This window comes from Malaclemys terrapin, chromosome 12, assembly GCF_027887155.1.
Source record: "Malaclemys terrapin pileata isolate rMalTer1 chromosome 12, rMalTer1.hap1, whole genome shotgun sequence".
NCBI lineage: Eukaryota > Metazoa > Chordata > Testudines > Emydidae > Malaclemys > Malaclemys terrapin.
Window position 1 is genome coordinate 40,597,484 of NC_071516.1, and position 144,179 is coordinate 40,741,662.

The 144,179-nt window shown below is 45.3% G+C and overlaps 3 protein-coding genes and 2 pseudogenes across 3 annotated transcripts; 3 read left to right on the plus strand and 2 right to left on the minus strand.

Moving 5' to 3' along the window:
* Positions 1-3,657: 3,657 nt before the first annotated feature.
* On the plus strand, positions 3,658-30,283 carry LOC128846025 (olfactory receptor 5V1-like; annotated as a pseudogene).
* Positions 30,284-44,540: 14,257 nt separating this feature from the next.
* On the minus strand, positions 44,541-45,467 carry LOC128846661 (olfactory receptor 5V1-like). Its single transcript, XM_054045904.1, has one exon. It carries the CDS (start codon positions 45,465-45,467, stop codon positions 44,541-44,543), a length of 927 nt encoding a protein of 308 aa, XP_053901879.1.
* A 6,702-nt stretch (positions 45,468-52,169) lies between these two features.
* On the plus strand, positions 52,170-58,393 carry LOC128846026 (olfactory receptor 10A4-like; annotated as a pseudogene).
* Positions 58,394-78,066: 19,673 nt separating this feature from the next.
* On the plus strand, positions 78,067-78,966 carry LOC128846027 (olfactory receptor 14A16-like). Its single transcript, XM_054045112.1, has one exon. The coding sequence runs from the start codon at positions 78,067-78,069 to the stop codon at positions 78,964-78,966; it is 900 nt and encodes a 299-aa protein (XP_053901087.1).
* A 22,128-nt stretch (positions 78,967-101,094) lies between these two features.
* Positions 101,095-102,063, minus strand: LOC128846660 (olfactory receptor 6N1-like). Its single transcript, XM_054045903.1, has one exon. It carries the CDS (start codon positions 102,061-102,063, stop codon positions 101,095-101,097), a length of 969 nt encoding a protein of 322 aa, XP_053901878.1.
* Positions 102,064-144,179: the final 42,116 nt, after the last annotated feature.

A 144,179-nucleotide genomic window follows, 5' to 3' on the forward strand; every position in this document is an offset into this window, starting at 1 on the left:
CTCCTAATGAAATAGTTTTTTCTAATATCCAACCTAGACCTCCCCCACTGCAACTTGAGACCATTGCTCCTTGTTCTGTCATCTGTCACCACTGAGAACAGCCTAGCTCCATCGTCCTTGGAATCCCCCTTCAGGTAGTCTGCGATCAAATCCCCCCTCACTCTTCTTTTCTGCAGACTAAATAAGCCCAGTTCCCTCAGCATCTCCTCATAAGTCATTTGCCCCAGCCCCCTAATCATTTTCTTTGGATTAAATTCCCAGATCTGTGAAAACTTGGGCAAATCTGTTATCTCTCTGTGCTAAAGTTCTTCAACTGAAAAACTGCAATGTATTGGTGTTTGTGGAACCTTAGCACTCCTGATAATTCATTCCCTAGGTATCTTACAATATCTTCTTCAAAAGTTAGACTTTTTCAACTGAGATTTCCTCAACAAGATCAAGAGAGAAACAATCCAGCTCATGTAATGATCTCAGTACCACAATTAGAAAAGTTCATGGTATGGCTCATGAAAGCTTTAACATTCCTAACAGAGGCATCCCTTTGGGTATCAGCAGAGAAAGCCAGTAATAACCACTCACACAATTGCTACTTGGTGTGGGAAGGAACTGTGATCCACTCCTAAGGGCTTGTCTCCTACCTGGGTAAATCAATCTAAATTATGACAGGTTTCAGAGTAGCAGCCGTGTTAGTCTGTATCCGCAAAAAGAAGAACAGGAGTACTTGTGGCACCTTAGAGACTAACAAATTTATTAGAGCATAGGCTAATATGCATCCGAAGAAGTGGGCTGTAGTCCACGAAAGCCTATGCTGTAATAAATCTAAATTATGTTACTGCTGGAGTTGACGAAGCTTAGGTCGACTTACTCCGGTGTCTTCACTGTGCTGCATCGATGGGAGGCACTCCCCAGTCGACTTCACTTACTCTTCTTGGAGAGCTAGAGTACCGGGGTCGACCAGAGAACACCGTGACATTGATTTAGCAGTTCTTCACTAGACTCGCTAAATGGACCCCTGCATCGATTGCAGCAGCATTGATCTCTCCCTAGTGAAGACAAGCCCTAAGATAAATTCTCATTAAGTTATTTATAGTGAACTATTGAAATCCAGGGATTTAAAACATTGATTTCTTTTGTTTTTTTTTTAAACATCTACAACACAGAATTACATTTTAAAATTCTGGAACTCTAAGTTTCCTTGATGGTCAGGATTTTGGGAATGAAAGTGTTAGGTTATTTCAGTCACACATCTGATCTCTGATAAGTTTTATTGTAAGTAATTACACACACTGCCTATTATTGTTTCTTCTTACTCTGATAGGTCAATTCCATACTATCAGATTTTAAGTAGAACTCAACTTCAAAGGAGAATTCTACTTCAAGACTGATGGCACAATATGACCCATAGTAACTTACATTAAATGAGTGTTATATGTTACAACAGATATGAAGTGCTGCACGCTTGACATTAGCGATGAATCTTGAAGGCTTTAAAACATTCTGCTTTTATTGGACAAACTTCTGTTGTTACCCAGTGGCTCTGTGTTCTTGGGGAACCAGGGTGCAATACCCAGCCTGTCTGACTCACAAAAGACCTCCCCTCACCCAGCCTCTGCTTGAACCAAAACTAATCAGAAGAAAGACTTACAAAAAGCAATGAAAAGGCAGTGGGAGACACACCTAACCCCCTGGGATAGAGATGATAGAATTAAGGAAACTCCCCTAGCCTCATTTGCATCGGAGATGAGACAAGGAGGCATCTCCATTAGCATACAAAATGGACAACAGAGATTCCAAGGCAAGAACTGCAAGGAGCTCTGGGACCAGAAAATCAGGGAAGCACTGCATCATGGGGGATCTCTGCTCTATATGTTAATGAACCCACGACTGCACACACCCAGCTCAGAAGTTATTAGACCAATTCTAGAAATAAATCCTTTATTGGTATCCAAAATAGTGAAGCTCTCTAATTGCATTGTGAGCCCCCACCCAAAGCCAGGAATGATCAGCTCCCATTGTCTAGCCTGAACAAAACAACTTTGGTACATTCCCTTGAGCCATCAGTCTACACATAAATAAATCTAGTGTTCTCCCTTGAACCACTGTTGTTTCTCTACGAAAAACCCTACCCATGCTCAAGTAAGTGTTCTGAGGCCTGGATCCAAAATCTGCATCAGTTCCATTGGGACTTCATCTTCTCCTGACTGATCATGCTGGGTGATCTGCCTGTCTCCAGTACTCTGGTCCCTCAGCTACCACCACCACCTAGGACCCCCGATTGATTCAAGCTTCATGGAATGGTGAGAACCCTGCTGTCTCTCTCTTTCCTGCTTTCTGACCCTGACTTGTGTGATCAGTTATAATTTTCTAAACTTGACTTTTATAATCAAGTTCAAGTTAGATTTAATATTATAAATGTTTTGTGGCTATTACCTGGCAATAAATAACGTTCATGATTAAGCTGGTTGCTTCTCTCTCTATCTCTCTCTCTCTCACTCCTCCACCGCACACCTCCCTGGATGTTTTTTGGTTTCCTCATTTGCTCTGCAGCAACACTCCTTGTACCTAAGCTAAAAGATCCCTGCAGTGCCCAAAAATCCTGTGGGGTTTGCTCATCAAGAGGGTTACTACCAGAACAATTGTAATGTGAAAGTGAGGATAGAGATGTGCTGAACTTGGGACATATGAGGGTGGCAGATTGAAAGTGCTGCTCGACCCATCTGCTCAGGTGTGCTCTATTCTGGTGTGGTGCCCATGGCATATGAGGGTGACAGGTTGGAAGTGCTGCTCAACCCAGTCTACTGAGTCCAGGGTCAGCTGGGGACTGCTGATTAACCTAGTACTCTCAGATGCACTCTGTTAATGTGTGTGCATGTGTGTATATGTGTGTGTTCATCTGATTCTGTGGGTGGATGAACTCAGCCCTGGGGAACCTAGGTCCTGCAGGATAGCTCCATTGGGAGGGAACTTGCAACAGGGAGAAGTAGAGCTCTGTATGAGAACACAAGTGACACAAGCAGTACATTGACACAAGTACAGGAACCTCCTCCCCAGAAGAATAACCCTAATAAATGAGCATACCACAAAGTAATGGGCAAATCTGGTAATGAATTGGTGGAGGAACACGGGCAGCACGTGATCATGTGGTACTTGTTGAGTAGTTTCTGTGGAGTGGGGAAACTGAGGCACAGACCTGAGCAAACTGTCTTTTCCTTTTTTAGACTAAGCTCCTTTAGTGAGGTCTCTCTCTCATAGAATATTTGGTAATGTCCTGTAACTTTTAAGTTAAGAATCGTGCTTAGAATAACTGTAGGACCATGCAATAAGGAGTTACAGAGTTGTGTCTTAAAAGTAAAGATTTTAGAGCAATACTGTGACTACCTGAAAGGGCTTTTGGTAGGCATCATTAGTGAGATAAGGGAAGTAGAGATGGCTGAAAAAATTCCCTTGGCTGCTCGCTTAAGACAGGAGAAAACCAGCAGGTTAGAGAGATGGGTAATGAAGAAGGGGAAATGCACCTGGGAAATAGGTTGTTTTAAGGGTGAGAATCCCTTTATTGAAGTGAGTCTGAGCTTTGAACAATATTGCACAACCTTTAAGCCACAGGGTAGTGCAAAGGATGTGGCTGCTGCATGGGCATTATTTTATGCATGTCCGGACATGGTTGAAGTGGTAATGGGAAGGCAGGAACTGGAGCTGGAGAAAAAGCAATTACAAGAGCAAGACCACAGTCAGGTGAGAGGCACAGGTAGAGAAGACTTTGGGCTTGTCTTCACTGGCACTTTATAGTGCTGCAAATTTCTTGCTCAGGGGTGTGAAAAAGCACCCCTGAGAACAGCAAGTTTTAGCGCTGTAAAGCACCAGTGTAGACATTTCACTAGCAGTGGGAGCTGTGCACTCGGTGCTGGTAGCCACGCCCCTCTTGGAGGTGGTTTTTTTAGAGTGATGGGAGAGCGCTCGCTGTGACTACACAAGCCATGTTAAAGCGCTGCTGCAGCAACACTGCCATGGCAGCACTTTAGAGTTGCCAGTGTAGACTAGCCCTTTATGTCTGCCTTCTGCTGAAGGGATCTTCACAATGGTGATGACAATGTAGATGTAGGAAACCACCATAGACAGTAAGGTCCCTAAAATCACCAGGGCAGAAAGCAGGAATATGAGCTTTTGCATCACACGGGTGTCCACATACGCCAACTTCGGCAGCAGTGGGATATCGCAAAAGAAATGGTTGATCACAATGGAGCCGCAGAAAGATAAACCAGACAGTAGGACGGCTGGCATCAGTGGTGACAGGCAGCCCCCAATCCAGCAGCCTATCTACAGCTGTGTGCATGTCCTTTTGGTCGTGATGGTTGAGTATCTGAGAGGGTAACATATGGTCATGTATTGGTCATAGCACATCACTGCCAGAAGGAAACACTCAGTTGTGCCAAGGAAGAAGAAGTAAGATTGCAATACACAGCCAGCAAAGGAGATAGTTCACACCTGTGTGAGCAGGATGGGAGCATCTTGGGGAATGTGGCTGAGGTGTAGTCCATGTCCAGAAAGGACAAATTCCCCAGGAAGAAGTACATGGGGGTGTGGAGTCGGCTGTCCATCCTTAGTGACGTGATTATGCCCATTATGGTGAGGAGATACATTGCTAAGAAGAGGATGAAGAGTGAAACCTGTATCTCTCAGGTACTGCTCAAATTGAGGATAATGAATTCTGTCACTGAGCTACCATTCCGCAAATCTGTGGATGAGACTTCTACAATCTGCAAGAGAATACAGAACAGTACTATCATAACCTTGTGTATCTTGGGTGGTGCTTGTTAGGATAGTTGATTATTTATTTGACTGCATGTGTGTAGGATATCAGGGCCAAATTCTAACCATGGAAATACATGCATGGCTCCCATGGAGTCAACGTGAGTTGGAATAAAGAGAAAATGGGATTGGGCGCATAAAATGTTGAAACCATCATGGCCTTTGGTCAACTAGGGTAATGGGAGAAATTAAGGAGAATAAGAGAACTGAAGCCTGGGATTTTTGAAGGGGCTAACGGAGTTTTGTGCTTAAGTGCCATTGACTTTCAGTGTTATTTGGGAGCCTTACTCATTTAAGGTTCCTCTGGAAGTTCAAGTTTAAACCATTTGTCAATGTCAGTCTTCACAACAGAGGATATTCTGGAAATACCTACCCCAGACTCACTCTAATCTGGTATTAAAGATGAGGGGTAAAATTTTCAGAAGTCCCCATGGGCCAGATTTTCAATGGTAATTAGGCACCTAAAGATGCAAATAGCTTGGCCAGGAGGAAAGATATGTAACTTGCTTAGGTGCTTTTGAGAATCCCACCAGATGTTTAGCTGCATCTTTAGGTGTCTACGTGTTTTTTTTTTAAATCGGTTTCTTTCTGACTTTATAAAAAAGAGTTTAGGCTTCAAAGTCACTGAGGCACTTTTGAAAAAAAATTGCCTAAGATATTTTCAGAGATTGAAGATATATCTCTAGGGACCATTAGTGAGTTTCAGGCTAGTGCATTGTAGGATTTCCATCCCAGTTTGCCATTCATTAACTCTCCATCTAAACCCTGAGGTTAAGAACAAGAGTTGCCAGAACAAATGTATCAATTGAAGAGCAACAAGTCACCAGGGCCAGATATTGCACATCACATCATTTCAAAGGAGCTTCAGAACAAAGAAGCTGAGCTATTAGATGAAATCTCCCATTAAAGTCAGCCCCTATACCAGAGGACTAATGGGTAGAAAATGCTGTATCTAAAATTTAAAACAGTGCATGGGGAAGTGGGGAAATTACAAACACAGAATCTTTACCTCTACATCTAGGAAATCATGATATGATAGAGTTACATCAGCATGCCTTTTTCAAAGGAAAAGAGAACTGCTCTACTTTATTCAATTGTACAACTATTGGGTCAATATTGCATAAAGGACAACTAGGTGACACAGTTTATTTGGACTCTTCAATGTTCCTGACAAGATTTATCATTTTGAATATACATATGAACACAAATGAAAATTAAAAAATAGAGATATTGGAAACATCAATTATTTACCTGTGTTGTCTTCTTGACTGAAAACTGCACTAATGTCACAGCTAAGTGGACAAATTGGAGGGAGTCCAGAGGAGAACAACAAACTGATAAAAGGATTAGAAAACCTGATCTAAAAGGAAAGGTTAAAAAAAAAAACCTGTGCATGTTTAGTCTTGAGAAAAGAAGTCTGACGAGGGACTAGATATATGTTAAGGGCTGTTATAAAGTTAATGGTGATCAGTTGTTCTCCATGTCCACTGAAGATACAAAAAGAAGTAATGGGTTTAATCTTCAGCAAGGAAGATTGAGATTAGATATTAGGAAAACTCTCTAACTCTAAGGGTAGTTAAGCTCTGGAATAGGCTTCCAAGGGAGGCTACTGAATCCCCATCATTGGAAGTCTTTAAAAACAGGTTGCACATACACCTTTAAAGTATGGTCTAGGTTTAATTGGTCCTGCCTCTGTGCAGGGGGTTGGACTAAATGACCTCTCATGGTCTTTTCCAGCCTTACATTTCTATGATTCTATTATTCTAGGATGATTTCAGGTCTGACACATCTTGAGGTTTACAGTTATCTTCTGGCTGACGATCATTAGGCCTACCTCCTGAGGCCTAATGAGTTCATCACCTAATAGGATGAGGAGGAAGGGAAGTCCTAACTAATTTGAAGGTGGAACTTGATAAATTTATGAAGGGAATTATAAGATGGGGTTGCCTGTGATAGCAGGGACTGGACTCAGTAGGGATTCAGGCATGAATTATATGTTCTTTTATTCAATTTGTGCTGGCATGATGTGATTGTTATGTTTATTAGCTATGCTTCAGTCACTACAGAAATGGGCACACTAGCAATATGACAGAAATGGGGAATGTTGCATAGAGAGAGATAAGCAAAGCATGATATGAATAAATAGCCTAAGATTTTTGAGGATGACTAAGGGTTTTGGGGACCCAAGAGTCATAAATCAGTGGGGTTTAGGATTCTATGACTGGAGTTTCCAAAGGAACCTAAAGGGAGTTAGATGACCAAATCCCATTGAGATTCAGTGTGAGTTAGGCCCCTAACTTTCTTAAGCTCCATTTAAAATCTCATCCCTAAAATGCTTTGGTGCTCTTTAAAAATTTTACCTTGGATGCCTAAGTCATGTAGGAAATTCTCAGACTGGTCATAAAAGTGGAGCTTTCATGCAGAATGCTGCCATCCTGATTACCCCTCTTATTTCCCATACTGACCATGTATAATCTGTGTTTCAAATAACTCTCTTGGCTTCAAATGTAAGCTCCCTACAAGGCCCTGAATCAACTACCTCACTGGGCTGTCTCCTTCTGCTTGCCTGCATCCCACATGCCCACACCCTTCTCCTCATAGGGAAATGTGTGTGATCTTCACAGTCCTTCTCCACCCCTTCTTCTCGGATGCCTCCACCTCTGGAAACTGCTTTTAGAGCAACTGAAAACTTCTTCAGCCTCTCCTCCTTTGTGTTCCTTAAGAACATAAGACTGGCCATACTGGGTCAGACCAAAGGTCCATCTAGCCCACTATCCTGTCTTCCAACAGTGGCCAATGCCAGGTGCCCTAGAGGGAATGAACAGAAAACCATCAACTGATCCATCCCCCGTCTCCCATTCCTAACTTCTGGCAAACAGAGGCTAGGGACACCGTCCCTGCCCATTCTGGCTAATAGCCATTGATGGACCTATCCGCCATGAATTTATCTAGTTCTTTTTTGAACCCTGTATAGTCTTGTCTAGTCTTCTCAAAAGGTTCTTCTTTCAAGCTACACATATCTACATAGGCCGAGTTTTTGACTCCCTACTCATACTGGTGAGCTTTTCAAAGTTGCTGAGGGGATTTAGACACCCAGTTCCCATCTCTGTTAATGGGAATAGGGCTTCTAAATCCATTAGGAGGCTTTCAAAATCTCAGCCTAAATTACTTAGGAATGTGTGCTTTTAGGAGTGGACAGGGAAAGCTCCATTATATGAGCTATATAAGCGGTAATAGCAAGATTGCCCCCATGCTAGAACCCAGTGTTCAGTTGCACATGAGTCATAGGAGCCTCCTGATACACAGCTGATAGGGGAGCTTTAATCTAACACAGAATGGCAGAACAAGAACCAATGGCTGGAAACTGAAACTTGGCAAATTCTTGTTAGAAATTAGGCACAATGTTTATGAATGAGGGCGATTAACCACTGGAACAAACTCCCAAGGGAAGGGGTGGTTTTGTTACCCCAGATTTGAGGGGTGTGTGTACCCCAAATTTTGAAATCGTATATTCTTTCTGTAACCAGGACTTAATAAAATAGAACACTTACTACTTAAGGGTTAATTTGAACAAGCAGGGCTTCTGGAAGCAAGGTCAAAACTAGCTGCAGGTTCTGCTAATCAGAATGGGAGAAAAAGTCAACAATTGAGACTGAAAGAAAATAAGTGGATGAGGACCTTGAATTTGGGCCCCTTTGATATAGAAGCTTATTGTGACTAAGATTGTTAGGAATGTTTGTTGATAAGTAGTTTATTGATATTAGGAGACGTGATGACCCAGTAGGGGTCACTATGATTTATGCATTTTGTAAAAGTTAATTATCAAAAGGACTAGATAACAAAGTGTACTTTGGAGCAGTCCTCTGAAGCTATCCTAAGTGTAGCGCCCCTCTCCACCTGGTTACCTCCTTTATTGACAATCCACTTACAGGTTTTGATGGACAGGTCTGGGTTCTTTTGCATCCCGCCACCCACTCAGCAGGGTGAATCTTTTTTTCTTCTTTTTCTATGAAATTATTTGGTGGTGCCTCCACCCCCCTCACTCCTTCCTGGCAGGGTCACCAGGGCAGCTTGGGAGGAAAATTCTAACTACAGAGTAATCCTCACTTACTTGCCAGATAGTTGGAGACTTCCAAGAAATAACACAACACATAAAAATATATTCAACACAATAATTATATTAAACAGGCAACAAATACAACATAACAGGGTGAAACACTATTTTTAGGGTCACCGGTGCCCACACTGAAAATAGCCATGACTTGATGTAACAAGTGTAAAATTAGTGTCCTGTTGGTATGCATACTTTGCTGGGGCCCTTGATGACCTATAACATTCTCTGCAGTGGTTAAGTAATGTGGCTGACTGGGTTCAGTACAGCTCAAAGGACCCACAAGTGGGAGGAGGTGGTGAATCCCTCCACAGGTATAATAAGCAGCAGGTAATAAAATCCTCAAACCCTTACTCCCTGGCTTGAGGACACAGTTCAGGGAGTAGGGGATCCCCAAAACAAATTCCCTGACTAACTAACTAAAAGATGGTGCACTCACGGACTCCATGAATTATCTTTAGGTTTGAAGATAATGCTGGACTCTTCAGTCACTGCAGAGGGGCTGCTGTCTGCTGCCAGGGATCCTCCTCAAGCAGGAATCAGGTTGCATTGGTCCCAGGATTTCCCATCACCACAAAGGGGTGCAGGGCTCAAGGTGTAGATTATACAACTACCCTAACATCCAAACTGTAGCCTCCTAGCCCAGCCTTCAGTCATACACTCAGCAGGTAGCTTCCTTGGACTAGCAGAGCTGATCATGTGGTGACTAGTCTCACCTAGGGAGCTGGAGGTGAACCCAGCCTGGCTGAGGAAATTTCTCAGCAAACACTACCAATTGGGACTCATCCGTGGGGAAAGAAAACCCAGGTGAGGGATCGGCTGTCAGGTCCCTAGAAGCCAGTTCTCAGGGGGAACCCTGCTTGCAGGCCTGGGACTCATCAGCTCCCCACAAAACCAGTCCTGTCATTGCCCTGGCTGGCTCCCGCCTCTCCTGAACTCCCTGGGAGGGGCATCTCACTCCCTATTGGTTGCCGGACAGACTCTGATTTTGCCTTGGCTCTTCCTCCCAGAGCTGCCAGCAGACAGAGCTCCAGGAATTCATGTAATCTCCTTGGGGGTTACACTAGAAATGTTTTTCCTGACACCTTACGCCCCAGTGGGGAAGTGATCAGCTATTGCGGAACTTCTAAAAATTACTCAATACCTGGATTCTAGGTAATGATTTGGGATGTTCTAAACCCATTGCTTATGTCTGTGTGTGCTTAAATCTAATAAGTTGTAGTTTTAGATAAGAACATGCTTACTTGTATTAATCTTTCTTAAAACAGAATTGCTGTGTGCCCTCGACATATTCCTGACACCGCCTGGAGTAAAACACTTATGTTACCCTGCTTTGGGTTCTGAAAACCATGGGTAACATTTCTGGGTAAGATTCTCCATTTCTTGATGTTTTCAGATCAAGACATGCTGCCTTTCTGGAAGATGTACTTTAGCCAAACACAAGTTACTCGGCTCAACACAGGAATTCCTTGGTGAAATTCTATGGCCTGTGTTATACAGAAGGGTAGATTAAATGTCCTACAGGTCCCTAGTGACCTGAAAATCTCTGATTTTTTCTTGCTATTAAGAAATATCAACTTCTTAAAACTAACAAATATTAGGACCAACAATCTTCCACTTGCAATTTGTTTTCGTTCCTATAGAGTTTGCCTGAACATGAAGAGCAGAGGAAATAATTTGTAATGAATTATTGGTAGGATGCTTTTCACCATTTTGGTCCAATGGACGGGTGGATAAATGGCCTAGAGACTCGGGAAAAGGCTGGTCACTCCAGAGATCTGGGCTTCCTCAGAAATTTAGGCTCTTCCACAGATTTTTTGAGTAAGCTTCACCAAGTCCCTTAATTCAACCTGTGCCTTAACTATATAAAAGGGAGCTGATGCTTATCTAGCTCAGAAGGTGCTTGTGTAGACAATAGTTGTGAACTGTTGAGGTAATGAGAGACATATGAGCACATGAAGCCAGATTGTTAAAGGTATTTTGGTCCCAAAAGATGTAGATAGTCACCTAGTGGGATTTTCAAAATGACCTGAGGGGTTAATACCATTGAAATGATTGAGTTTCAGACAACTAGGCAATTTTGAAAAATCCCCTCCAGTCCTATCTTCTTATGAATATATCCCAGATTGTACACAGAGCTAGGGCAGGGCGTTGGCTTACCATTGCTAGTGCTGGGTTCATCTCCATACAGTGCATGTAGTGTACTCAACAGCCTCCTCTGTGACTGCATAAAACAGGCTGAGACTTAAGATGGCCCTCTGTTGTGATACTGGGTAGCACAGTCTGAGAGCTGGGCAGCCAGAAAGAACCACAGCATCACTCTGTCTCCAGCAGCCTCAATACAGAATCCTTTTTGTATTCATTGGACTTCAGTCCTGTTGTGTGGGACATTGCAGGCATGGTTGACAGAGCACAGCAGAACCTCACAGTGATGAACACCAGAGTTACAAACTGACCCGTCATCAACACACCTTTGGAACTATCAAGGAGCGAATATAACAATTAGGGAATATATGGACATCTTAAAGAAGAGTTTTTATCACAAAGAATGCTGGGGAGAAAACTCCTTCCAGATAATAAAAATGAGGTGCAGTGAAAAAGGGAGATGTCAAAAGAGGAGGTGAAGAAGCAAACTGATCAACTGTATATAGCAACTTGAGAAAAATGATGAGGTTGGGTAAGTCAAATAATTTTGAAACAACCTTAAAATGAAGAAGCTGAGATTTTAACAAAATTATTAAAGTAGGTTGAAAATGTTTTGCCAACGTGTTTTTAATATGGATTTTTTTAAAACAAAATGGATATGTTCACCAAAAGTCCATTTTTAAAGAACATTTCACATTTCTAAGTTTTCATTAAAGAAAGGAAAACTAGCCCTCCATCTAACTCCACTGCACGCCCACCCATCCCAAACCGCCGCCCAATTTGCATTGTTTGATTTTTGGGAATCAAAAGAACCCAAAGTGTTTTTCTTATTTTCTGGTGTTTTGGGTTTTCAGCAAAAACTTAAAAAACAATTGAAGAAAAATTTCAATGCAAATAAAAAAAAAGTGTATTCATGTTGAAATGTTGGTGGGTAAAAGGATCCTTCCTTGACTAGCTCTAAAAATGGTGTTTTCTGTCATCAAGGCAAGCAACTATACTACAAGTCAGGACAGTTGCAAATATGGATTTTTTCTTTACAGAATAGCTAGTGATGATTCTGTGGATTACAGGCAAGTCAATCTTACTTCAGTTCCAAATGATGGATGGATGGATGGATGGATGGATGGATGGATAGAATATGAATAGAATTATAAAACACCTAGAAGAGAATGAAAGGATAGGGAATAACCAACATCAATAAGGAAAATTGTCAGCAAAATGGAGCGCCCAAGAAGAAGGATAAGCAGCATGATATAATAGCTAAGGCAGTGGTCTTTGACTAAAGAGGCAAGAGTTCTTTTCCCGGTTTAGCTACTCACCTGCTGTGTGACCTTGGATGAATTACTTTGCTTCTCTTTATCTGTCTTTTCTAGACAGATGGTTAGTTACTTGGGATAAGGACTATCTCTCGTGATGTGTTTGGAGAATGTCTAGCTCAATGAAGGTCTGATCTCAGTTAATGACCTTATATGCTACCATACAAAATGTAATAATAACTTAAATCAAAGGGCTTTTGTTTGGTGCCCATCGTGACTAAAGAGAACTGGTTGGTTTAATTTATTAGGATTTCCAAAAGCCTTTGACAAAGTCCCTCACAAGTGTCTGTTAAAAAACATGAGAGCATCAAAGTTGAAAGAGGAAGTACTATAGTGGATCTGAAACAGGATCACAGTTAGGAAACGAAGAGCAAGAATAAATGATGAGGTTTCACTATAGCAAAAGGTTTCACCAAGGACATTGGGGTTTCACAAGTTTTCCTGGTATGAGTTGTGTAATGTATGATCTGGAAAAGGAGATGAGCAGTGAGATGGCAAATTTTTGCAGATAATAGAAAATAATTTAGGGTAGTAAATACCAGAGAAGACTAAGTAAGTTCAGAGTCACCTCACTAAGCTATTTGAATAGGCAACATGTTGAAAACTGTAAGATAATGCAAACTGAAGGGAAAAATTTGAACTCTTCCTGCCCCTTACTGGGCTCCAATATAACTGTGTGAACTCATGGGAGAGACATTGCAGACAACTCCATGAAGAGCTCTACTCAATGTGCAATATCAGTATTGCTAAAAGCAGACAAAATTTTAGGATGCCAAAGGAATGGGATGGGGACTGATACAGACATAAATTCCTCACTAGGAATTCTATGTTCAGTTCTGGGGACCATCCAGAAAAGGAGATAGCATGGCTTTCAGGGATGAGCAGCAAAAACTGATTAGCGACATAAACAGATTGGGAATATTTCATTTCATGTGGAGAAGAGGGGAAATGACAGATCAACATGATGAGTGAGGTAATATCTTTTATTGGACCAATATCTTTTATTGGTGGAAAGGACCAGTTTTGAGCTTCACAGAGCTCTTCTTCAAGTGTGTGGAAGGTGTCCACAGTAGTACAGCTAAATCTAAGTTGGAACAGTTTGTTAAGCATAAAGAGTTGCAGGAGACCACTTAATATGAAGTGCCACTTAACACCTCTGCAGGTAGAGACTGTTATACAAAATAGGAAATGGGGAAGAAAAAATTTATTGAGGTCCCCTTACTTCCTCTTTCCTAGTCAAGGAAACTGAAAGGCATCTAATTGAAAGTGCCTAGTCGGATTACAAAGAAAGAATTGGGCATTGATTCAATTCAAAAGGTTACTCACCATTTCCTTAGACAGCAAAATAAATTATTAGTAGAGCTTACAATATTTGTACAACATCTGACTTCTGAGAGGTTGTATGAATGGTTTATCTGAAGAGCCTTGCATTCACAGATTATAAGTAGTACCTTAAAAGGTGATTAACTGTCTGGTCATAGCAAAAAAAAAAAAAAGGACAAAAATCCCTGCCTTTTCCATTTTTTAATTTATGGCATAAAATGAATGTAAACACCCTAAAATATTGATTCACATCTAGGATTTTTGGCTCTATTGTTCTTGACCCAAAGGCTGCATCATCTTCCTATGAACCTCAAATCTTACCAGAGTATTTAACTTGCAGTTCCTCTCATCTGAGGCCCGATTACTTCATCATCTCCTGGGATGGAATTTGGAGCATAAGGTGATTGATTGTACACCTCTTTTCCGATATAACGCTGTTCTCGGGAGGCAAAAAATCTTACTGCATTACAGGTGAAACCACGTTATATCGAACTTGTTTTGATCAGCCTGAGTGTGCAGCCCTGCCCTCCCAGAGCGCTGCTTTATCGTGTTATATCCAAATTCATGTTATATCGGGTCATGTTATATCGGGGTAGAGGTGTATTTGCATTGAGGTGAAAGATCTGATCAGATAATAGGATCATTCTGTAATTGAATAGTGAGTCCAGCTATTGCAGAAATTCATTAGAAATACACACTCATCTGGGTCCATTTGGATCTGGAGTTTTGATTCAAATTTTAGCCCCGAGTCTGAATATGTCAGACTACAGTGTTGATCCATAAACTAGAGCATCCTGTATTTGGCTTTGGTTAATATATGGGAAAGGTAAAACAAAAAAACATTACCCACTGGAACAACTTACCCAGGGCTGTGTTGGAGTCTCCATCACTGGCAATTTTTAAATTTTTAAAATGTTTTAAATCTGCACTCTGGGAGAAGGGAATAGTCCAGAGGACAATCTTTCAGCAAACATTCAGGACTATAGACTTTGATATTACCATTCAGAGCTCCTACTGAGCCTCCAACATCAGTTTAATCAGGATCAGAAATGGGAACAGGAAAATAGGACTGGGTGCTGGATTTAAAAGCATAGGCTCAGAGAGAGGGGGAGTTCAAGTGAGCCCAACCTCCAGAGACTGGGGCATCTAGGATAATATAGGCCTACCTTGGACTCCAGGTAAGATAGACATGTGCAGACGCTTTGTTATTTTAAAAATCCTTTTCTATTATGCTTTGTGAGCAATGGCTAATGTGCAAGGTGCTGCAGCCCCATCTAGGAGTGGGAGAATCACAGAATTCCACTCCTGGGAGGTAAAGACATGAAGCCTGGGATTTGAAGGGGTGCACTCAGTGAGACCAGAGAATGAGTCAGAGCTTCAGTGAGCCCTGAAACCATGAGAAAGCCAAGGCCCTGATGGCATGTAGGCAGGGATTTTAAAAGATGCCTAAAGAAGTTAGATGACTAAGTTTCAATGACCTCTAATGGGAGTTGGGCATCGAATTTGCTGAAGTCCTTGAGGAGAAAATAAACTTCCTTTGGTCTTCTGCTCAAGCAATCGGGTGTTTCCCCCAGTGTAATGGCCAAATGCAAACACTGGCAATTACATGATGCTGACTCAGAATTCTTCCTCATTTTTAAGAGCCTGAGAAGTTACAGTCAGAGAACCAAATTCCAGGTTGTGATAAGGCCCTTTACACACTTCTACAATTCTCCTCATGCGGAAGCAGTGCAGGGCCATTGTGCACAGAGCAGTCCATTCTCCCACAAAGCAACACATGCGCATCCTTAGACATAAGGACTTGGCACAGATGTGGCCAGTGGTGGAAATTAGTGTATTGGGAGGGGTAGCGGCCACTCTGAGCTACTCTAACTCACTCTTGTGAATGTGCGAATCCCTCGGAGAAGCCTAGAATTTGAGATTCGCAGAGATATCTTAAAGCCATCTTTACCCTCCACTGGGCCCTCTGCACTACACCTCCTTAGAGGCGCAGCATAGACTCTAATGTACAGTGTATAGAATGTAGTGTAGTCAAGTATGGCAAGCTGGGGCTAAACTCTGTAGCAAGGTCTCTGGATTATTTTGAGATCTGGTGCAGCAGACTGAGAATTCTGCAGGAACTTGATTTCAAGTTTTAAACAGCTGGCTCTTAATTAATTTGTAATGAAAATGAATAAAACAATCAGCGCACTAAAGTCAATTTGTTCTCCTATGTCTTCCCATTTTAGTTTCCAGCATGAAATCGATGTGCTTATGGACTATACCACCTGGCATTATGATGTTGTTGGGCAGGGGAGGGGAGTTTGACTTACAACAACTCTTTAAGAGACAGTTAATAATTTGGGCACATGGGATAGTGTGGGAAGCAGTTTGAAATAAGCAGACTAACCATGTGAGTCTGCCAAATAAATCAGCAGTAAATAACTAACTATGTGGGCAGTGAGATTGTCCTCATTAAGTTTCAGAGTTAACATATGTGACAAAGTGGGGGATTTTCTTAGTGTTATGTGATGAAATGAGGGATTTTCTGTATATTTTCCATATGCTCTGCATGTTTGACGAGGTGGTGGAAGAGGGTGTTTGTTGTTACAGAGGACCAGGTGTGACCTCACCTAGCAGCCTGGACCCCAGACAATGGCCTGTACACAGTGGAACTTAGCAACTGGTGACCTGGAGGCCCACCTCATCTTTGAAGCCAGATGGTTTTGGCCAGTGGGAGGACAAAGGGCTGAGGAGAGAGGTCCCTGGTGATCTGGAAGGCAGCCAGTTCTGGCCAGTGGGAACAAAGGGTGGAAGAGAGAGGGTTCAGGTGACTTGTGTGCCCAGGAATGAAGATAAAGGATGGAGAAGGGGCTTTTGGGAAAGTGATATAGGGTGGTCAGCTGGAAGGAGGCCGCTTCTCGACTAAGGACAAATCAGGGCCTTGAGCTCACATGGACTGTGCTGAGAATTTCTAGGCTTGAGGGACTTCTTGTGCTGTGTTCCAGACATACAAGAAACCCTTCTGTTTTACACTGGCTGAGAGTCACTGCAGTCTAGAGATCGGGGTGGCATTGCTACCTGTGGGTTTGGGGGCCGGGGAGTCCAGAGTGAGTGGACTCCTTGAGAGGTCTCATGGAGTCAGATAGGTGTGCTGAGGGCTCAGAGGTGCAGTCCCAGGAGGCAGCGGGGCCAAAGAGCCTAACCCCAGAGACAGAGTGCAAGCCTCACGGAGGGCTGTCACACTGAAGGGAGTTACTCACAGGAACTGTACTGAGCCAAGAGAGCAATGATGCTGTGAGTCTGAGACAATATCCCATTTAAGTGAATAAAGGAAATTCACATTTCTCTCTGAACTAGTCTTTCAGGCTGTCTGCAGACACAGGAGGAAATTCAATTCATAGTGGAAATGTTTGCTTATATTTTCAGGGCTACCTAGGTAGATGCACAGTTCCCTAAAACTACAGGGCAGATTTGAAAATCTCTGCTATAATTAGGCTTGTCAGAATCTAATTTTTTTTAAAAACTTTGACAGATAATATAGCTATTTATGTTTAAGCATTTTTTTTTGTGTGTATCAATTTAAAATTTCACAGTTGCACAAAATTATCAGGTTTAAGTATTTTTTCTGACTTTTATTAATATAAATGTTCACAGTTGCAGGACATTGTGGGTGGCTCAGGCTAGAGGGCAGATCAATCAACAATTATTTATTGTCAGTGGACATTGATTTCAAAAACTTGAAGATTTATAATGGTTAAAACATAGATTCATAGATTCTAGGACTGGAAGGGACCTCGAGAGGTCATCGAGTCCAGTCCCCTGCCCGCATGGCAGGACCAAATACTGCCTAGACCATCCCTAATAGACATTTATCTAACCTACTCTTAAATATCTCCAGAGACGGAGATTCCACAACCTCCCTAGGCAATTTGTTCCAGTGTTTAACCACCCTGACAGTTAGGAACTTTTTCCTAATGTCCAATCTAGACCTCCCTTGCTGCAGTTTAAACCCATTGTTTCTGGTTCTATCCTTAGAGGCTAAGGTGAACAAGTTCTCTCCCTCCTCCTTATGACACCCTTTTATATACCTGAAAACTGCTATCATGTCCCCTCTCAGTCTTCTCTTTTCCAAACTAAACAAACCCAATTCTTTCAGCCTTCCTTCATAGGTCATGTTCTCAAGACCTTTAATCATTCTTGTTGCTCTTCTTTGGACCCTTTCCAGTTTCTCCACATCTTTTTTAAAATGCGGCGCCCAGAACTGGACACAATACTCCAGCTGAGGCCTAACCAGAGCAGAGTAGAGCGGAAGAATGACTTCTCGTGTCTTGCTCACAACACACCTGTTAATGCATCCCAGAATCATGTTTGCTTTTTTTGCAACAGCATCACACTGTTGACTCATATTTAGCTTGTGGTCCACTATAACCCCTAGATCCCTTTCTGCCGTACTCCTTCCTAGACAGTCTTTTCCCATTCTGTATGTGTGAAATTGATTTTTCCTTCCTAAGTGGAGCACTTTGCATTTGTCTTTGTTAAACTTCATCCTGTTTAACTCAGACCATTTCTCCAATTTGTCCAGATCATTTTGAATTATGACCCTGTCATCCAAAGTAGTTGCAATCCCTCCCAGTTTGGTAAACATGAATTGCCAACAGCACATCTCAAAACAAACTAAGTAAATATCCTTAAACCAAACTCTAAGAAGTTCTAAAGCAACATTTGTTTTCCTTTCTCTATCTGTAAATTTCAATTATGGAATAAAGTATTTGTGTGTGTACAGTTCAATTGACATTTACTGACATTTAGCAATAAAAATTGAATCCTCCCAAACTTAGCTATAATGTCTTTGTGTCTTCTGTGCAATGCACCCTACATTTCTTGGAACTTACCATGTCTCTGTACAGAAAGGAGCTAGTAAGCAATGAATAAATAAATATATATATAGATATAAAAATGGTAATTGATTCACTGCTGTTTGTGGTACATACTAAAGGTTATTTTCAAATATTTGGATGAGGATGATGGTAAAGAAAAAGAAGAAAAGCCGTACTAACAGAAGATGAAAGTAATGATGAAAAAGAGCAAAAGAAGACAATGAAATTTTTCATGGAGGATAGATCCATCAATGGCTATTAGACAAGATGGTCAGGCATGCAACCCCATGTTGTGGGTGTCCCTAGCCTCTGACTGCCAGTTGCTGGGATAGGATTACAGAGGATGGATCACTAGATAATTATTCTGTTCTGTTCATTCCTTCTGAAGCATCTGGCACTGGCCATTGTTGAAAAACTGGTATTTGACTAGATGTACCATTGGTCTGACCCAATCCTGGCCATTCTTATGTTCTTATGCACAAATAGTTAAGAAGATGATAATGATAATGACAAGAAACAGCATCAGTAAAAGAAAATCTGAGAAAGAAGACTGTAGTAGGTCCTAGCCGGGGCTCGACCCTTCCGGACAGGAGGGGAGCCACACCGACTCACTACTGTGGGAACAAGCAGTCAGTTAGTCCCGAAACTCCGGCTCTTTAGTGCAGAGTCGGAGCAACCACAGTTAAAGCTCAGGCCCTTGACTGCAGGGGCTGAGCGAGCAAATAGATCAGAGCCCAGGCCCTGGATCAGGGCGGGGCAAACACAGTTAGCTCAGGCCCTTGGTTGCAGGGGCTGAGCGAGCAGACCGTCAGAGCCCAGGCCCTGGATCAGGGCGGGGCAACACAGTTAGCTCAGGCCCTTGGTTGCAGGGGCTGAGCGAGCAGACAGTTCAGAGCCCAGGCCCTGGATCAGAGCGGGGCAAACACAGTTAGCTCAGGCCCTTGGTTGCAGGGGCTGAGCGAGCAGACAGTTCAGAGCCCAGGCCCTGGATCAGGGCGGGGCAAACACAGTTAGCTCAGGCCCTTGGTTGCAGGGAGCTGAGCGAGTGAATAGTTCAAGCCCAGGCCCTGGATCAGGGCGGGGCAAACACAGTTAGGCTCAGGCCCTTGTTGCAGAGGCTGAGCGAGCAAATAGTTCAAAGCCCAGGCCCTGGATCAGGGCGGGGCAAACACAGTTAGGCTCAGGCCCTTGTTTGCAGGGAGCTGAGCGAGTGAATAGTTCAAAGCCCAGGCCCTGGATCAGGGCGGGGCAAACACAGTTAGGCTCAGGCCCTTGTTGCAGGGGCTGAGCGAGCAAATAGTTCAAAGCCCAGGCCCTGGATCAGGGCGGGGCAAACGCAGTCAGGCCCTTGTTGCAGGGGCTGAGCGAGCAAATAGTTCAAAGCCCAGGCTTCTGTAGCCGAGCGTTGGGTGAGGGGGAAGCCTGCCACCCGTGCGGAGGGTGGCAGGGGGGAACGCAGGCCCACCCACTCCACTGCGTTCCAGCCCGGGGCCCTAACAGCGGTTGCTGCCGCTGCTGGTCAGTGGGGTATCCAGACCGCAACACACTGACATAGGCTCACACTCAGTTGCAGCCGGACCGGGGTCGGCTACCCCCGGGCTACTTCCGTGATCCCCCTCAAAGCCTACCTCGTTCGTTGCGCTGGGATCGGGCCAGTCCACCTGCATGGGCTCCTCTCTGCCCGGGCTCAGCGGCAAGTCTGGTAGCTCTGCCGGGAAGTCCGGCCAATGGTCCTCAGGCGGCTCCTCTGGATAGCAGCAGGGGCGAAGGGGTTCGGGTCCAGTCTCACCCTCAGGGTTAGTGGGGTGCGGTTCCCAGGGATTCTCCCAGTAGCGGGCGTGAACGGGCTCCGGCAGCTCCTCCTCGTAGCGGGCCCGGGGTAGCTCAGGCCAGCTAGGGTCCAGGCCTCGGTCTTCGACGGTCTCCTGGCCGGGAGCTCCCGGCCGCACGTCTGCTCCCTCCGGTGGCTGGCCGCCGACTGAGCTCTGGCGGCCGGCCTTTATACTTCCTGTCCCGCCCCTTGACTTCCGGGGGGCGGGGACAGGCGGTGGTGGTCCCACCCACTCTGGTGCCTGCACGTGGGCTCCCTCTTCCGGACAGGAGGGGAGCCACACCGACTCACTACACACACCCCCCCTTAAGACTGGCTCCCGCATGTCGGGGCCAGGTCCTTCCATCTCCCCCATGCGGGATAGGAAGTCCGCATTCATATGGTCCTTACCAGCTCGATGCTGGACCATAAATGCGTAGGGTTGTAAGGCGAGGTACCACCGCATAATGCGGGCATTATTATTTTTCATCCGCATTAGCCACCGGAGGGGGGCGTGGTCTGTGACGAGGGTGAACGGGGCCCCGAGGAGGTAGAAGCGCAGGGCATCGCAGGCCCACTTCACCGCGAGGGCCTCTTTTTCCACCACTGCGTAATTCCTCTCACGGGGGAACAGCTTCCGGCTGAGATATAATATGGGGTGGTCCTTTCCCTCCACTTCTTGGGACAAGACTGCCCCTAACCCTACGCCGGAGGCGTCGGTCTGTAGGATGAATGGGCGTTTAAAGTCCGGGCTGTAGAGAACCGGCTCCTGGCAGAGGCACTTCTGCAGTGTCCGGAAGGCCGCCTCACATTCGGGGGACCATCGTACCTGCCGGGGGCTGTCCTTCGTCAGAAGCCCAGTTAAGGGTGCTGCGATGGTCGCGAACTGGGGGATGAACCGTCTGTAATACCCAACGAGGCCCAGGAACTGCCGAACGTGCCGTTTGGTCGACGGGGTGGGACAGTCCAGGAGGGCCTGGACTTTCCCGACGAGGGGCTTGACCCGCCCGCCCCCGACGGTATAGCCGAGGTAGTTGGTCTCTTGCCAGGCAATACGGCACTTTTTGGGGTTGGCGGTCAGGCCCGCCTGTCGTAGGGACCTTAGGACCGCCGCAACCCGGGGCAGATGGTCCTCCCAGCCGCGGCTATAGATGACCACGTCGTCTAGGTACGCTGCCGCATAGTCCTGATGGGGCTGCAGAAGTCGGTCCATCAGCCGCTGGAAGGTGGCTGGGGCTCCATGGAGACCGAATGGCATCCGCGTGAATTGGTATAGCCCCGTTGGAGTGGCAAAGGCGGTTTTCTCTTTTGAGGTCTCCTCGAGGGGGATCTGCCAGTAGCCTTTGCTGAGATCCAAGGTGGTGATATACTGGGCCTCCCCCAGGCGTCCCAGTAACTCGTCCACACGGGGCATCGGGTAGGCATCGAAGTGCGAGATGGCGTTTACCCTCCGAAAGTCGATGCAGAAGCGGCGGGTACCGTCCAGCTTGGGCACCAGGACCACCGGACTACGCCACTCGCTCTGGGACGGCTCAATGACGCCCAGAGCCAGCATGGCTCTTACTTCCTCCTCGACCGCATCCCGCATCCGATAGGGCAGGGGCCGGGTCGTCTCTCGAACCACTTTCCCCGGCTCGGTCTGGATGGAGTGTTTGACCAGGGACGTGTAGCCCGGTACGGCCGTGAAGGTTCGTTTGAAGGTCTGTAGCAGGCAGTTAGTCTGTTTACGTTGCTCTTCCGTGAGCGATTGTCCTAATTGGGGTGCCGGGGGGTCATCCGTCGAGGGTACGTGGGGTCCCAATTCCGGCTCGGGCGGGCATGGGTCAATTAAGAGGCCCTCCCGGTCCTGCCACCGTTTCAGCAGGTTTACGTGATACCGCTGGGTTCCCTTCCGCTTGTCCGGTTGCCGCACCTCGTAGGTGACGGGACCGACCTTACGCACGACGTCGTAAGGTCCCTGCCACCGGGCTAACAATTTTGACTCACTAGACGGGAGGAGGAGTAGGACACGGTCTCCTGGTTGGAACTCCCGGACTTGGGCTCCCTGATCGTAGGTTCGTTTCTGCCGCTCCTGCGCCGTCTTCAAGTTTTCGCGGGCCAGGGCTCCGGCCTGGGCAAGGTGCTCCTGTAACTGGATGACATATTTCAGGAGGCCCTGGGCTGGGGACGCTGACTGTTCCCAGGTCTCTCTCATCAGGTCTAAGAGGCCCCGTGGTCTGCGTCCATACAGCAGCTCGAAAGGGGAAAATTTCGTTGAGGTCTGCGGGACTTCTCAGATGGCTAGCAGCAAGGGTGGAAGGAATTGGTCCCAGTGGCGGAGGTCCTCTGCGGGGAATTTCCGCAACATGCTTTTCAAAGTGCGGTTAAACCGCTCCACCAACCCGTCCGTCTGCGGGTGGTACACGGACGTCCGGAGTTGTTTGATGCCTAAGAGGGCACAGACCTGTCGCAACAATTGGGACGTGAAGTTCGTTCCCTGGTCGGTCAGGATCTCTCTAGGCAGTCCTACTCGGGCGAAGATTTTCAGCAATTCCCCCGCGATAGTCCGGGCGGTAATACTTCGCAGGGGGATGGCTTCGGGGAACCGAGAGGCATAGTCCACCAAAACCAGGATGTATTGAAACCCCGCGGCACTTTTCGGGAGGGGGCCCACGAGGTCCATGGCGACCCGTTCAAAGGGCGTCTCCATCACTGGCATGGGGACCAGGGGTGCCTTGGGGATCCCGGGCGGGGCGACCCTCTGACACTCTGGGCAGGAGGCGCAATATTCTTTCACCTCCTGGGAGATTCCTGGCCAAAAGAAGCGCGCCAGGATTCGAGCGAGGGTCTTCTCTCGCCCCAGGTGCCCGGCGGCTGGCACATCGTGGGCCAACTTCATTACCGCCCGCCGGTGACACAGGGGCACTAACAGTTGGGTTTGTGGTTCTTGGGTGCGGGGGTCACGGTCCAGGCGGTAGAGCTGGTCCCGGCGCAGCTCAAAATGGGGCCACAGGGTGGCCCGCTGGGGGTCCACAACCCTCCCGTCTACTGCCGCGAGCTGCTCGTAGAAGCGGCTAAGGGTGGGATCCTCTCGCTGGTCCCGACAGAAATCGGTATCGAAGCGGGGCTGAGGGGCCGGCTCCGGCGGCGGTCCCGCTGCGTCCGTGTCGTCTATCTCGGTCGCCGGATCCTGCTCGGGGGTCTCGGAGGAGGACCCCAGCCGATCAGCCTCCAGGGCCGGCGTGGACCGTAGGACTTCCTCAAAGGCCGGCCAGTCCCGACCGAGGATCACAGGGTATGCAAGATGGGGAGCTACCCCAACCACCAGGTGTCGGGTGATCCCCGCGATGGTTAGGGGGACCCGGGCACTGGGGTATGGTCAGACATCCCCATGGATGCATTGTAGATGAATACATCCGAGGCGGGTATCACCTGGCGGTACCAGGTCCTTACGGACCAACGTCTGGCCACAACCTGAGTCGATCAAGGCCCGCGTAGTCCGTCCTCCGACGGCCGCCGGGACGGTCAGCTTGGAGTTCATGGCTGGCCTGGCTCGAGTGTGGCCCACCCACACTTGCCCATAGCTGCAATCCATCTCCGGACAGTCTCGCCGGAGGTGCCCCATCCTCCCACAACTGAAGCAGGGTCCGAGTTCAGGTCGTCTGCTCCGGGGGCCTTCTCGGCTTGGGCTCCGGGGGGGGCTTCGCCGAGCCTTTGGGGGCCCCTGGCCCGGGGCCACTGGTCCGGTCCGAGGAGCCGGGTCCGTGTGCCGGGTCCGGGTCTCGCGGCGGGGGTCGGGCTTCGGTGCGGGGTGTCGTGGTCCGCTCGGGGGTTCCCCTTTCTTTTCGCCGCGGGCTGGTTCGGGCCCGGGGCGTCGGAAGGTGGGTCCTACCGCATCTTCGGCGGCTAGGAAGTCCTCCATTAGCGACACGGCCTGGGCCAGTGTCGTCGGCTGGTGGCGAAGCACCCAGGCGCGCCCTCGGGAGGGTAGGGTGTGCACGAACTGTTCCAACACCACCTGCTCGGTTACCTCCTCCGCCGTCCGGGTGCTGGGCTGTAGCCACCGTCGGCAAGCCTCTTTTAAGGTTTGGGCCACTACCCGCGGTCGGGCCCCGGTGGGGTAAGTCTGGCCCCGAAACCTTTGTCGGAAAGTCTCGGGACTGACGTCGAGGGCGTCCAATATCGCGGCCTTCACCAGGTCGTAGTCCCGTGCTTCCTCAGCCGCCAATCCCCGATAGGCCACCTGGGCCGCCCCCGTCAGGTGGGGGGCTAAGAGGGTAGCCCACTGGTCCCTGGGCCACCCGGCGACAAGGGCTACCCGCTCGAACGTGACCAGGAATGCCTCCGGGTCGTCGTCTGGGCTCATCTTAGTCAAGCGAAGGGGGGCAGCTAACCGCGGCATCTCCGCAGCCTCCCCTGCCGGCCCCGGTGCGGGGCGAGGGAGCGTGACCAGCAACTGCTGCAGCTGGACTCCCAACTGCCGCACCAGCTGTTGCTGTTGCTCGAGCTGGGCGGTGTGCTGCTCCTGCTGCAGCTGGAGTTGGACGGCATCTCGCTGCTGTTGCTGCGCGAGCTGAGCGGCCTGCTGTTGCTGTTGCTGCTGCAGCTGGGCCGTCTGCTGTCGCTCCTGGCTCTCCGTGAGCAGCTGAAACAGCCGCTCCATATCCATCCTTAGAACGGGGGGGGGCAACGGCCACTCCCCCTCTAGCCCCTTCTCACAGGGGCAGGGGCTCCGGCCCCACGTTGGGCGCCAAATGTAGTAGGTCCTAGCCGGGGCTCGACCCTTCCGGACAGGAGGGGAGCCACACCGACTCACTACTGTGGGAACAAGCAGTCAGTTAGTCCCGAAACTCCGGCTCTTTAGTGCAGAGTCGGAGCAACCACAGTTAAAGCTCAGGCCCTTGACTGCAGGGGCTGAGCGAGCAAATAGATCAGAGCCCAGGCCCTGGATCAGGGCGGGGCAAACACAGTTAGCTCAGGCCCTTGGTTGCAGGGGCTGAGCGAGCAGACCGTCAGAGCCCAGGCCCTGGATCAGGGCGGGGCAACACAGTTAGCTCAGGCCCTTGGTTGCAGGGGCTGAGCGAGCAGACAGTTCAGAGCCCAGGCCCTGGATCAGGGCGGGGCAAACACAGTTAGCTCAGGCCCTTGTTGCAGGGGCTGAGCGAGCAAATAGTTCAAAGCCCAGGCCCTGGATCAGGGCGGGGCAAACACAGTTAGGCTCAGGCCCTTGTTGCAGGGGCTGAGCGAGCAAATAGTTCAAAGCCCAGGCCCTGGATCAGGGCGGGGCAAACGCAGTCAGGCTCAGGCCCTTGTTGCAGGGGCTGAGCGAGCAAATAGTTCAAAGCCCAGGCTTCTGTAGCCGAGCGTTGGGTGAGGGGGAAGCCTGCCACCCGTGCGGAGGGTGGCAGGGGGGAACGCAGGCCCACCCACTCCACTGCGTTCCAGCCTGGGGCCCTAACAGCGGTTGCTGCCGCTGCTGGTCAGTGGGGTATCCAGACCGCAACACACTGACATAGGCTCACACTCAGTTGCAGCCGGACCGGGGTCGGCTACCCCCGGGCTACTTCCGTGATCCCCCTCAAAGCCTACCTCGTTCGTTGCGCCAGGATCGGGCCAGTCCACCTGCATGGGCTCCTCTCTGCCCGGGCTCAGCGGCAAGTCTGGTAGCTCTGCCGGGAAGTCCGGCCAATGGTCCTCAGGCGGCTCCTCTGGATAGCAGCAGGGGCGAAGGGGTTCGGGTCCAGTCTCACCCTCAGGGTTAGTGGGGTGCGGTTCCCAGGGATTCTCCCAGTAGGGGGGGGGGGAACGGGCTCCGGCAGCTCCTCCTCGTAGCGGGCCCGGGGTAGCTCAGGCCAGCTAGGGTCCAGGCCTCGGTCTTCGACGGTCTCCTGGCCGGGAGCTCCCGGCCGCACGTCTGCTCCCTCCGGTGGCTGGCCGCCGACTGAGCTCTGGCGGCCGGCCTTTATACTTCCTGTCCCGCCCCTTGACTTCCGGGGGGCGGGGACAGGCGGTGGTGGTCCCACCCACTCTGGTGCCTGCACGTGGGCTCCCTCTTCCGGACAGGAGGGGAGCCACACCGACTCACTACAAAGACAAAAAGATGATGATGAAGATTATGATGAAAAGGAAGAAAAAGAAGAAAGTGAAACACCAGCAAAAGAAGTAGAGGCTAAGGAAGAGGAGTATAACATTTATTCACATCCTAAAGATCACATTTTTCAAAGCTTTTTTCCCATCCTTGTTCCACAAGGTATAAATGATGGGGTTTAACATTGGTGTAAAAATGCTATATAATAGTGAGATCAGTCTGGTGCTACCCTGTGAGTAACTTGAACTGGGTCTCAGGTAAGTGAAGATAGGACTGCCTTTTGTACAGAAGGACCACAGTCAGGTGGGATGAACAGGTGGAGTATGCCTTCCTCTTACCCTGGGAAGAAGGCATATTCAGTATGGTCGAGATGATGTAAGTGTATGATAGATGGATGCAGGCAAAGAGTGTCCAGGCTATAAGCAGACCAATGAAGATGAGCAGGCGTTTGTTGAGGGAGGTGTCCCAACATGTCAGCTCAGCTTTAAGCAAAAGTCATGGTACTGTCTCTCAGGAGAAAGAAGGACTACAAACCTCATTTATTGATTTTCTGGGGGATATTTCCCAGCCTGGAATACCTGTCCTCTACTACTCGAGTGAAAGCAGGTCTCTTTTAGCTATTAGTAGGTCCCTTGTTCTTTTCTGGGTCCAGCTTGTAGAGGAAGACATAACATGAACATAGAGCCAGTATTTTAGAATTTTGACCACTCCTATAGACTTTGGACCTGAAGCAAGCATAATACATCTTGGACACTAGAGGAAATACACAGTGAAGTGGCATTTATAAGGAATAGCCAGCATGATCAATAACAGATCATGCCAAACCAACCTATTCTCCTTCCTTGACAGGATTACTGGGTGAGTGGATGTGGTGACACAGTAGACGAGATACATCTTGATTTTAGTAAGAAGGGTTTTTACACAGCCCCACATGACAGTCTCATAAACGAAGTAGGGAAATGAGGTCTAGATTAATTATTATAAGTTGGGTGCATAACTGGTTGAAAGACCAAATTTCAACAGTATGGTTCGCTGTCAAATTGTGAAGGCGTATCTAGTAGGATTCCACAGGGGTCAGTCCAGGGTCCGGTGCCATACAATATTTTCATTAAGAATTTGGATAATGGATTGGAGCATGTGCTTATAAAATCTGCAGATGATTCCAGGTTGGGAGGGGATGCAAGCACTTTGGAGGACAAGATTAGAATTCAAAAAGACCTCGACACCTGGGACAATTGGTCTAAACTCAACATGATGTAATTCAACAAAGATAAGCACTAGCTAAGATAAGCACTTCACTTAGCAAGGAAAGATAAGCACTTCACTTAGCAAGGAAAAATCAAATGCACAACTACAAAATGGTGGATAATTGGCTAAGTGATAGCATTGCTGAAAAGGATCTGGGGTTAGAATCACAGAATCATAGAATATCAGGGTTGGAAAGGTACAAGCTCCAGATGGTAAACAGGTTATAGGGGTTAGATCAAGGTCAGGGAGTCAGGATATCTAGTTTCTATTCCTGGCTCTGGGCAGGAAAAGGGATCTAATGGATAGAGAGGGTTAGTAGGAAGAAACTGTAAACTCCAGGTTCTGCCACTGACCAAACTGAAATGTTCAGTCTTGAATCATAGAGTATTAGGGTTGGAAGAGACCTCAGCAGGTCATCTACTCCAACCCCCTGCTCAAAGCAGGACCAATTCCCAACTAAATCATCCAAGCCAGGCCTTAAAAACCTCTAAGGATGGAGATTCCACCACCTCCCTAGGGAACCTATTCCTATGCTTCACCACCCTCCTAGTGACATAGTGTTTCCTAATATCCAACTTAGACCTCTCCCACTGCAACTTGAGACCATTGCTCCTTGTTCTGTCATCTGCCACCACTGAGAACAGCCAGGCTCCATCCTCTTTGGAACCCCACTTCAGATAGTTGAAGGCTGCTATCAAATCCCCCCTCAATCTTCTTTTCTGCAGACTAAACAAGTCCAGGTCCCTCAGCCTCTCCTTGTAAATCATGTGCCCCAGCCCCCTGATCATTTTCATTGCCCTCTGCTGTACTCTTTCCAATTTGTCCACATCCTTTCTGTAGTGGGGGACCCAAAACTGGACGCAATACTCCAGATGTGGCTTCACCAGTGCTTAATTATGGGGACTAATCACTTCCCTCAGTCTGCTGGCAGTGCTCCTACTAATGCAGCCCAATATGCCATTAGCCTTCTTGGCAACTAGGGCACACTGCTGACTCAGATCCAGCTTCTCATCTACTGTAATCCCCAGGTCCTTTTCTGCAGAACTGCTTTGTCCTTGTTTATAGACCATTCTCCTTTCTGTGGCAGCAAAGTGAAGACATGATCATGGAGAATCAAACCATGCCAACTGAATTCATCCTCCTAGGATTTTAGTATGTGATGCTGACAGACCAGGTGCCAGCTCAAGCTGAAGTGCAATGTAAATTCATTTGTGAATTAGTGTAGATCAAAGTGATTGTTAAATGTTTTTGGTATTTAAACTTTATGAAAAGTAATAGGATGTTACATGCATTGTTTTTACATATCCTGTTATAATGTAATAGCAAATATTTACATTGTAAATACCCCTGTAACTGAATAACCCATCAAAGGAGGTAGAAGCTGCATGGAATGCAAATGAAGAACTTTAAAAGAAAAGTGCTAATTTCAAAACACATGGTTATTGTCTGTGGTGATCAGAAGTCAAAAACTCTAAATGCTTTCCTCACTCCCTGTCAGCAAAGGAAAAGCCCATGTGGGTAGTGACCCTACTGGTTCTTTTCTGTGAGAAAAAGATGTAAGCATGGATTCAGGGAAAAATCCTTCATCTCTGGACTGTTTGGATTCTAACAGCGTAGAACAACTGAAAGAGAAGACGAAAATCCCCAGAGTTATTCTGGATAGCCCTGAGAGACTTTTGAGAAACTGGCAGATTACTACATCTCTGCTTCCATTTGGAATAATAGACTGTGACTCACCTGTACATATATTTTACAGGGGTTACATTTCCTATGTCTTGGGTCATCTCCATCATCTCCATCTTCACTCTCTTGGGGAACATTCTTATAATCTTTTCTTCTTTGTGGAACCACATCTCCAAACCCAAATATGCATCTTCCTGGGGAACCTCTCCCTTCTAGAGGTCTGCCAGACCACCACCACCATACTATAGATGCTGTTGCACCATTCCTTGGGTAGAAGCAGTATCTCCTATGTAATATTTGTGGTACAACTGTACTTCTTCCTTTCCTTTGTGGGTGCTGAGTGCATCCTACTGGCCACCATGGCATATGACTGCTACATGGCCATATGTAACCCGCTGCACTAAACAGTGCTCATGAATAGGTGGATTTGAAATTTGCTGCTGTCCATCTCTTGGCTGAGTGCTGCACTCAACACAGCTGTGCACATGTTTCTCACCATCCACCTGCCCTTTAGGAAGGCCAACAGGGTCAGCTATTTGTACTGTGACATCCCACCTTTGCTGGCCCTTTCCTGTGCAGACATCTCTTTCAATGTCACCATGATACTGGTGTCCAGGATATTCACCGGGTAGAGCCCCTCCCTGTGCATCGGACATTTGTGTGAATACATTGTTTTTAGGATACCGAAGGTACATTCTCCTCAGGACCTACTTCACTGTCGTCCTGTTCTACTATGGAAGTGATATCTTCATGTATGTAAAACCTCTCTCTAGCTACTCATTGGACAATGACGGATTAATCTCCCTGATCTACAGCATCATCAGCCTTATGTTAAACCCAATTATCTACATTGTGAGGAACAAGGATGTGAAGGGAGCCATGAAAAAGTTCCTTGTGAGGAAAATGTTCTTCTAAGAGAATCAATAATACTTGCATTGGCACCTACTTCTACCTCTGGGAAGTGAGTGGGATGTAGTATGTTAGAACAATTGGCATCTGGGAGTCAGGACTCCTGGGTTCTACTCTGTCCTCTGAAAAGGGAGGGGGTTTTAGTAGTTGGAGGGGGCTGCTGGGAGTCAGGAGACTGACTTACATTTGATGATGTTTGGAGGGGAATGGGCCTACAGACTGGAGCAGGGGAGTTGAAGCCTCAGAGTGTTGTAAAGAACTTTCATGACTATGGAAGAAAACTTTTATAGGGGTGTTAAATGTTACTACTATGTGTCTTCAATACCACAGTAAATTGGTGCTGCTACCATCGATGCAGCGGTGTCAATTTAGTGGGTCTGGTGAAGTCAATGGGAGAGCACTCTCCCATCATTGTCTGTAATCCACTTCAACAAGAGGCAGAAGCTACGTTGCCAGGAGACAGTCTATCCACAATGACTCCAAGCTCTCTTTTTTGAGTGGTAACAGCTAATTTAGACCCCATCATTTTATATGTATAGTTGGGATTATGTTTTCCAATGTGTATTACTTTTCATTTATCAACATTGAATTTCATCTGCCATTTTGTTACCCAGTCTTGAGAGATCCTTTTGTAGCTCTTCACAGTCTGCCCGGGACTTAACTATCTTGAGTCATTTTGTATCATATGCAAATTTTGCCACCTCACTGTTTACCTCTTTTTCCAGATCATTTATGAATATTTTGAATAGGACTGGATCCAGTACAGACCCCTGGCGACACCACTATTTACCTCTCTCCATTCTGAAAACTGACCATTTATTCCTATCCTTTGTTTCCTATCCTTTAATCAGCTATTAATCCACGAGAGGACCTTCCCTCTTATCCCATGATAGTTTACTTTGCTTAAGAGTCTTTGGTGAGGGACCTTGCCAAAGGCTTTCTGGAAATCCACTGGATCCCCCTTGTCCACATGCTTGTTGACCCCCCTCAAAGAATTCAGGTAGATGAGTGAGACATGATTTCCCTTTACAAAAACCATGTTGTCTCTTCCCCAGCAAATTATGTTCATCTATGTGTCTGAGAATTCTGTTCTTTACTATAGTTTCAACCAGTTTTCCCAATACTGAAGTCAGGTTTATTGGTCTGTAATTGCCAAGATCCCCTCCGGCACCCTTTTTAAAAATTGGCATCATAATCGCTATCCTCCAGTCATTTGGTACAGAGGCTGATTTAAATGATAGGTTATATACTACAGTTAGTAGTTCTGCAATTTCACATTTGAGTTCCTTAAGAACTCTTGGGTGAATATGATTTGGTCCTGGTGACTTATTACTGTTTAGTTTATCAATTTGTTCCCAAACCTCCTCTAATGACACCTCAATCTGGGAGAGTTCCTCAGATTTGTCACCTAAAAAGAATGGTTCAGGTTTGAGAATCTCCCTCACATCCTCATCTGTGAAGACCGATGCAAATAATTTATTTCGTTTCTCCACAAAGGCCTTATCATTCTTCAGTGCTCCTTTAGCCTCTTGATCATCCAGTGGCTCCACTGGTTGTTTAGCAGGCTTCCTGCTTCTGATGTATTCAAAACAAATTTTGCTATTACTTTTTGAGTCTATGGCTAGCTGTTCTTCACGTTCTTTTTTGACCTTCCTAATTATATTTTTACACTTCATTTGCTAGAGTTTATGCTCCTTTCTATTTTCCACACTAGGATTTAACTTCCACCTTTTAAAGGATGCCTTTTTGCCTTTCACTCCTTCTTTTACTTTGTTGTTTAGCCATGGTGGCACTTTTTTGATTTTCTTACTATGTTTTTTTTTAATTTGGGGTATACATTTAAGTTGAGCCTCTATTATGGAGTCTTTAAAAAGTTTCCATGCAGCTTGCAGCAATTTCACATTTTTGCACTGAAATCTTTTAATTTCTGTTTAACTATTAATTAATTTTTAATTCTATTTAATTATCTAATTAATGTTTCCCATACCTAGGAAAGATGTGGACAAAATGAAGAGCGTCCAGAAGAGGGCAACAAAAATGATCAAAGGTTTAGAGAACCTGACCTATCGGGAAAGGTGAATGAAATGAGCCATGTTTAGTCTTGAGGAAAGAAGATAAAAGGAGGACTTGATAACAGTCTTCACATATGGTAAGGACTGTTATAAAGAGAATGGGAATCAATCATGTTCATGTCCACTGAAGGTAGACAAGGAGTAATGGGCTTCATCTGCAACAAGGTAGATTTAAGCTAGACTTTTGGAAAAAAATAACTCTAATGATAGTTAAGCTCTGGACCAGGTTTGTTGAATCCTCATCATTGGAGGTTTTCAGGAACAAGTGGACAAACACCTGTCATGGCTGGTCTTGCTTGACTTGGTCGTGATTCACTGCAGGGGACTAGACGAGATGACCTCTCAAGATCCCTTCCAGACTGACATTTCTATCATTCGCTGATATGTATATAAGACTAAAACATTAAAATTTGGGGCCAGTCCTTCAAATACTAAGGATGTGGTCCCAGATTTTCAAAAGAGCCTCAGGGAGTTAGGCACCCAACTTCCATTGACTTTTAGTGATCTCGTTTCTGCCTCTTTGAAGATCACAGCCATATGTAATTGTCTGATTAATCGACTTACATCCTCTCTTCTCCTGCCAATGCACATGAACACCTTTACTCATGTGAGGAAGAGTCTCAAGGCCTGTAAATTCCTCAGAGGTGTTTCAGTTTTACTGAACTTTGATGCTCTGTCCCTGATGGGGGTGCGTGTCAATAGTGGGTGAACTGAACATTCCCTGTTGCCTAACTCCCTCAAAAGCTGAGCCTTGGATTTTAATCAGAGTCTAAAGGCTTTAGGTGCCCATCTCCTATTGAAATTCATTGGGAGATAGCCTAATTAAAAAAAGTTCCCAAAATTTTTGTTTGTAAAGTCATTTAATATATTAAGATGAAAAATACTATGGAAGGCATGGGCTGCAAAATTTACCAAAGAGCTATATTGGCCAGGAGCGTGAAAACAGTCACACCACCTAAATGACATAGCTATGCCAGCAAAACCCTTGGTGTAGAAGCAACAATGCTGATGGAAGAGTGTGTCTGACAGCGTAGCTATGTCAGCAGAATTCTTTTTGCTCACAGATTCTGTGTCTCCACTAGGGGGCTCTGCTGGAACACCTATACTAGCCAAGGGTCTATAGTGTAGAGAAGCCCAAATTAAAAAAAAAAGATTTACGTATAGTATTTCTTATTAGCTGATATTTATTTCTTATAAACTTACACTAATTAGTCCATTTCCATCTGCTTTTATATAATATTTAATCCTGTTATATGTATTTTTCTGCTCTGCAAAATATGTGGGGTATAGTTTGTTTAAAAGAGTGTTACACAAAGTAAAGCTGATTTTATATTATTCTTATTATTATTCTCTCTCTCTTACCTAGAAATAAAGTGTAAATTTTTAACAGTGAGAGTAATTAACCACTGGAACTATTTACCAATGATTGTGTTGGATTCTGCATCACCTTTCAAATTGAGATTAGACATTTTTTTTCTCTAAATGATCTGCTGTAGGAATTATTGGCTGTGTTCTACAGGAGGACAGTCTAGATCATAACAGTAGTCCCTTCTGGCTTGAGAATCTATGAATGTATAGCTAATTGTAGGACTCCCATCACTATGATAACTGAGCATCTCACTAGTATTAATAGTTTAGCTGCAAAACCAACATTGTGATGTAGGGAAATACTTGTATCTCCCTTTGATGCAGAAGGCTCAGAAAAGGCAGTGAGGTTTTTTAATGGACATGTGCCTACTTTTATTTGACAGACTTCTGGATTTTTGGGGCCCTAATTTCAGCACAGAATATCCAGGAGGCCAAGGGTTTCTTACGTGTACAAAGTGGGGCTATGCCATCCCTGCCATGGGAGAAGACATCTCATGGAAAGAGAGGCCTACAGCAGAGCAGGTGCCATTTCCCTAGAGCTGTATACAGAGGGTGCACCAGACAGAGAGAGAACAAGTATAAGAATGACTCTGTAGCCTGGTGGTTAACGCACTTACTTGGGAGACCCAGTGTCCAGTCCTCCTGCTCCAATGACTATTTAATTATTTACCTACAGTGGAACGGTTTCAGCAGGATAGATTGAGGGAGGCCCCCACTCAGAATATCCTACAGCCCACTGGTTAGGGCAGATGTTTGAGAAGTGGCAGAGCCCTGTTCAATTCCTTTCTGACCTTACGGTGCATGTAGTTCTTCCATATCCAGGTGAGTAACCTAACCACTAGGCAAAAATTATAATGGAGCACCATCTTCTCCCTTCTTGCCAAACAACAAAACAAATTAGGGCTTAGCACACACCCCTCTCTTTGCCATATCCCACTGGCCACATTAGTGGGCTCCAAGACCAGTGTGTTGGGTTTGATTAATCCCATTCGGAGGTGCCCACCTCTCCCCATTTATTGCATATGGAGCCTGGGCACTGAACTCAGCCTATATAAATCCCAGACTCCCAATGGTTTCCTAGGCACCTAAAAGTCAGGCCTGGTAACACTCAACATCTCCATGCCTAAGTCCCTTTGTGAATATAGTCCATAGTTCTTATGGTGAGTACTAAGCAGACAGTCCTGGATGCTGCTTCACTGCAGGTGATGCCATGAAGAAGCATGGCACCTATTTTGGCCCGTCCTGTGTTCGCACACAAGTATCTGTGGACTCCAGCATCATTAAAACTCCATTAGATGTAGGGGGTGGTTGGACCACACCTATATTCCCTTTCCCCACAGCAGCACTAGGACTGGTATGCATTACTGGTCCCTTGTTGAAGAGGGTAACAGAATATAGAAATGTAGAGGTGGAAGGCCTGTGAAGAAGTCCTGATGTCTGTCCTGAGGCAGGACCAGGTAAACCTGGACCCATCCTTGACAGATGTTTGTCTACCCTGTTCTTAAAATCCTTCAGTTATGGGGCTTCCACAACCTCCCATGGAAGCCTATTCCAGAGCTTAATTATTATTACAGATAGAAACCTAAATCTCCCTTGCTGCATATTAAGCCCATTACTTCTTTTTATACCTTCAGTGGACATGAAAAACAATTGATCACTGTTCCCTTTATAACAACCCTTATCAGTTCCTCCTCAGTCTTCTTTTCTCAAGAATAAAAATACCCAGGTTTTTTTAAAGCTTCTTCATAGGTCAGGTTTTCTAACTCTTTCACCATTTGTGTTGCTCTCCTCCGGACTCTCTCCAATTTGTCCACGTCTTTCCTAAAGTGTGGTGCCCAGAACTGAGACCTCACTAGGGCCATGTAGAGTGGGGCAATTGCCTTTCATGTCATACATGTGACACTCCTGTTAATATACCCCAGAATGATGTTAACCTTTTTTGCAACTGCATCACATTCTTGACTCACATTCAGTTTGTGATCCACTATAAGGGGAGGTTTAGGTTGAGGTTGGATATTAGGAAAAACTTCTTCACTAGGAGGGTGGTGAAGAACTGGAATGGGTTACCTAGGGAGGTGGTGGAATCTCCTTCCTTAGGGGTTTTTAAGATCAGGCTTGACAAAGCCCTGGCTGGGATGATTTAGTTGGGGACTGGCTCTGCTTTGAGCAAGGGGTCTCTTCCAACCCTAATATTCTATGATTCAAGACTGCACATTTCAGTTTGGTCAGTAACCAGGAGTTTACAGTTTCTTCCTACTAACCCTCTCTATCCATTAGATCCCCTTTCCTTCCCTGAGCCAGTAATAGAAACTAGATATCCTGACTCCCTGACCTTGATCTAACCCCTATGACCTGTTTACCTTCTGGAGCTTGTACCAGACCTCAGGAACCTCACTGCTAGAGCACACACAATTCCCATTGCTGAAGAATGCTCCTGACTCCTAGAGCTCACTGCTCTAACCACTACACCATACTCCTTCCCAGAAACTGCAACAGAATCATAGAATATCAGGGTCAGAAAGGACCTCAGGAGGTCATTTAGTCCAACCCCCTACTTAAAGCAGGACCCCAGACAGATTTTTGCCCTAGATCCCTAAATGGTCACCTCAAGACTGAACTCACAGCCCTGGGTTTAGTAGGCCAATGCACAAACCACTGAGCTATACCTCACCCCCACAACCTATCTCCAATCCCCATGTGATAATCCAATATACAGTACCCAAAACTTAGAATAGAAACCAGTGCTAACTTCCAACCTCTGCTTCTCTAACTAATAGACCTATTCAGCTCAAAAAGTCGAGAATAGAACCCAGGCGTTCTAATTCTGAGTCCTACGAGTCACTAAACAGTTATTTCTTTAACTGCCTTATATTTCCACCATGCAAAGTACCACAGTCCACTTGATATTGGGATCCATTTGTTTGGTGAAACTGGAATGCTTACCTCTTCCACCAGTAGAAATCAGACCAATAAAATATATTATTGTACTCATCTGGTGTCTATCAGATAGATAGATAGATAGATGAGGGAGATTCAAAACATACATTTAAGAATGAAAATTCAGAATTATTATAATAGCAACAGCCATATGTGAAATGTTTCTCACCTGCCAGTTCAAATAAATGGTGTTGGCCCTGCTTTTCTAACAATGAGGACCTTGAAGGAGAACTTAAATATATTTTACTTTAAAAGGACTCTTGAAAACATATGCTCAGAGCATCTGCTGTTTTTTCTGGGATGACACTGCTTTGGGTGAAGTTAGGGGGAGGGGATGGGAGGGAAATTTCCTCTCTTTATTCTCTGGGGAAATACATGCAGGGGTTAAAGTAACTTAAAGGACTTACCAGTACGCTGGAGTCCTGAGCAGGGGGTTGGGGCCTCAGCTGGAAGGGGTGTGGCCTCAACTGGAAGAGGTGGGGCTCTGGCTGCAGTAGTGGCGGCTGGGAGACCCGGGCCCTTTAAGTCACCATCGGAGCTACCAGCTGTGGAGGCAGCTGGGACCCCCGGGGCTTGGGGGCCATTTAAAGGGCCCTGGGCTCCGGCCACTGCTACTGTGGTGGAGTCCCAGCCCTTTAAATCACTGTCCAAGTTCTGCTGCCGGAGCCCCAGGGTAGCAGCGGTGGCCGGGGGCTCCGGCAGAGATTTAAAGGGGCCAGGGCTCCCGGCAGCGGAGCCCCGGGCCCTTTAAATCACCAACAGAGCCCCAGGGGCTCCCGACTGCCACCACTATCCTGGGGCTCGAGGCTCTGTCAGATATTTAAGGTGCCTGGGGCTCTGCTGCGGTAGTGGCGTCCGGAGCCCTGGGCATTTTAAATCGCTGCCTGAGGCCCACCGCTGCTTCCCCAGGGCTCCGGCAGCGGGGCTCAGGCAGTGATTTAAAGGGCCCAGGGCTCCGGCCACTGCTACTGTCCCTGGCCCTTTAAATCACTGTCGGAGCCCTGGGGTAGCGGTGGCGGGGATCCGGTGGTGATTTAAAGGGCTACTGCAGTGGAGTCCCAGGCCATTTAAATCTCTGCCAGAGCACCAAGCCCCACTGCCGAAGTCTCGAGGTAGCAGTGGTTGTCGGGGTCTCAAGTGGTGATTTAAAAGGCCCGTGGGCCAGGCTCCCAGCCGCCTCTGCTACCCGGGGGGTCCAGTAGCGGGGCTCTGGTGGCAATTTAAAGGGCCTGGGGCTCCAGCCGCTGCCAGGAGCCCCAGGACCTTTAAATCACAGCCTGGGAAAGTCGGTCCGGTACAACATACTGACTCTTGCCAGTACACCAGACCAGACTGGACTGGCTTACTTTCACCTCTGAATACATGTAACTGTATTGTGTAATCTTGATGTAAATTATATTTGGAAATAATGGAGTTCATGTTGATGTACATTTCTATATCAACTGACATCCAAAGCCAGACTGCAGCTCTCTGGAGTGGGGTGTAGATCATGGTCACTGTTCTGATGGCTCTGACAATTTCTACAGAAATAAGCATTTAAATTCTAGCGGTGGGAATTAAATTCTCCATATATCACCCTGGTAAAGCATTCTGTAGAGCTGTGAGTGGAAAGAGGATTTGAGCATCTAAAATTCTTAGGCATCACTTGGAATCCCCAGAGAGAAATGTCTGTTCTAATATCATTTAAATCAATGGATTTATACCAGGGATTAATGTTGGCTCCATTACTTATCAGTTAGTGTGATGATTCTGAAGCCTACTGATGACCCAATTGGGAGGATTTTCAAAATTGTTTTACCCAATGATAGGGACTGAGATGGGGATTTTCAAAGAGGCCTGATGGAGTTAGACATCCAGCTAACTTTGCACAATGTCCAATAGAAGTGATGTAGTTATGTGCCTTAATCCTTTGGGGTCCTTTGAAAACCCCATCTACAAATCTCTATTCGAGCAACTTAATTTTCAAATTCTATTTTGACCATTTGACTCATCCATGCCCATAATTTACTGTGTCACTGTAGGTCATTTCAGCAGAAACTTAACACACGTATTGGATTTGGGATAGACCGTGGGATTTGGGGTGGAGACTGGTGTATGGATGTGGTGTGATCAGAGACATCAGACTCTTGTTTACTTTAGCAGAGAATTAGAGAATGACCTACCATAAGAATCACACATTATTAATATTAACTTCCTCCTACAATCTAGTCTAGATTTCTCTGGAAATCAGAGGACCAAGAACTCTCTGAGGTCAACATACCTCCACAGCTAATTGAGCTTCAATAGCGTATCACCACTTTCCCACATTCCACTTTGACTTGTTCCTCTCTCTCAGGAAGAAGCACAGATGCTTTATGGAGTCAATAGGACTTGCCTGTTCCCCGTGCCATGTGAATAAATTATGACAGGTAGATATAATAGTGTGAGGTGCTTTACAAAAAAATTAATTAAGTGAGAATTGGAGACCAGAGAATTTAGTTGTGCCTTAAAGCTGCAGGAAGGGAGTCATCTCTGACCATGATAGCAGGGTTGACAGAATTCATTTGGCAAAGTTATAAGCAACTGAAAACAGGGTTTTATAATGGAAATTATTGGGTAAACCCTACTATAGGCATCACTATCAGCACCACCTCTAATGATTTATCTGTATACCTGGGCTTTACAAAGGAACATAGGGGAATTAGATGCTCAAAATACAATGAGTTGTGTGGCTGACATCCTTAGGCTCCTTTGAAAATCCCAGTGTACCACAGTTTGTTCCAGCAGAGGAAGAGAGTCAGAGGAACCCACCAGCAGCAGATTGGCTGCCATGTTTTGAAAAGCCCCTCGTTACCTGGATCAGGGATGGGAGAGTGCACCCAAATGGGCTAGTTCCTGCCAGATGATGCCAGATTTCTACCAGAAGCTCAGCATCCTTTGTTCACATTAAAAGTGATAGGGATGGAGGATGCTCTGCATCTCAGATAACTAATTTCATGGCAGCTCATTATCAGAGCAGGGATGGCTCAATCCCTCTACATCCAGCTCTGAAGAGAACCCAACTGGGCTTCTGCATTCATCTCTGGGCCCCTCAATCCTAGCAACCACTTATCAGAAATCAGGGAAGGGATAGGCCCCTTGAGTATGATTCTGTGGACTTGACTGTGATACATCAGTCAATTGTGGGCCTCTCTAAACTAAAGTCACCACAAGGAATATTCCATACACCTGCAATGGCAAAAGAGTTGTGCCAGAGTGGGTATGCCTGTGTCAAGTTGTGAACATCATTTCCTATTATGTGATGAGCACATGTCTAAACTTGCTTGAGGGCAGCCTAATGTGCTGTCCTACTCGTGAAACCTTGGTGAAGGACTAATACACAGAAATCACCAAGAACACCCTGTGATGCCAGCAGACCAGATGCCAGCTCATGCCAGGACCCCTAGGCCTCACTGAACACTGACAAATGCATAGCTGGAAACCAGTCTGGCTCACCTGTGTGTTAGCACTGCTATAATAGATGTTAATATTATAAGAATGTGTTCAGTGTTTAGAATTTATGAAATGCTTGTAAATTGCTGCATGCACTAAACTGATAGCATTTGTATCCCATGCTATAAGGTAATATCTAAGTGTTTGCTCTGGAACTGTAAAAAGGTTTGCTCTGAAGCTGTAGACCCAGTCAGGAAAGAGAAATTACTAAGTGTGAAATACTAGTGTGCCCCAGGTGGGCTTATCTCCTGCCCATCAGGAAGGCCTATGGAAACCAAATGGGCCATTGTGAATAATCATAGAACAAGCATGTTGTTGATTGTTCCCTGTATGTCCTGGAAGAGGGAGACATGTAGAAGTGCTCATCTCATCAGCTTGAATTCGGGGGAAAGGAAATAAAACTGTCTGACATTAAGAAATTGGGATCTTTTATGTGGCTTGGGCTCTGAAAGGGCAAGAACTAGCAAGCATAGGCAAAAAGATTCCCAGGATTAACCTGTATTAGCCCTAACAGACAAATAGAGTTTGCATATTTCAGCAGATCTATCACAATGCAAAACCTAAAACTGTAACTCATTTGTGTGTGCATATTTATCTGCTTTAACTTTGTCAATAACTCCCCTATTAATTTTTCCTAGTTAATAAATCTATAGTTAGTTTATTACAGGATTGGCTACAGGCATTATATTTGGTTTGAGATCTGCAGTATAATTGACCTGGGGTAAGTGATTCATCCTTTGGGATTGGGAGTAACTGGCATATTTTTCTGATCTTTGGTATAAGGTGACCATCTATCACACAGTCAAGCTTGCCTGGGTGGGGGGAGCACAATGTCAGTATTCATAAAAGCAGACAAAATTTTAGGATGCCTAAAGAATGGGATGCGGACTGATATAAACATAAATCGATGGGAATTCTATATTCATTTCTGGGGACCCTCCAGAAAAGGAGATAGCATGGCTTTCAGGGATGAGCATCAAAAACTGATTAGTGACATAAACAGATTGGAAATATTTAGTTTAGGGAGGAGAAGAGGGGATATGACAGATCAACATGGTGGGTGAGGTAGTATCTTTTATTGGACCAAATTCTAATGGTGGAAAGAACCACTTTTGAGTTTCACAGAGCTCTTCTTCAGGTGTGGGGAAGGTGTTCATAATAGTACAGCTAAATTCAAGTTGGGACAGTTTGTTAAGCATAAATAGATTCATAGATTCATAGCTTCTAGGACTGGAAGGGACCTCGAGAGGTCATCGAGTCCAGTCCCCTCCCCGCATGGCAGGACCAAATACTGTCTAGACCATCCCTGATAGATATTTATCTAACCTACTCTTAAAGAGTTGTAGGAGACCACATAATAGGAAGTGGCTGCTTAATGCTTCTGCAGGTAGAGCCTGGTATACAAAATAAGGAATGGGATAGAAAAGATTTATTGAGGTCCCCTTACTTCCTCTTTCTCTTAAAAGAAATAAAATAGACTAGTAAATAAAACTGAAAGGCATCTAACTGAAAATGTCCTAATATCTTGCTATCTACTGATGGATCGATCAATAGATAGATATAGATATAGATATAGATATTAGGACATTTTCAATTAGGTGCCTTTCAATTTCCTTGACCACGATATCTATCTATCTATCTATCTATCTATCTATCTATCTATCTAAACAGTAGCTATCTAGTTTAAAAAGAAAGTTTGGGGCATTGATTCAATTAAAAGGATTATTCACCATTACGTTAGATAATGTAAATTATAAGTACAGTTAGCAGAAAATTTTCATCTGATTTTTTGTCAAAATCACCTCAAATATTGCCACAAAGAGAATTGGACTTACAACAACTCTTTAAAAGACAATAATTTGGACATGTGGGATAGTATGGGAAACATTTTGAAATAAGCTGAATGACAGGTGTGTCTGCAAATATATCAACAATAAATAACTAACTATGCTGGCAGTGGGACTGTCCTCATTAAGTTTCAGAGTTAATATCCCATTTAAATTAATAAAGGCGATTAACATTTCATTCTGAGTTATTTTTTCAGGCTGTCTGCGAACACAGGAAGAAATTCAATTCATTATGGAAATCATAGAATTCTAGAAGATTAGGATTGGAGGAGACCTCAGGAGGTCATCTCGTCCATCCCTCTGCTTAAAGCAGGACCAACACCAAGTAAATCATCCCAGCCAGTGCTTTGTCAAGTTGGGACTTAAAAACCTCTAAGGATGGAGATTCCACCACCTCCCTAGGGAACCCATTCTAGTGATTCACCACCCTCCTAGTGAAATAGTGTTTCCTAATATCAATCTAGACCTCCCCCACTGCAACTTGAGACCATTGCTCCTTGTTCTGTCATCTTCCACCACTGAGAACAGCCAAGCTCCATCCTCTTTGGAAACCCCTTTCAGGTAGTTGAAGGCTGCTATCAAATCTCCCCTCAATCTTCTTTTCTGCCGACTAAACAAGCCCAGGTCCCTCAGCCTCTCCTTGTAAATCATGTGCCCCAGCCCCCTGATCATCTTTTTTGCCCTCTGCTGGACTCTGTCCAATTTGTCTACATCCTTTCTGTAGTTGGAGGACCAAAACTGGACACAATACTTCAGATGTGGCCTCAACCAGTGCCGAATAGAGGGGCATAATCACTTCCCTCAATCTGCTGGCAGTGCTCCTACTAATGCAGCCCAATATGCCATTAGCCTTCTTGGCAACAAGGGCACACTGCTGACTCATATCCAGCTTCTCATCCACTGTAATCCCCAGGTCCTTTTCTGCAAAGCTGCTGCTTAGCCAGTCAATCCCCAGCCTGTAGGGGTGCATGGGATTCTTCCATCCTAAGTGCAGGACTCTGCACTTGTCCTGGTTGAACCTCATCAGATTTCTTTTGGCCCAATCCTCCAATTTGTCTAGGTCACTCTGGACCCTATCCCTACCCTTAAATATATCTACCTCTCCCCGCAAGTTAGTGTCATCTGCGAACTTGCTGAGTGTGCAATCCATCCCATCATCCAGATCATTAATAAAGATGTTGGATAAAACCTGCCCCAGGACCAACCCCTGGGGCACTCCTCTTGATACTGGCTGCCAACTAGACATCAAGCCGTTGATCACTACCCATTGAGCCTGACAATCTAGCCTGCTTTCTATCCACCTTATTGTCCATTCATCCAATCCATACTTTTTTAACTTACTGGCAAGAATACTGTGGGAGACCATATCAAAAGCTTTGCTAAAGTCAAGATATATGTTTGCTGATATTTTCAGAGCTGCCTAGGTGATTTATATTCACATTTCCCTAAAACTCCTGAACAGTTTTGCAAATATCTTACAATTAGGCTTGGCAGAATTCAATTTTATTTTTCTACAATTGGGACAGATAATATAGCTATAGATTATAAGCAGTTTTTATATTTTTATTAAATTAAAGTTTCACAGTGGCAGGAAATTATGGGTGAATCAGACCACAGGGCAGGACGGATGACAATTATTTATTGATAATGGACATTGATTTCAAAAACTTAAAGCTTTAAAACAGTTAAAACACAAATTTTCAGTTCACATACCAAAACATACAAAGTAAATATCCTTAAACCAATCTCTAATAAGTTATCAAGCAGCATTTTTCTGGCTTTGTCTTTCTGTAAATTTCAATTAGCAATTAAAATATTTGTTGTTGGTTTGTGTATGTACTGTGCAATTGACATTTACAAAAAAATCTAACCCTCCCAAGCTTAGCTATAATGACTTTGTGTCTTCTGTGCACTCTCCGTTCCTTGGAATTTGCCATACTTCTGTACAGAAAAGAGGAACTAAGTAATGAAAAAGAAATAATACAAAAACAGATATATTATCACATTCCAAAATGAATGAGAATTGATTCATTGCTGTTTGTGGGTTAACACCATAAGTAGTTTTCAAATATTTGGAAGATGAAGAAGGAGAAGAAGGAGAAGAAGAAGGAAAATAATGATGAAAAAGATGATCATGAAAAATTTTCTTGGAGGATATGTCCATTAATGGCTTTTAGCCAAGATGGTCTGGATGCCACCCCATGCTCTGGGTGTCCCTAGCCTATGAGTGCCAGATGCTGGGATTGGACAACAGAGGATGGATTACTGGATAATTGCTCTGTGCTGTTCATTCCCTTTGAAGCATCAGGCATTGGCCACTGTTGGATGACGGGGTATTGAACTAGATGTATCATTGATCTGACCCACTATGCCATTCTTTTGTTTTTATGTTCAAATAGTTAAGAAGATGACAATGATAATGACAAGAAACAGCATCAGTAAAAGAAAATCTGAGAAAGAAAACAAAAAGATGATGATTAAGAATATGATGAAAAGGAAGAAAAAGAAGAAAATGAAACACCAACAAAAGAAGAAGAAGAAGCTAAAGAAGAGGAGTATAACATTTATTCACATCCTAAGGATCAAATTTTTCAAAGCTTCTTTCACATCCTTGTTTCGCAGGGTATAAATGATGGGGTTTAACATTGGTGTTAAGATGCTATATAATAGTGAGATCAGTCTGGTGCTACCCAGTGAGTAACTTGAACTGGGTCTCAGGTAAGTGAAGATACAACTGCCATAGTACAGAAGGACGACAGTCAGATGGGATGAACACGTGGAGTATGCCTTCCTCTTTCTCTGGGAAGAAGGCATTTTCAGTATGGTCGAGATGATGTAAGTGTATGATAGAAGGATGCAGGCAAAGGGTGTCCAGGCTATAAACAGACCAATGAATATGATCAGGAGTTTGTTGAGGGAGGTGTCCCCACATGACAGCTCAAGCAGCGGTGGGATATCACAGAAGAAATAATCAATACGGTTTTCCCCACAGAAGGGTAACTTGAAGGCAAAGACTGTGTGTATTGCAGAGTTAAGGAATCCACTTACCCAGGAAGCAGCTGACAATTGGAGGCAAATGCTTTTGTTGATGATCAGAGTGTAATGCAGTGTATTGCAAATGGCAACATAGCGGTCAAAGGCCATCACTGCAAGGAGGAGGCATTCTGTGCCCACGAAGGAGAAAAAGAAGAAAAGTTGCAGAACACAGCCCATGTAGGAGATGTTGCTCCTCTCTGAGAGGAGATGGATCAGTAGCTGAGGAATAGTAGTGGTGGTATAACAGATGTCCAGAAAGGACAGGTTCCCAATGAAGAAATACATGGGAGTGTGGAGTCGCTGGTCCACCAAGGCAAGGATGATGATGAAGGTGTTCCCAAGTAGGGTGAAGAGATATGTGATCAAAAATCCACTGAACAGTAGGAGCCGCACCTCCTGGAGGCTAGAAAATCCCAGAATGATGAACTCCTTCAATGCAGTTTGATTTCTCCTATCCATGTTTCAACATTCAATTGTGTTCCTGCCATTGTAAGAGGAGAATGTTACAAGGAGTGTAAATACAATTTTGAGTGTAATCTTGTAATCGAGAAAAGATATGATGTGTGAATGTTCTATTTGAAAATACTAACATACCACAGAAATGATTTTTGGGTATAACCTCTTTGTAATATATGAGGCCACTGGTGATGAATGTTGCATATTAATACCTGGACCCTATACAGTTCTTTTCCTCCATCCTCACAAATGAAATTACAAAAGAGATAGGAGATGTTATCCCCATTTTATCAATGGGGAAAACAAGGCACATGGAGATGAAGTGACATAGTCAAGGTCACACAGCAGGTCCAGATCCCATTCATTAGGATACACTGCTGTCTACTGTCTATATCCAACTCAATCAGAATCTTTGCACAGGATCCAGTGGGCTTTATATCAGGACACTAGTAACTATGTAGAGACAGAAGGAAAGAAAGGGCAATTTACTAAGATAGATAGATAGATAGATAGATAGATAGATAGATAGATTAGATAAAAAGTGCAGTATATCGCGTGTCTTAGAGTTGGGTTTGAGTGTTTGTAAGTTTTTGTGTGATTGTGAGTATAATCAATGTGGGTGCTATGTCTGTTGTGTAAGGTGTATGCAGGATTGCGTTTGGTTTGAGAATGTGTGTACTTGCCATGTGTCTGTTTACAAGGAGTGCAGCTTGATTGTGCTTTTGTTTGTTGTGCAACTGGTCACTTCACAACATTCTGTTTAAGTTGCATAGAAATTTTCATTTACACTGAACCAAATAAAGAAGATACTCTACTGCAGTTGAGGACAGAATTTAGTCCATTATACTCATACACTCACACATCGACCCACACAAAATACTTAACTATGGAACACACACAAACAAACCTACAGAGTGACATATACACAAAACCCACATTCTCATGTGAATACTTTCAGACAGAGAAAAAAAATCCCACTCAAACACATTCCCCATACAGAGAGACTCAAATAGACATACCCCAAAAAATACACACATACCATCCTATTCAAGTAGATAAATGTACATCAGAAAACCAACAGACTCACAAATGGAGCCAGATTCTTAGCTGATGTAAATCAGTGTGGCTGCATTTACACTAGCTATGGGTCTAGATTGATTTACATGAGTTCGGATTCTGCTCTATTACATTACTTTCCTCTGTCGCAAACACCATTAGACTTAGCAGCATGCTATAGGTAGGGCTGGCTGAAAACTTTTCATTGAATATCTATCTATCTATCTATCTATCTATCTATCTATCTATCTATAATGGAAAATTGGGTTTTAAAAAACAATGAAAATGTTCACAGGAAGTATTTACTTTCCTCTAATTGTATTTGACTTTTCATTGCAAGGTGACAGTGGGGGCATACAAATTACCAGCTGTTCCCTAGGAAAAATGTTTTCTCTTTTTGCCAGTTTTTGGCTGAAAATATCTCCTTATGTGGTAAGTTTCAGCATGGGCATAATTGAGGGAGGTAGGTGGGCATTGCCTCCCCAAACTGTAAACCTCAGGCAGGCATGCAATTTGCCCTCCCCCCGACCCATGTGCAGCCTCGTTGGCCCGATTGGAGCTGCCTCCCCAAATATAGAAGTCAAACTACGCCTATGGTTTTCAGCCAAAAAATATTCAGTTCTGGACACTTTTCGGCTGATATTTTTAAGGATTTGGCTAAAAATATCATATTTCAGGTTTTCATTTTTGATTAAATGTTGAATATGTCTGCAGAAAAAACAAACTGCAACCTACTCCACTCATCGGTGACAGAAAGCAGCAGTGTTCTGAACTCAGCAGGACTCGTAAGGTGCTGTGTGGCTATTACTTCCTTATATATTTATGTAGCTAGATATGTTCGCATCCACTGGGAAATTCTCTACTGCAACATGTTTTTCAACCATGATCCTGGGCACAGGGAGGGAGGAGAAGCTGAAAGCAAAATCATCCCCAGCAATAAGCCCAAGACCCAATCAATTCTCATTTAGTGAAAAATGCATTTTGCGGGCCATTTGGAGGGGGGAACTTGAGGTCAAATTTGGCATATTATTTTGGACCAGAAAATAGCAGAATTTTGGGGGGTCGGGGAATATTAAACAGTTCATTGTGATATTTTGGAAATGAAACTTCATTTTTAATGGGCATTTTTCCTTATGAAACAACATTTTCATGTTGATGATGTCAATTTGAATAAACATTCAAAATGTTTAATTCTACTCCAGCAATTCTATTTAGTTAGTTAGTTAGTTAGTTAGTTAGTTAGTTAGTTAGTTAGTGCTGTTGTCTTTGATGGGCAAACAAATCACCACCACCCAAATGAAACAAACCATTTTTTAAAACAGATTTTTGTCTCAGACACTGAACCAAAAATATTTGCTCAGCTTCCAGAAAAAGCCATGGGACTGGCTCTGTAATGAGAAAGGAAGACTATAAACCTTGGTCCTTGATTTTCAAGGGCCTTGGAACTCCCTTAGTCTCCTTTGAAAATCCCAGCCTGCAATAGCTGGCCTCTACTTCTTGAATGAAAGTAGGTCTCCTTTATCTACTAGTAGGTCCCTTATTTTCTTCTGGGTCTGGCTTGTGAAGGGAGACATAACATGGACCATTATATCACATTTTGGCCATTTCTATAGACTTTGCATCTGAAGCAAGCATAATGAATCCTTGTGCACTAGAGGAAATACACAGTGAAATGGCATTTATAAGGAATAGCCAGCATGACCAAGAACAAATCATGCCTGACCAACCTAACCTCCTTCCTTGACAGAGTTACTGGGTTGGTGGATGGGGGTAAGCAGTACACAAGATACATCTTGATTTTAGTAAGCCTTTTAAAACTGTTGCATATGACACTCTCATGAACAAAGTAGGAAAATGTGGTCTAGATAAATTATTATAATGTGGGTGCACAAATGGTTGAAGGAGTGTACTCAAACAGTAGTTATGAATGGCTCGCTGTGAAATTGTGAGGGCGTATCTAGTGGGGTCATGCAAGGGTCAGTCCTGGGTCTGGTACCATTCAATATTTTCATTAAAGATTTGGATAATGGAGTGGAGAGTGTGCTTTTAATGTCTGCAGATGACACCAAGCTGGGAGGGGTTGCAAGAACTTTGAAGTACAGGAATGGAATTCAAAACGATCTCAACAACTTGGAGAATAGGTCTGGATTCAAAAAGATGAAATTCAACAAAGATAAGTCAAAGTACTTCGCTTAGGAAGGACAAATTAAATGCACAATTGCAAAAAAAGGGGAGTAACTGGCTAAGTGATAGCAATGCTGAAAGGATCTGGGGGTGATAGAGAAACACAAGTGGAATGTGAGTCAACAATGTGATGCAGTTGTGAAAAAGGCTAATATCATTCTCTGGTGTATTAACAGGAATGTCATATGTATGACATGGAAGGAAATTGCTCCATTCTACTTGGCCCTGGTGAGGCCTCAGCCTGGAGTATTGTGTCCAATCCTGGGTGCCACACTTTAGGAAAGGTGTGGACAAATTGGAGAATGTCCAGAGGAGAGCAACAAAAAAGAAGAAAGGCATTAAAAACTTGACCTATGAGGAAAGGATTAAAAAAATATATCTGGGTATGTTTAGTCTTGAGAAAAGAAGCCTGAGGAGGGAGCTGATAAGGGTTGTTATAAAGAGGACAGTGATCAATTGTTCTCCTGCAGCAAGGGAGATTTAGATTAGTAGGAAAAACCTTTCAAACTGGAATAATAGTTTCTATGATCTGTCACTCTCTGCAACAGGGGACCACTAATGCATACCTAGCCCCAGTGCTGCTGTGGGAAAAGGGAGCATAGCTGTGGTCCAACCCCCATTATATTTAATGAAGTTTCAACGCCCCTGGAGTCCACAGATCCTTTTGTGCCAACACAGGATGGGCCAAAGTAGTGCTATGCTTCTTCATGGGATCATCTGCAGTGAGGCAGGTTCCAGCACTGTCTGCCTGGCACCCACAATACGAACAGGAATGATATTCACAAAGGGACTTCAGCATGGGGACCCTGAGTGTCACCAGGCCTTACTTTTAGGTGCCTAGAAAACCACTGGGAGTCTGGGATTTATATAGGATGAGTTCAGTGCCTGTTGAAGCCAATCCACTGTGGTTAAATAATTCAATAGTAATTGGAGCAGGGGGACTGGACACTCATACTGCTCTCTCTCTGTCTGGCCCACGTAAAGCAGAGAGGGAATGCACCCTCTGTATACTGCTTTAGGGAAACAGCCCCTGCTTATCTGTAGGCCTCTGTTTCCCTGAGACCTCTTGTCCTCTATCAGGGATGGAAATTCTGTGCTCCAATCAGGGCCCCAGAATGCCAGAAGCCTCTCAAATAAAAGTAAGCACATGCCATTAGAAATACCTCACTGCCTTCTCTGAGCTTCGGGCATAGAGCTCCCATGGGTAAGAGAGAGATTTGTGTTTCCCTACCTCACAATGGGGGGTTTTATAGGTAAACTGTTAAGATTAGTGAAGTGGTCAGATATCATGGTGATAGGGGTCATTCAAGTACTTATAGATTCTAAGGCCGAAGAGACCATTGTGATTATCTAGACTGGCCTCCTGGGGGCCAGAAAATGTGACCCCAAATATTTCGTACAGCAGATCATTTACAAAACAAAAATAAGAACAAAAACAAAACAATGCTGATTTAAAAATTGCCAGTGATGAAGAATACTTGGTAAATTGTTCCAGTGATTAATTACTCTCACTGTTACAAATGTATACCTTATTTCTAGGTGGGATAGGTAGATAGATAGATAGATAGATAGATAGATCAGTCAAGAATAATATAAAATCAGTTTTATTTTGTTGTAACATCCTTTAGACAAACTATCCCCCACACATTTTGCAGAGAAGAGAAATACATATAACCATATTAAATAATATACAGAGCAGAGGGAAATAGACTAATTAGTACAAGTTAATAAGACATAAGTATAGGCAAATAAGAAATACTATAAATATTTTTTTCACTTTGGGCTTGTCTACACTACAGACCGTTGTCTGGTATAAGTGTGCCAGCAAAGACCCGTAGTGGAGACACAGTATATGCCATCAAAAGGACTTCTGCTTGCATAGCTACACCACCTGCCTGAATGACATAAGCTATGCGATTCACACAGTTGCATCTACACCAGGGGTTTTGCTGCATAGCTATGTCACTTAGCTGTTTGGTAAACTTTGCAGTCCACACCTTCCATAGCATTTTTCATCTAAAGATATGAAATGACTACAAAGAAAAAGGTTGGGAACTTTTTTTTTAAATTAGGCTTACTCCCACTGAAATTCAGTGGGGGAAAAGAGCACCTAAATCCTTTAGATTTTATTTAAAATCCAAGCGTAGGCCTTTGAGGGAGTTAGGCAATAGGGACTGCTCAGTTCACCCACTATTAATATGCACTCCTGTCAGGGATAGCACCTCAAAGCTCAGTACCTATTGAAACACTTGTAGGCCTGTAGACTCTTACTCACACAAGTAAAGGTATGCATGTGCATTGGCAGAAGAGGAAGTAAGTCAATCAATCAGACAATTACTCATGGCTGTGACTTTCAAAGGGTCATAAAGGAGTTCATTGAAAGTCAACGGGAGTTGGTGCCTAACTCCATTACGCTCTTTGAAAGTCTAGGATTACATGTTTAAGTATTTGAATGACTGGTCCCAAATTTCAACATTTTAGTCTTATATACATTGGTGAATCAAAGAAATGTGGGGCAGGAAGGGACCTTCAGAGGTCATAGAGTCCAGCCCCATGCAGTGAGGCAGGATCAAGTCAACCTAGTCTTCTTTATAACACTCCTTAACACCCTTGAAGACTGATATCAGGTCCCCCTTCTGTCTGCTTTTCTCAAGACTAAACATGCCCTATTTCTTTCATCTTTCCTCATAGGACCAGGTTTTCTAAACCTTTCATCATTTTTGATGCTCTCTTCTGGACTCACTTCAATTTGACCCTATCTTTCCTAACTTTGTGAAACATGTTCAAGGCCACACAGCAACTAATATTATATTTATAAATTAAGGTTCAGTTTAATCGCAATGGTTTATTGTTTAATCCTTTCTCTGATTTTATTACTCCAAACTTAATAATAACACTTAACAACCCCATTAAAAGCTTTCATCCAGAGATATGAAAATGCTTTACAATTGTGATGGGGCTTCAACTCCCCTGCTCCAGCTCCTAAACCCGTTCCCTTTACAAAGTCATCAAATGTCACCCATGCTCCTGATTCCCAGCACCATCCTGAACCACTAAAACCCGCTCCCTTCTCAGAAGGCAGAATAGAATCCAGAAGTCCTGACTACCTGTGTCCCTATACTCTAACCCACTGTTCCCGCCTCAGAGGGCAGAATAGAACCAGGTAGTCCTGACTCCGATATCCCAGATATTCTAACTTGCTACTTCCCGCTCCTTTTCCACAGGTGGAAATAGACTAAGATAAGTTTTTGGTATAGATCAAGCCCAAGAGAAGAAAAATCAGAAGATTCCTGACAGAGATGAGTAAGGTCCAAAAGACCAAACAGCGGAGCTGGGTGTGCACAGAGAGATGAGAAAGGTGACAATGGTGCAGCTAACTGTGACTCTATTTATCTATCTATCTATCATGATATACCCCCTCAGCTATCATGATATACCATGCAAACCCCTCAGCTATCTATATCTATGTGGTCTCAAGAGGACAGAGATATGGAGGGAAACCTAACTGCAGTGACTGAGTTTATCTTTCTTTTTGGGCTTGTCAGACCTCCAGCATCTGCAGCCCCTTCTATTTGTCCTGGTATAGCCTGATCTATATATTATGTATTCATTATATTGATTACTTAAGAATTCTCAATTATCACCTTGAGGGTTGACAGCTCCTTATCCCAAGATTAGGCCCAGTATTATTAAAATTACTATATAGTTGGGAACCTCGATGTGCACAGTTGCAACACGCACACTATAGGAACTCCTCTGTATTTACAAATAGTTTATTAATACTTTTAGCAAAGTCAAGTATCAGGGGGTAACCGTGTTAGTCTGTATCTACAAAACACCAGACTCCTTGTTGTTTTAGCAAAGTCACAAACACTCTGACTCAGAAAGGTAGATAGACAAACTACAGAATGTACATTTGAACATCCATATACTCACACCATCTCTTGAAGGACAACCTGAAATGTGAGCCATTGTCTTCCTCATCACTGCACCTTCCTCTTCTTCACCAGTGGCCATCATTCTGGCACCTTGCAAGAGCTACATCTCTCTCACCCCCTGCTCAAGGCTGAGATGTAGCTTTTATAATATGTTCTGTTGACCCCACTATGTCTAATGCATATTCAGTAGGGGTTTTTCCCCTTTTCCTTATTTGTATTTCCTCTACTAATGTTCGGGTATCCCATTTGCTGGGAATGGGCAACAGAGGATGGATCATTTGATGATTACCTGTTCTGTTCATTCCTACTGGGGCGCCTGGCATTGGCTACCATTTGAAGCCAGGATCCTGGGCTAGATGGACCTTTGGTCTGTCCCAGCATGGCCATTTTTATTTTCTTATGGAGGTTAGTATGCTGATATGTGTAACTACCATTTCAGCTGATGATCACACCCGTCACCCCTTCCTCAAGCAGATTTGCGGTTATTACGTCCACGTTCACTGTGGTGGCATTTACTGGAACATTCCACCTCCTACCATTGAGCAAGCTCTTCTTAGTTCCCAAATCTAAAGGTAACTGTTAATCTCTGTCAAGGGGTATGGCATACTTAACCACACTTATGCTAACTTATGCTTCAGCTAATATCTTACAGGCCTATAGGTTTCTTGCTTTATGGCTGAATATAATGAAAGCAGCGAATATAGTAAAGACAAGCTAGCCATATGGACTGCCATGGTCTTATTCATCTACCTTACCACCCTGATAGGAAATGTCCTTTCATCGCTGTCACAGTGGCTGACCTGTCCCTCCAGATCCCCATGTATTTCTTCCTTGGGAACTAGTCTGTCTTGGAGATCTGCTACACCTTGGTTGTCATCCACAAGACCTTGTCCAAGATCCACTCCGAGTGGCAGGCCATCTCCTTCCTGAGCTGTTCAATCCAGATATATTTCTTCCTTCTCTTTAACCACATGGAAAACTGCATGCTGGCTGTGATGTCCTCTGACCATTATGTTATCATATGCAACTCCATGCATTACTTACTCGTCATGTGAAGAAAGATCAATGTTATCTTGGCAGCTGTGGTGTGGATCATATGCAAGGTAGTGCCGTGTGAGCAAATGGTGGCCACATTCATGTTACCCTTCCACTGGCCAAATAAAATCAACCACTTCTTCTGTAACATCCTCCCAGTGCTTAGGCTGGTGTCATAAACATACAGCTAAGGATAGCATAAAATTCCTCTTTACCCTGTAAGGGGTTAATTCCTCTTTTACCTGTAAAGGATTAAGAACTCAGGAACCTGGCTGACACCTGACCAAAAGGACCAATAAGGGGACAAGATACTTTCATATCTGGGGAGGAGGGAGGCTTTGTCTGTCTGTTCTGTGTGCTTCAGCACAGATCAAGGAAGCAAGCAATCCAGCTCCTGTAAAGTTAGTAAGTATTTAGCAAGGAAATGTGTTAGTTTACTTTTATTTTGGCTTGTGTTTTCCTTTGTGTAAGAGAGAGGTTTATGCCTAGTTTTGTAACTTTAAGGTTTTGCCTAGAAGGGAGATCCTCTGTGTTCTTGAGTCTTTTGTTATTCTGCAAAGTACTTACCATCCTGATTTTACAGAGGTAATTCTTTTACCTTTTCTTTAATTAAAATTCTTCTTTTAAGAACCTGATTGATTTTTCATTGTTTTAAGATCCAGGGGTTTGGGTCTGTGTTCACCTTTACCAATTGGTGAGGATATTATTCTCAAGCCGCCCCAGGAAAGGGGCTGTGGGGGTTTGGGGGATTATTCTCAAGCCTGCCAACAAAAAGGGGTGTAGGGTCTTGGGGGGATATTTGGGGAAGGTAGGGCTCCAAGTGGCCCTCCCTAAATGTTTGTTTAAATCACTTGGTGGTGGCAGCGTTACTTAATCCAAGGTATAAGAGAGAAATTGTGCCTTGGGGAGTTTTTAACATACGCTGGTAGAAATAAGATTAGGGGGTCTTTCATGCGGGTCCCCACATCTGTACGCTAGAGTTCAGAGTGGGGAGAGAACCCTGACATGGTGGCAGAGTGGTGGGATCATTTTGAACCAGAGATCATTTTGAACCGAAAGCCCAGTAGGATTTTTAAAGGACATTTTTTCCCCTTTCTGGCTATTTAGAAAGCAGATAGAGATCTTATCTCTCTTTGCCTGGAGGCAAAGGTACCAGGTTCTTGTAACAAAGGGATTTTTTTTTTTTTTTAGCTGTGAGCAGCTGGAGATTTTTGTCTCTGCCTGAGGGCAGGGTAGTTAACGTGCTACAAGGGAAAACAGAAGCCAAAATAAAAGTTGAAGAGGGATTTTATGCTACCCTTAGCTGTATGTTTATGACAGCTGGTAAGCAGGGGCGCATCCCTCACCGATGCCATTCTCACCTTGCTCACTGTGGTGTTCACAATAGTCCCCTTGATCCTGATCATCATCTCTTAAGCCAACATCAGTTGCACAATTCTGAAGAGGTGCTCAGGGGAGGGGAGATACAAAGCTTTCTCCATCTGCACCTCACATCTCATCACAGTCACCTCATTCTATGGCATCAGTTTGATCATAGAATCATAGAAGCATAGAAGATTAGGGTTGGAGGAGACCTCAAGAGGTCATCTAATCCAACTCCCTGCTCAAAGCAGGATCAACACCAACTAAATTATCCCAGCCAGGGCTTTGTCAAGCCGGGCCTTACAAACCTCTAAGGATGGAGATCCCCTCCTCCCCCCGAAGTAATCCATTCCAGTGATTCACCACCCTCATAGTGAAATAGTGTTTCCTAATATCCAACCTAGACCTCCCTCACTGCAACTTGAGACAATTGCTCCTTGTTCTGTCATCTGCCCCCACTGAGAACAGCTGAGCTCCAGCCTCTTTAGAACTCCCCTTCAGGTAGCTGAAGGCTGCTATCAAATCTCCCCTCACTCTTCTCTTCTGCAAACTAAACAAGCCCAGTTCCCTCAGCCTCTTCTTGTAAGTCGTGTCCCAGCCCCCTGATCATTTTTGTTGCCCTCCACTGGACTCTCACAAATTTGTCCACATCCTTTCTGTAGTGGGGGGCTCAGAATTGAACACAATACTTCAGATGTAGCCTCACCAGTGCCGAATAGAGGGGAATAATAACTTCCCTCGATCTGCTGGCAATGCTCCCACTACTGCAGCCCAATATGAGGTTAGCCTTCTTGGCAACAAGGGCACACTGCTGGCTCATATCCAGCTTCTCATCCACTGTAATCCCCAGGTCCTTTTCTGCAGAGCTGCTGCTTAGCCAGTCGGTACCCAGCCTGTAGCAGTACATGGGATTCTTTCGTCCTAAGTGCAGGACTCTGCACTTGTCCTTGTTGAACCTCATCAGATTTTTTTTGGTCCAATCCTCCAATTTGTCTAGGTCACTCTGGATCCTATCTCTACCCTTAACTATATCTACCTCTCCCCGCAAGTTAGTGTCATGTGGGAACTTGCTGAGTGTGCAATCCATCCCATCATCCAGATCATTAATAAAGATGTTGAACAAAATCTGCCCCTCGACGGGCCCCTGGGGCACTCCTCTTGATGCTGGATGCCAACTAGACATCGAGCCGTTGATCACTACTCATTGAGTCTGACAATCTAGCCAGCTTTCTATCCACCTTATCGTCCATTCATCCAATCCATACTTTTTTAACTTGCTGGCCAGAATACTGTGGGAAACCATATCAAAAGCTTTGCTAAAGTCAGGATATATCACATCCACTACTTTCTCCATATCCACAGAACCAGTTATTTCATCATAGAAGGCAATCAGGTTGGTCAGGCATGACTTTCCCTTGATGAATCCATATTGACTGTTCCTGATCACCTTCCTCTCCTCCAAGTGCTTCAAAATAGTTTCCTTGAGGAACTGCTCCATGATTTTTCCAGGGACTGAGGTGAGGCTGACCGGTCAGTAGTTAACCGGATTCTCCTTGTTCCCTTTTCTAAAGATGGGCACTATATTTGCCTTTTTCCAATCATCCAGGACGTCCCATGATCGCCAAGAGTTTTCAAAGAACATGGCCAATAGCTCTGCAATCACATCAGTCAACTCCCTCAGCACCCTCAGATGCATTAGATCTGGACCATGGACTTGTGCATGTCCAGCTTTTTTAAGTAGTCCTTAACCTGTTATTTCACCATTGAGGGCTGCTCACCTCTTCCCCATACTGTTTTGCCCAGGATAGCTGTGGAGGAGCTGAACTTGTCTGGTAGACCGAGACAAATAAAGCATTGAGTGCTTCAACTTTTTCCACATCATCTGTCACTAGGTTGCCTCCCGCATTCACTTTTCCTGACCTTTTTCTTGTTGCTAACATACTTTAGAAACCCTTTGAGTCACCATTCACATCTCTTGCTAGCTGCAACTCCAGTTGTGTTTTGGCCTTAGAATCATAGGATATTAGGGGTGGAAGAGACTTCAGGAGGTCATCTAGTCCAATCCCCTGCTCAAAGCAGGACCAACACCAACTAACCAACACCAACTATTTCAAACCTTCCTGATTACACCCCTGCATGCTCGAGCAATATTTTTATACTCCTCCCTAGTCATCAGTCCAAGTTTCCACTTCTTGTAAGCTTCTTTTTTGTGTTTAAACTCACCGAAGGTTTCTCTGTTATGTCAAGCTGGTCGCCTGCCATATTTTCTGCAAATCTGTATGGTTTGTTCCTGCCTCCTCAATAAGGCTTCATTAAAATACAGCCAGCTTTCCTGGACTGCTTTCCCCCTCATATTTGCCTCCCAGGGGATCCTGCCCATCAGTTCCCTAAGAGAGTAAAAGTCTGCTTTTCTGAAGTCCAGGGTCCATATTTTGCTAATCTCCTTTCTTCCTTTTGTGAGGATCCTGAACTCAACCATCTCATGGTCACTGCTGCCCAGATTGCCACCCACTTCTACTTCCCCTATCAATTCTTCCCTGTTTGTAAGCAGCAAGTCAAGAGGAGAAGGGCCCCTGGTTGTTTCCTCCAGTAGTTGCACCAGGAAATTGTCTCCAACACACTCCAAAAACTTTCTGGATTGTCTGTGCACTGCTGTTTTGCTCTCCCAGCAGATGTCAGGGTGATTGAAATCCCCCATTAGAACCAGGGCCTGTGTTCTGGAAACTTTAGTTAATTGTCCAAAGAAAGCCTCGTCTACCTCATCCTCCTGGTCTGGTGGTCTATAGCACATGCCCACCATGACATCACCTGTGTTGCTCTCACCTCTAAACTTAACCCAAAGACTCTCAACAGGCTTTTCTCCAGTTCCATACTGGAGTTCTGAGCAATCACCACTTTCCTACATACAGTGCAACTCCTCCACATTTCCTCACTGACTGTCCTTCCTGAACAGTTTATACCCATCCATGACAGTGCTCCAGTCATGTGAGCTACCCCACCAACTCTCTGTTATTCCAATAACATTATAGTTCTTTTATTGTTCCAGGACTTCCAATTCTTCCTGCTTGTTTCACGGGCTTCTTGCGTTCGTGTTCATGCACCTAAGATAACTAGCTGATTGCCCTGCTTTCTCAATATGAATCAGGAAGCCCTATTATCGCCTACATGAGGCCCGGTTCCAGTGTCTCGGTGGACACTGAACAAGTCCTCACCCTGCTCTACATAGTCATTATTCCAACATCCAACCCAATCATATACAGCCTGAGGAACAAAGAAGTAAAGGAGGCTCTGAGTAAACTCTTGAGCAGTAGTGGGATTTTCGCATTCTTATCAGTTTGTTTTTCTCATCACTGAGCCCCATTCAAATGTCTCAACGTGGGAGGTCTGACAAAGTGGGAACATGTCTGTAATATTTCTTACGGATATGATGTATGATTTGGTTTCTCTTTTCAATTGGGCATTGCTGCCCGATCAAATGCATAGAGTCAAACCAAACAGATTGTAAAGTGGACTGTTAAAGAACCGAGGAAGAGTAAAACAACCACTCTGATCTATCAGCCTCTGAGATACCTGCTTCAGAGAGCTAGGACAGCAATGGGCTAGGTCATTGGTTGGGAGGGCTACAAAGGAAGTGGTCAGCTTGGCTGGAAGCTGACAGAGGGACCCAGAGCCAGCAGGGTGAAGGCTGACAGAAAGACTGAGCTGGAGGTGAATGCCAAGTGTAGCGAAGACAATAGGTGCACAGGTCTCTTAGCTATTTTTTAAAACTGCTTCTCTATGTTCAGGGCACGATTTGGACAAATATTCCTGCTTCTGTGTCACTGAAAACTATTACTGACCCCAGGTTCTGGAAGGGGAACTCTGGCCAGGTCCAATTCCAGCTAGACCTGCTAAGTTGTATGGTTGGAACCCAGGTGGAAGTAACTTGGAGACCCAGTCAGAGAGTGATTTGATTGTGGGGTCCCACACCAGAAAGAAGTGGAGTCATGAGCCATCTATGAGAAAGGGGTATTCTCAGGGGAGCGGAGATGGACCTCAGAAGGAGCAGCCTACCCAAGAGGCTCCTAGAAGGGCAAATCCCTCATAAAGTCTGGGCTGTAGGTTATCTCAGCCACACTTTAAGAAAGATGTGGACAAATTGGCGAGAGTCCAGAGGACAGCAACAAAAAATGATAAAAGGTTCAGAAAAGGTGAGAAAAAAAACTATGAGGAAAGGTGAAAAAAATGTTATGTGTAATCTTGAGCGTAGTAGAGAGAGAGAGCCTGGAGCACAGGCCCTGGTGCAAGATTTAAGGACTGAACTAGAGACTGTGAACCAAAGTCTGGCCATGTTTTCAAGCAGATGCTTACAAGTTCACTGTCCAGTGCATGAACTTGGAAAAGTTGTTGCTAGTGTACTAGGCACTAGATATTTACATACATTTATTCCAGTTAGTACAGATATATCCCAATCTAGTGCAAGATAAGATGGTATGACAAAATAATGAATAGGGATGTTTTACCCAGGAAATCAGAAATAAGGGGAGGTAACACAGAGATGTCAGGAAATATGTAAGGTGGTGTGTAAGCTGTTTATTCCAGTTGTTTGCATCAGCCTATAAATATCAGGGTACTTTTCCTTAACCATTTGTCCAGCCGAGGGGGCAGTGGTAAGTCCTGTTTGCTGCCTGATCTCAGTCCGTTGGATCAGGCCTACATGTGTTAGTGTATCTGTAACCACAGAGCCAGAGCACTAGGACCGTGCTCCATTGGCAATAAACCTGGCCGAGTGCCTTCACCACAGAACCAAGCCTGTGCTTTCTTTATGGAATCTGTTGGAATCAACATGTCCTGTATTCCAGGACAGAACCGCTGAGCAGCCTAAACAGCATTACTGAGGAAACGATGTTCCAGCCTTCAGCATTTATCAGATTTGATAAAGAGCTGATATAAAGACGACTGTGTTCAATTGCTCTCCATGCCCACAGAAGATAGGACAATAATGTGTTTACTCTGCAGCAAGGGAGATTTAGGTTAGATATTAGGAAAAACTTCCTAACTCTAAGAGTGGTTAAACTTTGGAATAGGCTTTCAAGAGAGGTTATGGAATCCCCATCATTGGAGGTTTTTAAGAAAAGTCGGACAAAAAACACCTGTCAGGGATGGTCTAGGTTTACTTGGTCCATACTTGGAGGAGAGGAAGGTGATCAGGAACAGTCCTACCATGGTGCAGGGTTTGGACTTGAAGCCTTTTGGAGATTCCTTCCAGCTTGATATTTCTATGATTATAATCATCATCGTATAAGGTCAAGCTCCTTTGTCCCCATATGAGTTCTTGACCAGATTTAATCTCAATTAAATGCATCATTCCCCAATGTGCAGAGGTGGCAGAAACTCTCCCAGAGGATACATCTAGACTTCTCAGTTGCCTTCCTGAGAGTCAGCTTTAAAAAGTAAGGACGAGGTTCACAAAGGGGAATTAGGCATTTCAACACTCAGGGTTGCAACCTCTCTCTTTTAGGTGCCCTGCTGCCTGGTTCCATTCACAGTCCTAAGTGAGGAACCCAGGGCAAAATTCACACAACAACTTAGCTCTGGTGAGGCTGTTTGTCACCACGCCTAACTTGTAGGCAGCTGGAAAATCACGGGTTCACAAAACCTGAGTTTGGCACCTGAGCTCCCTATGCAAAAATGAGTGTGATAGGCACCTAAGTATGGGATTCACAAAAGGCAGCATGATAGTGGGGAGCTGCCTAAGGTAGCCAAAGGGAGAGTGGTGTACCAACCCCTGCCCCTCTCTTGCAGGTAGGTCCTTAAGTCGCTGCTGCAGATTCTCGAGAGTCTCAGCTGCAAAGCCTGTTGTGGTGTCAGGCACACTATGTCATTTTGAAGAGGGCAAGAAGAACACCCTGCCAACTTTCAGCCCAGCAGCTTGGGTACTCACCTGGGATGTGGGATACCACTGATTCAAGTTGCCCCCATTCCTGAAGGGTAGAACAGATTTGAACAGGCCTTTTCTATCTCTCAGGTGAGTGCTAGACCCATGGAGTGTGATAGACACTGAAGCAACAGGGCTCCCTCATTCTCTTTTGTTGAAGGCCCACCACACAGTGGCTAACTCATTTAAAAAGGCATTGGTAGGGTTGCCAACTTTGTAATGGCTGAAAACCAGACACCCCTGACCCAACCCACCCCCCAGAGGTCCCGTCCCTGATGCTTTCCCCATGTCCCTCCCCCCCACTTGCTCCCCCTCTGCCCTGTCACTCGCTCCCTCCATCCCAGAGCAGAGCTGGCAGGCACAGAGGGGACTTGAAGCAGGGTTCTCCCACATCCTAGCTGAGTACCCTCACCACTGGCCTAAACATCTTGACCCTCTGGCAGCTTGTGCAAGCTTGCCTAGAGGGGCCTGCGCTGGTAATCATGCTCTGAGATTACCTACCACATCTGGCCCTGCAGGGGACATAGATGAAGGCCTTTCTTCCCCTAGTTTGTGCATCGCTCTGGGAGAGGCTGCTCTGCTCACATTCAGAGGCAGAAATATAGGCCCAGAGAGAAAGTTTACTGCAAAAATTTGGGGGCTGAGTGAGTTTAGGTGCCTACAGGGTTCAGGGTCAGCTGTGAGGGGTTTTGTGAGTGGTTGCAGGGCCTGATTCTGGGGTTTAGGCACCTAAACTGGCAGTTAGGCTCCTATGCTCTTTTGTGACTCAAGGCTCTACAATATAGGGGGAGAGTTAGGTGCTTAAAAAGGGAATTCACAAAAGCAGGCCCCCTACTGGGGGGACCACCTAAACTAGCCAAGCACTGAGCAGCTGGAGCACTCACTCACCTCAAGATATGGAAGGCTCAGGTTCAAATCCCTCCTCTGCCTGATGAGAGAAATTTGATCCCAGATCTCCCCTCTCATAGGAAAGGACCCTAAACATTGGGGCTATCTAGAATTATGGGGTTGATACATCTCAGTCACTCTTGTTCAAAATGTTTCATTTTCAATGCAAATTTAAAGGCCTGCTCTACACTTCAAATTTCAGATCATCTAGCTATGTCGCTCAGCAGTGTGAAAAATTCACACACCTCAGAAATGTAGTTAAGTTGACCCAAGTTCCAGTGTAGACAATACTAGGCTAATGGAACAATTCTTCTGTTGACTTTACTACTGCCTCTCGGAGAGATGGATTCACTACATCAGTGGAAAACTCCCTTATGTCGGTGTAGTAAATGTCTCTGGTAGAGTGGCACAGCTGTAGCACTGTAGCTGTTGTGTAGACATTTCCAAACCTTCATTGGAACTGGGAATGGAACTTGGGTCTCTCAGGAGAATATGTTAGTCACTAGGGTATAGAGTGACCCCCACTCTCTCTACACCCTCCAGGACTCTCTAGTATTAGTTGCCAGGATGTTCTCCTGGGAGACCAAGTTTCCAGTCCCTGCTTCAATGAAGATTTTTGTATGTACATAGATTAGAAAATCTTCAACAGTACAGATTGAGAGAGACCTCTGAGCACACCTGCGAGATCAGAACCCCAAAGGCAAAATAGTTGGGGTGAACATCAAGTTTGTAAATCCTCCTGGGGTGTAGGCATGAATTAGGTGATGAGCTGGCTCAGTCCTGTCAATACTTTGGTGACTTTGCACATGCCCAATGGCAAAAATTTAGGCATCTCAGGGACTTTACTAGTGGAAACATGGGCACCTGAGGACATCAGACATCTATAGAGATACATAGCAACTTGTGAGTTCATGAATGACAGAGGTGTCTAAATATTGGCCTTTGATTCCTAAAGGAGCAGTTAGGCTCCTAAATCCCAGCTGTGACACTAACTCTACGTCTCTATCTGTTATGGTTTCTAAGACAACCTTGAAAACATGACATGAGTGAAACAAGTATGGCAATAGCTGCCTGAATTTGCAGAAAGCCTGACACAATAGATCTGAAATGTGATTTGCCTCCTACATTTCAATGAGTGGTGTGACAAATTGGCCCAAACAGGCACCAGTCTGGTATATTCAGACCCAAATTCTGAGCCCCATATGAATCTAACCCCTCTGAGTCTGGACAGTGACTGGTCACTGTCCCTAGCTTTGGGTTTCTTTCAGGCCTTGTATACCCTATTACTTACTTTAGCATAACTTATATCACTCAAGGGTGTGAATAAGCCACCCCCAAATGGCTTAAGTTACACCAATGTAAGCGCCAGTGTGGACAGCGCTATGTCAGCGGGAGAGCTTTCTCCATCAACATAGCTACTGCCTCTCACGGAGGTGGTTTTATGATACCAATGGGAGAGCTCTTTCCCATCAGCATAGAGTGCCTTCACCAGACACACTACAGCAGCATAAGTGCAGCTGCGCCACTGTAGTGCTTCAAGTGTAGACTAGCCCTCAGGAACACTCCCAGGTGCATATACTATGCGTAATTCCTGTCTTTGGCAGTGGGAATCTGAAGTCCACCTGGATTAAACACTAAAACAAGGGTCTCATTCCTCCCCACCTCCAGTTACTTAGACACATTCCCCTTTACCTGGCAGTGAGCCCAGAAAATCTCTTCTGGCACAATGCAGCAGAAAGTAAGAGACACAAACACTTTACTCTTTACAACACAACACTAGAGTAACAGATCTTAGAACAACATTCTCGACGCATCCCCCTCAGTCTGATCTCACCGCCCTGGCAGACCTGGTTCTGGTCAGCCTCCTTAGGTAGGCAAAGTCTCTTCACCACAGAACAGACCGATGTCAGGATTGGACTTATTTGGACCTGGGTGTCCTAAACCAACAAGAAGTTTGCAATGCAAGCTGAAGGTCTCAATGAAGATCACAATCACGGAATTGCTAAAGCACATAGGCATGATATACCACTGGCTACATACACATGTAACTCTGAATCATGAAGTTTGTCAGTGCATTTCCCAGGTGTTTTTTATGCTTATTTTTAACAGAAAATGTTGTTGGCAGGACTTAGTGGTCATTGTCATTGTCACAGAATCATAGAAATGTAGGTCTGGAAGGGACACTGAGAAGTCACCAATTCCAGCCCCCTGAACCGCAGCAGGACCTAGTAAACCCGGACAACTCTGGCAGGTGTTTGTCCAACCTGGTCTTAAAAACCTCCAGTGAGTGGGGATTCTGCAACCTCCCTTGGAAGCCTATTCCAGAGCTTAACCACTCTTAGAGCTATAGACAAGAATACTTCAGTAAGCTGCTTTCAGTTAAGTCTGCAGCTGTGGGGCAAGTAATTCAGACCCTGGGTCTGTGTTAGAGCAGACGAGCGTGTCTGTCTCAGCAAGACAGTGTGCTGGGGTCCCAAGCTGGCAGGAAAAGCAAGGGCAGAAGTAGTCTTGGCACATCAGGTGGCAGCTCCCAAGGAGGGTTCTGTTATTTAACCCGTCACACCTGGCTGGGATGATTTAGTTGGTGTTGGTCCTGCTTTGAGCAGGGAATTGGACTAGATGACCTCCTGAGTTCTCTTCCAACCCCAATATTCTATGATTCTATGACATCTGGAATTACATACCTTCTTAAACAGGAAAGTGAAAATCTAGTCTCATTGAAATCAATGGCAAAACTCCTATTGACATCAGTGGATCCAAGATTTCACCGTTCCTGGCTATTATAGACATCAGCTTTTGCCAGAGGTACAAACAAGCTCCCAAACATCTTGAGTTCCAACTGTGACTCTGCACCCCATATTCTTCATACAGATATTATTATATGATAATAATCATATTATGGTTTATCATATACCATAATGTGTTTTATGCAAAATAGGTCACGTGAGATATCATTGAAAAGGTTATGATTTACTGATTCTGCTATTTGTATGCATGTATCATTTTTGTATCTGAAGTTAGGAATATTGGCTGTATATCTGTGTTACAAATGTGTTTATACATGGGGAACACCCACTAGACAAAAGGCTCTCAGTCTAGATGGCTGGCTCAGAAGGGCCCATTCAAGTTAATGAACCATTAGGGAGAACAATAGGTATTAGAAGAAGCTTATTTCCCACCTGGGAGCCTTCCTGAGGACACTGCAAACAGCCTCTGACTCATGGCTGCTGTGACACCACAGGAACAAGTGACCAGGTCACCTGGTGCTGGACTCCATCTGGGAATACCAGTGTTTTTCCACTGACTGGTGTGGGAACCAAGCTTTCAAACAAAGGGTTCACACCATATTCAAAAGCTATTTAAGGCAGGAGAGTGACATCATCATGGGTCTCCACTGACTCCCTGCCCGAGAAGACTCCTGGAAATACCTGAGGAAGAAAGACTGAACTGGGGAGAAGTGCTGGACCCAGGGTAAAGGGATTTTTAGCCTGTGAATGGAACACCTGGGTATTTTAAGCTGTAAGTTAGTGCAGCTTGCCCCTTAAGAGCCTGCAGCATGCAGGTGTCATCACTTAGGATGAGGATCTGCTATTTCTATCCAACCTCTTTAGTATATTAAGCTTATTTTGTGTTTTTATGTATTTGCTAGGTAATCTGGTTTGATTTGTTTGCTATCCCTTGTAATAAGTTAAAATGTATCTTTTGTAGTTAATAAATTTGTTTTTACTTTGTCTAAAACCAGTATATGTGTGAGTCACAACTTCGGACAGAAATCTGTTGTATATTTCCTCTCCACATTGAAGGAGGGGATGAATTTCATGAGCTTATGCTGTACAGTTTGCTGTGCAGTGCAAGATGGTATAGTTTTGGGTTTACACTCCAGAGGTAAGTGTGTACCTGAATAGCTGAGCAGTCTCTTAGTTGAAACCTCCCCATGCAGAGCTGATCACAGCATCTGCATGTAACTGCAGACCAGTGTGTCTCTACCTGTATGTGTGCTGGTAAAAGTGTAGTCTGGAACCTGGGAGAGGGCTTGGCAGGCTGGTAACAGCAGTACAGTGTAAAGGGAGCCCAAGCTGGTGGGTCAGGGGGGCTCAGTGGTACTCTAGTTCCCGTTGGCACCCCAGGGGGAACCCGTCACACCAGCCTTGTCTCCATTGTTGTTTGCCAGGGGTCACACTCTGTCTGGAACTCAATACTATATACAGAGCAAGTCACTGGTAGAATAACATTGATTTACATGCAACAAAATACTTCTGCCCCTTTTCGAACCAAGCAGGTAGACATATTTCGGGATCCTGGGGACCTTCCAGTTAGAAGTAGAAATTGATGGAGTCTGCTATTTTCTTTTATGAAAACTTCTTTATTTAAAAGGAAGGTACAAAGTCCGGCTTCTCTGAATGCAGGAGGAACCAAGAACAAAAAGAGCAGTTTTTTAACGTACAGCCCCAAGCCTCTTAATTCAACACCAACCTAAAAGCTCTCTCTCTAGCTTTTTCCGGGGTCTCACTAGGCTCACGGAGTACTGATTGGATTTCTTGCTTTTTTAGCCTCTGCCTCTCTCTCTTTTCCTGTCTGTTCTCAATTTCTGTGTGTTCTGCCTTCCCCTTGGACCCTCGGTCCCCTGATTCCTCCCGCTCACACACAAAACACAAACACTACTCAGCAAAAGTGCTTCTCCTATTCAGTCCAAACTCCTGGGCATGTTCACAGCCTCCTTTTGTCTTAGGTGGGATGCTTCTGATTAACTTGTCCTAATTGAAGGGTACTTCACACCCAATATCAATGAGGTTTGTGATTCATGCAGTCACTGATATCCCACAACATAACAAAGCCACCCAGAGAAAGTTCTTCCTTAGACCCTAAATAACCCTGTAGTCACCATGGATTTCCTCAGTGCATCCTTCACCATGTCATTCCGTAGGGTGGGGTCAGGATGCAGAAGAAAAGTGATACCATCTTGTCCATGTTGGAGGACACCAACACTGGCAGCCAAGCCTATATAGAGAGGGCTGAGCCACAGAATATGTCAGTGACTGAAGTGTGGACACCGAAGGTGGACAGAGCTTTCTGGAGACCATTTTCCAAAGGTGTTTGCTGTGCCATCCACATGATGCAGTCATAGGAACCGGTGGTGAGGAGTAAGGAACTACCAGCTAGGACCCACATCAGGGTGTGACTCATGAACTTGCTGAGATACATGTCTGAGCAGGAGAGCTTTGCCAGGGGGACAAAGTCACAGAATAAGCAGTAGATCTCAGTGGCCATGGACACTGCTGAGGTGAGGATGGATGAGGCCAGGAAGCCAGAGACCCAAGTGACTGCTGACAGCTTGAAGCACAAGGTGTTGCACATGACAGTGGAGTATTGCAAAGGGTGGCATATGGCCAAGTAGCGATCATATGCCATAAGTACCAGGAGGACATCTGTGCAATGCACCTACTGACAGAGATTCACCTGCTCCCCAGCAGAAGCCCAGCCAGTATCTTGGGCACTGTCACTGGGGTGTATCAGATTTCCAGGAAGGTGAGGTTGTTGAGTAACACGTAGGGCAGTGGCAGTGACTATGTCAATGATGGAAGTGTTGGTGACAATGGTCAGGAGGCAGATGATCAGGAACGTCACAAAGGGCATTCACTGCAGCTCTGGGGATGTGGAAAAACCATGAGAATGAACTCAGCCATATCAGTTCAGTTAGCATCTTCCATGGCACTCGCATCTGCTTGATCTGTGGGAGAAAAAAACTAGTTAATATGAGGATTGCTGAAGCAGAGCCAAAGCCTGAGAAGGGCTGAGAGAGAGAGAGAGAGAGAGAGAGAGAGAGAGAGAGAACTCTGAGGTTTCATTTTCTGAAGAATTTAAAAAAAAATGAGGGAAGAAGACACTTTTCATAATGTTTTCATTTAATTAAAAAAGAAATTTTCCAGTTGAGCCTGAAGCTGTCACTTGAGGGATTGAGCTGGAGTCAGCAACAGGCCTTTTCAGAAAGTTCTGAGTCAGAGAGACAACTCACCTCTGTAAGGATGATTCATCTAAGACCGTGGCTACACTTGAAACTTCAAAGCGCTGCTGCGGGAGCGCTCCCGTGGCAGCACTTTGAAGTGTGAGTGTGGTCGTGCGCCAGCGCTGGGAGAGAGCTCTCCCAGTGCTGCAGGTACTCCACCTCCACTAGTGGATTATCTTATATTAGCGCTGGGGTACTGTTTATACTGACGCTTTACAGCGCTGTAACTTGCTGCGCTCAGGGGTGTGTTTTTTCACACCACTGAACGAGAAAGTTGCAGCGCTGTAAAGCGCCAGTGTAGCCATAGCCTAAGAGTTCATCTTCAGGGTGGGGTAGTGTGTCTACAGTGGTGTGATTTTTAAAAGCACACTAATGTGTTATGCACTAATTGGTCTGTGTAGACCCAGCTGGTGTGCATTAAAAGTCCCCTAGTGTGTTTTAATGCAGTCCTGTGTTCTCAACCAGGGGGTATATCAGTTCATTTAGATATTTGTCTAGTTTCACAACAGGCTACAGAAAAAGCACTAGCGAAGTCAGTACAAATGAAAATTTCATACAGAGAGTGACTTATTTATAGTGATCTATATACTCTACCAGGGTGGCCAAACTTGCTGACCCTTCAGAAGTTTGAGAGCCAGGATGCACCTACTGGGGCTCAGGGCTTCAACCCCGTGAAAGGCGCCTGACAGGGCTCGGGGCTTCAGCCCTGCTCCTGTTGAAGCCCTGAGCCCCAGCAGGTGCACCCCACAGGGCTGAAACTCTGAGATGACCCCCTCCACCACTGGACAGAAGCCCCTACCCCATCACCCCACTGCAAGGCAGAGGCCCAAGCTCCCCCACCCCCTGTCTGGAGGAAGGAGTGGGGGGAGGCTCTGTGAGCCGCACTTTAATGGTAGAAGAGCTGCATGTGGCTCATAAACCTCAGTTTGGCCACCCCCATACTATACTCTGAAATTTAAGTACAATATTTATATTCCAATTGATTTATAATTATATGATAAAAAATAGAAAGTACACACTTTTTCAGTAATAGCGTGCTGTGCCACTTTTTGATTTTTATGTCTGATTTTGTAAGTACTTAGTTTTTAAGTGAGGTGAAACTTGGGAGTACGCAAGACAAATCAGACTCCTGAAAGGGGTACAGTAGTCTGGAAAGGTTGAGAGCCACTGGTGTAGACAAGCCTAAATCGGGCTTACAGGTTCTGGCACTGATAGCAGGCCAGATTCTATGGCTCATTAGAGCAGCACCAAAAACAGAATTTCCATTCTGCAGCAAATTCTTACATTTTAACATTTGTTTTCATTCCAGCTTGAAATGAAAAGTCAATATTTTTACATTTCTCATGGAATGGAAATACAAAAAAATCTATTTAAAAAATATATTAATTACATATTGACTTCATCACTGTCTATAAGTATCTATGTGAGTAACAAATATTTAACAATGGGCTCTTTAATCTAGCAGAGAAAGGTATAAAGTAACATGATCCAATGGCTGGAATTTGAGGCTAGGTAAATTCATACTGGAAATAAGGCATACATTTTAACAGTGAGGATAATTATACAGTGGAAGAATTTATCAAGGGTCATGGTGGACTCTCCATCAATGACAATTTTTAACATCAAGATTGGATGTATTTTTTTCTAAAAGATCTGCTCTAGGAACTATTTTGGGTTAGGTCACTGGCCTGTGTTCTACAGGAGGTCAGACGAGATGATCACAATGGTCTCTTCTAGTCTTGCAACTTATGAATATTGTTCCAATAATATCAACTATTTCATTTCAATATGGTAGAAACATACCAAAACATAACATAATATAAAATAGTAAATATAATACAATTTAATATATAAATATTATAATGTACTCTAGGAGTCAAAACCAAATACAACAAAATGAGAAAGTTGGGGAAAACGTTTTGACCGTATTGAAACAAAATGTTCTGACACCATCAAAAATAAAGGAGAAAACCGAAGTGATTTCAACTATTAGGTCGAGTTTTGACTCACTCCCCTGTGTAAATAAGAGCCACTAGCTTCACTCTGAGGGTTTCAAAGAAGTCTGAGGGAGTTAGACACCCAAACCCCGTTACTGATGGGATAGGAAGGGTGGACTAGTGGAGATGACTATGGTTTGGGAGACCAAGCCTTGGTGCCTGCCTTAGTGACAGATTTCCTGTGTGACATTGAGAAAATCACTTAGGGCTAGATTTCTAAAGGTATTTGGGTACCTAGTGGGATTTTCAAACCAAGCCCCTAACACACATTGATTTCAATGGGTAGTAGGTCCCTTGATGCTTTAAAAAAAAAAAAAAAACCTCGGTGCCTAATTACATTTGAAAATGTGTCCCTGATTGAAACTTTTCCTCGGGGTAACTTACAAATGGGCATAATAGATCGGAAGGCCAGAAGTGTTCATTATGATAATGTGACTGAAGCTAAAGAACCTTACCCTAAGTCACAGAAGTGTTGTGCCAATAGTGGCTGGGATTTTCATACATCTACAGATTCCAAGACCAGAAGGGACCACTGTGATCACACAGGCCACAGAACTTCCCCCAAAAAATTCATAGAGCAGACACCACATTTTGATTTAAAAAATTTTCCGGGATTAAGAATGCACCATCACCCTTTGTAAACGCTTCCAATGGTTAATTAGTCTAGCTGTTAAAATTGTATGTCTTATTTCCAATCTGAAATTATCTAGCTTCAACTTCCAGGCATTGGACTGTGTTATACCTTCCTCTGAGATTTAAGAGAACATTATTAAATATTTGTTCCTCATATACATATTTATAGACTGTAATCAAGTAACTCCTTAACCTTCCCATAGTTAAGCTAAGAAGACAGAGGTCTTTGAGTCTAGTACTATAAGGTATGTTCTCTAATAATTTAAATAATTCTCATTACTCTTCTCTGAACCCTTTCCAATGTATCAACATTTGCACCACTGTCAAATATAGAGGTAAAATAACCTCTACATTACAACTCAAGGTTCCCTTGTTTATACATCCCAGGATCATATTAGCTCTTTGGGCCACTGCATCACACTGGAAGCTCATGTTCAGCTGATTATCCATCGCAACCGACAAATCTTTTTCAGAATCACTGCTTCCCAGGATAGAGTCCCCCATCCTCTAAATATGACCAACATTCTTTCTTCCCAGATCTATCCATTTACATTTAGCCATATTCAATCACACATTGTTTGCTTTCACCTCGTTTACCAAGATATCTAAATTACTCTGAATCAGTGATCTGTCCTCTTCAATATTTACCACTCCCCCAATTTCTGTGTCATCTGCAAACTTTATCAGTGATGATCTGATGTTCTCTTTCAGGTGATTGATAAAGGTGTTACATCTCATAGGGCCAAGAACCAATCCCTGCTGGACCCCGCTGGAAATACACTCACTGAAGAATGACTCCCACTTACATTTAAATTTTAATACCTATCAATTAGCCAGTTTTTAATCAATCTAATGTATACCATACTAACATTATATCATTGTAGTTTTTAATCAAATGTCAAACACCTTAGAGAGGTCTAAGTATATTATGCCAAAGGATCCTGAGGAAGTATATTATTTCAAAGGAGCCTAAGGAAGTTTGGTGTCCAAATCCTGTTGCCTTTCATTGCAGATGAACACCGAACTGCCAAAATCTAGTAACAATTCTGAGGTGCTCAGATACTGTGGTGCTGAGGTGCTCAGATACTGTGGTGATCAATGGCTCCATGCCTAGTTGGCAGCCGGTATCAAGCGGAGTGCCCCAAGGGTCGGTCCTGGGGCCATTTTTTTTCAATATCTTCATTAATGATCTGGAGGATGGCGTGGACTGCACCCTTAGCAAATTTGCAGAAGACACTAAACTGGAAGGAGTGGTAGATACGCTGGAGGGTAGGGATAGGATACAGAGGGACCTAGACAAATTAGAGGATTGGGCCAAAAGAAATCTGATGAGGTTCAACAAGGAAAAGTGCAGAGTCCTGCATTTATAATGGAAGAGTCCCATGCACTGCTATAGACCAGGGAGCAAGTGTCTAGGCAGCAGTTCTGCAGAAAAGGACCTAGGGGTTACAGTGGACGAGAAGCTGGATATGAGTAAAAAATGTGCCCTTGTTGCCAAGAAGGCTAACGGCATTTTGGGCTCTATAAGTAGGAGCATTGCCAGCAGATGGAGTAACGTGATCATTCGCCCCATTAGACATTGGTGAGGCCTCATCTGGAGTACTGTGTCCAGTTTTGGGCCCCACGCTACAAGAAGGATGTGGAAAAATTGGAAAGAGTCCAGTGGAGGGCAACAAAAATGATTAGGGGTCTGGAGCACATGACTTATGAGGAGAGTCTGAGGGAACTGGGGTTGTTTAGTCTGCAGAAGAGAAGAATGGGGGGGAGGGGGTTGGATAGCTGCTTTCAACTACCTGAAAGAGGATTCCAAAGAGGATGGATCTAGACTGTTCTCAGTGGTACAAGATGACAGAACAAGGAGTAATGGTCTCAAGTAGCAGTGCGGGAGGTTTAGGTTGGATATTAGGAAAATCTTTTTCACTAGGAGAGTGGTGATGCACTGGAATGGGTTACCTAGAGAGGTGGTGGAATCTCCTTCCTTAGAGGTTTTTAAGGTCAGGCTTGACAAAGCCCTGTCTGGGATGATTTAGTTGGGGATTGGTCCTTCTTTGAGCAGAGGGTTGGACTAGATGACCTCCTGAGGTCCCTTCCAACCTTGATATTCTATGATTTTATGATTCTATACATGGAAAGTTTTATGGGAGTTGAAGGCTTAACTCTCTCCTTTGAAAACCCCAGCCAAAGAATCAAATCAAACAGTAGTAAATGCAATTAGATTCTGATCTCAGCTAAACATACTAGTAAAGCCCATAGAACTCAATGGAGTTATTAAATTATAACTGAGATGTAAATTTTCCAATTCAAGTTTGCATGAGCATCTTAACTTTGAAAATCCCCAAGGCACATGCCTCCAAAGGCCACAGAGACTATATTTGGTTTGGAAAGCATCATTGCTTTAGTGCTGTTGAATGCTGATCTGACATCTCATGCTCATTGGGCAAGTATTTCTTGCAGACTGGTATGTTTGAGTATCTTTGTATCATTTCAGTCAATGGGCCATAATCTATTCACTTTAATAGAGTGTAAATCAAGAATAATTCCTTTGGTGTGAGACCAGAATCATTTAGATGTGAAAGGGACATGTCATATTTGAATGATTCTCAAAGGGAGCAAACTGACATACATCCAGTTACGGTAATTTATGCTAGCTGAGATATTAGTGCAGTTTTATGAAACGTTTTCTTTTTCATTTTTCTGAGCAACTTAAAATTGGCAGTGGGGATAAAGATGAGAAATTGTTATGTAATGAGACAAATTCTGATCATGGATAAAATTTTCAAAAGCACCTAAATGACTTGGGTGCTTATGTCCAATTTTGAAAATTGGTTGGGGGGCTCAAAAGCAGGTTTTCTTGGAAATCGGTGTTTTGACACCAGTGTAATGCTTTTGTTATTGGTTGAGTATAGATCTGATTGAAAGTTTTCTTTTGGAAAAAATCCTTTTTGGAGAAAATAGAATTTGTAATGAAAAAAATCTGTTTTTATGGAACATGCTGGGGTTTCAGTTATTTATGACACCTACTCCCCAAAAGGGAGGGTTAGGGGGGAGGGAGGCGGGAAGTACAAATAAGAAAATAAATTCATTTTCATCAATAATTGTCACTGAAAAAATCAATCAGAACCAAATCAGGAGAGTCAGATTCTTTAGGTCCTCCATATGCCCTATTTTTTTCCAGTGCAGATCTGTTGTGGCTGCATTGACATTTATGGTGTTTTATGGTGTGAATTAATACTGATATAACTGAACCTGGAAGTTGTCCCATATCCAGAATTTGAGCATATATTAAATTTCTTGAACATAAACTAAATGGAAACCAAAAGTCTCATTTTCCTCTCATTTACACAGGTATGAATCAGGAGTAAATCTATTGAAATAAATTCAATTGCACTTGTGTAGAAGAGATAGCAGGGTTTTCTTTTCTTTCAGAATAACACAAATGGACAGATCCCCAGCTGGTATAAATTGTCCATAGATCCACTGGAGTCAATAAGCTAGATCTCTGGCTGAGCTCTATTGAATTCATTTTACTTCAGTTGAGGATGTTATCCATATATTTTATTTGCTTTCATTTAATAATTCAGCTGGACAAAAGAGTGAAGAATATTCTGTAAATCAGAGAACATAGGAGGTAGCTTGGAGTTGCCACACTTGCTCAGACCCTTGTCCATCTAACTCAGTATCCAGTCTCTGACAGTGACCAGTACCAGATGATGGAAAGGATGGTGTAAGACCCTTAAGTAACAAAGATGTGGTGTAATTTGCTCTCCATGAAGGTCTCATCTTGATCTCTGACAGAAGCCTTCAGGTATAAGATGTTACATTTTCCCCAAAATTCATATTTTTAGAATTAACTATGATATCTCTGGATATGTTAATTATCCATGTAATCAGCCAACCCCTCTTTGAATGATTCTGCTTTGAACGTGTGAAGCAGAGGTAATTTCCACCTCTTGTGCCAACTTTCCAAGGGACCGTAATCCATCTGTGAACTGGCCACCCACTATTTGTCATCTGTATGTATCTGCCCCTGGAATTATCACCTGACAAAGAGTATTAGCAGATAAAAGTCTGTTGGGCGATTGGGGCCAGATCCTGTTTTCAGCTCCAAGGGTGGAAATTTAAGACAAAGGACTTTACTCCAGATTTTCACCAGCATAACAAAACAGAATTAGAACTAGGTAGTTAAGGCCCTAATCCTGAAAACCCTTATACATAAATGTAAGCATGCTGCTTAAGCAGAACTTCTTGCTTATGCATTTTTTCAGAACAGAGGCTCTAGTATCTTGTCTGAATGTGCATCCCGTCCTTTCCATCTTTTTAGAATGACAGGAGAGGATCTAGGGAACATAGTAATGGAATCAGGTCTTGTGGGTTTTATCTCTGGTTCTAGGAGTGGAGAGGGATCTAGTGTGGTAGAGACAGGGGCTGGAAGTCAGGTCTTCTGGGTTCCTTTCTTGACTGTGGTACTGACCCATTGTATGGAATTGTTCTGGTCATATTACTTTTGTTAATTCACCCCAATGTTCCTTCCTTGTAAAGCACTTTGAGATCTCAGATGCTGTGGTGATGGGGTCTATATATGAATCTAATAAAGATAGATTTACAGAAGAAGAAATAGTAATTCTTAATGTTTTTGTCCATTTTCCTCCTGAATTCTAAGTTACTGTATGCTGCAAAATTTCTGCATCTTTATTTTTTCTCTTCTTTTTTCCTTAGTGTTCCCTTCTCATGCCTTTTTGAGTGTATTGCTTAGTTGAACTTTTCCTGTTTTTGTTTTGTAAATGTGTGTGTCCTCTCTTTCTTGGGGATTAGATGTCAAACCTTGTGTTTGTCTGTATTGGCATGAGGTTACTTGGACCCTTCATCTTTTTCTGTGTTTGGTCGCTATCCTCACTGATGTTTTGTTTATTTATTTTTTCGCATTTTGGGGTGATTTTTTCTTGTCCATTGCTGACACAGGGAAACTATGTTTCAAAAACATACAATATCAAACAGGAAATATAGTTATTTTCAAAAACTGGAAAATTGTATTGTCCAACAATTAATTAGTTTGAGAACAAAACTGAAGAGAAATTAATGTTTTTTTTAAAGAAATCTTTGGAAAAGTTTAAAGACCAAACCAACTGAACAACCACCAAAATAACCCAGTTTGTACTGAAAACCAATGGAGTTACAATGATTTCAGAATTTCAGATATTTTCAAAAATATGGAGCATGTAGTACTTATAGACTGTAATGAAATCACCCCTTAACAGTCTTTTTCGTAAGATAAATAAATTTTGCTCCTGAAGTCTATCATTATAAGGTATGTTTTCCTATCCTTTAGTCATTTTCATGGCTCTTCTCTGAACCCATTCTCATTTATCAACCCCCTTCCTGAATTGTGGGCATCAGAACAGGATATAGTGTTTCAGCATTGATCTCACCAGATCCAAGAAGAGAGGTAAACTAACCTCTCTAGTCCTACTTGAGATTTCCCTGTTTATGCATCTCAAGATCAAATTAGCTCTGTAGGCAACTGTGTAAGACTGAAAGCTTGTGTTCAGCTGATTGTCTACCGCAACCTCAAATATTTTTCATAGTTATTGCTTCCCAGGACAGAGCTGCCTCTCAGGTAAGTATGGCCTACTTTTATTGTTCCTAGATGTGTACATTTACATTTAGACATATTAATACACATACTGTTTCTTGAGCAGTTTACCAAGCAATTAAGTTTACCAAGCAATCCAGGTAGCAATCCAAATCCGAGCAATCCAGATAGCAATCCAAGCAATTCAAGCAAACCACTTCTTTATTTATCACTCTTCCAATTTTTGCATCATCTGCAAACTTTATCCATGACTTTTTTTTTGTTTTCTTCCAGGTCATTGATAAAATGTTAAATAGTGTAGGGCCAAGAACTGATCTCTGCCAGACTCCACTGACAATTCTCCATTTGCAGTTAGATTTTGAGACCTATCTCTTAGCCAGTTTTTAATTCATTTAATGTGTGCCTTTTCAGTTTTATATGCTTCCACTTTTTTAATAAAATATCATGTGCTACCAAGTCAAATGCCTTGCATACATCCATGTATATTACATACACTTTTACCTTTATCAATTAAATTTGTAATATCATCAAAAAGAAATCAAATTAATTTGACAGAATCTAATTTCCATAAATCCATGCTGATTTTAAGTAATTACATTACTCTTCTTTAGTTCTTTATTAATCAAGCCCCTTATCTGCCACTACATTATTTTACCCAGAATTGATGTCAGGCTGAGAAGCCTATAATTACCCAGGAAATCCCATTCGCCATTGTTTGAAAAATTTGCACATTAGTTAGCTTTCTTCTAATCTTATGATACTTTCCCAGTGCTCCAAGATTTATTGAAAAACAACATTAATTGCCAAGCAAGCTCCTCAGCCAGCTCTTTAAAAACACTTGGATGCAAGTTATTTGCATCTGCTGATTTTAAAATGTATAACTTTAGTTGATTCTGTTTAACATAATCCATTATATTTGTGGTGTGGAGTATTATCATCACAATGTGAGACTATACCATATTTCTCCCAAATACAGAATAGAAATATATACTATATTGATAATTCTACCATTGCTATCTAGTAATTGGACCTATACCATTATCACAATTCTTTTTGTTCCTAATATATTTTAAAAATCTTTTCTTCTTTTTGTCCTTAACTGCATGGGCTATAGAAGTCTTCTTGTGTCCCTTTGCTTCCCTTATCAATTTTCTGCAAATCCTGACTTCTGATTTAGATTCACTACTGTCAACTTCCCCTTTCCTCCATTTGTTTTCTATCTATTTATTTATTTATTGTTACAACTTCCCCTCTAATCCAGATTTTTTTGTTTTATATTCTGCACAACCTTCCTCCTTGATTGTAGCTTTTTGGGCATCTAATAGGGCATTTGTAAAATGATTCCCAATTATCATTCACATTTTTGTAATTAAAGTCTTCCTCCCAGCTGATTTGGCTCACAATTCTTTTCAGCTTTGTGAAACAGGCCCTATTAATCACAGAGTATATATATTTCTGGTCTGGACTTCATTGTACTTACACATTATAAATGTGATCAAGTCATGATCACATGTACCTAAGCTAACACTAATCCTTAGTTCTGTGATCAGTTTCTCTTTATCTGGTAGGACAAGGTCTAATCTAGAATTACCCCATTTTAGACGCAACAATTTTGAGTTAGGAAATTGTCCTCTATATTATTTAGAAATTCCAAAGATATTTTAGTAATCTCTGCATGAGACCTCCATCACATGTCATTCAGGTTGATGTTCCCCACATGATTGTGTCATAGCATCACATTAGGAGCTCGTGTTAACCCTTATATCCTTTTCACATTCACCACTTCCAAGCACTCACATTCCCTAGATGGCTTTCAAAGTCTCCATCAAGATATTTGTATGAGTAGTAAAACCTCCATCAACACAAAAAAGGCACAAAATCTTAACTCAATTTTAGCTGAAATGGGAATTTTGTGCCTTAATATTTTATATGCTTCCTTTCTTTTTGATTACTCCAAGTCCTTTTCCTTTACAGGCAGCACAAAGTATATGGAAGGAGATGGTCAATAGAACTACCGTGACTGAGTTCCTTCTTCTGGGATTCTCTGACATCCGAGAGCAACAGATTTTATATTCCATGGTGTTCCTACTCATTTATCTAGCATCTGTGATAGGGAACCTTCTTATCATTGCAGTTGTAGCCCTCGATTGCCACCTTCGCACCCCCATGTATTTCTTTCTATTCAACCTATCCTTCCTAGACCTCTGCTACATCTCCGTCACCATCCCCAAGATGTTTGCCAACTCCCTAACCAACACCAGGTCCATTTCCTTCTTTGGATGCGTCACCCAAGTCTTTCTGGTTATTTCACTTGCAGCCACAGAATGTGCCTTTCTCTCCGTGATGGCATATGATCGCTACACTGCCATCTGTTTTCCTCTGCATTACAGGATGATCATGAGCAGGGGTACCTGTGCCCAGATGGCAGCAGGTTCCTGGGTCAGTGGATTCGTATATTCAGTGCTTCACACAGGCAACACCTTTAGGTTGCCCTTCTGCCATTCCAATGTTGTCGGCCAATTCTTCTGTGATATCCCTCAGTTGCTCAAGCTGTCCTGCTCTGACACATACTCCAACAAGGTTGTGGTGGTCCTCTTTGGGGTGTGCTTAGCACTGGGCTGTTTTGTGTTTATCATCGTGTCCTACATTCAGATTTTTTCCACCGTGCTGAAGATCCCATCCATGCAGGGAAGGCGTAAAGCCTTCTCCACCTGCCTGCCACACCTTGTGGTCATTGGCTTATTCTTTGGCACTGGCAGCTTTGTGTATATGAGGCAAACCTCAATGTCTTCTTCCTATTGGGACCTGTTGGCATCTGTGCTCTATGCCGTGCTGCCACCATTATCGAATCCAATCATTTATAGCTTGAGGAACAAGGAGATAAGAGGCTCTGGGTAGGGTGATAGCCAGGAAATGTTTTTCCAAAGAGTGAAATGTCCATTTTTAGATTGACTTGACCGGAATCTTGGGAAACCCTTATTCATGAGAGTGACACCGTTGACTTTGGTGGAGTTTCTCCTGCTTTACACATGTGTGAGTAGATGGACAATCTGCCCAGTGGTAGATTTAGGAAGGGATTTTCAAAGTCATCAAACGGAGTTGGCCATTGTCAATGCTCCTTCCCCACTCTGAACTTTAGGGTACAGATGTGGGGGCCTGCATGAAAACTTCTAAGCTTAACTACCAGCTTAGATCTGGTCTGCTGCCACCACTCCCAATGTGCTAATTCCCTTCCCTGGGTAGCCTTGAGAGACTCTTCAACAATTCCCTGTTGAGTACAGATCCAAACCCCTTGGATCTTTAAAAAAGGAGAAATTAACCATTCCCCCTCCTTTCTCCCACCAACTCCTGGTGGATCAAGATCCAACCCCTTTGGATCTAAAAACAAGGAAAAATCAACCAGGTTCTTAAAAAGAAGGCTTTTAATTAAAGAAAAAGGTAAAAATCATCTCTGTAAAATCAGAATGGAAACTAATTTTACAGGGTAATCAAACTTAAAGAGCCCAGAGGAACCCCCTCTAGCTTTAGGTTCAAAGTTACAGCAAACAGAGGTAAACACCCTAGTAAAAGGTACATTTACAAGTTGAGAAAACAAAGATAAAACTAACACGCCTTGCCTGGCTGTTTACTTACAAGTTTGAAATATGAGAGACTTGTTCAGAAAGATTTGGAGAGCATGGATTGATGTCTGGTCACTCTCAGTCCCAAGAGCGAACAACCCCCAAAACAAAGAGCACAAACAAAAACCTTCCCCCCACCAAGATTTGAAAGTATCTTGTCCCCTTATTGGTCCTTTGGGTCAGGTGTCAGCCAGGTTACCTGAGCTTCTTAGCCCGTTACACGTAAAAGGATTTTAGAGTCTCTGGCCAGGAGGGATTTTATAGTATTGTACACAGGAGGGCTGTTACCTTTCCCTTTATAGTTATGACAACCGTCTATTGAAATTCCAACATTGATCCTAACTACTTCAGATGTAGACTTGGATACCAACTTCTACTAAGCTTGGGTGGTGCATGGCTGTGGGGGGAGAGGGGTGGGTGTTTCGGCAATCTCTCGCTGGCAAAAAATAAGATCATTTTAAAAGGCTGGTGAACTTTTGTGAGTTTTCTCTTGGGGCCTTTGCCCTTGAGGGTATGTCTGCACTGCAGCTAGGAGTGAGCCTTCCAGTCCACCTAGACAGACTTGTGCTAGCTGTGCTCAAGCTAGCATGCTAAAGCAGCAGTGGAGACTTTGCTGCTCAAGCAGCTGCTAAGGCCACATCTACACTACCCACCGGATCGGTTGGTAGTAATCGATCTATCGGTGATCGATTTATCACATCTCATCTAGACACAATAAATTGATTCCCGAATTGATGCCCATACTCCACCTCGGCAGGAGGAGAAAGCGAAGTCGACAGGGGAGCCGGGGTGGTTGACTTGCCACCATGAGGACTGCCAGGTAAGTTGAACTAAGATACTTCAACTTCAGCTATGCGAATAGCATAGCTGAAGTTGCATATCTTAGATTGACCCTCCCCCCCAGTGTAGACCAGCCCTAAGGCTCTCAATCATTGCTCAGGTTGCCAGCCTGAGTCTCTGCAATACACACACTCCTAGTCTTAATGTGCTAGCTCAAATGAAGCTAGTGTGAGTCTACACAGGCTGGGAAGGTTACGCCCACCTGCAATGTAGACATGCTCAAGATACCCCAGCTATTAATGTGTGTATCTCAGAAAGAAACCAGCATCTTTGTGGAAACAGTGTTATGTTTTCCCAGCCCTACTCTCCTTTCTTTCTGACCCAATGTTGCCCTGCTCCACCAGGTTTCCTTATGTTCCTTGTTGGGTGTCAATGCTTGGAGGTACAGATGATGGAATGAGGGCAAAGGAAAAGAGAGTGATGGACCTTCTATACCCCAAACATTTACTCTGAGATTTTCAAATCCTCCCAAATAGTAGAGCTGCTTGGAATTTTAAATCAAAACTGATCTGTTGACCAAAATGACTATTTTTGCAGAAGATTTCAATTTTAATCCAAATTTTCTGTTATTTATGAAAAACAAACAAACAAACAAGCAAGCAAACAAAAACACACTCAGAAACTGAAAATAATAAAAAAATCTATAAAAATGCTTGGGATATTAAATATGATCAGTTTTTGAAAACAATATTTGTTTTGGTGTTTAGAAAATGAAAACTTTTACTTGAAATGGAAACATCTAAGTGAATGCAGTTTCAAAACCTAAATATTTTGTACTAAAATAAATTTGTGGAAGCCCAAGTATTTTGGGACAAAATGATTTTTCAGTACTAATTTTAATATTTTAGTTAACAGTTTAATTTTTTGATCAAAGTTTTCATTTTTCAGTAATGACTTTTCATTTTTAAAGCATTTTTGTGTATATATATTTGAAAATGTAGAAAAACATCCAAAATATTTAATAAATTTCAATTGTTATTCTATTGTTTAACAAGTATCAGGGGGTAGCCGTGTTAGTCTGTATCTACAAAAACAACAAGGAGTCTGGTGGCACCTTAAAGACTAACAGATTTATTTGGGCATAAGCTTTCGTGGGTAAAAACCTCACTTCTTTGGATGCATAAAGTGAAAGTTACAGATGCATGCATTATATACTGACACATGGAGAGCAGGGAGTTACTTCGCAAGTGGAGAACCAGTGTTGACAGGGACAATTCAATCAGGGTGGATGTAGTCCACTCCCGATAATAGATGAGGAGGTGTCAATGCCAGGAGAGGAAAAGCTGCTTCCGTAATGAGCCAGCCACTCCCAGTCCCTATTCAAGCCCAGATTAATGGTGTTAAATTTGCAAATGAATTTTAGTTCTGCTGTTTCTCTTTGAAGTCTGTTTCTGAAGGTTTTTTTTTCAATTATAGTGACTTTTAAATCTGTAATAGAATGACCAGGGAGATTGAAGTGTTCACTTACTGGCTTATGTATGTTACCATTCCTGATGTCCAATTTGTGTCCATTTATTCTTTTGCGGAGGGACTGTCCGGTTTGGCCAATGTACATGGCAGAGGGGCATTGCTGGCACATAATGGCATATATAACATTAGTGGATGTGCAGGTGAATGAGCCCTTGATGGTGTGGCTGATGTGATTGGGTCCTCTGATGGTGTCGCCAGAGTAGATATGGGGACAGAGTAGGCAACGAGGTTTGCTACAGGGATTGGTTCCTGGGTTGGTGTTTCTGTGCTGTGGTGTGTAGTTGCTGGTGAGTAATTGCTTCAGATTGGGCGGTTGTCTGTAAGCGAGGACTGGCCTGCCTCCCAAGGTCTGTGAGAGTGAAGGATCATTTTCCAGGATAGGTTGTAGATCGTGGATAATGCACTGGAGAGGTTTTAGCTGGGAGCTGTATGTGATGGCCAGTGGTGTTCTGTTATTGTCCTTGTTGGGCCTGTCCTGTAGTAGGTGATTTCTGGGTACCTGTCTTGCTCTGTCAATCTGTTTCCTAACTTCCCCAGGTGGGTATTGTAGTTTTACAAATGCTTGATAAAGATCTTGTAGGTGTTTGTCTCTGTCTGAGGGGTTGGAGCAAATTCGGTTGTATGTGTGATTTGTCTTGGATGGAAGCTGGAGGCATGTAGGTACGTATAGCGGTCAATAGGTTTCCGGTATAGGGTGGTATTTATGTGACCATCACTTATTTGCACTGTAGTGTCCAGGAAGTGGATCTCTTGTGTGGACTGGTCCAGGCTGAGGTTGATGGTGGGGTGGAAATTGTTGAAGTCCAGGTAGAATTCTTCAAGGGCCTCCTTTCCGTGGGTCCATATGATGAAGATGTCATCAATGTAGCACAAGTAGAGGAGGGGCACTAGGGGACGAGAGCTGGGGAAGCGTTGTTCTAAGTCAGCCATAAAAATGTTGGCATACTGTGGGGCCATGTGGGTACCCATAGCAGTGCCACTGACTTGAAGGTATAAGTTGTCCCCAAATCTGAAGTGGTTGTGGGTGAGGACAAAGTCACAAAGCTCAGCCACCAGGCGTGCTGTGGCCTCATCAGGGATACTGTTCCTGACAGCTTGTAGTCCATCCTCATGTGGAATATTGGTGTAAAGTGCTTCTACATCCATGGTTGCCAGAATGGTGTTTTCAGGAAGAACACCAATGCATTGTAGTTTCCTCAGGAAGTCGGTGGTGTCTCGAAGATAGCTGGGAGTGCTGGTAGCGTAGTGTCTGAGGAGAGAGTCCAAATAGCCAGATAATCCTGCTGTAAGAGTGCCAATGCCTGAGATGATGGGGTGTCCAGGGTTTCCAGGTTTATGGATCTTGGGTAACAGATAGAATACCCCTGGTCGGGGTTCTGGTGGTGTATCCATGTAGATTTGTTCCCATACTGTAGCTGGGAATTTCTTGAGCAGATGGTGTAGTTTCTTTTGGTATTTCTCAGTGGGATCAGAGGATAGTGGCCTATAGAATGTGATCTTGGAGAGTTGCCTGGCAGCCTTCTGTTCATAATCCAACCTGTTCATTATGACTACAGCACCTCCTTTGTCAGCCCCTTTGATGAGAATGTCAAAGTTGTTTCTGAGGCTTTGGATGGCATTGCGTTCTGTACGGCTGAGGTTATGGGACAAGTGATGTTGTTTGTCCACAATTTCAGCCTGTGCATGTCTGCGGAAGCACTCTATGTAGTGGTCCAGTCTGTCATTTCGACCGTCAGGAGGAGTCCACGCAGAGTTCTTCTTCTTGTACTGTTGGTAGGAGGGTTCCTGTGGGTCAGTGCACTGTTCAGTGGTGGGTTGAAAATATTCCTTGAGTCGGAGATGACGAAAGTAGGCTTCCAGATCTCCACAGAACTGTATTGTGTTTGTGGGGATGGTGGGACAGAAAGAGAGTCTCCAAGATAGGACAGACTCTTCTGCTGGGCTAAGTGTGTGGTTGGAAAGATTGAGAATGTTGTTAGATGAGTTGAGGGTACCATTGTTGTAGCCCCCTGTGGCAGGTAGGTGCGGAAGTTAGGAAACAGATTAACAGAGCAAGACGGGTACCCAGAAATCGCCTACTACAGGACAGGCCCAACAAGGACAATAACAGAACACCACTGGCCATCACATACATCCCCCAGTATAAGTAAGCGGGCTGGGTAATGGGGATGGGGTGACCCTCACATGGTGGGATTCAGTTAGGTTTGGTGGGTTCAGGGCTCAGGGGATAAAGTTCAGCAGGGGGGGTTTATAGGTCTCTCCCCGTTGCATGTGCACGAGGTCTCCCCGGCTCACTCCCAGTATTGGCGGTGGCTGGTGATGTGCTCTGTGTAGATGTCCCGTGACCAATGAACAGTGTCCGAGACCATTAGGTGTCTCATGAGCCATGCGTAATGATGGCCTACCCCACAGGTCCTTAGCACGCATTCGTTACATGGGTCCCAGGCACCCAGGGCCCCAATGAGCAGGGCGTTGGTGTGCAACTCGTAGCCCTTTGTCCGCAGGGTGCTAGCCAGGGGGCGTACTTTTCGAGCTTGTGGGCTCGGGCTTCACGGAAGGCCGGGGTCCTGTACTCGAATGGAATCATTACGTCGACCAGAATGATCTTTTTTCCAACCTCATCCATGACAACGATGTCTGGGTGCAGCGGGCTGTCGGTGCTGGGGATGGTGCGGTTGACGGTGACCTCTCCCAGGTGTGGGTCGATGGCCTTAACGAGGCGGTCCCGCCGCAAAAGAATAAATGGACACAAATTGGACATCAGGAATGGTAACATACATAAGCCACAGAGGGTCCTGTGGCACCTTTGAGACTAACAGAAGTATTGGGAGCATAAGCTTTCGTGGGTAAGAACCGCACTTCTTCAGATGCAATGTCTTGCATCTGAAGAAGTGAGGTTCTTACCCACGAAAGCTTATGCTCCCAATACTTCTGTTAGTCTCAAAGGTGCCACAGGACCCTCTGTTGCTTTTTACAGATTCAGACTAGCACGGCTACCCCTCTGATACATAAGCCAGTAAGTGAACACTTCAATCTCCCTGTCATTCTATTACAGATTTAAAAGTCACTATCATTGAACAAAAAAACTTCAGAAACAGACTTCAAAAAGAAACAGCAGAACTAAAATTCATTTGCAAATTTAACACCATTAATCTGGGCTTCAATACGGACTGGGAGTGGCTGGCTCATTACAGAAGCAGCTTTTCCTCTCCTGGCATTGACAACTCCTCATCTATTATCGGGAGTGGACTGCATCCACCCTGATTAAATTGGCCCTGTCAACACTGGTTCTCCACTTGCGAAGTAACTCCCTGCTCTCCATGTGTCAGTATATAATGCCTGCATCTGTAACTTTCACTCTATGCATCCAAAGAAGTGAGGTTTTTACCCACGAAAGCTTATGCCCAAATAAATCTGTTAGTCTTTAAGGTGCCACCAGACTCCTTGTTGTTATTGTTTAACAGTGAGACTAAAATTGTGATTAATCACAATAAATTTTTTTGAGTGAACAGTGATTAGGCAACAGCCCTAGTAAAAATGAACAAATAAACAAACAAAAACACCCTGGGGAGAGAGGGGTGATTTTCAAAAGGATCACTGGCTGTTAGTTGTCCACGTGCTCTTGAAAATCCTACTAGGCATCTAAATACCTTTAAAAATCTGGCCCCCAGACACTTAGAAATCACAACCTCATTGATGTTCAACATCCATGCACCTAAGTCAGGTTTTAAAATGGAACTTAGGCTCCTACATCACTTTTCAAGATTTTACCCTATGTGTTTTGCCCAAAGTCACATGGGAAGCCAGTGGCAGAGTAAGAAATTGACTCCAGCTCTCCCAGCTCCCAGGTCAGCACCTTCCTTCTTTCCTTTACCAGAAATGTGCTGCCTTTGCATTTCATTATGTTCCCCCATGTTCTTCCCTTGCAAGAAAGGCCACATTGAGTCAATCAGTCCATGAACCATCCCTTCAGTCAGAGTAAATTCAAGAAGTGGTGACAATTTTTTGATAGCAACTTTTCCAAAATATTTTCCTCCCCTCTTGGTGTTGAAGAGACCTCAAAAGGCCCTTCCATTCCCACAATCACAGATCCAAATGGAGAGGGAGGTGCAGCATCAGAGCAGCCTATAAGGTCGCCTGCATCAGTATGAGATGGTGCGCCACAGAGGTTTTATCTTTGCATCTGGAGAATGCATTGGGACCAGCATGAAGTGCCTAAATACCTTTAAAAATCTGGCTCAGAGTCACTTTTGAAAGTGGGATTTAATCTCCTAAATCTCCAAGGTGCTTGTGAAAGTTTGATCCTTGAGGTATCTCTTCATTTCAGAGTTAACCCAGATTTTAGCCCAAAAGCCTCTACTGTCCACACACAAAACCCTGTGACCTAGGTTTGGAGATGCTTTGAATCCAGGCTAGCTATCCCAGCTAGGGGTGCGGCTTAGAGCCCTGGCTCTGCTTTAATTTGGGCTGGGATATGTCCACTTTGCAGTGAGGAGACAGGCTACTGAGACTCCTCCATGTCTTCCCCCATGGTTGTATTTTCCTGCCTTTCTTCCGACACCCTTCTTCTGCATCAAAAGTCACCTACCAGTCTATATGCACCAGTTTGGAGTTAAACCCCACAAACATCTTTTAAACCCTCTTTCTGGCATCCTGAACTATATCCAGGCCTTGCCCGGTTGGAATACGGACTGCAGACAGAACTGAGGTGCATGCGCAGCCCACAGAGCACTTGTTCACTGATTTGTTGAGATAAGAATAGAGCTGATGGAAATTTTCTGAAGAAAAAGAGGGAAACTTCCCAGCTTTCCTGGTTGGTGGATCTCAGAGCTTCCAGGGTTCAGAGCTCCAGGAAAGCTCCAACACAGAGGGCTGCCAGGGGGCTCCAAAGTGCCAGAGACAGTGATCCCAGAACCTAATTCCTGGTCAGTGCTGACTAAAACTGACATTTCTGTGAGTTTCAGGCAGTGCAAAAATGACAAGAATGTTAATTTCAGTCAGCAGCTGCCACTTGCAAGGGAGCATGTCTCCTCTCAGAGATACCATAAGTTGGTGTTTCTGAAATGAAACTTTTCCTGGAATTTTCAGTTAAAGGGAAATTTAGAAAACAATTCAGAACAAAATCACCCCCGCCCCCCCCAAAAAACAACAACTAAATTTCCCGCATATCAGAAATACTGGGTTTCAGACATCTCTAGGTAAAATCACATCTGCACAAGGGCCCAAGATAGACAGACAAGTTCTCCCATTGTACACTGCAAAACAATTCACAGAGCAGCACAGCTTAGTTCAGAACCATGTCCTGAGATCCCATAAATCCGAGTGCCTCACCCAGGTTATTACAGTGCTAGTGTGGACCTGGCTACAATACCTGACTTAAGAGTGTCTTAGCAATGTGGACACTCAACTCTGGGGTAAATTGACCTGGGTTCCCACACCTGAACCCAGGTTAACTGAGCAATGAAGACAAATCTTGTGTCTCTCTGGGCCTTACTTCCCCATCTGTGCAATGTGAATAATTCCACTGCCTTGCCCCACAGGGGTGTTGTGACGATAACTGTATAAAAGACTGTGAAGTTGTCAGCTACTAAAGTAGTTGTGGAGGTTAAACAAACATCTTAGATCACAGAGCTCATATTATCACAAATAATGCAGAATTAGCTGGTGGAACTTACTTTTGCAAGATATTACTGAAGACACTGAGTTTAGTGGGTTTCAGCAACAGGATCAGAGAGTTAGATTATGGTGTCTTTGGGGCAGAGGTTGTCTGTTTGCTCTGTGTTTGGACAGTGCTTGCCACAACGGAGCCCTGATCCATGACTGGAGCTTCTAGGTACTACAATACATGCATACATAATATGGGCAAGATTCCTGAAAAGACTTGGTGTTCCAGATGATCTGCTAAATGCGGTGCATTATCCTCACACCAGAACCAGGTGCAAGAATGCACATTGGTTCCTGGGTTTCACTGCATTTCTACTCAGCATCAGGTATGCAGCAGGGATGCATTCTCGCCCTGGCACTATTCTGCTGAGCCATCGACTGGCTTGTAGGACTTACCACTCCACATATCTGAATCAAGGTTGGTGAAGAAGTGTTTACTGACCAAAACTGTACTGACAATGCTGCCTTGTTTGTGGGGAAGTCAAAACATTTCAGCATCATCCCCCCAGATGCTGGCCACACTACGGGAATGAACACCTCATGGTAGAAGACCAAGGTCCAGAACTTCGGAGCTGGACCAGCAGAACCCTCACTCCAGGTGGGGTTGAGTACCCTGCAGAGTGTTGATGAGGTCATGTACCTACACTAAAGCAGAGTTCAAACAGATGATGCAGCAACCCAGACACCCTTTGATGAATAGGTGTTGCCTCCTTCGTGAAGTTCATGTCTTGTGTATGCTGAAAAACATCTTTGCATTGAGGCAAAGTTCAGGACCTCCTAAACATCTGCACTGCCTGGGATCTAAATTAGCTGTTACCACTCAAGACAGAAATCTTGAAGTCATTGTGAATACTTCTCTGAAAACATCCACTCACTGTGCAGCGGCAGTCAAAAAAGCTAACAGAATGTTAGAAATAATTAGAAAACGGACAGATAATAAGAAAGAAAATATCATATTGCCTCCATATAAATAATAGAATCATAGAATTTCAGGTTGGAAGGGACCTCAGGAAGTCATCTAGTCCAACTCCCTGCTCAAAGCAGGACCAAACCCCAACTAAATCATCCCAGCCAGGGCTTTGTCAAACCTGACCTTAAAAACGTCTGAGGAAGGAGATTCCACCATCTCCCTAGGTAACCCATTCCAGTGCTTCACCACCCTCCTAGTGAATTTTTTTTCCTAATATCCAACCTAAACCTCCCCCACTCCAATTAGAGACCATTACTCCTTGTTCTGTCATCTGGTACCACTGAGAACAGTCTAGATTCTTCCTCTTTGGAACCTCCTTTCAGGTAGTTGAAAGCAGCTATCTAATCCTCCCTCAATCTTCTTTTCTGCAGATTAAATAATCCCAGTTCCCTCAGCATCTCCTCATAAATCATGTGCTCCAGCCCCCTAACCATTTTTGTTGCCCTCTGCTGGACACATTCCAATTTTTCCACATCTTTCTTCTAGAGTGGGGCCCAAAACTGGATACAGTACTCCAGATGAGGCCTCACCAGTGCAGAATAGAAGGGAATGATCACATCCCTGGATCTGCTGGCAATGCTCCTACTTATACAGCCCAAAATGCTGTTAGCCTTCTTGGCAACAAGGGCACACTGTTGACTCATATCCAGCTTCTCGTCCACTGTAACCCCTAGGTCCTTTTCTGCAGAACTGCTGCCTAGACATACACTCCCTAATCTGTAGCAGTGCATGGGATTATTCTGTCCTAAGTGCAGGACTCTGCACTTGTGCTTGTTGAACCTAATCAGATTTCTTTTTGCCCAATCCTCTAATTTGTCTAGGTCCCTCTGTATCCTATCCCTACCCTCCAGCGTATCTACCACTCCTCACAGTTTAGTGTCACCAGAAAATTTGCTGAGGGTGGAATCCACACCATCCTCCAGATCATTAATGAACAAAATGAGCCCCAGGACCAATGCTTGGGGCAGTCCGCTTGATACCGGCTGCCAACTAGACATGGAGCCATTGATCATTACCTGTTGAGCCTGATGATCTAGCCAGCTTTCTATCCACCTTATAGACCACCCATCCATGCTTCTTTAACTTGCTGGCAAGAATATTGTGGGAGACTGTCAAGGCTGCTTAACCATTCTGAACTTTAGGGTATAAATGTGGGCGCCTGCATGAAAACTTCTAAGCTTAACTACCAGCTTAGATCTGGTCTGCTGCCACCACTCCCAGATGTGCTAATTCCCTTCCCTGGGTAGCCTTGAGAGACTCTTCACCAATTCCATGGTGAATACAGATCCAAACTCCTTGAATCTTAAAACAAAGAGAAATTAACCATCCTCCCTCCTACCTCCACCAAATCCTGGTCGATCAAGATCCAGCCCCCTTGGATCTAAAAACAAGGAAAAATCAATCCGGTTCATAAACGTAGGCTTTTAATTACAGAAAAAGGTAAAAATTATCTCTGTAAAATCAGAATGGAAACTAACTTTACAGGGTAATCAAACTTAAAGAGCCCAGAGGAACCCCCTCTAGCTTGAGGTTCAAAGTTACAGCAAACAGAGATAAAGACTTTAGCAAAAAGGTACATTTACAAGTTGAGAAAACAAAGATAAAAACTAACACGCCTTGCCTTGCTGTTTACTTACACGTTGGAAATATGAGAGACTTGTTCAGAAAGATTTGGAGAGCCTGGATTGATGTCTGGTCCCTCTCAGTCCCAAGAGCGAACAACCCCCAAAACAAAGAGCACAAACAAAAGCCTTCCCCGCACCAAGATTTGAAAGTATCTTGTCCCCTTATTGGTCCTTTGGGTCAGGTGTCAGCCAGGTTACCTGAGCTTCTTAACCGTTTACAGGTAAAAGGATTTTGGAGTCTCTGACCAGCAGGGATTTTATAGTACTGTACACAGGTGGGCTGTTACCCTTCCCTTTATAGTTATGACATGCCCCCCAAATCACAGATAGTGTTGGACAGCTGGTTCCACACTGGCTGTGATTTCTTCCCGGAGCTCTAGGAGAAAACAGAGTTAATAAGACACATGCACCTTTAGACATACTACGGATTATATAAAAACTAACAACATGTTCCACATTCCAAGAACAATGTTTAACCAGTTGATTCTGGGAAACTTTCCTGGGAGAGTGCATCAGCCACTTTGTTAGAAACTCCTGAAATGTGTTGTATTTCAAAATCAAAATCTTGAAGAGCTAAACTCCACCAAAGAAGTTTTTTGTTATTCTCCTTGGTGGTATGAAGCCACTGTAGTGCAGCATGGTCTGTTTGTAGTTGGAAACGCCATCCCAAACGTACGGGCGTAGCTTTTCCAGCGCGTACACAATGGCGTAGCATTCCTTTTCGTTGATTGAACAGTGGCTTTCCCTATCAGACAGTTTCTTGCTGAGACACAAAACAGGATGGAATTCTTGATCTGGTCCTTCCTGCATTAAAACTGCTCCCACGCCTCGCTCGGACGCATCTGTGGTTACTAGGAACGGTTTGTCAAAGTCTAGGGCCCTTAGCACAGGGTCAGACATGAGTGTCGCCTTAAGCTGGTTAAAGACCTTTTGACACTCATCAGTCCACTGAACTGCATTTGGCTGTTTCTTTCTGGTTAGGTCTGTCAGCGGGGCGGTGATTTGGCTGTAGTGGGGTACAAATCGCCTATAATATCCAGCCAAGCCTAAGAAGGATTGGACCAGTTTCTTTGACTTTGGAACCGGCCACTTTTGGATAGCATCCACTTTGGCCTTTACGGGATTTATAGTTCCTTGACCGACCTGGTGCCCCAGGTAAGTCACTCTGCTTTGGCCTATTTGACACTTTTTAGCCTTAACAGTTAGTCCTGCCTGCCTGATGCGCTTGAAGACTTTTCCCAGGTGCTCCAGGTGTTCTGTCCATGAATCAGAAAAAATGGCCACATCATTGAGGTAGGCAACGGCAGATTCTCCCAATCCCACTAGGAGATCATCTACAAGTCTTTGGAAGGTGGTGGGTGCATTTCGCAGCCCAAAAGGGAGTACATTAAATTCATACACCCATATCTGGGTGATGAAGGCTGACCTTCCCTTGGTGGGTTCATCTAGTGGTACTTGCCAGTACCCCTTGGTTAAGTGTAAGGTAGAGATGAATTGGGCATGTCCCAATTTCTCCAATAGCTCATCTGTGCGTGGCATTGGATAGTTGTCAGGACGAGTTACAGCATTTAGCTTACGGTAGTCCACGCAAAAGCGTATTTCCCCATCTGGTTTGGGAACTAGAACTACTGGAGATGCCCATGCACTCTAAGAGGGGTGGATTATACCCGTCTGTAGCATGTCCTGGATCTCCCTTTTTATAGCAGTTTGGGCATGAGGTGACTCCCTGTAGGGTGGGGTTCTAATTGGGTGAGCATTACCTGTGTCAATGGAGTGGTATGCCCATTCGGTCCATTCTGGGGTGGTTGGGAACATTGGCGCAAAGCTAGTGCACAGCTCCTTGATCTGCTGCTGCTGCAGACGTCCAAGGGTGGTGGAGAGGTTCACCTCTTGCACGCCACAATTACTTTTTCCTTCGTAGAAGACACCTTCAGGCCACTCCGCGTCATCTGTTTCCTGGGCTGTAAACTGGGAAACCTTTAATTCTCTGGAATAAAAGGGCTTAAGAGAATTAACATGGTATACCTTAGGCTTTATGTTGGAGGTGGGGGATGCTATGAGATAGTTAACAGCTCCTAGGCGCTCCTGGACCGTGAATGGTCCTTCCCACGACTCTTCCATTTTATGGGCCTGGAGCGCCTTTAAGACCATGACTTGGTCTCCTACTTTGAAGGACCGTTCTCTGGAATGTTTATCATACCAGGCCTTTTCTTCTTCCTGAGCATCCTTTAGGTTTTCTTTAGCAAGAGCTAAAGAGTGTCGGAGGGTGCTTTGTAGGTTGCTTACAAAGTCTAGAATGTTAGTTCCTGGAGAAGGCGTAAACCCCTCCCATTGCTGCTTCACCAACTGTAATGGCCCCTTAACCTCACGGCCATACACAAGTTCAAATGGTGAAAACCCTAAACTGGGATGTGGTACAGCCCTGTAGGCAAAAAGCAACTGCTGCAACACTAGATCCCAATCATTGGAGTGTTCATTTATGAATTTACGTATCATGGCCCCCAAAGTTCCATTAAACCTATCCACCTGGCCATTGGTTTGATGGTGGTAAGGGGTGGCAACCACGTGATTCACCCCATGAGCTTCCCACAGGTTTTTCATGGTTCCAACCAGGAAATTAGATGCCGAATCTGTAAGGATGTCGGAGGGCCAACCTACCCCAACAAAAATGTGTACTAATGCCTGGCACACACTTTTAGCTCTGGTGTTGCTTAAGGGTACTGCTTCCGGCCATCGGGTAGCAAAATCCATGAAAGTCAGTATATACTTCTTTCCTCTGGGTGTCTTTTTGGGAAAGGACCCAGACTATCCAGAGCTACTCGCTGAAATGGGACCTCAGTTATGGGTAGTAGCTGGAGTTGGGCTTTGACCTGGTCTTGGGGCTTCCCACTCTTTGGCACACCTCACAAGATCGGACATAATTAGCAACATCCTTGCCCATTCCCTCCCAGTGGAAGGACTTCCCCAACCGGTCTTTGGTTCTGTTGACCCCAGAATGGCCACTGGGATGATCATGGGCTAAGCTCAAGAGCTTTACCTGATACTTAGTCGGAACTACCAACTGTCTTTGAGGATGCCAGTCTTCCTGGTGCCCACCAGAAAGAGTCTCCTTGTATAAAAGTCCTTGTTCTACAACAAACCAGGATCGGTTAGAAGAGCTGAGAGGCAGTGGGGTGCTCCTTGCCACCGCCCAAGCTTTCTGAAGGCTGTCATCTGCTTCCTGCTCAGCCTGGAACTGTTCCCCTGATGGTGGAGACATCAGTTCCTCCTTGGACTGTGGACTTGGGCTTGGTCCCTCTGGAAGCGATGCCGGTGCTGGGGCTGTTTCCGTTGACTGTAAACCACTGTCCGCTGGTGCACTATGTGGTATTTCAGGCTCTGGCCTAGCCTCTTGGGTAGGGTTATCTGCTGCTTCTGCCAGTTCAGGCTCGCTGGTGCCCCCTGGTGTTGGAGTTGTAGACGGGTTTGCAAACGCTGAACTCAGTGCTGGCAATTGTTCTGGCACTGGTTGTGTTGCCAGTTTCTGTTCTGGGACTGGCTTTGGTTGGGTCTCTGGGATTGGATCCACTACGGCTGTTGCAGTCGTTAGCAAGGGATCCGGTTCCACCACCTTTGGCTGGGTTTCTGGTAACAGAGACGGGGCCCTGGGAGATAGCTCAAGAACAGGGATGGGGGTGAAAGCTTGCTCAGCCTGGCTGCGGGTGACCATTCTCACCCTCTTGGCTAGTTTCACATAGTTGGCCAAGTCTTCCCCCAGCAGCATGGGGATGGGATAATTGTCATAGACTGCAAAAGTCCACATTCTTGACCAGCCCTTGTACTGGACATGCAACTTGGCTGTAGGCCAGGCTACAGACTGTGAGAAGAAGGGTTGAATTGTCACTGGAGCCTCCGGATTGATTAGTTTGTGTCCACTAGGGATTGGTGGATTGTCGATACTTGTGCCGCAGTGTCCCTCCAAGCGATAACCTTCTTTCCGCCCACTCTCAAGGTTTCCCTTTGCTCCGAGGGTATGGGAGAGGCATCTGGGTCTGGGAATCTTTGGTGTGATTGTCGTGTAATGAACTGTAATCGGTTGGGGTTCTTGGGGCAATAAGCCTTTATATGTCCCAGTTCATTACATTTAAAACATCACCCTGCTAAGGTATCACTGGGGCGATGTTGGTTGGTGGAGACTGGTGTGGTGGGGTGAGGAGGCATCTGCGGTTTCCCTTGGGATGTAGGTGGGGCCTTGGGTTGTCCCCGGTGGTAAGGTTTGGTTTCGGGTTGCCCCTTCTGATATTCGCTCCAACTGCTACTAGTTTTTTTTTTCTTTTCTGCCACCTCCACCCATTTGGCTCCAATCTCCCCTGCCTCGGTTACAGTTTTGGGCTTCCCATCTAGGATGTACCTTTCTATTTCCTCAGGAACACCCTCTAAAAACTGGTCCATTTGCATTAGGAAGGGCAACTCTTCAGTAGATTTAACATTTGCTCCTGATATCCAGGCATCCCAATTTTTCCCAATGTGGTAGGCATGTTGGGTAAATGACACATCGGCTTTCCACCTTAGGGCTCTGAACCGCCGATGGGTATGCTCGCGTGTTAGCCCCATTCTGATTCTGGCCTTGTTTTTAAAAAGTTAATAACTGTTCATGTGTTCCTTAGGCATGTCAGCCGCCACCTCTGTTAAGGGCCCACTGAGCTGCGGCCTCAGCTCTACCATGTACTGTACTGGAGTGATGCTGTACCCAAGGCAGGCCCTTTCAAAATTTTCTAAGAAGGCCTCAGTATCATCGCCTGCCTTGTAGGTGAGGAATTTTCTGGGATGGGAAGTGGTACCTGGAGCGGGGTTGCTAGGATTGACTGCTATATCTGGCCTAGCCCATGCTAATTCCAGTTCCTGCTTCCTCTCTCTTTCTCTCTCCTCCATCTCTTTTTCTTTTAGTTCCATCTCTTTTTCTTTTAATTTGAGCAGTCTCTGATGTTTCCTTTCATTTTCTTCTGCTCCTAGTCTGGCCAATTCTAGTTTGTTAGCTACGTCCCTGGTAGTCATTTTCCTGTTTTCTTGTGCTGCGTCACACCCCTTCTGCAGTTAACTGAAACTGGAAAGCACTCAGCTCAGGCAACAGAGACTTTCTAACTAGCTATCCCCGAGAGATAGAAAGAAAAAAAAAAACAATTCAGCTTGTAAATTCTTTTTGCCAGCTATTTGCTCACTGCTTGACTGCTTCTCTTAACAAAGACCCATGTTAAAAAACTTAACACCTCTGCCTTCAGGCAAGGAGAGATAAGACATGCATCTACTTCAGCTCTGCTTTCCAAGCAGCTAGAAAGGAGAAAAAAAAATCTTACTGGCTTTTGGTTTAAAATGATCCCACCGCTCTGCCACCATGTCAAGGCTGCTTCCCCACTCTGAAATTTAGGGTACAAATTTAGGGGCCTGCATGAAAACTTCTAAACTTAACTACCAGCTTAGATCTGGTCTGCTGCCACCACTCCCAAATATGCTAATTCCCTTCCCTGCGTAGCCTTGAGAGAGTCTTCACCAATTCCCTGGTAAATACAGATCCAAACCCCTTGGAATTTAAAACAAGGAGAAATTAACCATCCCCCCTCCTACCTCCCACAACTCCTGGTGGATCAAGATCCAACCCCCTTGGATCTAAAAACAAGGAAAAATCAACCAGGTTCTTAAAAAGAAGGCTTTTAATTAAAGAAAAAGGTAAAAATCATCTCTGTAAAATCAGGATGGAAAATAACTTTACAGGGTAATCAAACTTAAAGAGCCCAGAGGAATCCCCTCTAGCTTTAGGTTCCAATTTACAGCGAACAGAGATAAACACTCTAGCAAAAAGGTACATTTACAAGTTGAGAAAACAAAGATAAAAGCTAACACGCCTTGCCTGGCTGTTTACTTACAAGTTGGAAATATGAGAGACTTGTTCAGAAAGATTTGGAGAGCCTGGATTGATGACTGTTCCCTCTCAGTCCCAAGAGCGAACAACCCCCAAAACAAGGAGCACAAACAAAAGCCTTCCCCCCACCAAGATTTGAAAGTATCTTGTCCCCTTATTGGTCCTTTGGGTCAGGTGTCAGCCAGGTTACCTGAGCTTCTTAACCCTTTAAAAGTAAAAGGATTTTGGAGTCTCTGACCAGGAGGGATTTTATAGTACGGTACACAGGTGGGCTGTTACCCTTCCCTTTTTAGTTATGACAGAGACCGTATCAAAAGCTTTGCTAAAGTCAAGGAATAACATGTCCACTGCTTTCCCCTCAGTCACAGAGCCAGTTATCTCGTCATAGAAGGCAATTAGGTTAGTTAAGCATGACTTGCTCTTGGTGAATCCATGCTCACTATTTCTGATCAATTTCCTCTCCTCTAAGTGCTTCAGAATTGATTCCTTGAGGACCTGCTCCATGATTTTTCCAGGGATGGAGGTGAAGCTGACTGGCCTGCAGATCCCCGGATCCTCCTTCTTCCCTTTTCTTAAATATGGGCACTACATTAGCCTTTTTACAGTCATCTGGGACCTCACCCAATCACCTTGAGTTTTCAAAGATAATGGCCAATGGCAGTTTCGGATTGGGCCCTCGCTTCTATCCACAGGACAGCTCAAGCTTGAGTTGATGAATTCCTATTTCACAAGCATTGAGAGATAGGGTTCAGGGTCCAGAGAGGTTCTTGTCTTTCATCGTTCTACAGAGACTGCATCTTCTCATCTGCATCTACCTGAAGGGATGAGTAACTTCCATGTTCTTATTTTGAAATATGGTCTTCCCCCTCCATTTGCAAAGTGTAAATGCTTTCATATCTTTGTATCCTCTGATGTCTTCACACTTTTTAATAAGGTCCCTGTGACGGGTTGGATCACAGAACCCCCCTTGGGAATTGCCAACTGATGTGCCAAGACTACTTCTGCCCTGCTTTGGGGATTGGGATAGTTGGAGATTGGTCCTGCTTTGAACACGGGGTTGGACTAGATGACCTTCTGAGGTCCCTTCCAACCCTGATATTCTATGATTCTATGATTCTATGTTTTCCCTGTCTTGTTGAGCCTGCTCCAACATAGACCCAGGGTCTGAATCAAGTGCCCAAAAGCTGCAGACTTAACTGAAAACAGCTTACAGAAGTGCACTTGTCTTTAACACTCAGATGCCCAACTCACAATGGGGTCTAAACCCAAATAAATCTGTTTTACCCTGTATAAAGCATATACAGGGTAAACTCATGAATTGTTCGCCCTCTATAACACTGATAGAGAGATATGCACAGCTGTTTGCCCCCTCTCCCCAGGTATTAACGCATACTCTGAGTTCATTAATAAGTAAAAAGTGATTTTATTAAATACAGAAAGTGGGATTTAAGAGATCCCAACAGACAGAACAAAGTGAATCACCAAGCAAAATAAAATAAAACACACAAATCTAAACCTAATACAGTAATACAACTGAATACAAATAAGATCTCACCCTTAGAGATGTTTCAATAAGCTTCTTTTCTCAGACTGGACGCTTTCCTAGTCTGGGCACAATCCTTCCCCCTGGTACAGGCCTTGTTCCAGATCAGGTGGTAGCTAGGGGATTCCTCATAATGGCTCCCCCTTTGTTTTGTTCCACCCACTTATATATCTTTTGCATAAGGCGGGAATCCTTTGCCCTCTGGGTTCCCACCCCCCTTCTCAATGGAAAAGCACTAGGTTAAAGATGGATTCAGTTCAGGTGACATGATCCCAGTCACTGTAAGACCCCAAGCCTTCATTTTTCCCAGCCTGACTCACAGGAAGGATTGCCTGCAAACAAAGCCATCCACAGTCAATTGTCTTGATTAATGGGAGTCATCAAGATTCCAAACCACCATTAATGGCCCACACTTTGCATACTTACAATAGATACAAGAGAGGTACATTTATAGAAATAGGAAGAACACAGCAGATTATAAGCTTTGTAATGATACCTTACAATAGACTATTTGCATGACCCATATTCCAGTTACATTATATTCACTCATTAGCATATTTTTATAAAATCATATAGCCTGCAATGTCACTGTCCCACTTTAGCCTTTCTCCCACTTGGTTAATTTTGTCTCCAAAGCCTTGGAGCTAACAATGCCCAATATGACTTCTATAGTTCCTTGCATTTTTTTTCTTTAAGTCTGATGAGCTTATGGGGAAAATATTTTAAACCATTATTAAATACCAGCTTACATTTTTGAGGGACACCTGTCCAAGGTTTTGCAATGTACTTGCATTGCCCCTCAATTAATCGTCCATACATCCTGCCATCTAATGAGCAGATCAGAAAATACCTGCCCTTATCTCATTCTTATAGATTGTTGCCACCTAGTGGGCATTTTACAGCATCGGTGCCCTTTTCCATCATTTAATTGCCTACAGAAATCTGTCGGTCACGGTTCAGTATAGCTGACTTCCTCTCCTTTACGCCACACGTTGGTGCCATCTAGTGTTGATTTCTCATCATGACAGCCTGCTACTATGGGAGGAGGGATAGCTTAGTGGTTTGAGCTTTGGCCTTCTTAAACCCAGGGTTATGAGTTCAATCCTTGAGGGGGCCAATTGGGGGCAAAAATCTGTCAGGGACAGTACTTAGTCCTGCGAGTGAAGGCAGGGGACTGGACTCAATGACCTTTCAAGGTCCCTTCCAGTTTAATAAGATAGGTATATCTCCATATATTATTTTATATTAATATATTTGTACCCTTTACTCTCCTCAAGTGGAGTCGTCTTCTCAGTCTAGCTGCTGCCTTCCAATTCTTGATTCTCTTGTGCCACCTGGTGGCAATTATTGGGTATAACTTCCCATTTCTCATTCCTTAACCTCTGCTACTATCCCCAGTTTTTTATAGTATAGAGGCCCTTTTCTCTTCAGTGCCCTTTCCTCAAAACTTACACACTTTTATACACATTCTCCTCTCTTTTCACTTCACTCTCTTGGTCATTTGGCAGCATGACTCCTCCTTTCTTGTCCTTCCATTTCAGCTGCTATCCATCGGTCTTTGCACTGCACCCCCACACCTGTCCCATTCCTCTTCCCTCTTGTGACCCTAGACAGCATAATTACATCTTTCCTCATTTCTTACCTACTTCTAGGTGTGCACTGTGCCTAATTAGAACCACTGGGAACAACACCACACAACAGCATGACTGCAACAGCAGATACTACAACAGGAGTTTCCCATCAATCCAGTGCATTGCTGTTAATGTGAGGTCTGTTTCCAATGGAAATGCATAGACTGGACCTACAGTGACAGAAGCCCAGTGACTATGCAAGCTGAGATTCTCAGAGATGTCTAGGGGAGTTCAGTGCTGATTTGGGATTTGGGTACCTAACTCCATTAGGCCCCTGGTGAAATCCCTTCTGCAGAGTTGATGGCCAGCTCCCCTGGCTCCAGCCAGGCCCTGATGTGCTCACAGTTACTGACACAGCACTGCCGTGTTTAACATCACAGGTGTTCTGCCCATTGCTAGGTGGTAGCCACTTCCTCTCACCATAGGTTGCCTCATTCCTAGAGGAGAGGGCCCCGTGTGAAGGAGAGCTGTCTGAGGCACCTGGGTCTGGCTGGACACCGTACACTGAGAGCTAAACCTCTCATGCCTTGTGCTTGTTGCAGTCAGTATTGGGGACATTCCCTGCCTTTGAATTGCTCAAGCAGCACAGCAGCTTCTCCCCTGCAGTGCCATGTGCTGAGTCCCTTCCTGGTGACTGTTTGACTGCCCTGGCCCTAGGAACAGCCTCAGTTCTATGTGTGTGCATCCCCTAGTGCCTTGGCAAACCCCCAGCTGAGTCAGGACTGTCCCCATTGACCTGGGCTCTGAGTCTGTTTCTTTGTGGTTGCCCAACCTGCCTGTACCCATGAGCCCAGTGAGCCTGGTGCTGGTGCTTTGCCAGAGCTGGTCACAGCCAGGTGTAGCGCAGGTATGAGCTATGAAGTTGTTCCTGGTGAAGTGTCCAGAGGTCCTCGCTGGGGCCTGGCTGTTCGCATCTGCCCTGTGGGAGTGCAATTGCAGTGGCTGGTTTGCAGGGGCGGGCATGGTGAGGTTGGCATGAGGCACCGTTTCAGGGGTCATGGATTCCCTAGGCTGATGTCCCTACCTGTTGCACCAGGAGTTCATATTTTCATTCCCCAAATGTTTATTTTTTTTAAACTTCAAAAACAGATTTTTATGGAGATAAACACTGGGTGACAATTTTTTCTCCACTCTGACCAGGGGCCTAGTTAAAAACTGCATGACGGGAACATGGTTATGGCCACCTTCCTCCCTGCTCCTTCCACTTAGACGGTCAACACTGACCTGAGCTCTGGCTGGATTCTCCATTCTGTCCTTGGGGGCATAAGAAACTATCTGATCTAGCAAACTTTATGATACTGTCACCCACGGGTCTTTGGAAGTACTAGGCTATTGGAATTGGATTATCAGATTTTATTGTCTAACACAGAGAAACAATGAGTGACAGAGGATGTACACAGGGATTTGCTTTGATATTTAGTGGTGTTAGTGCCTTATGCAACATGGCATTTTTCGGCATTTTCAGATGCTAGACACACTCCTGACCCAGAGTGAATATTTAGACAAACCAGAGAGAAATACCTATATGTATCAGTGCTGGACATGATAAATTGATAGAACTGTCCACAACCTCATATTCCTATTTGTTGTGTTACATGGACACAATGTGGGACCATAAACAATCTGCCTCAGTAACTCCGTGCAGATTATCTCCATTTGTTTTTCACATCACTGTAAAGATATTCAATGGGAGTTTTTAAACTTAATTTCAATGGGGGCTCTTTGTCTAAATCACCAAGGCAGCTTTGAAATCCTCAGCTTCATTTATTATCTAGGACTCCCTGAAATTTTTTTGTGAAAGCCACATTTACTGACTGTTTTATGCAAGGCTTCCCTGACCTCTCTGTTTCTCAGGCTGTAGATAAGGGGGTTTACCAGGGGAGTCAGGACTGTGTAGCAAAGTGAGAGCACTTTCTTTAGGGCTCTCAGTGTATCGAGTGTCGGTAGCATGTACACAATCATTATTGTTCCATAGAAAATTGTCACTACAGTGAGGTGGGAGGAACAGGTGGAAAATGCCTTTTGCCTCCCGGTGGTGGAAGAGATTCTCAGGATGGCAGTGAGGATACACATGTAGGACATCAGGGTTAGAAGAAATGGAGGCAAGGTGAATACACAGGCTAATATGAAATCCAACAATATGATCAGGCCTGTGTCTCCGCAGGACAGTTTTATCAGTGATATGGGATCACAAAAGAAATGGTCAATTTCCTTCGGGCCACAGAATGTGAACTGTGACATGAATAAAATAAAGATGGTAATAGCCAAAAAACCATTTAACCATGTGCCAGTAGCCAACTGGAGGCAAAACCTGGTATTCATAAGAGTTGAATAGTGCAGGGGTTTACATATCGCTAAATACCGATCATAAGACATCACTGCTAGCAGATAACATTCTGTACCTGCCAGAACTGCAAAGAAATACAGTTGTGTCATGCAGCCATTGACTGAGATGGTTTTGTCCCCAGTCAGGAGACTGGCAAGCATCTTGGGCAGGATGGTGGAGGTGTAGCAGATTTCCAAGCAGGACAAGTTCCCCAGGAAGAAATACATGGGGGTGTGCAGTTGCTGATCAGTTACAATTAGCGCAATGATAAGGCTGTTCCCAGCCACTGTTGTGAGGTAGATCACTAGGAAGAGCAGGAAGAGAAGAATTTGCAGGTCAGGGAGATCCCCAAATCCCAGGAGGATGAATTCCGTGAAGGCCGTTTGGTTTCCCCAGTCCATGTGTGCCATTGGTTGAGTCTAGGATAATAAATGGTGCAATCAAACTGTAAGAAAATAGAGCTGAAAGTTAATCAAGTGTTGCAAATTCATTCCATAAATATTCAAAAGCTCCTCTCCCTTTCCTGGTTACCAGATGAAATTTTAAAGCTAAATGTAGACTTCAGACAAGGTGTCAGGAATCTCAGTCTGAGAACACAACGTGAGTATCCAGGTAGACCACCCTCTCTCACATCAAATTACTGAGTACTCTAAGAACAGCCTTTTCTGTGGTACTGATAGGACAGATCCGCCCACTTCTTTACCTCCTATCATAGCCCATCTATTGACATACTGCTTAAATGATGCTTAAATGCAGAATTCCACTTCTGGCCATGGCCACAATCTTGTCATGTTTCAGTTAGAATCCAAATCAATAAATACATGAACTAAAATCTTGGACTGAGATTTTCAATTGAATCTAGTATCCTTAGATGCTGATCTTCGTTAGAATTCATGGAAATTAATCTAATAATACATCTTGGCATATTCAGCATCTTAGTGTGCTATAGGAAAGGGAATCATTATTTGCAACCTCTCACAAGTGATCAGTTTATGTTATAAATTATGAAGTGGAGTCAATCCTTTCGTAGTTCAGTTAATGACAGTGATGAGGATGACATGCTGAGGGATTTGCAATGCCTTTTCTGTTTCAGATGAGAATTCCTGATGTTAATTATGTAGCAGTAACAAAATACAGCTCTTCTGGTGGTGGATTTTAGGAAGGGGCAAAACCAGGCTTGATGTGCAACCCTAACTGTGGTGGGACCCTCTGCACGCCGTAATGATTGGAGGATGAAAATCCAGGAAACAGAAAGGCACTGGGGAGAAAAGATGGTGCCCCTGAATGCTGAAACTCTGAGCTTACTATAGACCAGAACACACCACCTCAAACCTGCCAGAACAACAAAGGCAAAACCTGCTGACTTATCTCCACTGCTACCATGATCAACACCCCACATGCCTATCACAACATGTGGTGTATCTCATCCAATACGCTAAATGTCCCAATAACAACCATGTGGGTGAAACCAGACAATCACTATGCTTTTGAATGAACTCACACAGGAAAATGATAAAAGACAAAAACACCCTATCACCTGGTGCATTGTCCTCTCCACTTTGAGGGAGGGTGGACTGGGTAATAATCTTATACTGGTCTAGCTTTTGACCAGAAGAGATGGTACTCTCTTGGGCCCTAGGCTGTGAAGCTGGGGAGAAGCCTTCATGTAACTGCAGCTGGGTGTGTCCCTGCCTGTGTAAAGGTTTGTGTGAGTGGAGGACTGGGAGTGGTCTGCAGCTTGTCACAGAAGTAGTGTAAGAGAAGAGTCCAGGTTGGTGAGACAGAGGGTTCAGGGGTACCCCAGTTCCAGGTTGCACCCCGGGGCAGGGATCCCATTACACCCAGAAACTCTGGGCTTGCCACATCAGTTATGAATGTAAAAAAAAATTACTTGAACCCTGTACCTAATTGCTTGAGCCCTGGCACCTCTTTCATTACAAATTAAGCACTGTCTATCCCAGACCTAAAGAAGAGCTCTGTGTGTCTCAAAAGCTTGTCTCTCTCACCAACAGAAGTTGGTCCAATGAAAGTTATTACCTCACCCACCTCGTCCGTCTCATATTCACAAACCACATCCATGCCCTTGTTTTGAAGGTGCTATAGAAATGCAGTTAGGAAGCTTACCTGGACATACCAAGTGTGAAGCGATGAGCTCTTATTTCTCAGGGTTTGGTGACCAGGACTCAGGTTCCTAAGCTGATGTCCTTGTCTCTCATTATTCTTCAGAATCTGGATCTTCTCAGTAAAGAGATCAGCATCCATCTGAATGGACGATCAGCTGTCTCAATCTGTCTTAAAACATGTTCTTCCCTCTCCACATACAAAGTGCAGAGGCCTCCTTGTATTTGTATCCTTCTCCTTGGCGGGCTGCATCTCCCTTCAGTCCACCTCTGAAGGGCTCAGCCTGGGGAGTTAGCGCTATGTTTTCTGTGCAGACAGTGCAAACAACTGTCCTGATGCAACCAACCTCTCACACCCAGAGGCATCGCCTTCCTCCTCCCTGCTGTATGAGATCATTGCTCTGCATGGCTGAAATGTAAGAGCCATGGATGTTACAGTTACACTCTGAGTGGAGTGCATGGTCGTGCGGAGAGTGACTCTGCTGAGTAATCTTTGCTCATGTCACTTGTCCCATTGCCTTCAGTGGCTGAATTGCATGCGTAACAATGGCTAAGATGAGTCAGGCCTTCCAGGTGGGTGTTGAAGCCTCACAGTTTAACAAACACACAGAACAATTAATATAAAGTACATTTAATATGTAGTTTGCAAATGAAAGATTTGGATGAAAGGAAATCTCTCTGTGTGTGTCTATATTTCTCTGCGTGAGCATCTTTCTAACACACACACACTCCATTTTCTTATTGAAAAGCAACATAATAATAATAATAATAATAACAATAATAAATAATTAATTATTAATAATAATCCAACAGGGAAAATACTTCACATAAGCCATCCCCTTCTAAGGCCAGAAGGCATACCTGCCAAGGCCAAAAGGGACCATTGGCTAACCACTTGTATAGCACAGTATTAGGCGCAGCAGAGGGTGGGGATGTGGAATGGGCGGCTATACTGTATAATGGGCACTAGGGGGCAGTGGTGTGTGGTGGTGGGTAGGGGAGGCTATACTGTATTATGGGAAACAATATTAATTTTGCCAGCATATGCACTGTATGCCAGTAAAATTATGGCTTTTACTGTCAGTAAAGCTTTTAACTATAGGCCAGGCATATGTGTAGATGAGGTGCTAGAGGATGCTTTTATACCAGCATAAAGTTGCTTACACTAGCATGACTTATTCCACATTGGTATAACTGCATCTTTGACTACTCCAGTAAAATACAAACTCCTAACAGAAATACCGTACAACATTTCTGTGTACAACATTCAAGTGCTGTGATATGAGTATAGGACATCAGGTGATTTAGAATTAGGGTGTGAAAAAGGAGACCAATGATTTCAAATAAGTGCTAGAGGAGAAGGCGGGCAAGGATTGAGAAGTGAGACATTTACACTGTGTAACAGAAACTAGGGGGCACCAGAGCATACTAATTCGAATGGGGGAGATGTCCTATGCAGAGTCCAATGGCCATTATGTCTCATTCTGCAATAAAATGAAGTGAATGGGCATCATACTGTAGGAGGACAAGCCATTGGAAGCTGGTTTTTAGGCCCCTAAGCCTCAAATGATGACTACATGGCAGCCAACCCAGGGCAGCCAGTCCTGAAGCAGTGACAAAGGAGATATATATTGTCAAAGATGATCACCTTAGACAGATATCCTTCATAAATTTAAACAAACATTTTTTCATCATCAGAAATATTGTCCCCTATGTTCAGATTCATTAGCTTTTTAAAATGCAGTTACTGGAAAAAGAAAAGACTTATACCGGGCACTGTTAGTAACAAGGCTTTGAAGACATACAATTATTTAAATGGCATATAAGCCAAATTAGGACCTTATCCCACAACCTGCCTAGGTAACCTGTTCCAATGCTTAACTATCCTGGGAGTTGGAAAGCTTTTCTTAATATCTAAGATAAGATCTGACCATTTGTGTAAATAAATAAATACATACAGAGAGAGTTATGATGGATTGGATCACAGAAACCCCTTTGGGAACTGCCAACTGATGTGCTATGACTACTTCTGCCCCTGCTTTCCCTCTGCCAGCCTGAGAATCCAGCACCCTGCCTTCCTGAGCCAGACACGCCCATCTGCTCCAACACAGACCCAGGGTCTGAACCAAGTGCCCAAAAGCTTAAGTCTTAACTGAAAACATCTTACAGAAGTGTTCCTGTCTTTAACACTCAGATGCCCAACTTCCAATGGAGTCCAAACCCCAAATAAATCTGTTTACCCTGTATAAAGCTTATACAGGGTAAACTCATAAATTGTCCACCCTCTATAGTGCTGATAGAGAGATATGCATAGATGTTTGCCCCCTCAGGTATTAATACATATTCTGAGTTAATTCATAAGTAAAAAGTGATTTTATTAAATACAGAAAGTAGGATTTAAGTGGCTCCAGGTAGTAACAGACAGAACAAAGTGAATTACCAAGTAAAATAAAATAAAACACTCAAGTCTATGTTTAATACAATAAGAAACTGAATACAAGATAAGATCTCACCAGTTCCAGTAAGCTTCCTTTTACAGAATAATCTCTTTCTAGTCTGGGTCCAGCAATCACTCACACCTTCTTGTAGTTACTGTCTTTTGTTCCAGTTTCTTTCAGGTATCTTTGGGGCTGGAGAGGGTCTCTCTTTAGCCATCTGAAGACAAAATGGAGGGGGTCTCCCACGGGCTTAAATAGGCTTTCTCTTGTGGGTGGAGACCCCCTCCTCTCTCCTATGCAAAGTCCAGCTCCAAGATGAAGTTCTGGAGTCACCTGGGCAAGTCTCATGTCCATGCATGACTCACAGTTTCTTATAAGGTAGCAGCCATGGGTCACATGCTACCTTGAATTTCCTCAAGTAGACTTCTTATGTGGATTGGAGCATTCCCAGATTCATTGTCCTTTAATTGTTTCTTGATTAGGTACTTAATTTCAACATTCCTTTCTCTACGAACTGACCAAATGCTCTGCTAAGGTTATTTAGAAATCGAGCCGGTACACAGCCAATATTCATAACTTCCAATACAAAATGGATTAATACATTCAGTAGATCATAACATTTACAGAGATATGTTACATGGAATAGGAGTACTTGTGGCACCTTCGGCCTGGTCTACACTACGGGTTTAGGTCGACTTTAGCAGCGTTAAACCGAATTAACTTTGGACACGTCCACACAACGAAGCCCTTTCTTTCGACTTAAAGGGTCCTTTAAACCGGTTTCTTTACACCACCTCTGACGAGGGGATTAGCGATAAAACCGGCCTTTGCGGGTCGGAATTGGGGTAGTGTGGACAGAATTCGACGTTATTGGCCTCCGGGAGCTATCCCACAGTGCTTCATTGTGACCGCTCTGGACAGCACTCTCAACTCAGATGCACTGACCAGGTAGACAGGAAAAGACCCGCGAATGTTTGAATTTCATTTCCTGTTTGCTCAGCGTGGAGAGCACAGGTGACCACGCAGAGCTCATCAGCACAGGTAACCGTGATGGAGTCCCAGGATCGCAAAAGAGCTCCAGCATGGACCGAACGGGAGGTACGAGATCTGCTCGCCATATGGGGAGATGAAGCAGTGATAGCTGAACTCCGTAGCAGTAAAAGAAATGGAAAAGTATTAGAAAAGATCTCCAAGGCCATGAAGGACCTAGGCCATAACAGGGACACACAGCAGTGCCGCGTGAAAATTAAGGAGCTAAGGCAAGCTTACTACAAAGCGAGAGAAGCAAACGGAAGGTCCGGGGCAGAGCCGCAAACTTGCCGCTACTACGCGGAGCTGCATGCGATCCTAGGGGGTGCAGCCACCACTACCCCAACCGTGTGCTATGACTCTCTCACTGGAGAAACACACAGGGAAGACGGTTCGGGGAACGAGGAAGATGAGGATGGAGGTACTGTAGGTAGCTCACAGCAGCAAGGAAGCGGAGAAACCGGTTTCCCCAACAGCCAGGATATGTTTGTGACCCTGGACCTGGAACCAGTAACCCCCGAACTCACCCAAGATCCTCAGGGCACACAGGAGACCTCTGGTGAGTGTAACTTTGTAAATATTTGTAAACACTACAAAAAAAAAAAGCAAGCGTGTTTAATGATTAATTTGCCCTGGCAATCGCGGCCAGTACAGCTACTGGAAAAGTCTGTTAACGTGTATGGGGATGGAGCGGAAATCCTCCAGGGACATCTCCAGAAAGCTCTCCTTTATGTACTCCCAAAGCCTTTGCAAAAGGTTTCTGGGGAGGGCTGCCTTATCCCGTCCGCCATGGTAGGACACTTTACCACGCCAGGCCAGTAGCACGTAGTCTGGAATCATTGCATAACAAAGCATGGCAGCGTATGGTCCCGGTGTTTGCTGCCATGCAGACAACATCCATTCCTTATCTCTCTTTGTTATCCTCAGGAGAGTGATATCATTCACGGTCACCTGGTTGAAATGGGGTGATTTTATTAAGGGGACATTCAGAGGCGCCCGTTCCTGCTCTTCTGAACAGAAATGTTCCCCGCTGTTAACCACGCGGTGGAGGGGAGGGGTGAAGTGATCATCCCAGAGAATCGTGTGTGTGTGTGTGGGGGGGGGGTGGTTTACTTGTGTTTGTGCCGCATGTTAACCGGGAAACCGCAGCCCCTCCTTTTACATTGAAAACCCATTTTAAATGGACAACCCAATTCATCCTTGATATGGGAAATGTGCTGCTGTTTGCAACTTTTCCCGCATGTTAAGAAGGTTAAAAAAGCCAAAACACTGTGGCCTACCATGGCTGCCTGCAAGCCGAAATATGCGACCTTGTAGTGAAAGAGTGTACCCATTGTTCTCTAAAATGTGTCTTTTTTTAACAACCTCTCCCTTCTCCTCCAGCTGCAAATGTTTCTCCTTCGCAGAGGCTCATGAACATAAGAAAGAGAAAATGTAGGACGAGGGACGATATGTTCACGGAGCTGCAGATGTCCTCCCACGCTGATAGAGCACAGCAGAATGCGTGGAGGCAGTCAATGTCGGAGATTAGAAAAGCCCAATATGAACGAGAGGAGAGGTGGCAGGATGAATGGCGGGATGAAAAGAGCAAGTGGCGGGCTGAAGACGATAGGTGGCGTCAGCTTGCAGACAGACGGCAAGAGTCAATGCTCTGTCTGCTGGAGCATCAAACTGATATCTCCAGCATATGGTTGAGCTGCAGGAAAGGCAGCAGGAGCAGAGACCGCCGCTACAGCCCCTGTGTAACCAACAGCCCTCCTCCCCAAGTTCCATAGCCTCCTCACCCAGACGCCCAAGAACACGGTGGGGGGGCCTCCGTCCACCCAGTCACTCCACCCCAGATGATCCCCCAAGCATCAGAAGGCTGGCCTTCAATAAGAGTTAAAGTTTTAAAATGCAGTGTGTCCTTTTCCATCCCTCCTCCCCCACCCATCCCAGGCTACCTTGGCAATTATCCCCCTACTTCTGTGAGGAACTAATAGAGAATGCATGAATGTGAAAAAACAATGACTTTATTGCCTCTGCAAGCGGTGCTCGAATTGGGGAGGGTAGGGTAGGGTGGGATGGTTGGTTTACAGGGAAGTAGAGTGAACCGGGTCGGGGGGGGGGTTGGAGGGTTCATCAAGGAGAAACAAACAGAAGTTTCACACAGTAGCCTGCCCAGTCACAAAACTCATTTTCAAAGCTTCTCTGATGCACACCGCACCCTGCTGTGCTCCTCTAACTGCCCTGGTGTCTGGCTGCGCGTAATCAGTGGCCAGGCGAGTTGCCTCAACCTCCTACCCCGCCACAAAGGTCTGCCCCTTACTCTCACAGATATTGTGGAGCGCACAGCAAGCAGCAATAACAATGGGGATATTCTTTTCGCTGAGGTCTGAGCGAGTCAGTAAGCTGCGCCAGCGCGCTTTTAAACGTCCAAATGCACATTCCACCACCATTCGGCACTTGCTCAGCCTGTAGTTGAACAAGTCCAGGCTGCCTGTGTACGGCTTCATGAGCCATGGCATTAAGGGGTAGGCTGGGTCCCCAAGGATCATGATAGGCATTTCAACATCCCCAATGGTCACTTTCTGGTCCGGGAAGAAAGTCCCTTCCTCCAGCTTTCGAAACAGAGCAGAGTTCCTGAAGACGCGAGCATCATGTACCTTTCCCGGCCATCCCACGTTGATGTTGGTGAAACGTCCCTTGTGATCCACCAGGGCTTGCAGCAGCATTGAAAAGTACCCCTTGCGGTTTACGTAGTCGGTGGCTTGGTGCTCCGGTGACAAGATAGGGATATGGGTTCCATCTATGGCCCCGCCACAGGTTGGGAATCCCATTTCAGCAAAACCATCCACTATTGACTGCACGTTGCCCAGAGTCACTACCCTTGCTATCACCAGGTCTTTCATTGCCCTGGCAAATTGGATCACAGCAGCCCCCACCGTAGATTTGCCCACTCCAAATTGATTCGCGACTGACCGGTAGCTGTCTGGCGTTGCAAGCTTCCACAGGGCTATCGCCACTCACTTCTCAACTGTGAGGGCTGCTCTCATCTTGGTATCCTGGCGTTTCAGGGCAGGGGAAAGCAAGTCACAAAGTTCCATGAAAGTGCCCTTAGGCATGCGAGAGTTTCGCAGCCACTGGGAATCGTCCCATACCTGCAGCACGATGCGATCCCACCAGTCTGTGCTTGTTTCCCGGGCCCAGAATCGGTGTTCCACGGCATGAACCTGCCCCAGTGACACCATGATTTCCACATTGCTGGGGCCTGTGCCTTGTGAGAGGTCTATGTCCATGTCAATTTCCTCATCACTGTCGTCGCCGCGCTGCAATCGCCTCCTCGGCTGGTCCGGGTTTCGCCTTGGCATGTCCTGGCTCTGCATATACTCCAGTACAATGCGCGTGCTGTTCATAGTGCTCATAATTGCCGCGGTGATCTGAGCGGGCTCCATGATCCCAGTGCTAGCTATGGCTCCTGGTCAGAAAAAAGGCGCGAAAGTAGTATCTGATGGACCAGGAGAAGGAGGGAGGGCGGGAGGGAGGGAGGGCCGAGTGATGACATGGCGTACAGGTACAGGAACAGGGAATTAAAATCAAGAAAGGTGGCTGTGCATCAGGGAGAAACACAAACAACTGTCACACAGAATGGTCCCCCCAAAGATTAAACTGAAAACCCTGGGCTTAGCAGGCCGTTGATTTCACAGAGGAAGGGGAAGCAAATGAATACAGAACAAATCTATTTTTTACATCTTAAGCTGGCAGCCGACGGTGAAGCATGAGTGATAGCCTCTCCAGTATGATGATGACAGTTACCAGTCATAATATACCATCGTCTGCCAAAAGGCAAGGGGCTGCTGCTGTGTAGCAATGCAGCCCCACGTCTGCCAGCCCCACGTCCGCCAGCACCCAGCATCGCCCTCGGCCTCTTCTGGGTGCTTAGCAGACAATACTGGGCATTTGGCAGAAAATAGTATATTATGACTGGTAGCCATCATCATCGATACAGTAGCATGTCTGCCCAGGTGGCCATGATTGACAGCCACTCCAGTACGACGATGATGGATACCAGTCATAATATACCATCTCCTGGCAAGGGGCTGGTGCAATGCAGCCCTACGGCTGCCAGCCCCACGGCTATTACTCATGCTACACCGTCTACCGCCAAAAGGCAGTTAGCAGCTGCTGCTGTGTAGCAATGCAGTCCCACGTCTGCCGGCACCAGAGGACATATGGTGACGGTGAGCTCAGCTGAGCTGAGCGGGCTCCATGCTTGCCGTGGTATGTTGTCTGCACAGGTAACCCAGGTAAAAAGGCGCGAATCTATTGTCTGCCGTTGCTGTGACGAGGGGGGAGGGGCCTGACGACATGTACCCAGAACCGCCCGCGACACTGTTTTGCATCATCCGGGCATTGGGATCTCAACCCAGAATTCAAAGAAAAGGCGTAAAAGTAGTATCTGACAGACTAGGGGAAGGAGGGAGGGCGGGCCGAGTGACGACATGGCGTATAGGTACAGGGAATTAAAATCAAGAACGGTGGCTGTGCATCAGGGAGAAACACAAACAACTGTCACACAGAATGGTCCCCCCAAAGATTAAACTAAAAACCCTGGGTTTAGCAGGCCGTTGATTTGACGGAGGGATGGGGAAGCAAATGAATACAGAGCAAATCTATTTTTTACATCTTAAGACGATGGTGCAGCGTGACTGATAGCCCTCGGCATCTTTCTGGGTGCTTGGCAGCAAATAGTGGGCGCTTGGCAGTTAGTGTATTTCGATGGTCTTCAGGCCTATTGCACGATCGGGTACTCGGGGAAGACTCTGCTAACGTGCGATGACCCGACTTGTAATAGGACGGTTAACAGTCGTAATACACCATCTACTGCCAAAAGGCAAGCCCCACGGCTGCCAGCACCCATATCGCCGATGAAGGCTACCAGTCTACTGCACCGTCTACCGCCAAAAGGCAGTTAGCAGCTGCTGCTGTGTAGCAATGCAGTCCCACGTCTGCTGGCACCCAGAGGACATATGGTGACGATGAGCTCAGCTGAGCTGAGCGGGCTCCATGCTTGCCGTGGTATGTTGTCTGCACAGGTAACCCAGGTAAAAAGGCGCGAATCTATTGTCTGCTGTTGCTGTGACGGGGGGGGAGGGGCCTGACGACATGTACCCAGAACCGCCCGCGACACTGTTTTTCTATCATCCGGGCATTGGGATCTCAACCCAGAATTCCAAGGGGCGGCAGAGACTGCGGGAACTGTGGGATAGCTGTGGGATAGCTACCCATAGTGCAATGCTCCGGAAGTCGACGCTAGCCTCGTACTGTGGACGCGGTCCGCCGACTAGAGCACCTAGAGCATTTTATGTGGGGACACACACAATCGGCTGTATACAACCAGTTTCAATAAAACCGGCTTCTATAAATTCGAACTAATTTCGTAGTGTAGACATACCCTTCGAGACTAACAAATTTATTAGAGCATAAGCTTTCGTGGACTACAGCCCACTTGTTAAGAAGTGTGAGAATACTTACAAAAGTAGATAGATTCAATGTTTGTAATGGCTCAGCCATTCCCAGTCCTTATTCAATCCTGAGTTGATTGTGTCTAGTTTGCATATCAATTCCAGCTCAGCAGTCTCTCGTTGGAGTCTGTTTTTGAAGTTTTTCTGTTGTAATATAGCCACCCGCAGGTCTGTCATTTAATGACCAGACAGGTTAAAGTGTTCTCCCACTGGTTTTTGAGTATTATGATTCCTGATGTCAAATTTGTGTCCATTAATTCTTTTGCGTAGAGAGTGTCCAGTTTGGCCAATGTACACGGCAGAGGGGCATTGCTGGCACATGATGGCATATATCACATTGGTAGATGTGCAAGTATTCTCACACTTCTTATCAAACTGTCTGTACTGGGCTATCTTGATTATCACTTCAAAAGGTTTTTTTTTCTCTTACTTAATTGACCTCTCAGAGTTGGTAAGACAACTCCCACCTGTTTATGCTCTCTGTATGTGTGTATATATATCTCCTCAATATTTATTCCACTCTATATGCATCCAAAGAAGTGGGCTGTAGTCCACAAAAGCTTATGCTCTAATAAATTTGTTAGTCTCTAAGGTGCCACAAGTACTCCTGATCTTTTTGCGGATACAGACTAACACGGCTGCTACTCTGAAACCTGTTACATGGAATATGTAGCATAAAACACATGCTAGTTATGTTTTATATATATATATATATATATATATATATATATATATATATGCTTATATATATATATATATAAGCATATTTCCATAAAGCCTTATGGGAGATACCGTCACAAGAGTCACTCTGGATGGTCATGCACTGCATTGGCGCTGAGTTACATTTCACCCATGCAGAGCAGTGATCTCGTACAGCAGGGAGCAGGAAGGCAATTCCTCTGGGTGTGGGAGGTTGGTTGCATCAGGACAGTTGTTTGTACTGTCTGCACAGAAAACACAGTGCTAACTCCCCAGGCTCAGCCCCTTCGGAGGTGGACTCAAGGGAGACGCAGCCTGCCAAAGAGAAGGATACAAATGCAGGAGACCTCTTCACTTTGTACATAGGTGAGGGCAGAGCATGTTCTAAGGCAGATTGAACAGAGGAAGAACTGACTCCACTTCATAATTTATGACATAAACTGATCTCTTGTGACGGGGTAAACATAATTATACCTTTTTTTACAGGACACTAAAATGCTGACTTTAGCAAGATCTAGTATTAGATTAATTTCCATGAATTCTAGCAGAAGATTGGTGCCTAAGGACACTAAGGACTCAGGCACTGATTATTTATTGTATTGATTTTGACTCCTCCTAAGACATGACATGATTCAGACTATGACCACAAGTGGAATGCTGCCTTTAAGCATCACTGCTAAGCTCCAGTATGTCACTAGAAGGGATAGAATAGATAAAGAGGTGGTCGGATCTGTCAAATCAGTACTTGGGCTACCAGAAAAATAGTTGCTGTTATAATAATTATTGCTCTTGTAACCTATACACCTCCTGGGTGTGGTGTTCTGTCCCCTCTAGTGACAGTGAGAGTTTAATGAGTCTGCTACAGCATTAACTAAAGGCTGTGTGGCTTTTAACTCATGCAGTCAAGGCTCATGCATTTAGCTCCAGAAGTCCCAGGTTCGAGCCCACCTGCTGACGTCTGTTGGTGTTACACTCTGATATGAGAGAGGCTGGTCTACATGAATACCAATGTTCAGTTCTCAGACTGAGACGTCTGGCACTTTTTTGAAGTCTACCAGTTAACCAGGAGAGGTAGAGGAATTTTTGAATATTTATGGAATTAATTTGCAACACTTGATTAACTTTCAGCTCTATCATCTTCCGATTTGACTGCACCATTTCTTTTATTGTTCCTAGTAGGGCTATCGATTAATCACACTTAACTCATGCAATTAACTCAAAAAATTAATCACGATTAAAAAAAATTAATCAAGATTAATCACAGTTTTAATCACACTGTTAAACAACAGAATACCAAGTGAAATTTATTAAATATTTATATTTTTCTAGATTTTCATATACATTGTATTCTGTGTTGTAATTGAAATCAAACTGTATATTATTTTTTATTACAAATATTTGCACTGTGAAAATGATAAAAAAAGAAATAGTATTTTTTCAGTTCACCTCATACAAGTACTGTAGTATAAGCTCTTTGTCCTGAAAGTGCAATGTACAAATGTAGATTTTTTTTGTTACATATACACTCAAAAACAAACAAACAAAAAAACGTAAAACTTCAGAGCCTACAAGTCCACTCAGTCCTACTTCTTGTTCAGCCAATCACTCAGACAAACAAGTTTATTTACATTTTCAGGAGATAATGCTGCCCTCTTCTTATTTACAATGTCACCAGAAAGTTAGAACAGGCATTTGCATGGCACTTTTGTAGCTGGCAATGCAAGGTATTTACATGCCAGATATGCTAAACATTTGTATGCCCCTTCATGCTTCAGCCACCATTCCAGAGGACATGCTTCCATGCTGATGACGCTCATTAAAAAAATGCATTAACTAAATTTGTGACTGAACTCCTTGTGGGAGAATTGTATGTCCCCTCACTCTGTTTTACCTGCATATTGCCATAAAGTTCATGTTATAGCAGTGTCGGATGATGACCCAGCATATGTTGTTCATTTTAAGAACACTTTCACTGCAGATTTCACAAAACACAAGGAAGGCACCAATATGAGATTTCTAAGGATAGATACAGCACTTGACCCAAGGTTTAAGAATCTGAAGTGTCTTCCAAAATCTGAGAGGGACGAAGTGTGGAGTATGCTTTCAGAAGTCTTAAAAGATTAACACTCTGATGCGGAAACTACAGAACCAGAACCACCAAAAAAGAAAATCGACCTTCTGCTGGTGGCATCTGTCTCAGATAATGAAAATGAGCCTGCATTGGTCTGCACTGCTTTGAATTGTTATTGAGGAAAACCCATAATCAGTATGGATGCATGTCCCCTGGAATGGGGTTGAAGCATGAAGGGACATATGAATCTTTACCACATCTGGCAAATAAATATCTTGCGATGCTGGCTACAACAGTGACATGAGAACACCTGTTCTCACTTTCAGATGACATTGCAAACAAGAAGCGGGCAGCAATATCTCCTGCAAATGTAAACAAACTTGTTTGTAAGAGAGATAGGCTGAACAAGAAGTAAGACTGGCTGGACTTGCAGGCTCTAAAATTTTACATTGTTTTATTTATGAACACAGTATTTTGTACATAATTCTACATTTTGAAGTTCATCTTCCATGATAGAAAGATTGCACTACAGTACTTAAGTGAATTGAAAAATACTATTTCTTTTGGGGTTTTTTACAGCGCAAATACTGTAAACTTTGTATTCTGTGTTGTAATTGAAATCAATATATTTGAAAATGTAGAAAACATCCAAAAATATTTAAATAAATGCTATTCTATTATTGTTTAACAGTTCAATTAATTGCAATTATTTTTTTAATTGTTTGACAGCCCTAGTTCCTAGTCTCAACCCATGGCAGACATGGACTGGGGAAACCAAACGGCCATCACAAAATTCATCCTCCTGCGATTCCGGGATCTCTCTGACCTGCAAAGTCATCTCTTCCTGATGTTCCTAGTGATCTACATGGCAATCATGGCCGGAAATATTCTCATCATATTGCTCATTGTGGCTGATCAGCATCTGCACACCCCCATATACTTTTTCCTTGGGAATTTGTCCTGGTTGGTGATCTGCTGCAGCTCCAGGATGCTGGCCAGTCTCCTGACTGGGAACAGAACCATTTCTGTCAGTAGCTGCATCACACAACTGTACTTCTTTGGTCTTCTGGCATCTACAGAATGCTATCTGCTTGCAGTGATGCCTTATGATCGGTACTTAGCAATATGTAAATCTCGGCACTATTCAACTCTTATGAATACCAAGTTTTTCCTCCAGTTGGCTGCTGTCACATGGTTAAATGGTTGTTTGGCTACTACCATCTTGGTATTCTTCATGTCACAGTTCATATTCTGACCCGAATGAAATTGACCATTTCTATTGTGAATCCCTCCCATTGATAAAACTTGTATGGGGAAACACACCTGATAATATTGCTGGATTTCATATTTGCCTGTGTATTCACCCTGCCTCCATTTCTACTAACCCTGAGGTCCTATGTTTGTATCATCGCTGCAATCCTGAGAATCCCTTCCAGTACCAGGAGGCAAAAGGCATTTTCCACCTGCTCCTCCCACCTCTTTGTGGTGACATTTTTCTATGGAACAATAATGATTGTGTACATGCTCCTAAAACGCGATACACTGAGAGACCTGAACAAAGTGCTCTCTCTTTGCTACACTGTCCTGACTCCCGTGGTTAACCCCCTCACCTACAGCATGAGAAACAGAGAGGTCAGGGAAGCCATGAGCAAAGCAGTCAGTAAATATGGCATTCACAAAGAATTGCAGGGAATCCTAGATAATAACTGAGCCAGAGGTTTTCAAAATTGCCTGCGTCATTTAGGCAAAAATCCCACATTGAAATTACATTGAAAACTCCCATTGAACATGTCAGTGTGTGGAACTTTGTACCTCAGAATGGTACCCTGCAACCCCCATATTCATCATTCATATGTGGCTGTGATATTTCATACAAAGCATGCCATGTAAGATATATAAAAGGTCATGATCTGCTTAAACCTGTTGTACTGTCCAAATATGTGTATCATTAGTTTGTATAGCGATTGAGTATGGTTGTTACTGAAATGTGATGTAAGTTTGCTAGTGACATACAAAGGATCCCTGCCCAGTTGGTTGTTGAACATCCATTAATCAATTGTGTGACTAAACTATGCAAGCCCCAAAGAATGGGAATTGCTTGATCACTGTGACTTGGGGACTGCTTGTTCACTGTGACTCAGCAAAGCCACCCAGGACATTCCTAGGCTAGATTCTGCCAGGCACATGGGCCAAGGGTTTAAAACAAGGAACACTAGCATCATGTCTTGGCCTTTCTCCTCCCCCACATATGCTGGAAACAACCGGGGTGCCGAGAAGACAAAACTCATCTGAGGAGACTGGTCTAGGCTTCAGGGGGAAGTCTGTGCATAAGGACTGTAATATCCAGTGGGGTGAGAACTTACTTGATGTAAATACTGCCTAGTTGAATAAGGTTTAAGATTTAGCCTGTGCGCTTATTTTTATTTTCTGTGGTAACTATCTCTGACCTTTTATGCCTACCACTTATAATCACTTAAAATCTATCTTTCTCTAGTTAATAAACCTGTTTTATATTTTACCTAAAACAGTGTATTTTGCTTGAAGTTCAAGGGAATTCTCAGCTCTGTTTAAAAGGATTGTGTGTGTCCTCTCCATATTGAGGAAGGGACAGACATGGTTATAAACTCACACTGGTCAGGCTTCTAACCAGGGCAGGATGCGGTAAAGCTGAACAGGGGTGCAAGGTCGGGGAGCTTGTGGGAATAGGCTGGTGCCTTTTTCTGTGTGATTCATGAGATACTTTGGGTGCCTTCATGCAATCTAGCTGGGTGTGGGGCTCCTCCTGCTATTGTGCTGAGTGATAACAGCTCTGGGAAGGGTTTGCTGTTTGTCACTAGCAAAGCAGTGTGAGATACAGTCCAGGATGGAGAATTAAGGGGGCACAGTGGTACCCCAGTTCCAGGCTGTACCCAGGGGAACCCTGTCACACAGTGCTAATGTGAAAAACTAATGGAGATGATCTGCATGGAGTTACTGAAGCAGAGTCTTTATGATCCCATGCTGTGTCCATATAAAACAACAGAGAGGAACATGAGGTTGTGGGCATTTCTAGCAACCTCTCATGTTCAGCACTGATATGTACAGGATGATGGTATTTTTTCGGATGGTGTTGGCAAAACATTCACCCTGGGTGATGCTGCTGTAGAGCCAACATGTTGTGTATGGCACAAACTCCAGTAAATATCAAAGCAAATCCCTGTGTACATCCCCTGTTGATCACAGTTTCTCTGTGTTAGACAATAAAATCTAGTAATCCAATTCCAACAGCCTAGTATGAACAAAGCCCAGTGGGGGACAGTACCAGAAGGCTTGTTACTTCTAATAGTTTCTTAGGCCCCCAGGACACAATGAAGAATCCAGCCAGAGCTCAGGTCAGGGTTGTCCGTCAGGGTGGTGTCATAACTATAAAGGGAAGGGTAACAGCTGTCCTGTGTACAGTGCCATAAATTCCCTCCTGGCCAGAGACTCCAAAATCCTTTTCCCTGTAAAGGGTTAAGAAGCTCGTGTAACCTGGCTGACACCTGACCCAAAGGACCAATAAGGGGACAAGATACTTTCAAATCTTGGTGGGGGGAAAGGCTTTTGTTTGTGTTCTTTGTAGAGGGGAGTGCGTTCGCTCTTGGGACTGAGAGGGACCAGACATCAATCCAGGTCCTCCACATCTTTCTAAACAAGTCTCTCATATTTCAAACTTGTAAGCAAGCGGCCAGGCAAGGCGTGTTAGTTTTTATCATTGTTTTCTCAACTTGTAAATGTACCTTTTACTAGAGTGTTTATCTCTGTTTGCTGTACTTTGAACCTGAGGCTAGAGGGGGGTCCTCTGAGCTCTTTAAGTTTGATTACCCTGTAAAGTTATTTTCCATACTGATTTTACAGAGATGATTTTTACCTTTTTTCTTTAATTAAAAGCCTTCTTTTTAAGAACCTGATTGATTTTTCCTTGTTTTTAGATCCAAGGGGTTTGGATCTTGATCCTCCAGGAGTTGGTGGGAGGAAGGAGGGGGATGGTTAATTTCTCCTTGTTTTAAGATCCAAGGGGTTTGGATCTGTATTCACCAGGGAATTGGTGAAGAGTCTCTCAAGGCTACCCAGGGAAGGGAATTAGCACATTTGGGAGTGGTGGCAGCGGACCAGATCTAAGCTTGTAGTTAAGCTTAGAAGTTTTCATGCAGGCCCCCACGTTTGTAACCTAAAGTTCAGAGTGGGGAAGCAGCCTTGACAGGAGGTGTCCATAAACATGATCCCATCATGTAGTTTTTAACTAGGCGGAGTGCAGAATTTTTTTTCACCAATTATTTTCCCATAAAAAGCCATTTTTGTTCAACATAAATGTTTGGGTGATGAAAATATGAACTCCTGGTGCAGCATGTGCATATGGCAGCTGGGAAATCAGCTGGGAAATCACCCCTGAAACGGTCTCTATTGTCATCCAAACCTGCAAACCAGCCACTTCCATTGCACTCCCACAGGCCGGACGCAAACAGCCGGGCCCAGCAGTGACCTCTGGACACTTCACCAGGAACAGCTTAATAGCTCTTATCTGGGCTAAGCCTGGCTGTGACCAGCTCTGGCAAAGCAACAGCACCTGGCTCACAAGGTGCATGAGTGCAGGGACGTTGTGCTAAGACAAAGAAGAAGACTCAGAGTCCTGATCAGTGGGGGCAGTCCTGACCCAGTTGGGGGTTATAATAAATGTGGAGATATACCTATCTCATAGAACTGGAAGGGACCCCAAAAGGTCATTGAGTCTGTGACAGTGTACCCCATAAGGCTTTATGGGGGGGGGGGTGCTTATAAATCTATGTATGACATAACTGGAATATATTTTGTGCTGCCTGTGCCATGTAACATATCTCCGTAAAGGTTATGGTCTACTATATCTATTCATCCTATTTGTATATGTATATCATTTTCTACTTGAGGTTAAGAATATGGGCTGTATGCTGGCTTGGTTTCTAAGTAAGCTTTGTGAGACATTTAGTCAGCTTCTTTAGGAAGGAATTCGCCAGGTTAAGTACCTGATCAGGAAACATGTGGGAAACAATGCATCTTGGAATACTCCAATCCACATAAGAAGTCTTCCTGGAGACATGCAAGATACCATGTGGACAATGGCTTTGGCCTGTAAAGACTGAGTCATGCAGGGACATGTTACTTGCCCAGGTGACTCCAGAACTCCATCTTGGAGCTCAGCTTTGCATAGGAGGGAGGAGGGGGGGTCTCCACCGACAAGAGAAAGTCCATTTAAACCCGTGGGAGACCCCTCCATTTTGTATTCAGCTGGCTAAGGAAGGAACCTCTCCACCCCCCCAGGATACTTGAAGGGAACTGGAACAAACAACAGTAACTACAGGGGGTGTAAGTGATTGCTGGACCCAGGTAAAAGGAGATCAGCCTGTAAAAGGGAGCTTTCTGGAACTGGTGAGGAACATATCTGTATTTAGCTTGATTAGACATAGATCTGTGCATTTTATTTTATTTTGATTGGTGACTTACTTTGTTCTGTCTGTTACTACTTGGAACCACTTAAATCCTATTTTCTGTATTTAATAAAATCACTTTTTAGTTAGTAATTTACTCAGAGTATGTATTAATACCTGGGGGAGCAACCAACTGTGTATATCTCTCTATCAGTGTTATAGAGGGCAAACAATTTATGAGTTTGCTCTGCATAAGCTTTATGCAGGGTAAAGCCAATTTATCTGGGTTTAGACCCCATTGGGAGTTGGGCATCTGAGTGCCAAAGACCAGCACACTTCTGTGAGCTGTTTTCAGGTAAACTTGCAGCTTTGGGACAAGTGATTCAGACCCTGGGTCTGTGTTGGAGCAGACAGGAGTGTCTGGCTCAGCAAGACAGGGTGCTGGAGTCCTGAGCTGCAGGGAAAACATGAGCAGAGGTAGTCTTTGCACATCAGGTAGCAGCTCCCAAGGGGGTTTCTGTGATCCAGCCTGTCACAGAGTCCAGCCCCCTGCCTTCACTAGTAAGACCAAGTACTGATTTTGCCACAGATCGCTAAGTGGCCCCATCAAGAATTGAATTCACAACCCTAGGTTTAGCAGGCCAATGCTCAAACCACTGAGCTATCCCCCTCCCCTCTAATGCACACATAGAACTGAGGTTGGTCCTGTGGCTCAGTGTGTCTAACGGTCACTGAGAAGGGATTCAGCATGTGGCACTGCAGGGCAGTAGCCGCTCTGCTGCTCCCAGTTGCAGAGAGCAGTTCAAAGGCAGGGAGCTGCTTAGGTTTGCCAGTTTTGGTTGGATGTATTCCTGGAGATTTAATCAGATGACATCATCTTTAATTAAAGATTAATCTTTAATTTTTTGGAAACTCCAGACCAGTCCTGGAGGTTTGGCAATCTTAGAGCTGTTACAATGAATGTTCCCAAAACTGACTGGAACAAGCACAAGGCCTGAGGGAGCTAATTCTCAGGGCATGTTGTCTAGTCAGCTCTGCTCCACACGGGGCCCCCTCCTCAGGGAGTGAGGCAACCTATAATGAGAGGAAGTGTCTACCACCTACCAATGGGCAGAACTCCTGGGATGCCAAAAATGGCAGTGCTGGTTCAGTCACTGGGAGCACGTCAGGGCTTGGCCAGAGCCATGGGAGCTGGTCATCAGTGAGAGTTGTAGGGCCTCCACTCTGCAGAAAGGATTTCCCAAGGGGCCTAATGGAGTTAGGCACCCAAATCCTTTTGAAACGAGCTGAATGCTGAACTCCCTTAGGGTATGTCTACACTACGGGATTAATCCGAATTTATATCATTTGAATTTGGAAAACAGATTGTATAAAGTCGAATGTATGCAACCACACTAAGCACATTAATTTGGCGGTGTGCGTCCATGTACCGGGGCTAGCGTCGATTTCCGGAGCGTTGCACTGTGGGTAGCTATCCCATAGTTCCCGCAGTCTCCTCCATCCATTGGAATTCTGTGTTGAGATCCCAATGCCTGATGGGACCAAAAACATTGTCGCGGGTGGTTCTGGGTATATCCTTCCCCGGCTCCAGGAAGCAACGGCAGACAACAGTTTCGCGCCTTTTTCCTGGGTGAATAGTGCAGACGCCATACCACGGCAAGCATGGAGCCCGCTCAGCTCAAGACAGCAGTCATGAACATTGTAAATACCTCGTGCCTTATCATGCAGTTTATGCTGAACAAGAACCTGGAAAACCAGGTGGCGAGGAGCAGGCTATGGCAGTGCGGCGGCGAGAGCGATGAGGATATGGACATGGAATTCTATCGAACCGCAGGACCCGGTCCTTTGGAGATCATGCTGTTAATGGGGCAGGTTATAGCCGTGGAACGCTGATTCTGGGCCCGGGAAACAAGCACAGACTGGTGGGACCGCATAGTGTTGCAGGTGTGGGACGATTCCCAGTGGCTGCGAAACTTTCGCATGTGGAAGGGCACTTTCTTGGAACTTTGTGACTTGCTTTCCCTTGCCCTGAAGCGCCAGACTACCAAGATGAGAGCAGCCCTCACAGTTGAGAAGCGAGTGGCCATAGCCCTGTGGAAGCTTGCAACGCCAGACAGCTACCAGTCAGTCGGGAATCAATTTGGAGTGGGCAAATCTACTGTGGGGGCTGCTGTGATGCAAGTAGCCAAAGCAATCACTGAGGTGCTGCTACGAAAGCTAGTGATTCTGGGAGATGTGCAGGTCATAGTGGATGGCTTTGCTGCAATGGGATTCCCCAACTGTGGTGGGGCGATAGATGGAACCCACATCCCTATCTTGGCACTGGAGCACCAGGGTACCCAGTACATAAACCGCAAGGGGTACTTTTCAATGGTGCTGCAAGCACTTGTGGATCACAAGGGACATTTCACCAACATCAACGTGGGCTGGCCGGGAAGGGTTCATGATGCTCGCGTCTTCAGGAACACTACTCTGTTTAAAGGGCTGCAGCAAGGGACTTGCTTCCCGGACCAGAAAATAACTGTTGGGGATGTTGAAATGCCAATAGTTATTCTTGGGGACCCAGCCTACCCCTTAATGCCATGGCTCATGAAGCCATACACAGGCAGCCTGGACAGGAGTCAGGAGCTGTTTAACTACAGGCTGAGCAAGTGCAGAATGGTGGTAGAATGTGCATTTGGCCATTTAAACGGTCGCTGGCGATTTCTACTGACTCGCTCTGACCTCAGCCAAAGAAATCTCCCCATTGTTATTTCTGCTTGCTGTGTGCTCCACAATCTCTGTGAAAGTAAGGGGGAGACCTTTATGGCAGGGTGGGATGCTGAGGCAAATCGCCTGGCTGCTGATTACGAGCAGCCAGACTCCAGGGCGATTAGAAGAGCACACCAGGAAGCGCTGTGCGTCAGAGAAGCTTTGAAAACCAGTTTCATGACTGGCCAGGCTACAGTGTGAAATTTCTGTTTGTTTCTCCTTCATGAAAACCCGCCCCCTTTATTGACTCATTCATTCTCTGTAAGGAACCCACCCTCCCCGTTCCCCCAGCTTTCTTTCAAAGGAAATAAAGTCACTATCATTTAAAAATCATGTATTCTTTATTAAGTGATCATAAACATAGGGAGAGAACCAACAAGGTAATTTGGGTGAGGTTTGGGAGGAGGATAGGAGGGAAGGAAAAGGCCACTGAACAAATTCAATATAATGACAGCCTTTTGGTTGGGCTGTCCACTGGGGTGGAGTGGGAGGGTGCATGGAGCCTCCCCCCCCCGCATTCTTACACGTCTGGGTGAGGAGGATATGGAACATAGTGACGGGGGAGGGAGGTTATACAGCGGCTGCAGCGGCACTCTGTCATCCTGCTGCCATTCCTGAAGCTCCACCAGATGCTGGAGCATGTCCGTTTGCTCATGCAGCAGCCCCAGCACTGCAGCCTGCCACCTCTCATCTCGAGCGTCCCTCATGACTTCACGTTCACTGGCATCTTTCCTAAATTTAGATACAGTGTCATTCCACTCATTCAAATGAGCTCTTTCATTGTGGGTGTATTCCATTATTTCCGTGAACATGTCGTCTCGCGTCCTCTTTCTATGCCGCCTTTTCTGAGATAGCCTTCGGGATGGAGGAGGGAGGCTTGAAAAATTTGCAGCTGCTGGAGGGAGGAAGGGTTGAAAAAAAGGAGAGAAGTTTTTAAAATGATACATTTTACAGAAGAATGCTTATACTCTTTCATGGTGAAAACCACTATTCACATTACATAGCACATGTGATTTCAGTACAAGGCCGCATTTTCCATCTTAATATTGAATGCCTGTGGCTTTGGTGTTAAAGATCACAAACGCAGGTCCGGGCAACAGAATTCAGCTTGCATGCAGGCATGGTAAGCCATTGTCTTTCGGCTTCTGCGCCCTCCTTTCCCACATATCAAGCAAAGCCCGTTTACTGCTGTGGTTTTCCTGTTAACCTTCAGCAGCAGAAAACAAACTAACCCCCCCCCCCATCCAATTCTCTGTGATGATCGCTTTATCCCTCCCCCCACTGCGTGGCAGGTATCAGGGAAGATCCCTGCAGAAACCAAACCACCCCGCCCCCCACTCCCGCCATGAATTCTCTGGTATGATTGCTGTACCCCTGCCCCCACCGCGTGGCTGGTAACATGGAAGATCCCTGCTAGCCAAACGCAAAAAGCTCAGGGCCAATTCCCCCCCTGCGCTTGGCTAACTGCAGGGAAGGATTTCTTTTCAGCCACAGGCAAACAGCCCTGTAGGAACGGCTACCTCTGTCCCCTTAATTAAGTTCTCATATTTCAACAAGGTTACCATGAGCGATATCACTCTCCTGAGGATTACACAGCAAGATAAAGAATGGATGTTGTTTGAATGCCAGCAAACACCGGGACCATACGCTGCCAGGATTTGTCAGGCAATTATACCAGATTACTTGCTGCAAGCATGGCGTGGTCAAGTGTCCTACCATGGAGGATGGAATAAGGCTGCACTGCCAAGAAACCTTGTGGCAAGGCTTTTGGAGTACCTCCAGGAGAGCTTCATGGAGATGTCCCTGGAGGATTTCCGCTCCATCCCCAGACACGTTAACAGACTTTTCCAGTAGCTGTACTGGCCGCGAATGCATCCCAAGTCCTCAGGGCAATCATTAAAGTAATCATTAAAAAACGCTTGCTTTTAAAAGAAGTTTTATATTTTAAAAGGTAAACTCAGCTGAGGTCCCTTCCATGGGGTCATGGTCTTGGATATTGGCTTGGGAGGGTTGGGAGGGTACTTCAGTCAGGCTGAGAAAAAGATCCTGGCAGTTGGGGAGAATGGAGTGCTGGGTGCTCTCTGCAAGCTCATCCTCCTCCTCCTCCTCCTCCTCCTCTTCCCCATCCGCAGAATCCTCAGGTGTAGCTGATGAGATTATCCCCACCTTGGAATCCACGGTCAGAGGTGGGGTATTGGTGGTGGCCCCCCTAGAACTGCATGCAGCTCGTCGTAGAAGCGGCATGTCCGTGGCTCTGACCCGGAGCAACCGTTTGCCTCCTTTGTTTTTTGATAGGCTTGTCTGAGCTCCTTGACTTTCACGCAGCACTGATATGAGTCCCTATTGTGGCCTCTCTCCATCATGCCCTTGGAGATTTTTTCAAAAGTTTTGGCATTTCGTCTTTTAGAACGAAGTTCTGCTAGCACTGAATCCTTTCCCCATATAGCGATCAGATCCAGTACCTCCCGTATGGTCCATGCTGGTGCTCTTTTTCGATTATCGGCCTGCATGGTTACCTGTGCTGATGAGCTATCTGTGGTCACCTGTGCTCTCCACGCTGGGCAAACAGGAAATGAAATTCAAATGTTCGCGGGGCTTTTCCTGTCTACCTGGCCAGTGCATCCAAGTTCAGATTGCTGTCCAGAGCGGTCACAATAGTGCACTGTGGGATAGCTCCCAGAGGCCAATACCATCGAATTGCGGCCACACTAACCCTAATTCGAAATGATAAAATCGATTTTGGCACTACTCCGCTCGTCGGGGTGAAGTACAGAAATCGATTTAAAGAGCCCTTTATTTCGAATTAAATGGCGTTGTTGTGTGGACGGGTGCAGGGTTAGCCTGGATAGCCACTGGGCTTCTGTCACTGTAGGTTAAATCTATTCATTTCCATTGGAAACAGGCCCCACACAAACAGCAATGCACTGGACTTCTGGGAAACCCCTGCTAAACCTTTGTTAGCTGAACTGTTGTTGTATCTGCTGTTGTAGTGACAGTTGTTTTAATCATGCTGTTGTATGATTGGGTTCCCAGTGGCTATAATTGGGAATGGTGTACACCTAGTAGTTGCATGGTAAGGTAAGAAATATGGAAAGATGTGGTTATGCTGTCTAGAGGGCACAGGATTGGGACAGGTGCAGAGGTGCTGGCCAAAGGCTGATGGACAGCAGCTGAAATGGAAGTGTAAGAAAGGATGAATTATGCTGCCAAATAACCTGTAGAGGGAAGTGGAAAAGAACATGAAGCTATATAACAGTGTGTAAATGTTGAGGAATAGGCCCTGAAGAGAAAAGGACGTCCATGCAGATCAGCACATTTAAGAAAAGAAAACTAGGCTGCTATACTATATAATGGCCACCAGGGGGCACAAGAGAGTCAAGAATAGGAATGATGCTGCTATTGCAAGAGGACAGGACAAAAAGGAAGAATCCACTTGAGGAGAGCAGAGGGTACACAGTAACAGGCTGTTATGATGTGAAATCGACACCAGATGGCACCAGATTGTGGAGGAAATGAGAGGACTAAACTGAATAGTGACAGATAGATCTCAGGAGATAAATAAATACTCGGGAAAAGAGCAGTTATGCTGTAAAATGTTCATTTGGTGGCGGTATAGAGTAAGAATGAGCTATGGGCACCTGTTTTCTGAAATACCTACTAGACGGCAGCATATATTAAAGATTAATTGAGAGGCAGTGCAAGTACATTGGAATACCTTGGAGTGGTATCTCTCGAAAATGTAAACTGGTGTTTAATCATGTTCTAGTTTTTTTTTCCCCTCACAGGATTATTGGACATAAAAAAAAATGTAATTATACAAGTCACATTGGGCATTATTAGCTCCAAAGCTTTGGAGACACAAAATTAACCAAGTGGGAGAAAGGCTGAGGTGAGGCCATATTAAAAACTGTGACATCAGAAGATGCAAATATGAGGAAGCATTTACACTTTGTAAATGAAGGGGGGAAACCATGTTCCAAAGTAAGATTTTGGCAGCTGCTCGCCCCTTCAGGTGGATGAGGGTCTCTTTACTGAGAAGATCCAGTTTCTGCAGAATGATGAAAGACAAGAACCTCTCTGAAACCTGAATTCTGTCCCCCAAACCCTGAGAAGTAAGAGTTCATAAAATCAAACTTGAGCTGTTCTGTGAATAGAGGTGAGGACTCAGTCCCAACTGCTACTACTTTGCATTTATATTTCACCTTCCAAACAGGGGTATCAAGATGCTTTAGCAGTGGAGCATTAACAATTTAAACTTCACCTTCTGTGAAGCATGTGAGAAAGATCTGTATTCATTTTTGTGATTGTTCTGACATTCTGTACCTTGGGGGAGTGCCCTGTAACCCCATATTCCTCATTTATATATGATTGTGATCTTGGTTTGAGCATTGGCCTGCTAAACCCAGGGTTGTGAGTTCAATCCTTGAGGGGGCCACTTAGTGATCTGGGGCAAAATCAGTACTTGGTCCTGCTAGTGAAGGTTTTGGAATCGGGGGCCACACCTGCCAGGATGCCTGCTGGCTCTGCAGTCCTTGCCCAGAGCAGTTCTCTGCAGAGAGCCTGGTGCACAGCAGGGTATGGAACAGCCAAGCTACTAGGAATGGGAGCTGAGCTTTCTGGCAGAGTCCAGGAACCAAAGCACAACATCTGCAAGGAAGGGATTCCCCACAAAGGGGTAACAATCTCCCACAGAATGGGAGTCTCCCCCTGAGACTTTATTAATCCTGTGGCCTGTTCCCATCTCTGCCCACCCCACACCCACCTCAGCAGCTCCAGCTATGGAAGAGATCAAGCACCAGAGGCCTTCCTGCTCCTGGGACAGAGGAGTAGGTTGATGATCTACCTGGATGTGGGTTTTGACCTTCCCCATGCCCATGGGCAATACTCCATAAATGGCAGCGCACAGAAACTGCAATTCCTGTTCCAGATCCATGGGCAGCTTCAATTTGCTGTCAGGAGACTGTGCATGAGACCTTGCAGTTGTGGGGTGACACAGGCACTAACATAGGTATGGAAGTTTGAGGAACAGGGCAGAGGCCCTTATAGGGCAAGGAGGGCAGGGATTTGGGAAGCAAGGTCAGAAGATCAAACACTTTCTAAATGTGGGTCAGGATTATCCCCACTTCAGAGACGTAGAAAGTGATGCACCAGCAGGGAGAGTGACCTTGCCAAGGTCATATTACCTGTCAGTGGCAGGGCTGCAGTACAACCCGTTCCCTGCTCTCATCACTTGACCCTGCTGTATGACCCCTTCTGCCATCCTCTCCCATAGCCATACTAACTCTGCTGGAGTCAAATCAACCCCCCAGCCAGGAGAGAGGGACCTGCTCTGCCAAAGAAGGGGAACAGACACTGGTGGGAGGTGATCTGGGAGTGGGAGGGACTGTGACTCCTGCCTCTGGGCCTGAGCAGCACTGGGGTTAGGGGATCCGGGGAGGAGTGTACTGGAACCTGAGGTTGCACATGGCCACCATGAGTTGTAGAGGATGGCGCTGGGCACAAAGTCCAAGGGCAGCTCCTCAGACATCTCCTGTGATGCCCAAAGAAAACAAAGGAGAATGAGAGATTCAGGCCCCATTGACCCACGGGCACTTCCCATAGAAGAGGCTACACAGTACTCTAGACACAGCCAGCAGGATCCCACCCACAAGCTGGGCCCCATCTCTAATCTCCTCCCTGCCCCACAGCTTCCTCCCCACCCCAGCCTCAGCAGTCCCTCCCATTTCCCTATTCTCCCCACCACTCTCCAATACCAGGCTGTTTCCATAATGGAAGCAGGCTTGTAACAGAGTTAACTCACCGCTAGGCACACCTTTCTGGCCAGGCCTCGGGTCACAGCTTTCTTGCTGGGCTAGCACCCCTGCCAATAGTCACTCTGGCACTCTGGCAGTTTGTTGGCTGGGAACTCAGCCCTCCAACCAGGTGACCGTCCTTTATTCCACTCCTTCCTGGGTCGCACTCATCCCAAACTAAAAGTCCCAAAATGTCTTTAACAGAAACAAGGCCTTCCGCCCCTTTGGGGGCTCTTCCTCAGCCTGACTTCTGCTCAGCCTGCCTTTGCTGGGCTTGGTGGCCCTTTCTATGGTCTTGTATGTCCCCTTCCTTGGGGATGGTGGGAGAACTCAGTCCTATTGTGGACTCTTTGTTCTGGCCCAAGGCCCTGTACTGAACAGCTAGGTCTGCTCCTGTACTTTTGCTGAAGTTTTCCCTGGTTTCCCCTCAGGTGGGGCTCACTTTGTAATCAATTTGGCCTAGCTCCAGGCTTTGCAGCCCACAGGCCAAGCCACCCTATTATATACCCTCCTCCGTAGACCCCAGCCTAAACCAGGGGCAAGTTCTACTCTTGTCCAAGCTTCATCCTTCACCATCTCGTCGCTGTCACTGGCTGCGCGTTTGTACAGCCTGAGCGCTCAGCATCTGCAGCCCCTGCCTGCTCGCTCATCAGAATTCAGAGGCAATAATTCTCTTCTGCAGTATCCCAGTGCTCTTCCTGAAGACACTCATTTTCATTAACAGCTGCTTGCAGAACCTGTTCTGAAGCCATTAGCTTCTCTTGTACCCTTTTTTGGCGACCGCTGCTGCATCCCTCAAAACTTTTTCCATCAGCGTCTGAGGACCCACCATGAACTGCTCAAGCCAACCATTTCATCCTTCACCTTCCTGCAGCACCCAACAGGGTGTATTGGTTGAGGGTCTGCAAAGTCTACGGCCATCACTGCCACTTCCACGTTGACTGCCTCATGTGTGTGTGCCAGAGGAAACCTTCTCCTTTCTTGCTACCTTCTTGGGACCCTGGCCCCTCCTTTTATCACTCAGCAATTTACTAAACGGGCAGTGTCTTTTGATATGACCTGCTTCTCTGCACCAAAACCAAAGAACTTTTGTCCCCATCTTGGCTTTAGGCCATGCTTGTACAGCTTCTCATGCCCTGCTCTCCTGGGCTAACCTTCTCAGCACAGCCCAGGCATGCTCTCCTCATCTGCTCTTTTTGTCCATGGGCATAGCAGACCCTGGGTTGATTTCCTTTTGCAGAATCTCTCACTGGTATTGCTGCTGCTCCATGAAGATTGCTGGCTGTGTCTGTAACTCTGCCTGCACTTCCTACTACTTCTGTTGGTTTTCTAGGAGCTGCTGGAAAAACCCCTAGACCTGCTTTGGCTGCTTAACCAGTCCCTGGAACTGAAGTGGGAAATCCAGTGACCAGCTCGGTCCCTCGATACAGCTGCTTGGTGGGACAGACCTTTCTTCAGCAACCAAGACTTCCATCTGCCCTCATGGATGACAGAGTGAATTCAAACCTGCTGACTATGCCAATAATAAACAAATCTACTCATCGTTATATGACCCCTGATGGTCAGGGAGGGAATCACAGCCCTCTCACTGGGCTAGCATCCCCCATCAATGGTCGCTCCAACACCAATGCAGTTTCCCCACCTGGTAACTCAGCCTCTGGCTGGGTCACAACCTATAGTCCACCCTTCTAGGCCCAGCTTGTCTCAACATTAGAAGTCCAAAGAGTTCTTTCCACAGACAGAAGTCCTCCCCTCGCTGGGCCTCTTGCTCAGCCTGCAGCCCCTTTGCTGGGCTTGGTAACCCTCTCTGGGTGTGTGTACACCCGCTTTTGGGGGCCAGTAGGGGAACTGAATGCCACCCTGACACTGGTAGCAGCCAAGGGCCCAGTACCCAACAGCTAGGTCTGCTTCTTTCTCTTTGCTGCAGTTTTCCCTGGGCACTTCCTAACTCTATTCTCAAGTTCCCCTGTAAGCTTTCCTTGCTGCTCTGAACTTTCTACCTAGTTCTCATTCTAGTTCATAGCCCCCTGGGTTTTATTACCACTGAAATCTGGCTCTTTAGGGGGAGGCATATGGTCCCTCTCAGTTAGGGCTCATTCTGTAATCAGTTTGGCTAAGCCCCAGGCTCTGCAGCCCAGGGGAAAGTACACTGTTACATGCCTGCTCAGACCAGTCCTGCTGTTACTGGGCTGGGGTCCTTGCTCCCCATTTCAGACCTAGTTTCCAGAGGGGCTGAGTACACACAGGCTCCACTGGCTGGAACTGGAATTTTGCTTGTTCCGGTGACTCTGACATTCTGGCCCTTCATCATTCAGAGGCTGACAGGTGGGGTGAGGGGGCTGGAGAAACCCAGTGCTGATTGGAAGGAGGAGGTCAAAGTGTTGGGACTCTGGGTGCTGTAGGGTTCATTTGTTCTGCTGTGGGAAGTGGAGCTGGAGAGCAGAGATGCCATGTGAAGGAGACTGCATGATGCTCTCTTCAGGCCTGGGGGGCTGGAACCTCCTGCCAGAAACACTCTCAGGCATCCAGGTTCGAAGACATCTCTGGGGAGCCTCTTGCTAGGGAAAAAAACAAGGGTGGAACGTTAATGGAGACATCTCTGTCCCAGGGTTGGGATCAGGGACGGGGGAAGCTCCAAGCCAGGCTATGCATAAGGGATCCCATTTCTCCCCCAAGAGGCCCACATACCCCGAGGAATAAATGGGTCTTACCTCCATGAGGGAGCGGGGTCTTACACGTAAGCCTCTTTGAGACCTAGCACTGCTTGGTTTGATAGGATGAGGTGATTTCAGAGCCATTATCTTTGAAAACTCATGGCAATTGTGGGAGGTCCTGGATGATTGGAAAAAGGAAAATATAGTGCCCATCTTTAAAAAAGGGAAGAAGGAGAACCCAGGGAACTACAGCCTCACCTCAGTTCCTGCAAAAATCATGGAGCAGGTCCTCAATTAAACCATTTTGAAGCACTTGGAGGACAGGAAGGTGATCAGGAACAGTCAACATGGATTCATCAAGGGCAAGTCATGCCTGACCAACCTGATTGCCTTCTATGATGACATAACTGGCTCTGTGGATATGGGGAAATCAGTGGACATGATATATCTTGACTTTAGCAAAGCTTTTGATACGGTCTCACACAGTATTCTTGCCAGCAAGTTAAAAAAGTATGGCTTGGATGAATGGACTATAAGGTGGATAGAAAGCTGGCTAGATTGTCGGGCTTAAAGGGTAGTGATCAACGGCTCAATGTCTAGTTGGCAGCCGGTATCAAGCGGCATGCCCAGGGGTTGGTCCTGGGGCTGCTTTTGTTCAACATCTTTATTAATGATCTAGATGATGGGATGGATTGCACCCTCAGCAAGTTTACAGATGACACTAAGCTGGGGGGAGAGGCAGATAAGATGGAGGGTAGGGATAGGGTCCAGAGTGATCAAAACAAATTTGAGGATTGGGCCAAAAGAAATCTGATGAAGTTCAACAAGAACACGAGCAGAGACCTGCACTTAGGATGGAAGAATCCCATCCACCACTACAGGCTGGGAACTGACTGGCTAAGGAGCAGTTCTGCAGAAAAGGACCTGGGGATTACAGTGGATAAGAAGCTGGATCTGAGTCAGCAGTGTGCCCTTGTTGCCAAGAAGGCTAATGGCATATTGGGCTGCATTAGTAGGAGCATTGCCAGCAGATCGAGGAAAGTGATTATTCCCCTCTATTCAGCACTGGTGAGGCCACATCTGGCGTATTGAGTCCAGTTTTGGACCCCCCCACTACAGAAAGGTTGTGGAAAAATTGGAGCGAGTCTAGCGGAGGGAAATGAAAATGGTCAGGGGGCTAGGGTACATGACTTACGAGGAGAGGCTGAGGGAACTGGGCTTGTTTAGTCTGCAGAAGAGAGGAGTGAGGGGGGATTTGATACCATCCTTCAACTACCTGAAGGGGGGGTCCAAAGAGGAGGGAGCTCGGCTGTTCTCAGTGATGGCAGATGACAGAAAAAGGAGCAATGGTCTCAAGTTGCAGTGGGGGAGGTCTAGGTTGGATATTAGGAAACAATATTTCACTAGGAGGATGGTGAAGCACTGGAATGGGTTCCCTAGGAAGGTAGTGGAATCTCCATCCTTAGAGGTTTTTAAGGACCGGCTTGAGAAAGCCCTGGCTGGGATGGTTTAGTTGGTGTTGGTCCTGCTTTTAACATGGTGTTGGACTAGATGACCTCCTGAGGTCTCTTCCATTCCTAATCTTCTATGATTCTATGACCTGTCCTCATTGCTCCCTGAGGTGGCTCAGCTGTAGGCTGCACCCATCTGGGAGGCTGTGACAGATCCCAGGGCCTGGAAAACAGCTGGGGAGGAGGCGCCTATTCATTTCACACTCAGAGACCCCATATAAGTGCCAAGGGGAGAATAAAAGGCAGGAGGTGAAGCTAGCCCTGAGCCTCTGTCCCATCCCCACCTGCTCAAAAGTGGAGCTTTCTGAGCTTCAGTTGGGCAGATGCGCTGTAGCCCTGACACAAAGGCCCTTCAGCACCATATGGGGTAGGGAGAGCTCTGCCTGGGAGCAGGGGGAACGGGATGGGGGTCAGGCCACGGAAAGGGGGGAGGGAAAGGGAGTGAGGGGAAGAACTCATGCTCCAGATGAAGGAAGTTTGGGGGCAGAGGGAAGGACTCTGCTCCACAGAGAGGGGAGAGAGTTTCTGTCAGTGCTGGGGGCTCAATCTCACCATCCACTACCCCCCCCTCCGCCTTTACAGTGAGGAATCAGGAGGGATTTATAGCACCTAGAACCAGCAGTATTTCCACCGAGTACGTGCCCACGTCTGAGGGATGGATTCACCCTTCAGACCCACAGGATGGAGTCTTGTTGTCCTCTCTAGTGACCTCCAGTGCCAACCCCCCACTTTGTAGGATGAGCTTCTGCCACCTCCCCCTCAGTGCCCCTGAAAGCTGTTCCACCTCCAACCCACCTGGGGACACTGTTCGAGTTCTTAGAACCCTCTCCTCCACCCCCCGCCAGGTAGGGAGGGGGGTCTCTAGCAGGGGGCGCAGGAGAAATTCTGGCAGCAGTGAAGTGGGATGGCGGGAGGTTGAGTCCTTTCCCCAAGTCACCCCAGTGACTAATGCTGAAGCTGCAGGATTGCAGCCCTGGTGAATGGGCTCAATTTCCTGAGTCTAATGCAGCTGCTTACCTTGTCCCCCATCAGCTGCTGGGATTCCCCCAGGAGGGAGCAGGCTAGGACCAGCCCAGCCTGGCTGACATGCAGCAGGGGATCATGGATGGCCAGCACTGCTGTCTGGAGGAAGACTCTTCTCTGCCCCTCAGAGAAGAACTTTCTGAAGACCTAAAACCAACAAGATGTGAGGCTTTAGCGGATTTCCCAGAGCCAGGCTAGATGTCCTGGTGCTAGAATGGCATCACCCTTTAGTGGGCTAGGGGCAGTGTAAGAGAGCTGCTGTAGACAAGGCAGATCATTCCCTCGAAGCTTTTAGGGTCCCGTGGCTCAGGGAAGCCCTTTATTAAAAGGTTGCTGGAACTTAGAGATCTAAAGTCTGTAGTGGCTCTTTCTGGAGGGCAATTTATTGCTGGGGCCGGGATGGGCTGGAAATGGCTCTTGGTGCGTGGGAGCAGGGACACTCTGGTGAGCAGCTCACAGTGATGACAGGGACCCTACATTGCTCCAGCAGAGAAAGCTAGAGGCATGAGGGTGGGGGTGTTCAGAGCTGACAGACCAAAGGTCTATTTCCCCCAACCTAGTGATTTCTCTGGTAGCTGGGTCTGGCACCTGCAGCTCCTGGGCTTCTTCGAAGGGGAATCCAAACTGCAACATGACACGGACAAGGAGACTCAGGTCCCAGTCCCCACCACACAGACACTCCTGTGAACATTTTGTTCTAGTGAAGCAGTTCAGCTTGTGGGAGGGGGACAAGCTTACAATCTCTCTCACATGGCATCTGCAGAGCAGCTTTCTGTAGATGCACTTGCACATCCAGGAGCCCTTCCAAGGCCTCCTCTGTGACAGTTTGGAGATCACCCATTTCACCTTGGACTCCAATTCTGGGGTACTGTGTTATGGTGTGTTTGAGGGTGTGGATGTTCTCACCGCACTCATGCAAAGGGGAGTCTTTGATTTTCTACTTGTGCATCAAATAGCCACAACTTGGGTCAGTGACGATGTGCTTCTTTGGAACAGTGGCTGAGGTCCAGACACTCTGCCATTCCCTGGCTGGGTCCGGAGACGTGAGGTGGGCACATGTGGTCCATAGTGGTTTTGGAGCTCACTGTGTCCCCTACCTAGTTGCCAGGTTGGAGCATTCTGCTTCCTTACTGGTGATGGCATTGGGCAAACCCCACCTCCTTTCTCTGCTTCTCCAGGGAGCAGGGAATCAAGCAAGGGTCTGGCCAGGCAATAGCGACTGACTGACCCAGTGATCTCCTCTCAAACCCTTGGGTATTAGCCAGGGAGACAAGGAGGGAGAGACACCCAGAGCCATAATCCTACATTAACTCACCCACCCAGGGATTCTCTTTATGTCACATAGCAATGGATCCATTTTTTCAGACACATAAATCATGTCAACTAGCAAGGTTCCAACATGGGACCTTTAGTACCAGCCTCTCCCGCTGGGGGCTGGATAGGAAACTCTGAGCTGGAAATAAGGAGTGGGCTCTTATCCTGTCTCCAGGAGGCAGCCACTGCAGGGAAACTAGCCAGCCCCACTCCCTGACTCGTGTCATGCCTTGGAAGAGTGTCCTTACCACCACCCGTCCCCTGGCTGTGTTTCTGTAGCCCAGGAGCCTGCTGTCCTGGTGCCAGTCCCAGCATCACAGATCTTCCACGTCATGGATGGTCAGGCCTGGGAGAGAGAGAGACAGAGACATACACACATTTGTCATTCTGGTTGCAGTGTCTGTGTCCTTTCAATCCCATTGGTGGCTGCACAGTGGGCAGAGTCCTCACTGCATCCCTGGCCCAATAGAATTGCAGGGGGTGGAGAAGAACAGAGAAAGGGGCAGAGAAGACTCATCCTCCAGCTGGGGACAGTCTGAGAGAAATTGGCTGGGGTCCCATCACCCAGATGTCGTCAGTCTCAGTCTTCTGTTGGGTCCCATTTCCCGCCTGGGTTCCTTACCCCTCTGGTGCAGCAGCAGCTGGTAGAGGCAGTAAATCCCCTTCCTGGCCTGCTGGCTGATGTCCTTGGCTGGGTCACTGAGGAACAGAGCCAGCTGTGCCACATGGTGACCCATCCTAGGGAACTGTGCTGAGTTCTAATTGAAGGGAGAGGAGAGGGGACTCCATAAGCATTTTTATGTCAGCTCCCAGTCCCCCCGCGCCAGGAGTTTCCTTCCCCTCAGCCCGTCGGCAGGAGATGCTGGGGGAGAGAAGCTAGACCCTTCATTTTCTCTGACACCAAGGAAGTCTAGAGCTGCTTCAGGATGCCAAGAAGGGACCCAAGGTCAGGCATGAACATGGTTGGAGCAGTGGCTGGAGCATGGACTCTTAAAGGCTATGAGGACAGACTGGAAAATGGATCTTCCAGTCTCTCCTTACCAGTCCTCATAAGAGTTAAGGTAAAATTGATCCCTGCTGCCCCTCCTCATGGGACTCACCTCCAAGATGTAGTGGAGCCTGTCTGTGTCTCAGGACTCTGCCAGCAGATTCCTCAGCATGGCATCCAGGAACTCTGGCAAGACCTTGTGCAGAGCCTGCAAAGCAAGGGAAATCCATGGGTCAGAGTTAGGGAAACTGGGGCTACACCTACCACAGGATGGGAAGAGGGGTCTCTGGGAAGCACTGGTGAGACCTCCCAAACACATATCCTGGCCTCTCTCATTCACAATCCACTGCAGGAAATTAGCAAGGATTCATGGCAGTATGACAGCTGGCTTTTTGATCCATGACCTTAGCAAGTCTCTGTGGAGGGCCTCGTAGGCAGCAGAGTATGGAACACCTAAGCTGCTATGGATGGAAGCTGGGCTGCTGGGCAAAACACATCCTGTGCAAGGAAGGAAGGAAGGAATCCTCCATGGGTGGGAAATGCCATCCCCCCTAGAGGGAAAGATCCAACCCTGCAGCTTGTTCCATCTCTGTCTACTCCACCCCTATCCCTGGAGCTCCAGCAAATGAGGGGAGCAGGGACCAGAGGCCACTCCTGCTCCTGGCAGGGAAGAGTAGGAGGATGATCTACCTGGACTTGGGTGGTATCCTTCTCTGTGCCCAGGGTGAAGATGACATGCAGGGCAGCTCACAGGAGGTGGGTCTCCTGCTCTGGCTCCAGGGCAGGTTTCATTGTGCTGGCAAGAGAGAGGAGCCAGCATTAGACTGTGTAGTGCAGGGGTGGGACTGGCACCAACTTGGATGTGAAACTGCTGGGAAATAGGCACAGGCTGGTGAGAATGGAAACTGAGGCACTGAGCCAGGCAATGACAAGGCCAAGGTTTTCCAGACAGACAGTGGCAGGGCAGGAATAGTGCCTGTTCCCTGGATCCTGCTGCCCATCCTGTATCTGACACAGGGACTGGATCTCTCCCCGAGGCCCCTGTAATTTACTGGAGTGAAAAGAACAGCCCAGCTAGGAGAGAGTGAACCTTCCCGCCACCTCTGTCAGAGAAGCCACCCTTGGGAGGTGACCTGGGAGGGGAGGGGCAGTGACTCCCAGACCTGGGTCTGGGTTAGGGGAGCCGGGCGGGGGGGTCTCGGTACCTGAGGTTGCCCACAGTGATCAGGGAGTTGGCAAGGATGGTGCCAGGTGGAGATTCATCAGGCACCTCCTCAATGAGTTCCTGTGAGACCTGAAGGAGATAAAGGAATGCATGAGATTTGGGCCCCACTGACACTTCCCAGTGACGAGATTATACAGTCAGTGTGCCACTCGGCCAGGAGGATCCCTCCACCTGCCTCCCGCTTCTCTGATTCCTTCCTGGCCATCAAACTTGGCCCCTTCCCAGGATTCCTGCCCAGCTTGGTCCCCTTCCCCTTCTTCCCTCCTACCTGTAAAAACTTCCCGCATCCAACACCATCCTGACTACTGAGCTGGGACTGTCTGATTCCTTGTCCCAGACAGCCTGAGCTACCCCTACAGCCCTACGATTCTCCACTGCCAACTAGTGACCAATCTCAGAATTTCTCCCTTCTCTTCTCCCCAATCCTCATCCCCAGCAATCCCTGCCCTCTGCTGCCCCCTCCAGTACCACCCAGCCCCCATCCATTGGCCCGGGGAGACCCCTGCATGTCCTCCTGCCAGGTGCCACAGCTTGTTTGCCGCCCTAAGTGGCGAAGAGAAAAAAAAAAGGAAAACCCGATTGAGCTGCCACCGAAGAAGAAGAAGGGGAGTGAAGGACCCGCCGCCGAATTGCCTCCGGAGACCCAGATGTGCTGTCCCAATACCGGACGGAGTGCTGCCTCTTTCTATTGTCTGTCCCAGGCACCTGCTTCCTTTGCTGGTGCCTGGAGCCGGCCCTGGCTGCCGGGCACTGTGTCTCACTCACCACAATCCTCTCCTCCACAGCCGCTTTTCAGCAGTGCAGCTCCAGTGTGTCCTGCCCTCTCTGCTGTGCAGCGAGACACATGGGCTGGATAGCATGCAGGAACCTGAGCTGCAGGGCCTCATCCTGCAACCACAAGGAGTGGGGGTAGGGGAGAGAAAGCCTGTTAGCCAGGGACTTCCCTGCCCCATCCACATCAGCTGTAGGCCTCAGGCCTCAATGGAGGTGTCATAAATATAAAGGGAAGGGTAACCACCTTTCTCTATACAGTACTATAAAATTCCTTCTGTTCAGAGGCACAAAATCCTTTTACCTGTAAAGGGTTAAGAAGCTCAGGTAACCTAGCTGGCACCTGACCAAAAGAACCAATAAGGGGACAAGATTCTTTCAAATCTGGGGAGGAGGAAAAGTATTTGTTTTGTCTGTTCTTTGTCTGTCTGTTCTGTGTGCTTGCTGGAGACAGATCAAGGAAGCAAGCACTCCAACTCCATTAGTATTAGCGAAGGAATGCATTAGCTGACTTTTATTTTGGCTTGTGATTTCCTTTGTCTAAGAAGGAGGTTTATACCTGGTTTTGTAACTTTAAGGTTTTGCCTAGAGGGGAGATCCTTTGTGTTCTTGATTATTTTCTTATTCTGTAAAGTACTTACCATCCCAATTTTACAGAGGTAATTCATTTACCTTTTCTTTAATTAAAATTCTTCTTTTAAGAACCTGATTGATTTTTCATTGTTTTAAGATCCAAGGGTTTGGGTCTGTGTTCACCTGTACCAATTGGTGAGGATATAGTCTAAAGCCTGCCCAGGAAAAGAGGTGTAGGGGTTTGGGGGGATATTTGGGGAAGGTAGAGCTCCAAGTGGGCCTCCCTAAATGTTTGTTTAAATCATTTGTTGGTGGCAGCGTTACCTAATCCAAGGTACAAGGAAGGATTTGTGCCTTGGGGAGTTTTTAACCTAAACTGGTAGAAATAAGCTTCATGCAGGTCCCCACATCTGTATCCTAAAGCTCAGAGTGAGGAGGGAACCCTGACAGGAGAATAGTGCACGACTCCTGCACAAGTAGGTTCAGGAACTGGGACAGTGCCTGTGGGGGGAGGAGACCCCAGCAGGTGTGTGACAAACACTCTCATCCTGGTGGTCCCAGATCATGGAGGAGAAAGGTCCCCATTAGGGGTGGTGGATCACCAGGGACAAGACCCTGTGCAGGGGTTCGGGATGCTGGGAAGGGCCAGAACAATTTCGGTTCCAGCCCAGCTGGAGAATGTTTGTATCTGTTCTCTGCCCTGGAGCTGCTCTAGGATGTTCTTGAGAGCAGCCTTCTCTGTGGCCACATCCACCCATTCGTCCTCCTTCTTGTCTTCTGAATCCCTGGGGGTCACTGCACCAGGATGAGAAGGGGACAGAATGACTCCTGATGCCACTCATGGGAAGGATAGGGGCATGGGAGAAGTAGATATGCTGTTGGGTAGGGATATGGTCCAGAGTGACCTAGACAAATTGGAGGATTGGGCTAAAAGAAATCTGATGAGGTTCAACAAGGACAAGTGCAGAGTCCCGCACTTAAGAAGGAAGAATCCCATACATCGCTACAGGCTGGGGACTGGCTGGCTAAGCAGCAGTTCTGCGGAAAAGGACATGGGGATTACAGTGGATGAGAAGCTGGATATGACTCAGCAGTGTGCCCTTGTAGCCAAGAAGTCTAACAGCATATTGGTCTGCAGTAGTAGGAGCATTGCCAGCAGATCGAGGGAAGTGATTATTTTCCTCTATTAGGCACTGGTGAGGCCACATCTGGAGTATTGTGTCCAGTTTTGGGCTCCCCACTACAGAAAGGATGTGGACAAATTGGAGAGAGTCCAGCAGTGGGTAACAAAAAAGATCAGGGGGCTGGGGCACATGACTTACAAGGAGAGGCTGAGGGAACTGGGCTTACTTAGTCTGCAGAAGAGAAGAGTGAGGGGGGATTTGATGGCAGCCTTCAACTACCTGAAGGGGTTTTCCAAAGAGGATGGAGCTTGCCTGTTCTCAGTGGTGGCAGATGACAGAACAAGGAGCAATGGTCTCGAGTTGCAGTGGGGGAGGTCTAGATTGGATATTAGGAAACACTATTTCACTAGGAAGATGGTGAAGCACTAGAATGGGTTACGTAGTGAGGTGGTAGAATCTCCATCCTTAGAGGATGCCGGGCTTGACAAAGCCCTGGCTGGGATGATTTAGGTGGTGTTGGTCCTGCTTTGAGCAGGGGGTTAAACTAGATGACCTCCTGAGGTCTCTTTTTTTCCATCAGAAAATGAATTCTCTGTTACACAAGTAAATACTGGGTGAAATTTTCCTAGCAATGTGGTTAATTTCATTTAATTATTTCCTTTGTTCTTGGGATACAACCATGTGGATTCCCACTCTGTTGCACTCTCTATCTGTATCTGTCTCTCTCCCCAAAAAGGAAAGCCATTTACAGAGTCTTGCAATCTGCTTTCACTTAGCAAAGATGCAACAGGTCAACTGCAGTTGAATTTTGCCCTCTTGTGAAGGATCTTTGACCATGTACTGGATCTACCATAATCTCAAGAAAGAGATGTTGGAGTTATTTTGGATAGTTCTGTGAAAATATCCACTCAATATGCAGCGGCAGTCAAAAAAGGGAATAGAATGTTGGACATCATTAAGAAAGGGATGGATAATGAGACAGAAAATATATTACCTCTCTATAAATCTATGGTATGCCCACATCTTGAATATGGCATGCAGATCTGGTAGCCCCATCTCAAAAAATGATATATTGGAATTGGAAAAGGTACAAAAAAGAAGAACAAAAATTATTAGGGATATGGAATAGCATTCATATGAGGGGGGATTAAAAAGACTGGGACTTTTCAGCTTGGAAAAGACACAAATAAGAGGGAATATGATAGAGGGCTATAAAATCATGACTGGTGTGGAGAAAGTAAATAAGGAAGTATTATTTACTCCTTCTCTTAACACAAGAACTAGGCATCATCAAATGACATTGAGAGGCAGCAGGTTTAAAACAAACAAAAGGAAGTATTTCTTCACACAACACACAGTCAACCTGTGCAACTCCTTGCCAAAGGATGTTGTGAAGGCCAAGACTATAACTGGGTTCAAAAAGGAACTAGATAAATTCATGGATGATAGTTCCAACAATGGCTATTAACCAGGATGGGCAGGGATAGTGTCCTTAGCTTCTGTTTGCCAGGAACTGGGAACGGGCGATAGGGGATGGATCACTTGATAATTACCTGTTCTGTTCATTCCCTCTGAAGCATCTGGCATTGGCCACTCTTCGAAGACAGGACACTGGACTAGATGGACCTTTGGTCTGTCCTAGTATGGCCGTTCTTATGTTCTTATCTCCTTATGACTGATAGCACTCTCAAAACCCACAGTGCATCTGCACTTTCTCCTAGAATTAGCTATATGCCAGAGAGAGAGAGAGAGAGAGAGATATCATTCTAGTGTTTGGTGAAAGGTTTAAATTTGCTGTCAGTTTTTCTCAGGGCTGCCTTCACCTCTTTGTTCCTCAGGCTGTACATGAAGGGGTTGACTGTGGGAATTGGGACCATGTAGATTGATACCGTTATGCAAGTAGCTTCAAATCCACCTATCCAAAATCCAGTTGCTTGATGGAGGCAAAGTCTACCATTCATAAGGGATCCATAATGCAGCAGTTTACACAGTGCTACATACCAATCATAAGACATCACAGATAGATTACATTCTGCAGATGCTATGGAACCAATGAAATAAAATTGCATGATGCAGCCACTGACTGAAATGGTTCTGTCCCCAGTCAGGACACTGGCCAGCATCCTGGGCAGGATGGTGGAGGTGTAGCAGGTCTCCAAGCAGACCAAGTTTCCCAGGAAAAGGAACATGGGTGTGTGAAGGTGCTCAGAAGCCATAACTAACATAACGTTGAGGGTGTTCCCAGCCAGCGTCAGGATGTAGATCACTAGGAACAGCAAGCACAGCAGGATCTGCAGGTCAGGGAGATCCCTGAATCCCAGGAGGATGAATTCAGCAATGGACATTGATTTCTCCAGTCTGTGTTTGCTATGTTCTGCAATGCAATAATTCTAAAGTGAAATTTGGGGACATGAGCCTAAAAATTGCTTCTCCTCTTCCAGATGGGGAAGTTTAATAGTCTGTACTATGCAGGAGCTCAGACTAGAAGATCACAATGGTCCCTTGTGGCCTTGGAATCTATAAATCTATAAATCTATTACTCAGACTCCAGAAAGAGATTATGGATATTCTATGATCCAATCACAATTTGGGGAGGGTAAATTTAAATTTACTGTAGGTGTTCCAATTAAATTCCATCACCTAAATCTACTCTTTAATGAATTACTCTATCACTAGATCTTGAAATTTCAGTAGCAGTTAAGTGCCTTAAACCCCTTAAGCCCCATTCAAATCTGAGCCTATTTCATCTCATCATCCACAGAAAATATCCATTGATGCAGCCATCCACCACCTGTAAAGAGAGAACTGGTCACTGTTTCGTTTATTGAGGTATCCCACGTTTTGTGGCAGAACAACAATCATTCTCGGGTTTATTCTCTTGACCCGCTCCTATTTATCAACATCCTTCCTGAATTGTGGACACCAGAATTTGGCACAACTGCCAAATACAGAGATAAAATAACCTCTCTACTCCTACTCAAGATTCCTCTGTGTATGCATCCCAGGATTGGATTGACCCTTTTGGCCACATCACCACCACACTGGGAGTTCATGTTCATCTAATTATTCACCTTGACCCCCAAATGGCATTCTGACTCACTGCTTCCCAAGATAGAGTCCCCGAACCTGTAAGTATGGCCTACCTTTCTAAGTGTGGGGCCATGACATGGTGGGAGGGTCACAGACAGGGGTCAGACCCCAATGTGGGGTTTGCCTATGGTCCCAGTTTGCCTTAAATTGCATCTGTAGAATGTTGCCCTCTACTGGTTGGAATTATGGCTTCCCCATTTTTTATTGTATTATCTGTGCTTCTGACAGCTGATGCTGATTTTCTTGTGCTCAAGTAAAGATTATTACAATTAGGGCACGAAGATCTCATTTCCACACCTGATATTTCCTGGAAGCTTGAGATGTAATGGCTGTGTTCATGGACATTACATTTAGGGGAGAAAAGAGGAAATAATTTAAAAAATTTCTTTAGCGGGGTTTTTCACTGTCTCACTTATTTCCTTTAGAACA

Excerpts from the sequence above, each read along its gene's own strand:
- LOC128846661 (XM_054045904.1), bottom strand. The coding sequence starts at position 45,467 with ATGGATAGGAGAAATCAAACTGCATTGAAGGAGTTCATCATTCTGGGA.
- LOC128846027 (XM_054045112.1), top strand. The coding sequence starts at position 78,067 with ATGGTCAATAGAACTACCGTGACTGAGTTCCTTCTTCTGGGATTCTCT.
- LOC128846660 (XM_054045903.1), bottom strand. The coding sequence starts at position 102,063 with ATGGCACACATGGACTGGGGAAACCAAACGGCCTTCACGGAATTCATC.